Source organism: Pinus tabuliformis, chromosome 7 (assembly GCF_031772625.1).
Source record: "Pinus tabuliformis cultivar Carrire ecotype Pingquan chromosome 7, CPIR1, whole genome shotgun sequence".
NCBI lineage: Eukaryota > Viridiplantae > Streptophyta > Pinopsida > Pinales > Pinaceae > Pinus > Pinus tabuliformis.
In genome coordinates this window covers 450,550,766-450,694,944 of record NC_142293.1, presented here as the reverse complement: position 1 = coordinate 450,694,944, position 144,179 = coordinate 450,550,766, and the positions used below count along the sequence as shown (strand labels likewise).

Here is a 144,179-nt window from a genome sequence, read left to right as displayed (position 1 = left end):
AGATGCAGAAGATAAGCCAAGACAGAGAGACACGAGAATATGGCTCAAGCCAGGAAAAAACCCCAAGATGGGGAAACCCTTGATCAAATCTTCTTATTATTATAATGAAATGTTCAATATGGAAAGAGAGTGAGTAAAATGATATAAAATAACTTGCCAATGTGAAGATCAGGCATCACTTATCTTAGATACATTCAATCCTGTAATCTTGGTAGTTTGTTCATAGAGGACAAATCATATTATTGTGCAAGATCGGTCTGGTTAGGGTAACAATAGTCCATTGCTTTCTAAGTTGATTGATCCAAAAATCCTCCTTCACGTTGCGACCTTCCTTATTTCACATGATGCTCCCTTTGGCTGGCTCAAGGAGTTGGTTAATGACCACATTAAGGTCATTGTTGACATTATCTTTGTGGTTCTGGATTAGGGCTTCTGAAGCATGCTGCTCTAGCCCTTGAATTCTGTAAACAGCGTGGCCTATTTTTTCTTACAAGCGCTCTATTATTTGTAGTAGTCCTAGCTTATTTTTAAGTTTCCATGTCATCCTCAACAAGCACCTGAATACTATCCTTTAAGGTCAATGACTTTCTGTTGTATTTCAGCTTCTTGGGCAAGTGATTCAAGGCCTGTTGTCAAGCTGTGAGAATATATTCTAGCTGTAGCCAAACTATAGGAAGAAGTCCCATACAAAACAAGCCAAAACCTATATATAAGATTTTCCTTAATAATAGCAAAGCACTGCTTCCAAACTCAGACATGTTATGGTGAAACCCTAACCAAAATAGTCCCAACAATAACCAGAATTTAACCTCCTTAATCTTCTCTGCCACAAAGATATCTTCTTATTTTGATTGATGTGTCCCAAATGAGAGAGAATGCTCCTCTATATACACAATTTAGTGGAGTGGGGGGGACGTGACTTTTGATCTTCTTAAGTCGACATATAGTTGAGGCCAACCAATATAATTTACATTAGAGAAACATAAATTCAAAATTCGGCTTCTACTTATCCAAATTTGACGATCTTTAGATCGATTTTGATCCTCTATAAAAGAGTAATTCAGCTCCATAATTATATTCCCCAAACGAGTTGTTTTAGATCAACAGTTTTTTCTAGCATTTTGGGCTGAATTCACAATAGTATGCTAAAGAGTGTCATTTCAATGTTCGGAAAGTAGGATATTTAAATGTTAGATATATACTCTACATCGTTGGGTTATCTCCTTTTCAAATCTGAGTTTTTTTAGGATACATGTTAATTGCTTGAACTTTGAACTTTGAATAAATTCTTGAATGGACTTTGTAAATACTCAAATGAATGGACTTCGTAAGGCATTGGTACCATAAATTGTGTTATTTCAAAGATTTGACTTCCATATTTTCACAAAATATAATTTCCTCAATAAATACTTATATGTATAGATATTTATGCGTACGATTATATGTGTTGGAGCGGCTCCTTTATGTTTTACTATAATATTGATGTTGACAAGATTTAGATGACTTTTTTCATCAATTGCTCATAGAATATCCAAAAGGAAATCATTGACAACATGTGGCAAAAATTACATTTCTCCTGATTCCCTTTTTTATTGTTCATGATAGGATAATCATGTTGTAGGAATGAGTTATCCTACAATTTGTTTCAATTTGTTGATTATTTTTTCCTCCCATTTTTTTACAAGGATGTACATTTCATTTTCATGTTGACGGTTTTTTCATGTATCTTATCTAGCCCCAAATGTTGGTAATGGAGTGGATCTTGAGAAGTAGTCGTGGACACAGACTCTTTCAGAGGTTAATGTTACAATACCACTTCCACCTGGTATAATAAAAGGTTTAATGGTCTGTGACATAAAGAAGAGTTATTTAACGACAATGTCGAAAGGGAAACCTCATGTCTTAGTTGTAAGTCATTTATTCGCGTTTCTTAGTTGTAAGTCATCTATTTGATTTTGAGCTTTATCACATGAATTGTTTCGCTAATCCAATATGCATGGCCTGTATTTCTCACTGGATGCTAGTTACTTGACATGGTTGATATAACATTCAATTCTAGGCCACTTTTATGTTAAGTCAGAGATTTTGCTGATTAAAAGGATGTTCATATTTTGATTGGTTTACTTGGAGCTTGATTTTTTTTTTTTTGTAAAATCTATGTGACTCCTATTTTCTCAGGGTGAGTTCTTTGCACCAATAAGGTCAGATGATTCCTAGAACATAGGTATACAACAAGTGCATCTTTGGCCTTTGTTGTGTATCTGTTATTCTTTATATCATTGTTGGATGGTTATTTATTGATGTAAAACATAGGATGCGAAGGTCCTACCAATTCTCTTCACAAAACAAAATCAAATGGAGTTGTAGAATTTTGTTTTAAAAGGTGAGCTAAAAATCAACACTTGAAAGATAGAACTTGATAATAATAAGCTATCTAATCTGGATCTAGAGACACAATAGACCATGGAAAAAAAATGATGGTATTGATGAGTATTCCCTGCAAATAAGCTCTAACTATTAGACCACTACCAAAATTTCAGTTATCTGCAATGACAATAGTGACTCTAGCATTATTTGTATGAAAGCGACTTTGGCCATTGTCCTATTCATTTCCTATGAATGGTTTTGATTTTCAAACCCCAACTAGTTTGTTTTTAAACTAATTAAAGCTTTGATGACAAACATATAGTTTTCAAAGATCTTTTCTAAATCTCTTTTCTTGTGGAAATTTGCCTTTTTACTTTAGGTATTGTAGATTGCTATTGTGTGACATATGCTATGATATAATTGCCTAGATAAATAGACAAAAGTATTGTGCAACATAATCTTTTTTAAATCTAAAGAAACAAAATTTCCAATACAAATTTTATTAATTAAGAACATCTTTTAGATTTCTTAGCTAACTTATGATTATATTTCGGTAGGGGATTTTGTGTACACTGATATTTTGTTCTCTCTTTGGTTTCTGTCAGGTAAAAATGGTTAATAAGGAATGTATTCTTGAGTTGTAGACACACATATTATTCTACTATTGACATGGATATCCATGGTTTTCAGGCATGGCAACAAAAACACATATGTCAGTGGGATCTCCAAAGTAAGTGTTGGATGAATTTAATACTAGTGATGATTTGATTCCTTGTTAGATAAAGAATGTCACAAGTCAAATTCGAATAAACAGAAATAACTCAAGAATGAAGGTGAAGCTATTGCTTTCTGTCCAAGTCATTTTCTTTTATTTGTTGGGTGCTGTGATGTTTTGAGTGCAGACTTGTGAAATTCCAAATTGCATGTTCCTTTATGTGAAGGGGAAATATATATCTATATCTATATATATATATATAGATAGATAGATAGATAGATAGATAGATAGATATATATGTAATTTATTTTTTTATCATCTGTTGTTCATGGTTTCCAGAGATCCGTGTTACATTTGCACATAATTTTAGATATCATTCAGATATCTAAACAAAAAACAACAACAACATTGAGATTTTTCTTTCACTCAACCTATGACATGTTGCATCTGTCTTCCTCAATGTTCTTCTTCCATATGCCATCCACTTATGACATTTCCTTTGCAATATTTGGTGCATTTGCTAGTTATAGGTAATTTATAGATTATAAATGTCTTCAAAGTTTCACTTCTAATTGAGTATTCAATTGAACATATTGATTCTCTTATACATAATTATTTTTCCCTCCACCCACTTTTCATAAATTCCATAACCATCAGGTAGGGACCTGCAACTTCGATGTTACTTTGCTTGTTTAGTAAAATATTGCTAAGACTTTAAATTATTGAAAGTTATAGTATTTACATTTTATGAAGTTTCAAGGTCTAATTTTTAAAAGTCTAATTCATTAAAGTGTGCTAGATCAATGGAAGAGCAGCTGCTCTATAAGCAGGAGGTTGGTGGTTCGATTCCATCATGCCCTGACATCCATATGGAATGATGATGATCATTTTTTGGTAACAGAGGCTCTTTTGACCATCACCAATGAGTTTTGATGACATTTTTTGACCCTCACCAAAATATGAAATGGTGATGATCAACGAACACCACCATATATAAGCATCAATAGTGACGACCCTCAAAGGTTGGTAACCATAAATCATTGTTGTTGAAATGAAATGGTGATGGTTGTTGTCCATAATTATAGTCATTATTCATGATAGACCTTGAATGTCACCAAAACACCTATACTTCTGGCAATGCGGCTTTTGGTGACGGTCAGCGAATGTCACCATATATATGCGGCAACAGTCACGACCATGAAAGATCCATCACAATAAATCATTGTTGTTCATATGAAATGGTGACGGTCACTATCCATCATTATAATCAATATTATTGACAGACCTTGAATTTCACCATAACACCTATACTTTTGGCGACGCCACCTTTGGTGACGTTCAAGTTTTGGTGATGGAGGCTATGGTTCGTCGCCATTTCTTATATGAAATGGTGATGGTTGTTATCTGTCATTATAAATCATTATTGGTGACACCTTTAAATGTCACTACAACACCTATACTTTTGGGGACGTCACCTTTGGTGACGTTTAATTTTTTGTGACGAAGGCTATTGTCCATCATCATTTCTCATATGAAATGGTGATGGTCGGTACTCTTCATCATAGATCATTATTGGTGATGGACTTTGAATGTCACTACAACACCTATACTTTTGGCGACACCACCTTCGGTGACATTCAGTTTTTGGGGACGAAGGCTCTTCCTACCGTCACCAATGAGCTTATGGTGACATTTTTCACCCCTCACAAATGTCCCTTTTTCTTGTAGTGTGGGAGGAGGATGTTATGCTACAAGCTGGAGGAGAGGATCTCTTGTTGGAAAATTAGAAAGGCAGTAAAGATGTTTTTGATCTTGATAATTACTTTTGATGTTCCTTATTATTATGATTCTTCATATCTTATTTCTTTAGTTAATCAAGAAATTACCAAAAGTATCAACACATAAAACAATGAACACAAGATGTAGGCACATGCCAAGGAAAAACACCCCTCAAGGGGAAACCTTGCCAAAGTAATTCTTCCTTTCAAAAATATTCTTTGGTACTCTTCACCCTAGACCAAGACAATACCTTCTCTCCAAACCAAGTCATCCGCCACATGATTGGCCCCCTCCCAACAACTTCGATTATGCAAAAACATACAGCAGCTAGTGGCTTCTTGCAATAGTCCAACTTGGAAGAATTCAATGTCCCAATCCAGAGCACAAAACAAAGGGACACCACCACCAAAATTTTAATTTTACTTGACTCCTCATACTCAAACAAACTCGCATTCACTTTGGCCTCTTGACAACAAAATTTCCCATCTACCTAGTTCGAACTTTTGCCCAGCAATAGGGTTTTCACACTTCTACCCAGTAGAGAGAATTCAAACTTGATGAGAAGTGATACTCCAAGTGAATTCAATTTCCTTCCCTTTATAGGATTCTTGTGCAGTTGAATATGGTCTTAGGCTAACTTGATATTCCTTTATGTCGACATGGTTTGGAGGTTCCATAATCCATATTTGACTCAATACTAAACATTTTCACATGATTAAAAAGCCCGATAAGGGTCTCTTTAAATGTAAAATAATTCTATAGACTCAGAGTAAATCCTAGAAGTCCTCAATGGGGACTTTCACCTAAAACATGGTGACTGAAGCATGAAACCCATGGTTTAATAAGTCACGGTAATAATAATAATAATAATTTTCTTTATTCTTTTGACAAGTACATTACATGATGACTCAAGTACATTATTGAAGACTGAACATAATTAATTTTTCCAATATTTCCTTATTTAGAAGGTACACACTTGTTGTAATTTCATTTTTTATTAATATATACATTTTCCTTTTCTATATCCATGTTTTGAACATGTTTCATTCATATATATGTTGGTTTTAATCTAATGGACCCTTTTTGGAAAGGTCATTGCTTGCTTGTTTGGTGGCGTTGTGTGTAGGATCTTATTTTATTACAAGTGGAATAAGATCTTCAAGTGTAAGCATGCGTCCTGTGCATCATAACCAAGAGACTTCACTGATCTACGAGGATACTACATTTTTTCTTCTGATCCCCATCTTATCATGTGCAAGTTTTGAATGTATTTATTTATATAGTAAAGGATTGGGGTTTGACACTTTGATATTTTTCATGATCACACAGAAATCCAGATAGATCATTCCCTCATATACTAGGTTAAAAGTAATAAGCTTGCTTTGGTGAAATTTTCCAATAAGAAATTCTTCCATATTTTCATCCCTTTGTTAGAGCACATTTGCAACAACATGTTTCTTCCCTTTAGTGTAGATTATTTCAAAGTGATAAACCGACATATTTGTGACCATTTTTGATTCCATTCTAAAGATAATCATTGTTCCAATAAGTATTTAAGACTATCATGATCTTATTTTACCCTAAAGTATCCTCCCATTATGTAGGGGTGGCATTTCTTCAAAGAATGTAGTATTTCCAACATTTCCTTATCGTAAATAGGTTTGAGTAAATAATGTCCCTTGATTGGATAAATTTCAAAAGAAATGGGTCTTCATTCCCGCATTAAAACAATACCAATGCCATTTCCCAAGGCATCACATTCTATAATAAAGGTTTGGTGAATTGTGATGCAGATAAGGGTAGAGCCCAGCACATGTAACAACCTCCTCCCATACTTAGCCAAGCTTACTGGTCCACTCAGGAAAATATGTGATGAATAGTTACTATGATATGACTTAACCTCCTAGATCACCTTTACAAAGTGGAATCAACAAACGAAACCCAAGCTAACCTTCCTCGAGAGCTACAGAACCCATAAGAGCTAGGAAACCACTCCATGTTCCCAACCCCTCACTTAACTTGATTTTCCACTAACTTGGGCTCTTAGTCACTCTTATGACAAGGTAGGATAGTGACTGTAACCATCGAGTCACTCCGATAAGCCTACTTCCCAACGAATGTGGACTAAATTACTCAGTTTTGTGCCAGCAACCTCGAGATCTGAGCGACTTTTTTTAAGGCTAGGATCGAGACCACTACATAGAACATAATCAAACTTTTAAAAATGATAAATAGAACAAAAACAAATCCCTCAATTCAAATATTGATTAAGGAATTAACCTGAGGCATCCTAACCATGACATAAATTTTGTCAAAATCATCATGAACATGTAATATGCATGTTGTAATTAAATATCTGAACATAGGGGTCTCATACTTATCTTACAATCATCAAGAAGGTTTGATGCACTTTCACAATAGCTACAATATCATCTATTAGTCCATGCATCCATCTATTCATTTTCTAATCCAAACATGATGAGATCCATAGCTAAATTTTGTCATAAAACCATGCATGACAACAAAAAAGGGCATTGGTGAGGATAAAAAAATGTCACCATAAGCTCATTGGTGATAGTTAAAGGAGCTCCTGTCACCAAAAACTCAATGTCACCAAAGCTGGCATGGCCAAAAGTCTAGGTGTTGTGGTGACATTCAAGGTCTGTCACCAATAATGATTTATAATGACAGATAATGACCATCACTATTTCACATGAGCAATGGTGATGGACCTTAGCCTTCGTCGCTAAAAAATTGAACATCACCAAAGGTGGCGTCACCAAAATTATAGTTCTTGTGGTGACATTCGAAATCCATCATGAATAATGATTATAATGATAGACACTGACCCTCCCAATTTCATATGAACAACGAGGATTTATAGTGATGGATGTTTCATGGCTTTCACTATTGATGCATATACATCATGGCATTCGTTGACCGTCACCATTTCATATTTTTGTGAGCATCAAAAAATGTTGCCATAAGCTCATTGGTGATGATCAAAAGACATTTCATCACGAAAAGCTAATTGTCGTCATTCCATAGCAATATCAAGGCACGATGGAATCGAAACACTGACCTCCTTCTTATAAAGTAGGTGCTCTTCTATTGAGCTATCACCCTTCAAAGAATTAGAATTTAGAAAATTAGACCTTGAAGTTTTATAAATTATAAATTCTATAACTTTCAATAAACTATAAAACTTCTTAAAGTCTTGGCAATCTTTTACTAAACAAGTGAAATAACATTGAAGTTACAGGTATATACCTAATGGTTATGGAAGTTATGAAAATTGGGTGGAAGGAAAAATAGTTATATATAAAATAATCAATATGTTCAGTTGCATACTAAATTAAAAGTGAAACTTTGAAGACATTTATAGCCTATAAACTACTTATAATTATCAAACCTAAAATCTGCAAATGCAACAAATATTGATTTCTCACCTTAGAAATCATGCAAATTTGTTGTGACAACATAAAAATATCTCTAAATATGTATTTCCATTCCAAAAAGTGAAAAACAGTGAATATCATGATGCAATTATGAATAATAAGTTACATGCTTGAATCCTACTAGATATGGGGTCTAGAAAATATGTCCCAAGAAAACAATGCCACAATTGATATTTAGTTTAATGCTTTAATGCATGCACACATTGGCTTTCTCACCTTGAATTGTGCACAATAACCTTGGTAACAGTTTTTATGCATGAAGTGGCACTATTATATGATTTTAGGGTTAGTGTTTTCCTGTTATTGTGAGGGAACATAAATGGTTGTCTAGATGCATTTTAGTTCCTTGCCTTCCTTATTCTATGAAGGAAACCTAGCGTGCACCATTGTGTTGGTTGTTGAGATTGAATTTAGGCCTTATGCATTATACACTTATTCTTTATAGTTTGCAAATCGAATACAAATGCAATTTTGAGTGGTTTTGGTTCATGTGCTTTATTTCATAAAATCAGAGAATATGAGTTTGAAGTTTGTAAATTGTCAAATTCGTTGTCATGACCAGAATTTTCTTTTCAGCCACCTAGGCTTAGGTTATAATATGTTAAGTCTAGAATTCGCTTAACATGGTCTGAGATTTAACACTTTAACTTAACTATTCTTAATAGTAATTATTATCAAATTTAATGTTATTTTATATTAGTTATACGTTACATGGCCACCTTAATAAATAATGCATTATTATTATCAGTAAATTGAAGCTTCTTGTTTGCACCTCTTATATCCCTCATCACATGAGATCTAATAAATCATTTAAACAATTAATCACATTAAATTTCCAACATATCTTTTTGAATTGCATTGCCCCAAATCAACTATGATGGGTTTTAGACTATACTAGCCCTAACCATTGACCATGCTTTCTAATTTACTTTCCACATAGATTCCTACGACTCAGTCTACAATTTGACATATAATCCACAAAAATTTTACCAAACAAGAGGGTGTATTCATTACCTAATGATGAGACCACCATTTTCACCACCAAAACTTATAGCCAGTGTCAAATTTCACTGTACAATATAAAATATAAGCCAAAAATGGTTGACCAAACAAGAGGGTGTATTAATTTCCTAGTGCTGAGACCACCATTCTCACCACAAAAACATGGAGTCATTGTCAAGCACAATTTCATAGTAAATAATTAGTAAAACTTGTAATCAAAACCAACACATTCTTAAGATTTTCCAAAATTCATTAAATGCATACCTCTCTTTGCCCAGCTAGTAAATATTCTCAATTAAACAAATTTGTAGTAATAATTGTTCTACCTTGATGTTATATGTGATTTCCATGTGCTTTCTTTTGTCCACAATTTTGTGTATCCATCAATGTGCCTGCTTTTGGCTACAGATTTGTGTTTGCATCACCTTTCCTGCATTTACCTCAATCATGCCAACCATAAGATTTTGTATGTTTTCTTTGACCATAGTTTATGTGTTCCCAATGTGTATCAAACCTAGCCTTTATCAAGCAATGTCATCACCTTATAGACACTTACTTGTATGACCAATGTCGTCATATTTTCAGAAACATCAATGCTACTCCCTTCCAAACAGTCACATATCTGCTCTCATGTTGATCTCCAAAGATCCTCAAAATATCCATGGGTGATTTTAATTATATAAACAATAATAATGGAAAAGGAATAACATCTTCTTCACTTTTTAATTGAGAGAAAGAAATAGATAAAAATATATAACTATAATTTATGAAACTTAGAAGAGAGATGATATCTTAAAGAAACAAATGCTAGAATGTAATGAAACCAGCTCAAGAAAAGATAGAAAAGATAGATCAACGCCTTAGAATTTAGCCTCTTCGAGGGGGCAACCTCCTTTACATTACATAAATGAACAATTCTTGGATGATTCAAATGACAAAACCTCCTTTCTATATATAGGAGTCTAAGGAGTCACAATATAATCCAGCTGACCTAACAATAATAATATAAAGCCACAAAAATAACAATAGAGGGATTCTATGGGGCACAGAAATAACAATATGGGGGTAATAGGGGCACAACAATATAAATAAGGGGTATAACTACAATAGTAATGGGGTAATCACTAGTATTATAGGGACCCAACATGCCCCTCTCCTTCAAAAAAGTGTTGTCCTCAACACTTGAGTAGTTCTGGATACTTCTGCATAAAATTCTCATCCTCCCATGTGGAATCTTCAGTGGATAAGTTCTTCCACTTGATAAGATACTCGAAATTGATCGATTTCGTAGCTGTCAAGTTCTTGTTTCTGTGACTGCTTCTGGTTCCAATATAATTTTTCCTTCATCGTCAAGTTCTGGCAATATTGTTTGAATTGGGAGCTTGTTGCCTATAACCTTCTTTAAACATGAAACATGGAAAACTGGGTGCAATCGAGAAGCTGCAGGAAGCTCCAATTTGTATGCCATAGTACCAATCTTTTGCAACACCTTGTACGGACCATAATACTTTGGTGATAATTTATTATCCTTCTTAGCTTGCTTTAGGGACATTTGCTTATATGGTTGTAGCCATAGGAATACCCAATCACCTACATCAAAACTTCTTTCACTGCGATGTTGATCTGCCTGTTGTTTCATTCTATTTTGTGCCAACACGAGGTTATCCTTTAAGAGTTGGAGGACTTGTTGTTGATGTTCGATGTGATGTTCCACTGCCTGAACCTTAGAATTTTCTCTTAAATATGATGTGATGGATGGTGTTTGATACCCATAAAGTGCCATAAATGGGGTCATTTTTGTTGCTGTATGGAAGGAAGTGTTATACCACCATTCAGCCAGAGGCAACCATTTGACCCATTGTGTCTGTTTATCAGATACAAAGCAACGAAGATATCCTTCCAAACATTTGTTTACTATCTCAGTTTTCCCATCAGATTGAGGATGATAAGATGAGCTATGAGCTAACTGAGTACCAAGACAAGAAAATAATTCTGTCCAAAAATTTCCAGTGAAAATGGGATCTCTGTCACTTACAATAATCTTTGGGTTTCCATGTAGCTTTTGAACTGTTTCCATAAATGCAGTAGAAACTGTACTGGCTTTAAATGGATGTGATAATGCACAAAAGTGTGCATACTTGGTAAGTCTGTCAACTACCACCATGATGACACTCTTTCCCTCAGACTTGGGTAAACCTGTGATAAAATCCATTGAAACCTCCTCCCAACGTTGGCTTGGAATGGATAAAGGTTGTAATAGACCCGGTGTCTTAATTGTTTCAACTTTATTTTGTTGGCAAACCAAACATTCCGCCACAAACTTTTGAATATCTGATTTAAGGCCATCCCAAAAAAATTCCTTCTTAACCCTGTGGTAAGTTTTTAAAAATCCTGAGTGCCCTCCTAAGGGAGAAGTGTGCAATTCCATAAGAATCTTTTGTTTTAGCTGGGAATTCTTACAGAGGTATAAGCGATCTTTGTACCATAACGAATCATTTTTCCAGCTAAATGTATCAGAAGTACTGGAATCTTGTTGTAGCTTTCGAATAAGTGCCCACACTTCTTCGTCATTCTTCCATTCCTCCCTTGCTTCGTTTATCCAATCTGGTTGGATAATAGAAATGGCACACAACAATGCTTCCACATCCTCATCCTTTCTTGAGAGTGCATTTGCCACCACATTTTGCTTCCCTTTTTTGTAGATGATTTCAAAGTCATAACCCAACATCTTTGTGACCCACTTTTGTTGCTCTTCAGAGGATAATCTTTTTCTAAAAAGTATTTAAGGCTATCATGATCCATTTTTACCTTGAAGTGTCTTCCCATTAGGTAGGGTCGCCATTTCTTAAGTGCATGGAGTATTGCCAACATTTCCTTCTCATAAATAGCTTTGCTTAAAAACTTTCCCTTGATTGGACGACTTTCAAAAGCAATGGGTCTTTCATCTTGCATTAGAACAACACCAATTCCATTTCCTGAAGCATCACATTCCACAATAAAGGTTTTTGTGAAGTTCGGTGTAGCTAAGACCGATGCTTGGCACATTGCCTCTTTAAGATGTTCAAAGGCCTTTGTTGCTTCCGGAGTCCATGAAAATGAATCTTTCTTCAATAATGTTGTTAGAGGTGCTGCTATTCTCCCATAATTCTTAACAAACTTGCGATAATACCCTGTCAACCCAAGAAATCCTCGCAGATGCTTTATGGATGTGGGGATTTTCCATTCCTTAATGGCTTTAATTTTGCTAGGGTCTACCTTAACTCCTTCATGAGATACAATATGACCCAAATATTCCACCTCCTGGACTCCAAAGAAACATTTGGATCTTTTGCATATAATTGTTTCTCCTCCAATAGTTGTAGCACCCCGTCAACATGTTCAACATGATCCTTCCAAGACTTGCTGTAGATTAGTATATCATCAAAAAATACTAACACAAATTTTCTAAGGAATGGTTTGAAAATTGAATTCATCAAACCTTGAAATGTTGAAGGTGCATTGGTAAGGCCAAAAGGCATGACCAAAAATTCATAATGACCCTCATGAGTTCTAAATGCCGTTTTCAGAATGTCTTCAATCTTCATTCTGATTTGATGATATCTCGAACACAGATCCAACTTGGTGAAGTAAATTGATCCATGCAATTCATCCAGTAATTCATCAATGACAGGAATGGGGAACTTATCTTTAATAGTGAGCTTGTTGAGCTCCCTATAATCCGGACACATGCGCCATGATCCATCCTTCTTGTGCACCAATACTACTGGAGCTGAGAAAGAACTTTGACTCGGTTGAATTATACCAGCCTCTAGCATTTCTGCAACCATACGTTCAATTTCACTTTTTTGGACATAGGGATATCTGTATGGCCTGATGTTTGGAGGAACACTTCCTGGAATCAGATGAATAGCATGATCATGATCACGCATAGGTGGGAGACCTTTGGGAGTCTCAAATACCTTGGAATGATTGTCCAAGACTTTTTGGAGATCTGGAGAAATAGATGATTCTAATGTGGAAACATCTAGCGAACATAATTGTGCAATTACACCTCTTTGCTCCTTTTTTAGAAGCTTTGTCATGCCATTAGAGCTGATTATCTTTCCTGGTTTCCCTGCAATACCCCTTAATTCAACTTCCTTTCCTTCCATAGAAAATTTGATGAAAAGTTCTTGAAAATTAAAAGCTATTGTACCCAAGGATTGTAGCCATTGGACTCCTAGTACAACATCAACACCTCCCATTGGAATGGAAAGCATTGGGCTAGTCAATACATATTCTCCCATGGATAGCTTGATATTATGGCACTTTCCAGAGCAATTTATTGTTCCTCCATTTGCAATCATCACTTGACACTCTGGTGCTGGATATAGGAAGCAATTCAATTCTTTTGCTACCCTACAATGAATAAAATTGTGGGTGCTTCCTGAATCAATCAACACTATTACCTTTTTCTTCTTGATTTGTCCTTCTATCTTGATGGTTTGAGGAGTGGTAATTCCCGCCAATGCATTACAAGATATGGTCGGATTTATTTGTTCTTCATCTAGGCTTTGTTCCTGGAGTATATCCTCTTCTTTTGACCTTTCTTGCTCCTTTTCTTCTTCCTCTTCACAATCTATGTAGAATAATTTCTTCTCAGCACACTTATGACCTTTTGTGTATTTGCTATCACAACTGTAACAAAGCCCTTTTGCTCTTTTTTCTTCCAATTGTTGTGGTGTCAACCTTGTAGGTTGTGGAAGACTAGGGGCAACAACACTTTCGTCTTTATAGTTGTGAGTGGTATGCTTCCTAGTTGCCATAATTTTGCTTTCCATTTTTCTTGCTAACCTGAATGCCTTCTCTAATGAATCAGGTTCCCAAAGGCGAACATCATGTTGGATATTATCCTTTAAAGACCCTATGAACACATCAATCCTATGCTCCTCTGGAATATCTTTTACCCTTATGTTCAATTTTTGGAACTCCTCAATGTGCTCCATTATTGAACCCTTTTGTTTGAGACTTATCAATTGGCTAAAAAAAGTGTTGCTTTTTGTATCCTCATAATGTGCTATCAATTCTTCTGTAAAAATTGCCAAAGTGATAAATTGTTTACGAGAACAAAGCCGTTGATACCATACAAACTGATTTGGTTCCAAATATACAGTTCCCATACGTACCTTTTGTGCGTTTTGCACATTATTGAGATCGAAGAATTTCTCCATCTGTAATATCCATGTGGCGGGATCCTTGCCATCAAACTTCCGCATATCAATTTTTGGAACATGGTGAGTCTTTGATCCAACATTAGAGTCTATGGAATCATGATTAACATTTCTTTTGTTCTCATCATGAGTTTCCTTTAGTACCCTTTCACCCTTAGTGACCATTTCTTGTAGCAACTTATTCATATTTATCTTCAATTCTTCAATCTTATGATCCATGCCATCAATTTTAGTGTCCATGCCATCCATCTTAGCTTCTACAACTTTCTTTAAACCATCCATCTTAGCTTCTACATCTTTCCTTAAACCATCCATTTTAGATTCTGTTTCTTTTTGTGCAGGTGACACTCGTTGCACTTGTTCTTGTAATTTTGATATATCATATAGCATTTCTTCTTCTTCTTCATGAGTCATGCTAGAGCTTTCAAGTTCCTTACTAGGTGTTTGCATTTTCTTTCCTCGGGGAATTAGTTACCGATAATAATGTTCTATTATGCCGTTTGAATTCCTTCAAAATAAATTTTCAAACCAAGCTTAAGAAAAAATTTAAGAAAATCTACACACCTTTTTTCACTTTGTAGGAGCTCAATATTGCCTCTGATGTATCTCTGTACTTTTCGATCATCTAGTTCTAAATTTGTGACCTGCAGTGGCACTTTTTGTCCTCTTTCAAATGCCACAAGTCTCACCCAAATTGGATTCTCCAAGGAAGAGTTATGCGAAATCTCCCACAGTGACTTGATTATAGACTAGTTCAATAGAGCGAACTTGTACGACGTGCCACGAGTCACTGTTTCGATCTTTGGATCTGGAAAATGCATACGAGAAACTAAAGTCCGTCCACTTTCTGTACCTTCTTACGAAATTTCAATCCGATCCCCAGAGAGAAAGTTATGACGATTTTCCCCAGGTCACCTGTTTTGAATGTAATTCAGGAGTCTACAAAAAGACCAAATTCCTCAGATCATATCTCTGCAAATATCGCGCGAAAATATCTGAAATTAGGACCCAAGGTTCAATGTGATTTCTTCTCAAATGGGTTTTTTTTGTGACTTCTGAAATGTCACAGAAAAAAAGTGATAGCGAAAATTCCACGATGACTTGTTTGGAGCAGCGAAACCCTAGAATCCAAAGCTCTGATACCAAATGTTATGAAACCAGCTCAAGAAAAGATAGAAAAGATAGATCAACGCCTTAGAATTCAGCCTCTTCGAGGGGGAAACCTCCTTTACATTACATAAATGAACGATTCTTGGATGATTCAAATGACAAAACCTCCTTTCTATATATAGGAGTCTAAGGAGTCACAATATAATCCAGCCGACCTAACAATAATAATATAAAGCCACAAAAATAACAATAGAGGGATTCTATGGGGCACAGAAATAACAATATGGGGGTAATAGGGGCACAACAATATAAATAAGGGGTATAACTACAATAGTAATGGGGTAATCACTAGTATTATAGGGACCCAACATAGAAATTCCAGTGTTGTGAAACAACACAATATTTAACTAAAGAAGAAAAATAGATACCCTGTTCTAAATTTAAATCACATTTTTTTCAAATTCATTATAATAAATACATTTGAAATCATTAACCTTGGAAAACTTGGAGAAGAGGAAGGCATCTAAATAATATCACCACTTTGTTCAATAGTTCCCAAGCTACAAATTACAGTACCTTTATAGTATAATACTATTTAAATCTCTAGCTCAAAATGTCTAACTATGTCAAATGAAAAATATATTACCTCTCTTAGAAATCCATTTCCAAGCTGACCACACGTTGATAAATATTTACATCAAATATCCCTAGTTTTACTTAGTTCCATTACAAAAGCCATGCAACATAATAAGACAATTTTTAATCACTACAGGTTTGGAATACCGGTAGTCATTTTTACCTGAACTGAGGAATAATTTACAAACGCACTTTTATAAATGTTGTTAAAATATTTCATACTTGGATCCTTCCTCTTCACGAATGGAATACATTTAGTAAAGTTACATGTGATTCTCAAGGAATTATTTTGATTGGTGTGACCTCTAGACTCTTCTTTTCTAATTCAAAAGTAATGTGACTCTAGAGTCTAGTTATCACTATGAAACATAAGTAACAAAGTTTTGAAGTTTATTTTTAGGGATAATAAAAAGAGCCCTAAGAACACAGCTAGGCATCCCCATGTTCCATGAAATTTCTAGGTTATAAGTTCTAACATAAACTAACTAGGCTTTTTACTTTTGGCAAAGCTTTGACAACATAGCATGCAAAAAATCAATTATCCACATGCTTAGAGAATTGAAAAGAAATGTCTATTTGGAATCTATGGTAACTAATTTTATTTAGCTATGGTGGAAATATAATTATATTTAAATATTATGATCAAGTATAGAGACAAAAGAAGCCATAATTTAGTCAATATGAGGTGTGGGACCATCGTTAAGAAAAATATTTCAATTGATTCAAATATTGGATGCAATTGGGTATAAGAGTGTCTCATTGGGAAGCAAGGTCTCATATTACTAGAAAGCATGCTCACACATGGGTTAAGGAATTAACAGACATTAAGTTACCTTAGAGTAATGTCAAAGAAGGCATCAAAGTTGACTACCCATTGTGTTGTAAAGTACTACTATAAGAATCTTATCTTTCTCATTCGTTAGTTCTACCATACTTCTATAGTATAAATACGAATTTTTTGAAACCATTAGGGGGATTATTTAGTGGTTCCTTATTTCTTATAATTTATGGGGTCATTTTCACTTTTATGTTGTGATTTTGTAAGTTTTTTGGGTTTGAGTGGATTTTGAATTGTTCTCAACCCTTTAATATCGAGGAAAAGTGGATTCAAAAGCTTCATAGTTTTTGGCTCTGGGTCCTTGCATGGTTGGTCATCAATCATTCAAGGACATCCAAGACTTATCTGCTAATATCATGCTGACAAATGGGGTTTGCTAAATTTTTTATTAAACTAGAGACAAGTGAAACACATATTTTTGGATTGGCTATCTACAAGAGACTACTAGCAGGACATTGAGGATCAACACTTAGCTTTCTTCCAGGAAAATTTTCATTGGATACTACAAACTTTTAAAATTCCTAGTATCTTGTGCTCTTGGCCCTCTCATGGATTTGGAATTTCCTTGAAATTATGCCATTGTTCACCTTTTGGAGGCTAAAGTTGAAATTTAGTTTTTCTAATGAGGATAGAAAAAGCATCACACATCTTATCCATTAGGATTATGAAAAGATGTATGGATAGGAAAAATTACAAATGGTTCAATGTGTTTCCACCACAAAGTAGAGTGATGCATAAGCACTTTCAATCCACAGTGTATTATAACTTATATATGTGCAATTTGTAATTTTATACTGGACATTTAAACACCAAGTGGACTATTTATTTTCATTAACAAAGTTGACAACACTAATTTATTAGGTCATTTCTTGACTACAATCTGGTACTAACCACTTACATATGTTTGATATGATGCTCAAGATAACCATTTCAGCTTTTGAAGGTTAATCTTTCTTCTGGAAATTAAAGCATGGTTCGCTGGATGTAGATTTTAGTGGAAACTGGTACATAAGTAGTGGCTTGAATCAATCTTTTGATTCATTTGATTGGCAAGTTGATGAATTTTACCTGACGTGAAAGAATCTCACAACAAATTTATCCTAGATAATATGAAACCCCGATGGTGGCTTCTTCATTAGTTCTAAAGTTCAATGCTTTTTGTAGGACTCATCTCAACTTGGAATACTCTATAATCATGATAATGGTTATGCACATTATCAGGATGAATTGTTTCTATCTGTATCTTGTAAGCATGTACACAAATGCATCGTACATTTTAATTGTTAGTAGTATGTAGTGAAGTCATAGTGAACTACATTTGTTTGCTTTCATGGTTATTTTTTCCTAATTTTCTTGTTTAAACATGAAAGGAATCAAATAAATAAAAGTACTTTCCATCGTCACAACTTAGAAGATTCCCTTTCCAAATAGTTCAATGAGAATATCACTTTGCAAGTGTGCAAAAAATCAATGAAATGCATGTTGAGCTCAAAGAACCCGATCTCTTTTAAATAAATACTCTTGAGTTAACGTAAAACATATTTGTGCATTGTAAAATGAGTGGTCGAAGATTGTTTTTCTTACCTTCTGAGTCAATTCGCATGTATCCTAGAGGCTTCTTGTAGGCTATAGCCTTTGAGAGAGCACACCTTGGATTGTAATAGTAGTGTGAGGGGCTAAGAGGGAACACTTGAGACCTAATAATTCCAAAACATGACAATAAATATTCATAACCAGACTTTTTGGGGAGAAAAAATTTCCATTCCATTTCCCCAACACATTATGTAGCTTCAAAACCAGAGATCATGAGAACAATAAATTCTTATATTATTAAGGACATAATCACTCTCGAACATAACAATGCCTGAATCAAACTTGTTCCTTGGAAGATTATGTCTATACCAAAACAAATCCAGAAAAAATATTTCAATTTAACTAAGATTTTATGTATTTATGTACATGATAGGAAGGGGAAGGGATGACGTTATGGATTATTCTATCAATTAAGGGAATACTTTCCTGGAGATCATGGAATCAATCCATATCCATGCAATTAAGGGATTTTTTTCAAGTTTCAAACATATCATGCATGATGAGGTAAACAAATCAAGACTTGCATGGTATGTCTGATTACTTTTAGAGAAAATATGATAGGCACACACTTTCACAGTGTGCCACTTCAACTGTTATGATCAACTGTCTCAAGGGATTAGATGATTTTTCCTACAAAGTGTACCTCACCTTCTTCATCGACAGAAATGGTGTGTGTCATAATTTGTAGAGAAATGCATTCATTCAAGATATAGAAAGGGTTTTGAATGAGTTGAAGTCATTTCTAAGACACCCACTTATCTAACTGAAGGTGGTTACTAGGTTACTCAACTCTGCTATGCAGCTACCATAATGGGGTAAAATATTTAGTTATTTATTTTTTTATTTTTAGAATATTTTATAGAGGGTAAAAAGTGACTAGGTTATCACATTAAATGAAGGACATGAGCATATTTTACTAATGTTATTTTTATACTCTTTAGGGAAAAATAAAATGGACTTGGTTAGGTACTCCTGCAATCGAAAATGCATATCCTCTCTCAAGGGTTTCATTCCATAATTTATCAACCATTGGGGTCTAGGATTTCAGAGTTTTGAAGACACTTATGAACACCCATTAACAACCTTGCAAGAGGAAGGTCTTCATGGCGTTTTAGAAGCTTCCACTGAAGAAGATGATGTATTTTCAGAAGTTTTGGCCTATCTTGAAGGTAACAGTAAGAGAAATTTGAAATAGAACCTCAAGGTTTTTCCAAACTATGATGATGTGCATGCTTTCCCAGAAGAGGGAAAGGAACAGAAATATAAATATGGATACGCTGATATTCTAGATCAAGAAGGGAGCTTTGAAATTGGTCAAGAAGGCATGCTGGATCAAACCCATGATGAAGTATTTAATGAAAATCTTGACTCTATAACAAAGTCAAGTTCTACTAGTTTAGCACTATTTGACGATGATGACCTTGCTGCTCAGGAAGCCTTTATTAGGCCCAAGTTCTAATTAAAAAGTCTAAGTTCTAATTTTTACCACTATAAATAATGCTAGCATAATGTCCATTTTACATGTTTGTTCAAACACTAAAAAAATAAAACCTTTAGACAAGCTAGACGTTTGCAATTTGCTCCAAAATAAGCTCTTCAAACAACAATTGGAATTGCACTGTATCCAGCAAAGTTGAAGAAGTACATATCACATCACCATCCCTCTGCCTTTCCATAGACTCACTAGTCATATAGGAGCCATTATTAGCAGAATATTTATCCTTTCTACCATGCACATAGGACATGTCTTGTTCACTAAAATCATTTCCTCCATATCTTGCATATACAACACAACATAATTTTTTGTTTTCTTCTCTGAGGAAGCACCATATTATGTAAAAACTTCATCTTCACTGTCCATGTCATCTTTTTCTCATCATTTATAACACATAATTCATAATATACCCATTGCTTATCTTTTCTTATTTGCTAATTTTTATTTGTTTCAGAAGAAACATCATAAACATCTTCACTTCTCTAGATCTATCTAACCTAAGCTTCTATGACCTATGCACATAGCTAAATTATCATTTAAATTTTACCATTGTTTCTGCTGAACTAATTCCTCATCTCAACAAGATCATGAAAAGATGTTTTAGCTTTTAGTGTACTGAAAATAAGGACACTGAAGGCACTCCCCTGATTAAGTGGTTAAAGATAGCTAACTTAAAATAACAAAGAGGGGTGGGGTCTTAAGACATTTATGTTTTTAGCCAAGCCTTGGTAAAGTGCCTTTTGAGGTTGTTCTCTAATGAAGGACACGGAGGAAAATTCATGAAGTGGATGTACATGAAGGAATGCTCCACTGAAGAATGAATAAGGGTACACAAAAAATCTGTTACATGGCATTAAGTGTTTGCAAAACATTAGTTAAAGCTTTCCCTTAATATGAAAGATGGATTGCATGAAAAATAGGGAAACAAAATAAGGCAGGAGTTGGGAAGGGTCCATGGAAAGGGCGCATTGGTGATTTCAAGCTATCAGACCCGTTTCTATTAGATCTTCATGACTTAAGGGTATTTAAGATTAGAAATATAGCTTCAAATTCGACGAAAGGGTGGTTTCAAAGGTGGAAGACATAAGAGGATTTGCACATACAGGAGGAAAGGTTGTTGAATGGAATTGGTTTGTCAATAGTTTAGATCACAGCACCATAACTTTATCAGATTAGGAAGATGGTCTTAGGTGATCAGAAAATAAAGCGTCTGTTTTACACATTAAAATTTGGAAATGAGGCAATAATTTTTGAAGATCAGTGTGGTGGAAGGCAGTTTGGAAACATGAAAAATCACTTAAAACAAGAAAAATTATTTATTTAGCATTGACATGCAAAATTCTTACATGGGACAATAGGGAAAAAAAATTTGAATGGACCATACGGTATGTTTTATATAGGGCAGAAAGTGAATCAGTGAATCACTCGCCTATCCTTTCCCAAAAATGATGTGGAAAGAAATTTTGCAAATAGAAAATGGGAAGAACAACTGGGACAAAGGATTTTTATATTATCACCAAAAAATTGATCATCTAGCCTAATTTACTAGATGGATTGAAGTACGCCATGTAAAGCCAATTTTACCATAGTAAAATTTATTTCACTATGAGAAATTACTTAATAAACCACCTTTGTTAAGTAATTCATAGTTAAACCCATGAAGAATAATTAAATAAATCACTATTTATTTGATTTTCTTCAAGGAATAATTAATTTATCCATTGTTTTATTTTTATTCCTTGTTATATTTGACCCAATCATGAAAAATAAATAGATAAATCATTAATTATCTTATTTTTCCCAAAGAATAATTAGTTAATTAGTAATTAATTATTATTCCTTGTCAAATTTGACTAAATCCCTTAGGAATAATTAAATAAATCCTTATTTGTTTATTATTCCTTAACTAATTCCTTGAGATGATAAATAAATCATTTATTTATTTATTATATCTATATAAAAGTTTAAATACCTTTTCCCTCCTAAACAAATATAATAAAATATTCCAAGCGGTTATTCCAAGAATGGGATCAATAATATTTTATTATTGCTCATTATTCGAGGGTAACTCAATATTTTGTTATAAATAGAAGAGTTTTCCATTCATTATTCACTTTTGATTATTTTCGTTGTTGCACTCACTATTGTAAATCTGATTATTTTCATTGTCACACACCATATTTTTGCCTGGTTTATAGATTATAGAGGAGAGAGACTCTACACAAGCTAAAGATGTTTCAGGATAGCCAAGAACCCATCCCATAGAAGGGGACTTGTAACATCTATTTATTCCCTTGTTATGTCTCTATAATATCAGTGATTCCCCCATTACTATTGTCATTGTATCCCTTATTGTTATTATTGTGCCTATATTGTCCCCATATTGCTATTAATATGCCTTGTAGAAACCCACTATTGTTATTTTTGTGTGCTTATGTTATTACTGTTATGTTGGCTCGATTATATTGTGACCCCTTAGACTACTATATATTGAAGTTAGGTTTAGTCATTTGTATCATTCAATAATTGTTCATTTGTGTTATGTAAAGGAGGTTGCCCCATCGAAGAGGCTGAATTCTAAGGCGTTGATCTATCTTTTCTATCTTTTGTGAGCTGGTTTCCTAACATTTGGTATCAGAGCTTTGGATTCTAGGGTTTCGCTGCTGCAAACAGGTCATCATGGAATTTTCACAATAACTTTTTTTCCTACAATGTTTCAGAAGCTACAAAGAAAAACCCATTTGAGCATAAATTGTTCTAAACTTTGCGCCTAAATTTCAGAGTTTGTCTCGCTATATTTGGAGAGATATGATCTAAGGAAGTTAGGGTTTCTGAAGACTCCCGAATTACATTCAAAATAGGTGACCTGGGGTAAATGTTCATAACATTTGTTTTGTGCATTAGACTGACATTTCATAAGAAGTTTCAAAAAGAGGATAGATTGTAGTTTTCTCTGTATCAGTTTCAGGTAATAAGGTTAAAACAGTGACACCTGTCATGCCATACAATTTCGCTCTACTAAACTAGTCTATAATCAGGTCACTATGGGATATTTGGCATAACTCTTCCTTGGAGAATTCAATCTTGATAAGAGTTGCGAGCTTAGATGTTGAAAATGCAATAAGATGATGGAGCTTAGTGGAAAGGAGTCGCCTTCACTAAGTGGGCTCGTAGGCTATTTTTGGCACAAAGTCTATTTTTAGACATATGGATCATGGTATATGAGTTGTAGGATGCTTTTTGTGGATGATTGGTCATGTTGGTAAAAATAGATGTACTTCTATTTTTAGACATATGGGCGGAGTGTATTTTTAGACTGTCAGGCTAAAAATAGAACAATCAAATATTATTAGCTCTTAATAATATTTGGACTATAAACAATATCTTATTCTCTTGGAGCACTTCAGTTTGAGCTATAGATGTGGCACATGAAGCTGTTAGAAGGAAATACACTTTTCTTATGGGTTAGTTGAGCTATTGCATGGTGGACTTCAGTTAGAACTCGAGTGGTTGAGTTTTGGTGGAGTTGATTGAGGAGTTAATGGAGTTGTGTTCAGTTTGACTTAGTTGAACTAGTTGTATTTAGTCTAACTGCAGATTACACTAGTGATGAGTGATGTGATGAGGGCATGAAGCATCACATTGTATCCAGCCTGCATGGAAAGGCTTCTCCATACTTGATGTGGAAAGCGTTGACAGATCTATTCCAAAGAAAGAGCGACCAAAGGAAGTTGGCGCTCAAGGATAAACTCAGAAACGTTAAGTGTGAGAATGGAGACAGTATGCCCAAGTATCTCACGAAGTTCACCCAATGCCGGGATGAGCTGGGAAGTGTGGGGGTGACTGTCGATGATGAGGACTTGGTGAGCTTGGCTCTCCTTGGTCTTCCGAAAAGTTGGCATTCCTATCAGGACTCTGTCAATGGTCGGGAGAAATTGTCAGGATGGGAGAGACTTTGTTTGGATCTTGTGCAAGAGCAGATAAGGTAGAATACCAGGGATGGATCTTCATTAAAGGCATCTGATGAAGAAAACTATGCTTTGGCTACCAAAGAAAAGAAACGGAAGGAGAATGGTTCTCTTTCCGAATCCAATTCTTCCAATGATGGGAAGAAGGGTAACAAATCGAAAGTGAGATTCTTTCATTTTCATGAGTTAAGCCATTATGCTACTAATTGCCCAAAGAAGAAATCCAAGAAGGGATCCGGGGAAGGATCTAAAGGTGAGGGACTTGCTTCACAGTTTGAGTTGGATTTCACACTCTTCGTATGCATGGTTTCATCCATGGTGGGAAGTGGTTGGTTTCTTGACAGTGGAGCTTCTTTCCACATGACCAATGACAAGAGTTTGTTAAGTACTTTGGAAGAGAAAGATCTCCAGATACCCATAGCGATGGGTAATGATGATAAGTATAGTGTCTCAGGTGTAGGTGCAGTTATTTTTCTGAGGGAGCATGGAACTCGCCTTACCTTGACCAATGTCAAGCATGTACCAGGACTGGAGAGAAACTTGGTGTCGATCGCGATGCTGGAAGACAGAGGTTGTGATGTAGTCTTCAGTAAGGGAAAGGTTTTCCTTAGACACATCATCACTAGATAGGTGAAGCAGATTGGTTCATGGGTCAAGAGCCTGTATGCTCTTGAGGTTCAAGAAGCATGAAAAGCCTTGAGCAGTGAGGCAACTGATGGAGACCTGGTGGTTGAGAGGGAGCGTATATTACCTCTCAACATGCAGAGCCAGAAGAAGTCTCAGACGACTATGGAGGAGCCATGATTGGTGCAGCGGCTTCAGGAGGTTGTAGAGTAGCCACAACAAGGGAAGTTGAGAGGAGATCGAGTAGAGACATCTACTCATGCAGAGACCTCCAGTAGGGGGAAACTTTGAGGTAGGTTGGCTGCGTGATCACATGCAGCCATACCTCCAGGTAGGAGGTGGGGCGATATAGAGTGATCGTCCCAAGGAGGAGGGGCAGGATCCTTGAGGTACCCAACCTCTTGGATGAGACCTTGCCACGGGAGCCCCGTTTTGGACTAGCAGGAACTGAATGATTGGGTAGAGACAGATGCAGATGGAGTGGTAGAGAGAGCGATAGTGTAGGGAATCCGAGGACAGTGCATAGCTAGCAGGCTGCAGCAATGCGAGAAGCACAAGTGTTTTGCACAGTGCTAGGTGGCACAGAGAAGTGTGAAATGGTGTGAGATGCATGGAGATGTTGCAGTAGCGCAGATGTCAGAGAGGGAGCACTTGTCAGCAGTAGGTAGAGATTTAGCATCACATTATGTTCCTAGCCCAACGAAGTGGTCAGTTGGGAGTGTTTTTTGTTCCAAGTGTTGTTGGAGCAAGTGGACCGAGAAAATGTGTTGCATGCAGAACATTCCAGAGTTGCAGGATAGGGGTTGCAGATAATCCATATCCTAATGAGAGGGAGTGCTGAAAATGCAACAAGATGATGGAGCTTAGTGGAAAGGAGTCACCTTCACTAAGTGGGCCCGCAGGCTATTTTTGGCGCAAAGTCTATTTTTAGACATATAGATCATGGTCTATGAGTTGTAGGATGCTATTTGTGGATGATTGGTCATGTTGGTAAAAATAGATGTACTTCTATTTTTAGACATTTGGGCAGAGTCTATTTTTAGACTGTCAGGCTAAAAATAGAACAGTCGAATATTATTAGCTCTTAATAATATTTGGACTATAAACATTATCTTATCCTCTTGGATCACTTCAGTTTGAGCTACAGATGTGGCACATGCAGCTGTTAGAAGGAAATACGCTTTTCTTATGGGTCAGTTGAGCTATTGCATGGTGGACTTCAGTTAGAACTCAAGTGGTTGAGTTTTGGTGGAGTTGATTGAGGAGTTAATGGAGTTGTGTTCGGTTTGACTTAGTTGAACTAGTTGTATTTAGTTTAACTACAAAATACACTAGTGATGAGTGATGAGAATTAATTATTAATTAATTCAATATTTATTAACTTGTAAATTAACTAAATAATACATCATTTAACTCAGTGCATAGACAGTTCAGTGGACACAAGTGTTAGAGGTGAGTGAAAGGGAAAGACAGTGGTCAGTTGTGACTATAGTTGTGCATGAGATTTGCACAATCAATGGATTAAGTATTGCCAATGAGGATTGCGTGGTTCAGCCAAGGATATATGAGCCATTCTCATCTATTCTCATTCAGGATTGCTTAGTGGAGGCAGGCAAGCAGCGAAGGAGATTTGAACCTGTGATTGATTCAGATCTGACCTAGTTTGTGTGTAACAGGTGGAGATAGTACTGAGTACTTGTGAGGAGTATTGTACTATGTATTGTTACATGTTCTCAATCATTATAATATACAGATAGTGTGGGGTTTTCAGCTGTATGATTTCCCTGGGTTACATACTGTGTTAATGTGCGCATGTGATTGATGTTTCATTGTTTTTAATTCCGCAAAATTGATGATCAACGTAGAGGAGGTTATGTATTATGCATGCATTCTGCAATAGTGTATAATCGGGATAATATCTGTGAGTAAGTGTTATATTATTCAAAATTTCTACATTAGAAAGAGGACTCAGAGGGATACCACAGGACAAGATTTCAAATATTCTAGATCTACAGTTACACATATACAACATATTCAATATTGACTTCCAAAGTGAAAAAAAGGTGTGTAGTTTTTTTTTTTTTAATTTTGCATAAGATTGGTTTGAAAAATTAGTTTGAAGGACTTAAAATGGAATAGTGAAGAATTATTAGAATTAATTAATGCCCTGAAGAAATAAAATAGAAACACCTAGTAAGTAACTTGAAAACTCTAGCATCACTCATGAAGAAGAGGAAGAAATGCAACATGATATATCAAAATTACAAGACCAAGTACAACAAATTTCACTTTCACTAAAGGTAAATGAAGCCAAGATGAATGGCGTGGAAGCTAATATGAATGTCATGCAAGTTAAGATGGATGGCATGGATGCTAAGATGAATTAAATGGACACTAAGATGAATTAAATGGACACTAAGATGAATGGCATGGATAATAAGATGGAAGAATTGAAGATAAATTTGAGTAAGTTGCTACAAGAAATGGTCACTAATGATGAAAGGGTATTAAATGAAACTCACGATGAGAACAAAAGAAATGTTAATCATGATTTCATAGACTCTAATGTCTGATTGAAAACCCACCATGTTCAAAAAATCGATATGAGGAAGTTTGATGGCAAGGATCCTGAAACATTGATACTACAAATGGAGCAATTTTTCAATCTCCATAATGTTCAAAACAAACAAAAGGTACGTATCGCAACTTTATATTTGTAACCAAATTAGTTTGTATAGTATTGATGGATTTGATCTCATAAAGAAATTGTCACTTGGGTAATTTTTATAGAAGAAATGATAGCACATTATGAATATACAAAAAGCAACACCTTTTTTAGCCAATTGATAAATATCAAAGAAAAGGGTTCAATGATGGAGCACATTGAGGACTTCCAAAAATTGAACATAAGTGTAAAAGATATTCCAGAGGAGCACAGGATTGATGTGTTCATAGGGATTTTAAAGGATAATATCCAACATGAGGTTCACCTTTGGGAACCTGATTCATTGGAGAAAGCATTCAGGTTAGCAAGAAAAATCGAAAGCAAAATTATGGCAACCAAGAAGCCTACCACTCAACTATAAATATGGAAGTGTTGTTGGCTCTAGCCTTCCACGACCTACAAGGTTGACACCACAAAAATAGGAAGAAAAAAGAGCAAAAGGGCTTTCTTATAGTTGTGATAGAAAATACATTAAAGGTCATAAGTGTGCTGAGAAGAAATTATTCTACATAGATTGTGAAGAGGAGGAAGAAAAGGATGAAGAAATGTCGAAAGAAGAGGATATACTCCAGGAAAAAACCCTAGATAAAGAATAAATGAATCCAACCATATCTTTTAGTGCATTGAATAGAATTACCACTCCTCAAACTATCAAGATAGAAGGACATATCGAGAAGAAAAAGGTAATAGTGTTGATTGATTCGGCAAGTACTCATAATTTTATTCATTGTAAGATAGCAAAGGAATTGAATTGCTTCCTATATCCAACACCAGACTGTCAAGTGATGGTTGCAAGTGGAGGAACCATAGATTGCTCTGGAAAGTGCCATAATATCAAGCTAGCCATGGGAGAATATGTATTTAATGGCCCAATTCCAACGGGTGGTGCTAATATTGTACTAGGAGTCCAATGGCTACAATCCTTGCGTACAATAGCTTTTAATTTCAAGAACTTTTCATGAAATTTTGTGCTGAAGGAAATGAAGCTGAATTAAGGGGTATTGCAGGGAAACTGGGAAAGATAATCAGCTCTAATGGATGACAAAGCTTCTAAAGAAGGAACAATGAGTTGTAATTGAACAATTATATTTGCTAGAGGTTTCCACATCGAAATCATCTATTTCTCCAGATCTTCAAAAATTATTGGACAATCATTCCGAGGTATTTGAGACTCCCAAAGGTCTCCCACCTATTCATGATTATGATCATGCTATTCATTTGATTCCAGGATGTGTTCCTCTAGACATCAGGCCATACAGATATTTGTATGCCTAAAAGAGTGAAATTGAACGTATGGTTGCAGAAATGCTAGAGGCTGGTATAATTCAACCTAGTCAAAGCTCTTTCTCTGCTCCAGTAGTATTAGAGTACAAGAAGGATGGATCATGTTGCATGTGTCTAGATTATAGGGAGCTGAACAAGCTCACTATTAAAGATAAATTTCCCATTCCTGTCATTGATGAATTATTGGATGAATTGCATGGATCAATTTACTTCACCAAGTTGGATCTTCCATTAGGATATCATCGAATCAGAACAAAGACTAAAGACATTCTGAAAACAACATTTAAAACTCATGAGGGTCATTATGAATTTTTGGTCATGCCTTTTGGCCTTACCAATGCACCTTCTACATTTCAAGGTTTGATGAATTCCATTTTCAAACCCTTCCTTAGAAAATTTGTTTTAGTTTTTTTTGAAGATATACTAATCTACCACAAGTCTTGGAAGGGTCATGTTGAACATGGTTATAGGGTGCTCAAACTATTGGAGGAGAAACAATTATACGAAAAAGGCTCCAAATGTTTCTTTGGAGTACAAGAGGTGGAATATATGGGTCATATTGTATCTCATGAAGGTTTTAAGGTAGACCCTAGCAAAATTAAAGCCATTAAGGAATGGAAAATCCCCACATCCTTAAAGCATATGCGAGGTTTTTTTTGGTTGACAAGGTATTATCTCAAGTTTGTTAAGAATTATGGGAGAATAGCAGCACCTCTAACAACATTACTGAAGAAAGATGCATTTTCATGAACTCTAGAAGAAACAAAGGCCTTCAAACATCTTAAAGAGGCAATGTGCAAGGAACCGGTCTTAGCTACGTCAGACTTCACAAAAACATTTATTACGGAATGTGATGCTTTAGGAAATGGAATTGGTACTGTTTTAATGCAAGATGAAGACCCATTGCTTTCGTAAGTCATCCAATCAAGGCAAAGTATTTACACAAAGCTATTTATGAGAAGGAAATGTTGGCAATACTACATGCACTTAAGAAATGGCGACCCTGCTAATGGTAAGACACTTCAAGGTAAAAATGGATCATGAGAGTCTTAAATACTTTTTAGAACAAACATTATCCTCTGAAGAGCAACAAAAATGGGTCACAAAGATGTTGGGTTATGACTTTGAAGTCATCTACAAAAAAGGGAAGCAGAATGTTCTGGCAGATGCACTCCAAAGAAAGGAGGAGGATGTGGAAGCATTGTTGTGCACCATTTCTATTATCCAACCATATTGGATAAACGAAGCAAGGGAGGAATGGAAGAATGATGAAGAAGTGTGGGCACTCGTTCGAAAGTTACAACAATATCCCAATACATTTGATACATTTAGCTAGAAAAATGATTCATTATGGTACAGAGATTGCTTATACCTATGTAAGAATTCCCAACTCAAACAAAAGATTCTGATGGAATTGCACACTTCTCCCTTAGGAGGGCACTCAGGATTTTTAAAAACTTACCATAGGGTTAAGAAGGAATTTCTTTGGGATGGCCTTAAATAGGATATTCAAAAGTTTGTGGCAAAATGTTTGTTTTTCCAACAAAATAAAGTTGAAACAGTTAAGACCCCAGATCTATTACAACCTTTATCCATTCCAAACCAACGTTGGGAGGAGGTTGCAATGGATTTTATCACATGTTTACCCATGTCCGAAGGAAAGAGTGTCATCATGGTGGTAGTTGACAAACTTACCAAGTATGCAAACTTTTGTGCATTATCACATCCATATAATGCCAGTAGAGTTTCTACTGCATTTATGGAAACAATTCAAAAGCTACATGGAAACCTAAAGATTATTGTGAGTGACATAGATCCCAATTTCATTGGAAATTTTTGGACAGAATTATCTTCTTGTCTCGTTACTCAGTTAACTCATAGCTCATCTTATCATCCTCAATCTGATGGGAAAACTGATATAGTAAACAAATTTTTGGAAGGATACCTTCGTTGCTTTGTATCTGATAAATAGACACAATGGGTCAAATGGTTTCCTCTGGCTGAATGGTCGAATAACACTTCATTCCATACTACAACAAAAATGACCCCATTTATGGCACTTTATGGATATCTTCCACCATCCATCACATCATATTTGAGAGAAAATTCTAAGGTTCAAGTAGTGGAGCATCACATCGAGTATCAACAACAAGTTCTCCAACTCTTAACTGATAACCTCACGTTGGCGCAGAATAGAATGAAACAATAGGTAGATCAACATTGTAGCGAAAGAAGTTTTGATGCAGGTGACTGGGTATTCCTATGGCTACAATCATATAAAGAAATTTCCCTCAAGCAAGCTAAGAAGGATAATAAATTATCACCAAATTATTATGGTTCGTACAAGGTGTTGCAAAAGACTGTACTACGACATACAAATTGGAGCTTCCTGCAACTTCCTGAGTGCACCCATTTTTCCATGTTTCATGTTTAAAGAAAGTTATAGGTGAAAAGCTCCCAGTTCAAACAATATTTTTAGGACTTGACGAGGAAGGAAAAATCATATTGGAACCGGAAGCAGTCACAAAAGCAAGAAATTGATAGCTATGAATTTGATCAATTTCAAAGCATCTCATCAAGTGGAAGAACTTATCCACTAAAGACTCCACATGGGAGGATGAGAATTTTATACAGAAGTATGCAGAACTACTCAAGCATTGAGGACAACACTTTTCGGAAGGAGAGGGGCATCTTAGGGCCCTATAATACTAGTGATTCCCCCATTACTATTGTCACTGTATCCCTTATTGTTATTATTATGTCCATATTGTCCCATATTGTTATTAGTATGCCCCATAGAAACCCACTATTGTTATTTTTTTGTGCTTATGTTATTATTGTTGTTGAGCAATGGAAAAGGTATGTATATCTTACTTATTTCGTCATCCTTTTCTTTATATCCTAAAATGACAATATATCAAAGGATTATGGTGAAAACAAGGAAATTATCTATTATCACAAATTAGCTAATTGTTTTCCTTCTTCATGCATGAAAAAGGCAAAATGGAACAACTATCGTGCCTAACCAAGGAAAGGAAAAAGACGAAATGGAACAACTGCTGCTCCCTAGCCAGGAAAGAGCGTATAGGCAACAAGCCAAGGATAGCAGCATGCAGTTATGGATAAGAACAAAGGGGATCACAAAATCAGCGTGAGGAAAGGAAAGTTAACTAAAGATGGAAGATTGCGCGAATCCCTTAGGATCTCTTGATCCTGAGGGATCGCTATTACTATTTTACCATTCTTATTGCTTGGCCATTATAAAAGGAAACGATTGCAAAGAGAATGGGTATTGGATATTATTCAGAAATTACTCTTGTATTTTTACTTTGATCATCGACACTCGTTGTTGAAACAGAGTATGAACTGGGTGCAACTATTTTGCAAATGATTAATATATAATACAGTTGTTGTTCCTTCTCTCATATTGAATTCTAGCGATGTTCACTGGTGGCTAAGGGCCCAACCCTGGTGGATTCACTTACTGTTCCTATATCATTCTCTTACAATTCCTACCATGTGATTGTTTGGTTTGATTTCCATTTATTGTAATCGCATTGCTTTGCTATTTTGTATTCTAAGACTTACTCTGTATTACATGCTGTAGAAGTCTTGGTCCAAGTTGTTACTCAATTACCTATTTTATTGTTTCCTTATTATGATTTCAAATTTAGTCATTTGAGTTCAACATTCTATTTCCAATCTAGTAATTTAGTTTAGTGTGCTATCTTGAGATTCTCCACTGTAAAGAGCATTGACTACTGTTGTCTATGCTCCCAAACCGAGATCCCTGCAGCTCAGATTAGAAAATACTTTTGGAATAGAAATCAATTAAAAGAGAAATGAGTTATTGTTACTATATTCTTGACTGATACTAGGATGAATGTTTGGTTTGGTTTCGTTAGCAAGTTAAGATTTCTTTTAATTTTAGTTTGAGTTCACTAGCTGCACCCATTTACTCTTGTATTTGAGAGCACTGTATTGCAATTTAGAAAGATTACTCTCAAGTAAATAGCTGCCAAAAAATGTGTACACTCTTGAAATAGAAATTCTTGCTTGTATTGATAACTAATGTGAATATAATTAGGAGTTATAAAGACACCTTTTATACATTAACATATTGGCGCTGTTGCCGGGGAGAGTGTAGCCATTTCTAAGGAGTTGTGTGCATTTGATGATTTCCTGTTAGGACAGAATTGGGTATTAAAAACAGAGGGTAAGAACCTGCGTACGGAGCATGTAAAAGCCCTGTTCCCTGCTTGCTTTCTAGTAGAATTTTTAAGAACTTAGGGTAAAAGTAAATATTTGAGTTGTTTGTATGACTAAGAAGAAAAAACTTGAAAGTAATCCAAATCCAGTACCTAAATCTAATAAAGATAAGGGACTGGTGACCCTTGGTCAATCAATCGTCATAGACAATATGATTAAGAAAGCAAAATCTCAGCATCAGTAGGCCCTAGGAAAGTTGCTTCCAGACAACCTACTGGCTCCCTTCAAGCCACAGGCTCACCATTTGTAGCTTTTGCTGAGGTACACGGCAAAACAAAAGAGACTCAATAGAGTTTTCAAGAAACTGAAAATTCTTGCCAAATTTCTTTACAAGAAGAGAATTCTAGTAATCTCCATGAAGGAGGAGGAGAAATAGGGGAAACAGAGGAGCCAACATCCCCTCAGGTAATAATTCAACCAAGAACACTCAGCACCCCTGACAAAGGGAGTGTCGTTAAGTTCATTCCAGAAGAAATTAGGGAAACTGAGGAGCCAAGATTTCCCAGATAGTAATTCACCAAGGAACACTCATTGTGATAGACCAGGGAAGTGCTATTAAGCTCATTCCCACCCGTTCTATCCATCCTAGGAACAACTCTCTGGAAATCCCAGAAGGGTATTGGCACATATTTGATCAAATGGCCATGAACCAGCAAACACCTCGGACCTCCACACTGCAGTATCCCGTCGCCGACACAACAATTAATGCACCTATGAAAGCTATTCCTCTCCAGAATATTCCTACCTTTCATGGGCTGACATCAAAGGATCCAGATTTATTTCTATTTGACTATGATGTATTGTGCAAAGGGTATGACTATACCACCTATCCCCAAAAACTAAAGCTATTTCCATCCACATTGAAAGGGGCAGCCTTACGATGGTTTATGGGATTAGGTGGGGGCACTATAAATGATTGGGATCAGATGAAAGCTGTTTTCCTAAAGAAATATCACGACTATTGCAGATCCAGGGAATTAAAGAATGAGATATTTCAAATGATAGGAAGACCTAGTGAAACACTGGAGGAATATGTAGAATGCTTTCAATACAATCTCTAGAGATCTCCCTATGCATCTTTTCCCTTGCCTGATAATTTGCTAAAAACTACACTAATTAAAGGGATGAAAGAACAATGGATTGAAACATTAAAAATTATGGGTAAAGGTGACATATAATAGGAAAACTTTGCTGACATCATTAATCTATGAATCAAGTGTTCAAGAGGCAGCACAAGACTGAAGCTAGCAGAGCACCACATGGTCACAAGTGATAATAAAGTCTCTGGTGGAGGAATAACTCACACATAAATTTGCAATTTGTTAGAGGATTTTAAAACTGATATCATAGGGACTCTCACAACGTAGTTGGACACTATGCAGGCCAAACAAAAGTAAGGAGAAGCAGAACAAAACTTAGTGATATTCTGTCACAGATGCAGAAGGAAGCATAGCCACAAAGAGTTCCCACTGGATATGGTCCAAATCTACGTCGTCTGTATGAAAGATCACTCAATACAAAGATGCCCATCACTCCCAGGACTGAAAGCAGTCTAAAAAGAAGCAGAAGAAGAAATAGAACCAGTTTACCTACTAAATCAGCACCGCCAGTGGCAATCGCGACAAACAAATATGCCCATTGATCCATCCTCTTTTTTTCAGCCTCCTTAGTATAATGCTTAGCAATATAATGGAATGTGGCAGAATCAACCACCTATCCCCATGTCGTCACAGTAGCCATTCCCCATGTCACCATGGCCAAATCAAACAAATCAAACCAATTGGCCAAAACTTCCTTACCATCCATCATTTTGGCAAAATAACACATATTCATCACAATGGTCACCTTCCACCTCACAGAGTCAAAACTAGCAGTCGAAATGTCAAAGACCCACAAATCAACCAGCAAGAACGATCCCCATATCTCAACCCACACTGCCAGCACCTTACACATTGCAGCAGACCCCCCAGACCAACTTAAGACCGCAACTCCCAGCCCAACCTGACTCAGACCCCAACAATAGACTGGCTCAATCTGTGCAAATTATTGAAGGACCATAACCCAAAACTGAGTTAAGGGAGCATAATGACCTTAAATTAATATCTGGGTGTATAATAGAAGTAGATGGGGATAAAAATGTTCAAATTGAAAATCTGTTACCTCTAGAACAAACACCACAAGAAGAGAATCCGGTTAGATAGAAAACTCATGAACAAGCAACCACCTCTTCTCCACCATTCCCAGAATGACTAATCACATATCGCCAATAGAACACCCTGATTTTGATCTTATGGGAGAATTGAAAAAATTATGTATAAAAATACCACTCCTCCAAGCTATTCAAGATATCCCAATTTACGAAAAGACTATTAAAGAATTATGTACGAAAAAGCCAAAGAGGAAAATAACAACAAATCCAACTTTCCATGTAGTCGATACCTTATGCGATTTACTATCAGGAAGAGAAGAGCTTGTAAAATATGAGGACCCAGGAAATCCAATAGCTACTATGCAAATAAATGGCTACTCCTTTCCTAATGTACTAGTCGGCTTAGGAGCAACAATCAATATCATTACCACAACAACTTGCCAAAATCTCGCCATTACATCCCTAGACCCAACCACAACCTTGCTAGAATTGGCTGACTGCTCAGTAGTCAAACTAGAAGGCACATTATAGGATGTAATGGTGTCAGTAGATTCCTCAGAATACCCAGTAGACTTCCTCGTCATCAATCCTAGAAACTGATTAGAGGGACACCCACTCATTTTAGGTAGAACTTCACTGGCAACCGTGGATGCCTATATCAGTTGCCAAACAGGCAGCATGACCATAACAAGAGGAACCAATGTCAAGAATTTAGCCTTATATCCTGTTGCCCAACCAAGTTTAATAATAATCAAAACCAGAAAATAACTTGTATCATATCTAACTGAAAACATTAGATCACCCCTAACCATAGAAGATGCTCTTGAATTTAAAGATCAAATAGAAGATGACATCATCAACACCTACATTAACGAACCAAAAGCCAGATCCCATCTCAAATGTCACATGATCGAAGCAGCATTTGAGAATGAAGTAGAAGAAGATCCCCTAAAAGATACTAATGATCAATCAATACCAACCACGTCTGTTTATAACAACAAAACCATAGAAATTGAACCAGGAAAAACTTTGAACATTAACAAAAACCTCACTGTTGACCAAGAGCAAAAGCTGGTTTAACTCCTGAGAAAATATAAAGAAGCCTTTGTGTGGGATTACCTGAACATGAAATGAATTGATCCCTAGTTGTCTACACACCACATCTATACAGGAAAGGATGCTAGACCCATTCGCCAACCCCAATGGAGATTAAATCCTAATTTTAAGGATATTGTGAAAGCTGAATTGCAAAAAATTTTAGATGTAAACTTTATCTACCTAATATCTGACAACAAGTGGGTCTCTCAATTGGTAATGGTGTTGAAAAAGAATGGAAAATGGCGGATATGTGTTGACTATACAGAATTGAATAAAGCAACCGAGAAAGACCACTTTCCCCTTCCATTTATTGACTAGGTAATGGACACATTGGTAGGGAAGAAATTATTTTCTTTCCTAGATGGCTTCAGTGGATACAATCAGATTCAGATTGCCCCTGAAGATTAGGATAAAACTACCTTTACCTGCCCTTGGGGAACATCTGCTTACAGAGTCTTACCCTTTGGGCTATGTAATTCACCTACCACATTTCAGAGGGTTGTACTCAGAATTTTTTCAGATTTTATAAATAAAGGGCTCGAAGTGTATATGAATGACTCCACACCTTATGGGGATGACTTTGAGCCAACATTACAAACATTAGAAAAATTACTGCAAAGATGCGTTGCCACCAGGCTTTGTTTAAGCCATGAAAAGTGTCATATGATGATGACCGAGGGACTCATATTAGGTCATTATATCTCAGCAATTGGAATACAGGTAAATCCGGCTAAAATTCAGATAATTCTATTAATAACTACCACTACCACACAAACAAAGGTACACAATTTTTTGGGATTTTCTGGTTATTATAGAAGATTTATAAAGATTTTTTCTCAGATTCCTGCACCATTATATGCACTAACAAGAAATATTGATTTAATTTTGACAAATGAATGTGACAGTGATTTCGAGAAAGGCTTGTATCAACAACCCTGGTGCTAAGGGGCCCAAACTAGGATTTTCCATTCCAGATTTCATCTAATGCTTCAGAGATAGCAATCAGAGCAGTTCTTGGACAAGAAGAAGATAAAAAGCCATATGCAATATATTATATTAGAAAAAATCTATCTCCTGTTGAATTAAAATATACTGTGACTGAAAAAGAATTTTTAGCTATAATATATGCTGTAAATAAATCTAGACATTATATTTAATTGGATATCCTGTAGTTTTATATAGAGATCACTCTGCCATTAAATATCTGGAAAATAAACCTGTTACAAATGGAAGAGTGACAATATGGTTGATTCTCTTGTAGGAATTTGACATCACAATTAAGGATCGACCTAGAAAAGAGAACCCTGTAGCTGATTTTCTCTCATGAATTCCAAAGCCCGATGACCCACCAACAGTTGAGGATCAATTTCCCGATGAACATTTATTTGTTGTTACTGTCAGAATGCCATGGTATGCAGATGTTTCAAATTACTTGGTAGTAGGCAAATTACCCAAGCACCTAACGCCTAATGAAAGAAAACAAATAGTTCAACGTAGTACCCAATTCTCTTGGATCGAGGGCTACTTTTTCCACACAGGGGCAGATATGCACATTAGAACATGCGTTCGGGAAGATGACGTGTTTGAAATTCTAAAAGCATGCCACAATGGGATGTGTGGCAGACATTTTGCAGATCGCAGAACGGGTCACAAAATCTTAAAACAAGTGATTACTATCCCACTATCTTTAAAGATGCTAAAAAGTTTGTTCAATCCTGTTATAGCTGCTAGAGGGTCGGAAACCTTGGAAAATCTGATGAGATGCCTCTGAATCCACAATTAGTAATCGATCTGTTTGAGCGGTGGGCACTAGATTTAACTGGTCATATTAACCCATCATCTAATCAAAAAACATACATACTTGTCGCAACAGAATATGTTACTAAATGGGTTGAGGTAGAGGTGCTACCAAGAGCTACTAAGGATTTAGTGATACATTTTCTTTTCCAATTATTTGTGCAATATGGCTTGTCGAGAGACATAATTACAAATGGAGGACTGCAATTCATCGGTAATAAGATTGCTGCAACATTGGAGCATTACCATATTCTCCCAAAAATTACAACTCCACACCACCCATAGGCAAATGGCCAAGTAGAAAGTACTAATAAGGTAATTGGGGCAATACTTACAAAGACAGTTGCATCACACAGATGTGACTGGGCTTCCAGATTGCCAGAAGCCTTATGGGCATACCACACAACATGGAGAAATACCATGGGATATTCGCCATACCAATTAGTATTTGGTAAAGAACCCATGTTCCCAATCGAATTTGAGATACAAACATTAAGAACAACCCAGGAAGTGGGTTTGAATTTAAATGAAGCTCAGACCAATAGATTACAACAAATCAATTAATTAGATGAAATTAGGCTATCTGATCTTCAACGCATTGCACTAATCCAACAACAAAGAGCGAAATGGCATGATGTCCTTATTAAAAATAAGATCTTCCACGAGGGAGATTGGGCACTCCTATACTATTCCAAGCTCTAGGATTTCCCCAGAAAACTCCAGACCAGATGGTTAGGACCTTATGAGATACAAAAATTGCATGATAATGGCACCATTACATTGGCAACCATTGATGGATCTGCCTATTCTTTTAAAGCGAATGGTCATCGAGTGCAACTGTATCACAAACCGCTTACCAGGGAGTCCTTTTTCCAACAATTACAGGAAGATTCCACCATGCAAATTCTCACTGAAGAGGATAACCCATCCTCAGCATCAATCCAATAAACAACTCATTTGTTTTTTTTTATTTTTTATATAGACTTTTCAATCTATTTTGCTTGTATAAACTAATTTTTTTTAATAGATTTTCATGTTGTTCCATTTAAGGAACATATGTTGTTCCTCTTAAAGAAGAGCAATCGTTCCATTTAAGGAACAACAGTTTTCTATTTTTTTATTTTTGTTCTGTTCCATTTAAGGAACAACTGTTGTTCCTTGTAAGGAAAAACTGCCATTCCATTTACGGAACAACAGTCCCCTGTATATATGATTTTCGTGCTATTCCATTGAAGGAACAACTATTGTTTCTCTTAAGGAACAAAAAATTTGTGCATGTTTTCTTATTACTGTTCCATTTAAGGAACAATTGTTGTCCCTCTTAAGGAATAGAAACCATTCCATTTAAGGAACAACAGTTCCGCGTGTGTTTTCTTTGCACTCTTCCATTTAAGGAACAATTGTTGTTCCTCTTAAGGAACAACAGCTATTCCATTTAAGGAACAATACTTTTGTGGATGTTTTCTTTTTGTTGTTCAATTTAAGGAACAATTTATGTCCCTCTTAAGGAACAACAGTCGTTCCATTTAAGGAACAACAGCTTTGCGTGTGCTATTTTTCTTAAGGAAGAACAATATCGAGTGTTTGTATTTTTGTTGTTCCATTTAAACAACAAGTTTTGTTCCTCTTAAGGAACAAAAATCTTGTGTGTTTGTATTTCTGTTGTTCCGTTTAAGGAACATCTACTATTTCTCTTAAGGAACAACAGTTGCACGTACGTTTCTTCCTGCTATTCCATTTAAGGAACAACTGCTATTCCTTCTAAGGAACAACAACCATTCCGTTCAAGGAACAGTAGTTCCATGTGCATTTGTTTTCGTTGTTCCATTTAAGGAACAAAAAAATTGTTGTTCCCTTTAAAAGGAACGACAATCGTTCCATCTAAGGAACAACAATTTGGTGTGCGAGTGCTTTACGCTATTCCATTTAAGGAACAACTATTGTTCCTCCTAAGGAACAACTGCCATTCCTTCTAAGGAATAACAATTTCGTCATTTTTTGCTTGTTTTTGTTCCTTCTAAGGAACAAAAGTAATGCTTCTGTTTATTTTAATGATGTTCCCCTGAAGGATTAGCACTTTCACTTGCGTCTGTTTTCCTACTATTCCTCTTAAGGAACAATATTTTCGTGTTCCATTTTTTGTCTTTCTATTGTTCCTCTTAAGGAACAATAGTTTTTTATGCCAGTGTCTTTTTGTTGTTCCTCCTAAGGAACAAGGGTGGTTCCTTTTAAGGAACAACACCCTTTTTCCGTGCATTTTTTTGTTATTCCTCCTAAAGAACATCACACTTTTTAAGAAGTTTTTCTTGTGAATATTGTTTTACTCTTCATGATGCTTTCAAGGCAAGAATACAAACATATATGCAAGGATACAAAATTTAAAGGTTACTGGAATAAGCAATTCAAAGAGAAATTATCATTTTTAATGAGATTGCTTTGTTTGATTTGAAAAGGGGAGGACACAACTATCTATATCACTTTGCTATCCTTATTTTCACTATAACTCAAAATTTATTGATTACTTGTACCATGTTGGTTCATCCCTAATTCTCGTAATTCTCTTTGCTTATTATCATTGAATGAGAATATGGGCATATTTTCTTCTATTGATATGTTCAGACTTCTTCCACCATCCCTACTCTTAAGGAGTGTTGAGCCATCCTCTATATATAAATAGGGAGTGTTATATAAAGGAAAAGGAGAAAGAAGGAAAGAATATCTCTCTCTCTCTCTCTCTCTATATATATATATATATATATATATATATATATATATATATATATATATATATATATATATATATATATATATATATATATATATATATATATATATATATATATATATATATATATATATATATATATATATATATATATATATATATATCTATGTCTACTAACAATTCCATGATTTTTCAGATGGAGGATAGGGGGTCTCGTCATGAGCCAGCCTACCATGATCATAAGGAAGCAGTGAAGTGGCATTCCCACTATGGCCACCACACCAGGGATATGATCCAATGGACACATTAGAAAAACAAAAGTCCTTGGAACAGGAGGTCTCATCACGAGCCGGCCTGCCCACTTTTCCCTCCTTCCCAGTGAATGGAATTGTCATCCATCTGGTTACCAAGTGAGCATAATGGCCTCCACTCTGACATTATAAGGTACTTTCCTAAGTATACATAAAGGACCATGGTTCCAAATGGTGAAAAACAACTCTGTCAAGGTTATAAACACATGTGGGCAATAGAGCTCTATTTATGGTATTAGAGTCATATTTTTCAACATCAATAGTAATTATAACCCCTTTTCTTATTTCTTTATCTTTATTTCAAAAGAAATTATGTTCCCAATTCCTTTCGAACCTTTATGCATGAAATATTGTTTAAAAAGTCAATCACAACGGTTTAAGTGGAATAATAACTGCATATCATTTTACCCACGTAAGATGTCCTTTCTGCTTTTCAAATTACTCCATGGAATGTCTATATTTATTCGTAATTCTCGTGCTATGCATCGATTTCAGCAACTCGATATTTTTTGTGATCTTGTAATAAATATGTATTGCTTACCATTTTTACCACTGTATAATTGTCGTCAGTACATCTTCCTACATTTAACCGGTCGAAGGTGACCTATCATTTTTCAAGGGGGCGTGGGTGACTTCCAAAGCACTTTTATATACATGTAAGTATTTTATTTGGTTGTACCGGGTTACTTGATACCCCATAATAGCAAGTTCTTAACAGTATCTATGTTAAAAAAGTATTATCCGAATTTAACAATTTGTTGTTCCATTGCTAGCTCTGTGTATTGAAGTGTTACCTATGTCAAAGCTAACAGTGTGCAGAATTCAGACAAAATGGGAGGACGATCAATATGCAGCAAGCTACAAACATTAGCTGTTTTTGATGCCGCCAGAGAAATTTTAGTATGAGCCGGATGGGTTGCATATTTTACACGATTGCTGCAACCCAATGAAACCGTGGCTATCGAATTTTTACAAAATTTGTAGGATGATCATTCTATAATAAGAGGAAGGTGAATGACAGTAACGGATGAAGTAATAGCGAAGGTGTCTAGATTACCAGTAGTCGGACCCATATGGATGCATAAAAAATTGAGGCTACAAGACACCATTGTTACCTTTCGGGATGAGGGACAGAACCTGATTGTCAAAGGAAAAGGAGTTCAACCTTCATCTCTGGGAGAACCATGGATAGAGATGGCTAGAATCATTCAGAGCTATATCACATGTGACGGAAGAAAATATGTGGTAAGACCACACCACCTCAAATTATTAGCAGTTTTAAAACATAAATGTTCTATAAACTTGCCTGCATATTTGAAATTCTTACTGCATGACGCTACTCAAAGCATAAAGACATCTTGGCATATGGAGACTATTGTAAGTCATCATTGCTTAATTAGGTTGATAGTAAGCTACAATCTAGCCCAGTAATGAACCAGTACGGAAGAATTAGTGTTTACTATGGGGGGGGTTAGCCTCACCTGGCCCAAAAAGGAAAAGGGCTGCCAACACAGCAAATAGGCCACAAAAATGCAGATGATATGCTGAGACAAGTCAAGGAACAGATTAAAATCTTCTCGGTAGTAGCAGCCAACCCTTAGAATTATCTAGCCCTGGAAGCGAGCAATCTTTATAGCTAGAAGGAAGAGATAACCTAGAGTCAGAACTTGACAAGGAAATAGAGCATACTAGTGAAGAAGAGAGGGATGAAACAGAACTTCCCTTAACTCCCAGCACAAGTCCACCACAAGATTTACTTCATGGTGTTGAACTGGCCCGGATTTTGACCAACATGAGTGAATATATACAGCCTGAAAGCCTGCTTAACCTCAATATTGAAGCAACACAATCGGAAGAAAACTCTACCCACAATCAGAGTATATCAGAAGAAATAATTGGTGAAGCAAAAACAGGGGCAGAAGCCACCCAGAAAGAGGCGGTCCAAACTAGGGATACCCCTCCAGAAGAACCTAGTCAGGTCAATTTAAACACAGAAGATGTGGGCCAAATGGAGGAAATAGAAAACAGTTAGGGTAGAGACACAACCCTTGGAGAACAAAACCCAAATGAGCAACTGAGCTAAGAAAGAGAAGAAACAGTTAGTGAAATAGTTGTTCCTCCCAGAAAGAAGAAAAGAAAAATTAAGAGGTTGAGAAAGGAACAAGAAAAGCTGCAGAATTTAGTGAAAAAACTCAGACAAAAGATAAGGACATTAAAAATGGGGAAATTTCAAACAAAGCCCTGAAAATGGTGAATGCAGCCATTCAGACTGAATCGCAAGATACAAGGGTTACTGGGACTAAAACTGAGCCCATATTCATTCAAATTGATAAGGAACAGCATGCAACAGTTACAAAAGCAGTTGCCCAAATAGAGAATGTACATTTTTGTAATATAACTATTCAATCGGAGGCAATATCCTCCAACAGTGTGGCCACCCAGACAGAAAGACTGACTGTCCATAATAAAAGAATGCAGACTTTAAGCATTCCATCCCATGATAAGAGTATTCAGACTACAGGTCCTCAGTCTCATAATAAGAACACCCACATATATACGCAAGCCAAAGGCGTTTTGATAGGCAACAATCCCGGTATAACAAATCTCTAAGAGAATCTAGCATAGGCTTGGCTGACCATAGAAAGACTTGAGGAAGAAACTATTCCCCAACAAAGGTACCAAGAATTACATAGGCAATTGCGGGATATAAACATGTCGGAAAGTGAGGCCTTCAAGAAATGTCGGAGGGTAGAGGAAAGAACTGAAAAAATAAAGAACAGATTGGAGGCAGTCATGCAACAAAGGGATACTCTATGTTCCCTATACGCAGATGTTTTAGCATGCAGGTCCCCTGCTAATAACTATGCTTTATTTTTTGTAGAAAGGTATTTACAGTTGAAAATTAAGGCTGTCAGGCTAGGGAAATCCATAGAATTGAAAACTGTGGAATATTTCATAAATTGCTGTAAACACCATGGAGTGAAAGTTTAATGATTACTCTATGAGTTTTATTTGCATAATTTTGTATTGGAAGAAGAAATGGAGAAGAATCCTAGCCCTTTTGCGGGGGTATACAATTTAAAGCTTTCATTTCATTTGTTGTTAACCAGTTGAAATTGTTCAAAGCCCATAATACTTTTCAGAGGCAGGAAAATGGGTTGGACCTTTGGGTTAGGGGTGAACCGAAAGACCCACTACAAATGCTAGCCCAACACAGAATTTTGATGCGAAAGGAAGGAGTAATCCAGGTATTTGGGCCCATGCACAAAGAAATTGTCCAGCGGGGGTAGAGTATTTTCTCTCTATCAAAGACAACTCCTTGGTAGCAGCTAAATTCAGATGAAAAGTTTCCAATTGTAATGTGAAGGATAGAGAACCATTTAACTATAAAAACTTTAAATTGACCGCAAATTGCTTTGTTACTTATAGCAACCTCATATTGAGGGAAGGCCCATATTGGCTAGGCTATCGATTTCATAGTCCTATTGTCTGGTATCCTGTAGAAGACTATAAAGCTATATATGAATTACTTGAAGGACAGACAGGACACATTTTTGAAACCTTGGCTAAAAATCATGCTTTCAGACCACTTCATTACATTCCCTCCCCAGCCTATTCCTTGACTGCTTTGCATACAAATTACATGGTTTTCATGAGGGAATGAAAAAGGGTAAGGAGGGGAGTGTGTTGAGCTATGGAAAAGGTATGTATATCTTACTTATTTCATCATCCTTTTCTTTAGTTATATTCTTTTTATATCCTAAAATGATATATATCAAACGATTATGGTGAAAACCAGGAAATTATCTATTATCACAAATTAACAAATTGTTTGTCCTTCTTCATGCAAGAAAAAGACGAAATGGAAAACTATCATCCCTAACCAAGGGACGAAAAAAGACAAAGTGGAACAAATGATGTTCCCTAGCTAGGAAACAACATACAAGCAGCAAGCCAAGGATAGGAGCATGGAATTATGGATAAGGGCACATGAGAAAAGAACATCAATGCAAGGAAAAGAAGGTTAACTGAAGATGGAAGATTGCGTGAATCCCTCAGGATCTCTTGATCCTAAGGGATCATTGTTACTATTTTACCCTTTTTATCATTTTGCCATTATAGAAGGCAACGATTGTAAAGAGAATGGGGATTGGCGATTATTCATAAATTACTCTTGTATTTTTACTTTGATCATCGACTCTTGTTGTTGAAACAGAGTACGAACTCGTTGTAATTATTTCGCAAATGATTAATATATAATACAGTTGTTGTTCCTTCTCTCATACTGAAGTAATACGGAGGTGTTCATTGGAAGCTAAGGGCCCAGCCCTGGTGGATTCACTTCCTATTCCTGTATCATTCTTTTACAATTTCTACCATGTGATGGTTTGGCTTGATTTCCATTTATTGTAATTGCATTGCTTTGTTATTTCGTATTCTCATACTTACTCTGTTTTACATGCTGCAAAAGTATTGGTTCAAGTTCTTATTCAATTACCTATTTTAGAATTTCCTTATTATTATTTCAGATTTAGTCATTTGAGTTCAACATTCTATTTCCAATCTAGTAAATTAGTTCAACGTGTTATCTTGAGATTCTCCACTATAAAGAGCATTGACTACTGTTGTCTATGCTCTCAGACCGAGATCCCTGTTGCTCAGATTAGAAAATACTTTTGGAATAGCAATCAGTTAAAAGAGAAATGAGTTATTGTTACCGTATTCTTGACTGATACTTGGATGAATTTTTGGTTTGGTTTCATTAGCAAGTTAAGATTTCTTTTAATTGTAATTTGAGTTCACTAGCTGCATCCATTTACTCTTGTATTTGAGAGCATTGTACTGCTATTTAGAAACATTACTCTTGAGTAAATAGCCACCACAATTTGTGTAAACTCTTGAACTAGAAAGCCTTGCCTGGATTGATAACTAATGTGAAGATAATTAGGAGTTAGAAAGACACCTTTTATACCTCAACAACTGTTATGTCGGCTTGATTATATTGTGACCCATTAGACTCCTATATATAGAAGGGAGGTTTAGTAATTTGTATCATCCAGGAATTGTTCATTTGTGTAATGTAAAGGAGGTTTCCCCCTTGAAGAGGCTAAATTCTAAGGTGTTGATCTATCTTTTCTATCTTTTTGTGAGCTGGTTTCCTACCATCCCTTTATAGGTGTTATAATAAAATTATTCTTTACATATCTAGTTTCCATTGGATTCTTGGAGTTACTACTTTTTCTTTTTGCTGTTTAACTATGATTGTGGCATAGATCTAGACTTTGGAAGGTTTTTTTCCTATCATTTGTTGTAGATCTACAATGTTTAGCAGCCATTTATATTATTGAGATTGTTTTTCATCCACAATATTAAGTGGGTTCTTTTCTTACATCTTGAGAAGAAAACGCTATAACAAAATTGGCGACTCCATTGGGTTAATACTTTAGATCCAGAAACTTGGGTGACTTTTAGTTTTCATCTTAGGGTTTCTTAATTTTTCAATTCTATTATGTTTCCTAGTTTTGTAATCCTAAATCTGTTAAATTTTTTACGTCTGCAATCTTTTTGGTCGTTTCCACAGGTCTTAGGAACCAGTTGCGACAAAGGCAACACTTTTTTCAAAGATTTGCTAAACAAGATCCACGAAGTAGAAATCACACATTTTGGCCCCAAAACTGCGATCTAGAGGCCAGAATATATTGAATAGCCCAAAAAGTGTTATCCCTACAGAGAAATAGATCAGTACCTACGATTTCTGGGTTATAGGGTTTTTCTCAGTCTGTTTCTAGGTTTTGCAGAGAGTTTTATTGCTAGGTTGTTTCACCTCTAACTCACGCAACTTAGGCCTTGATCCACTATGATTTAGTCATCAAAGTCAAATTGAGCCTCCCCTTGGGCTTCTAGTACGCTTCAAACTTTCTAGGAGGAGTTTAGCTGAGTGAGTAGTCTGAGTTTCTGCAGCGCTTTCAACCACATTTTCCAGATCTGTACCCTTTTGTTTTAGATCTGTTAAGATAGGTTGTTACCATCCATGGTTTCACATTTAAACTTTTCTAGTAATTTGCCTTAGGGTCCCATCAGTTTCCTTAGGTGTTTCACCCATCTCCTTATCTTTTTGTAGCGATCTTCCTCTCTGGCTTTTTGTTGTTGTTGTAGCACTTTTCAACAGTTTAGTTTCACTTGATCCCATTCACACAAAAATTTAGATATCTTGATCATTTTAGTGTATTTCTTGTCGATTTAACCACCAACTAGCACAGTTTTTGCAATCCTAGTTTGGGTGGGATTTAGTTAATTGTTTTCCTATTCATTTTCTATTATTAATTTGACTTTATTTTCAGCAAGGTTTTTACTTTTTTTAACAAACATGACCTGGGCTTAATCAATTAATACACTCACACACACAAGCACAACTTAAGAAAAGGGAACTTGGTTTACACCAACAAGCCAATACTTAACATAATAAATTTATCTCCGCGCATCAAGACAAATATATATTTTTGATCTCCGTTCACCATTTCCATGTCATATGTGTCTTACCACCATTGTGCCACCAAGGTGTTTATCATGGAGACTAATAGGCCTGCACCCCCAGTTTTTTCTTGGGCATATTACCCCTCCTTGTCAGGTTCGAGTTCATAGCCCTCCAAGTCCCCATCCAACACTTCTCCTAGTCCTTATGATTCCTCATCTCATTCTGAGCCTCCTTCACCACATATTGTCAACATGTCTCGACCCACATCTGGTGGAGGAACCCAACCTAGCGTTGGATTCAGTTCTATCTCGGTAGTCACATCAAGGAAAATAGTATCAGGAACCATTCCGGCAACCCCCATGCTCCCCTTTATGGCTGGATTAAGTCTACTGGATTTTAACCAGTTAACAAGTGACCCCATACACCATGATGCTGGTTAGCCCTCTATGCCAACTAAGCTTCCCTCAGACATCCCAAATTTTGAAGGTAATGCTGGAGAGGATCCTACCAACCATGTTCAATCCTTCCACATGTGGTGTTCGTCCAAATCCATAACCGATGACTCCATTCTTCTTCGGCTCTTTGAATGCATGCTCACTGCAGACGTTGCAAAATGGTATGTAGACCAACCCTCCGTATCTCATTCCATTTTCGTGACGCTGGCTAAAGAATTTCTTTCGTATCTCCAGTTAACTCTCTAGTACGACACTAGTAGGTAGCTATTGACCAAATTCCATCAATCCTCTGCCACTCGCCCTTCCGACCATGTTCAAGAGTGTTTTTGAAGGAGGAACACATGTCGTGCCCCGCCTTTTGAACACTGTGTCTATCTAGAATGGTTTCTTAGGAGCCTTTTATCTCCCATTATAAAATATGTCGAGTCCCATTTTCCTCAGACCAAGGAAGAAGCTCTCCAAAAATCTTTGACACATGATCTAATTTATGCACAATCTAGTTATGTCTATACAATCATTCCAGACCTAGAAGTTCCAATGCACCGGGGGCATCTCACATTACCAATGGTATCATTATATCCCTTTCATACTCTCTGACATATACTCAGCAAAGTTATGGCTACCAGCAGGGGGGCACCAGTTCCTCCAACACTTATGCCCCTCCTACTAGCAACATGTTTCCGGGACCCCAACCTGTATACCAAACTGTTGATCCTCCTTATGCATAGCCTAGCACTCCATCCCCTCAGGTATTAGTTCCACAACCTCCCATGCATCCTCAGCTGCAGTAACCACTGCCCCATTAGGGTTAAGTTTTTATGTATAAGAGTGAAACCAATCCCCAAAATTCAAAGAAAAATAATAAGAGGAAGGGTAAGAAGGGTAACCAGGGTAATCAAGGTTATCAACCTAGTGAACACCAGGGGAACCAGCCTAACACCAACAACCAACAATAGGGCATCTAACCCAAGTAGAACAAGGCTATTTGTACAAACAAGCCTTGTGCATGTTGTGGTGTACATGGCGATTATACACATTAGTGTCCTCTCTTAGCCCAGATGCACCAAATGTGGGAAGATCAAGCACCTTCTAGAGGTTAGCAATCGCCTCAGAATCCTTCGTAATCTCAACCATAGTGCTCACAAATCCTTTCCCTCAGCAAGGATTTGTCGCTGCTCAACCTTAGTAATGTCAAGCTGCCTATCCCCCCCAACCTTCTGGTCCTGCTAACTACCAAATCCTCATGATGGATTCTGACAAGGACAATACATCTGATCAACAGCCAACTCCTCAGCACCCTATTATTACTATCTCATTGAGCAATCTAGGTCCACCCACCTAGGACCTCCTTTGTTAATCGGTTCCTCTGCTATGTTCCAACCAAGAAATGTTTCTCTAGGTCTCAACCATCCAATAGACTCTCCACTAGAACATTACCATGCAGGCTAGATACCTTTCTTATTCCCCCCCTCCGAGAGTATTTTCTATCCCTGTCATCGCTTCATTGGTCCTTCCTAATGTGACTTGGGGATCTTAGTGTGGTACATTGATCCCCCAATAATCACTCCTCCTCGTCAGCTAAGACCTCATCATGCTTTGACGTCGGTTGAACTTGTCCCTACGACCCCTCATACTGTTTCAGTTCCATCACAACCTCAATAGCAACCCACCTTTGTGACAAAAGAATCTGGACAGGGGGGCAAATCCAAGAGGAAATAACCTAAGGACAAGGCTACCCAAGCTTCTCTAGCCACCAAAGCCCCAAAGTAGTAACATCCGTGCGCTTTGTGTGAAGTTGTTGGTAATGGCACCAATAGTTGTCCTAAAATTCCTCAACTTAAACCTTTGGTTCATGAAGCGTTCCCTTAATCAAATATCCCAGAAGTCCATGATAACTTACCAATCCCACCTAAGAAACTCAAAATGCTATGCACAAACCACCCTTGTGCCATGTGTGATCATCATGGTCTCTATTCCCATTGTTGCCCTCACCTCAATGAATTCGCGATTGCCTTGGGGTGATTCAGAAATACAAGGCCACTCATAGTGCAAAATCTACTCCTCTACCTGTGGATTCTGGTACCACTAGGAACTAGAACAGGCACACTCTGGCCCCACTATTGTGATCCATTCCCCCAATGTCGAGATGATGAACACCACGATCCATATCCTTTACCTCTCATCATCCTTGAGTTCCTTGTATGAAAACCTTTTAAAGGTTTCTACATGCATTTCTATCGAACCCCTTTCGATAGAATCCCAGGTCTCAACATCTGTAGATCCTCCATCTACTAGCTCGTCGTCTACCATTCTAGATGATGCATATGTGAACCTTGTTTCTTAGGTTGATGCACGAGATACTTTCACCGCATCATGTAGTCAGTCTTCCTCCCTTACGCCCATCTCCTAGCTTGATGAGGATGCGATGGAAGCTAGGTCTACCCTTAATTACCCTTGGACTTAAGAAAAGGGTCATTTCTTCAAGAGGATTTTGAAGGCCATTTCCTTCCTAATTCTCCAAATGCACTCTACCTCAAGAAATTTTTCTCATAGCACATCCCTTTGATTTGCATGTCTTTATTTCTTCCATGTAGATAGGTACATTACATCATCTCATCCGTTGTCTTTTTCACCTTTCATATGGATCCATCATCCACACCATATATCAGTCATGCTGACGGTCTGAGTCACCTCTCTCAGAATCTAGTCTTAGTAGCCTCATACATTATTATCCCCTTGCATATGTCAGTCCTTTAAGACAACGTATGCATTGCATCTGCCACCAATAATCAGGATGAATAAGATGGAGTGATAGGTTTGTTAGTTGATTCCCTCGATCATCACATCATTTATCTTGATGTTCGTTTAGATTCCTTGCTACTTTTCATGCAATTGAATGGTGTGTATCATGTGCATAACCGAGTCCTATGTAGAAAATATCTATGATTTAAGTTGTTGGTACGTAAATTTGAAACCATTATGTTCAGTCATGTTCCTAGAGCCCAAAATAACTATGTATATGCCAATGCAAATAACTTTCTAGATTGGAATTTATCACATGTATACCACAGAAGATAACACAACAAATGGTGAACCATCATCATCATATAAAAATTCATAATCATGTTATGTATCATATAAGTGTTTGGAGTCCTTAGCTCTAAATATATCCGATACACCTATAACATACTAGGGGGCACATAGGCCCCTACATCTCCTCATCTCCTTTGGAGGATCTCATGCCAGGTTGGCTGGAGATGCTTGAATCCCTTTTTCGAGCACTTAGAACACAATGGTGCTCCACAAAATCCTCCTTCTAAGGGGCACCATTCCCACCATTGCATACCAAATCAACATCCTATGCCTGGGGGCATGATGGTTTTCCCCTAGCCATCTTCTCAATTAATTCTTCACCTAGATCCCACCATATCTAGGTATGGTTGATTATCCTCCCTTTCCTTGGATAGTTGCTCATACCGGCCTCTACAATGAGCCATATGCACATTGCATGTCGTAGATGTTTGACACCATATCTTCAAATATTCTACTTTATGTCCACATTGTCCCCATGTTTGACTTAGTTGGTGAGGAGGATTCTATACCTCCTCTAGTAGTTCATTCTCATTTTCCTCTTCCCTTAATTTTTCACCAGGAAGCATCGTTCCAAGAAGCATTAATGCCACCTTTAGACAAGTAAGGCCACTTGCCTGAAATTTGTAGATCCCGATTCAGATGGTTAGTTTGTCCACTATGATCTCCATAAGATTTAGGGCCTTCTCCTCCTCTCAAATTGGAGGGAACCCACACTTTTATAGGAAAACCCACAATTTTTCTATCACATATTACGACCAGACCATAGCTCTATTTGATGAACCATCAACAACATTTGAAAGCTCTGATCGAGCTCTATGATGGATCTTCCTCTGTTTTTGATGATTTGACACTTCACCACAAAGCATTTTTTCCAGGAAAGGTCACTTCGTCGCTTCTCAAAATTGAATTTCGTCATAAAGAGACACTTGTACTTTGAGGTCAACCTCCTCTTAATATTTTTTGTACCATGTGTTGACTTTCATCATGAGTAACCATCATTTACTCATGTTTTGATGGTCCCCACTAGGCCTACTCTGTGTGGAAGCATCATTGAGTCACCCTTGATCAGAGCATCCGCGATGAGTCACCCTTGCATACTTATGTTATATTTCATTTCCCATTATCTCATGTCATAAAGTTCCATCCATATTTTCATATCATTCATCCTTTGTTGTCCATTTTGGCCTCAAGTCATACTATCCCCATCCCCTCCAGGGTTTAGTCAGTTTCTGCAAGGTCAACCATGTGCTTTTTTCTCTGACAAGGGTAGTCATATGTTTGTCCCTTAGTCCCACTTTTCCCCACTATCCCTGGTGTTAGTCCATCAATCACATTACTGTTTTCCCTCATGCTTTAGTTGATGATTTGAATTGCCTCATCTATCGCGGAACGTATTCTATCGACATCAGCTCATTTATTCCAAAAGAATGGCCTAGAGGGTGGTGTACATTGGCTCCAACTTCCATTCTTGTTCAAAGCCTTGGATCAAGTAGAGGGTCTCATTATCGCCATTTGACTTGGTCATTTCATATTCGTGATCCATACACTTGATGGTCCAATGATACAGTACACTGTACCAGTGATTCCGAGGTGTGTGTGAAACATTTCAAACCTCATGAGGGGGTGGCACTTTAGGTATCCCCCTACATGCCCGGATGCATACCTACTATGCTACAACCTCAAATGCAGTTCCATAGAGTGGATGGGTTCAGTTCCTACTGATTGTAGTGTTCATAGCATGCACGTCTCCTTCATATGATCAATTCAGTTTTACAGAGCCCTTCATTTTTTAACAGGGATTCTCTAGTTGTTCTACCCTCCCTCCCGCACATTTTTTGAGGGAAGTGTCACTACATCACATGTACTCACATATTATTGTATTCAGTTTTGGATCATGTTTTTCGACGTGCAATATGTATATGGGACACATTGTATTATTTTCTGGCTCTGTTAATCTAGGATGTCATGTACCATTCAACATGTACTTCATTTCTTAGTTTTATATTTCTGGGCGACACATTATTTTTGTACTAAGTTATCTCGGCAGGTATGGGTATGCCTCCCCTGCCCCATTAATGTCTGGTACCACAACATAAAAGGAAACTTGCATGAGTCTTGCCCCCTTTGTCCCTATCCTCTTTCAATTCAACTTCATTAGTCTCTCTCCCGCTCTGACTCCCCTGTGTTGTCTAGTGATTGTGTCTTTACAACGTACTTTGGTCATATGTTTCTCTCCTAACACTCATACATTGGGGGGCAATCTGTTCTCACCAAAAATATCATCATCTAGTCTAAATTACTATATGGATCAAGGTACACCATGTAATGCAAATTTTACCATAGTAAAATTGCTTTCACCTGAGAAATTACTTAATAAACCACCTTTGTTAAGTAATTTATAGTTAAACCCATGAAGAATAATTAAATAAATCACTATTTATTTGATTTTATTCTAGGAATAATTAATTTAACCATTGTTTTATTATTATTCCTTGTCATATTTGACCTAATTATGAAAAATAAATAGATAAATCATTAATCATCTTATTTTTCGCCAAGAATAATTAATGAATCACTAATTAATTATTATTCTTTGTCAAATTTGACTAAGTCCCTTAGGAATAATTAAATAAATCCTTATTTGTTTATTATTCCTTAACTAATTCCTTGAGATGATAAATAAATAATTTATTTATTTATTATTTCCAAATAAAATTTTAAATACGTTTTCCCTCCTAAACAAACATAATAAAATATTCCAAGTGGTTATTCCAAGAATGGGATCAATGATATTTTATCATTGCTCATTTTTCGAGGATAACTCAATATTTAGTTATAAATAGAAGGGTTTTCCATTCATTATTCACTTTTGATTATTTTCATTTTTGAACTCATTGTTGTAACTCTGATTATTTTCATTGTCGCACAACATATTTTTGCTAGGTTTATACATTATAGAGGAGAGAGACTCTACACAAGATGAAGACGTTTGAGGATATCCAAGAACCCATCCCATAGAGGGGTACCAGTAACATTTATTTGTTCCGTTCACACATGTTATAATAAAATTATTCTTTACATATTTGGTTTCCATTGGATGATTAGAGTTATTACTCTCTCTTTTTTATGTTTGAATATGATTGTGGCATAGATTCAGACTTTGGGAGGTTTTGTATTTGTCCGTTGTTGTATATCTACAATGTTTAGCAGCCATTTATATTGTTGAGATTGTTTGTCATCCACAATCTTAACTGGGTTCTTTTTGTACATCTTTGAGAAGAAAACAATACAACACTTTAGTGAGATGTTTTGAGCATATCCATCTTGATAAACATATATCCATTAATAAATATTTTCCATGCTTTGTTTTGTGAGGGTTTGTGGTTAGCTAGAAACAATGCATTATTTCAAGTTAAAGAACCTCATCCAAGATTTCTGGCTCATTAAATAAGAATTGGCTATGGGGATAATGGAAGCGAAAATCTCCAAAAGCTCAGAGAGTTCTAAAAGATCTAGCATAAATCATTCTACAACCTAGGGTTACCTTGACGGTGCATGTCAAGAAACCTCCAAGTAAGTGTGGCTCTTGATCTCTTTTGTTTTTAAAGAACTCATTATTTTTCTATAAAATCTGGAGCTGGGAAAGGGACTAAGCACATAATTGAGTTTTATGCATTGTCTCCATTACTGAGAGCAATTATATAAAGAGGTGATGGAATAGTTTGAATTGTGGGGGATCCAAAAATGTTGCTTGATTGGGCCAATGGACATAAGATGATAACAAATATGGAATACCGTCATGATCAGAGTTTCATAGGTAAAAATAAAATTTCAAGTAATTTTGTTTACCAACCTTTACAAGGAGTGATACAAAGGTAGACCAGCTCTCAAAATATGCTTTGTTTTTGTAGGAGGGAGTCCTGATAGGGAAACAGTTTAGAGAAGGAACTCTTGTCTCAAAATCAGAAAAAAAAATAAAAATAAATAAATAAATAAATAAATAAATAAAATAATAAATAAATAAATAAAATAAATAAATAAAATAAATAAATAAATAAATTTATTTTTTCGAAAAGATGATAAAATTATTATTTAGTTCTTGAATAAGATAGCCATGATACTTAGGGATCTGTATTTCCAATAGTCTAAGATACATTTTTGATCATCTAAATGAAATTCCTAAATAAATCCTTATGGAAGACTATAAACGGTATCTTCTAGGGCAATATGTAGACAGGTTCAACACCTTATTTTGGCCAAAAGGCTATGACAATGTATATTTTGATTTCCTCTTGAAATAAGCACTATGTCTATTATACTCTACTTATTTCCCATATCGTTTTGGGGTGTGGCTCAGCCTAGATCCTTCCAAGCTTTTAATAAAAAACTTTCTTGGAATTTAAAGTAACTGAGATATACTTATGGAAGAAATACTCTTTGAGGAGAATAGTGATGATGATAAGTTAGGACACTTCATCAATAAGTTTGATGAATCAAACAAGTGCTGGTATTAGTTGTTTACCAGTTTTCTATGTTTAATAATGACATTACAGAAAGACTACTGGATTCATTGCCTTTCTTTGAACATTAAACACGTATTGGCTGGAGGGCATGTCAGTTTGTGTGGTCAAGGATTGTTGACTTGATATTTATAACATTTAAGGGAAGGATGCACAAGCCCCAAGTTTGAAGAAAATTGCACCAAAATAGTAGTTACACAACCTGTAGATGTCTCAATATTACACAAGGATCCAACCTACTCAAAACCATAAATTGCATTGTCATTTTACTTCCCAAAGGACAATGCAAATATTGTCATGAAGCCATTGTACTTCCCATAGATGGAAGACAATGTGAGTATTGTCCTGAAGTCAACTGAAATATCATTATAGGTGGTAGTACTATTGATTTATGTTCAAGTGTTTGGTAACAACTAAAACTAGATACTGGGTATCACAAACAATTAGGGAATGAGAACCAATGGCCAAAAGTATTTGCGCATTCCCTTGAATAGTACTTCAAAGTGATCACAAGAGTTAACCACAAACATAATTTTGGTTATCTGTTTACCCAAGAAATGAACACTGTGAAATCCAATTAGCTATTTTTATGGGGTTCCTTTGTGGGTTGTAGGGAACTTGGAATACAACAACATTGCATGCCTCACATCCATGTTATCATGGTTCCACACAAGTATGGAGGATCTAACTTTTAACTCACTACAAAGGGTGTTCTCCACTCTGACATGACATTTTCCTATGTCACCAAGGGCTTCAACATGCTCCATTGTCACATTCAGATCAATCTTCTTGATGGTTGTGGAAGAGAACTCATATGAGTATGCTGAGTACCTCAGTCCCTGACCAAAGTCAAACACATTCTTCCCTATGTAAAATCTATATGTATGGCCCAGATAGCCTGTATGATGATTGGGACACATGTTTATGTCTGTCACTGATATCTCCACGAAGACTTGAGGGTACCATGTCATTGGAAATATTCCACCTAAACAGTAAAAACGTATACATCTCATCCAAGTACTTCAATTTTTCTACACTATGTTTTTCCTTTCATCAAAAGAAACTGACAGTATACAAATACCAAATTCATAAAAATATAACAACAAAAATACAGGTTAATTCCAAAGGGATAAGATAATTTTGATGCTTTGTTCCATATTACCATTGGTAGTATATTTCATTTTACACCAATTTTTTATTTACTCATCTTTGGAACTAAAAAATAATCAACAAAATAAACTGATAAAAAAAAATCAACATGCCAACAAGGAGATGCATAGTCATGAGGTGTCCTTGGATTTCAAGTGTTAGTTTCGGTATCTTCATCCCTCCGTTAGTGATCAAATTATCTTGTTGCATTGCATTTTAGGTGTCTCACTCAGTAAGCTACATTCCATTAGGATCATGGATCATCTAACAGTAGTGGATTATTATACATTTTCCCTCATGTCCTTTACCTGCTGGCCCATTTTCATTCATCTAGATCATCTGCAGTCATTTTCTGTCTTTAAATCCGCAAAAGTTATTTTTAGGGTTTTAGGTCTCATTAGGTCTAGGGTTTCATCAAAAAGGTCTTCAAAATGGTCAATAAAGTTCAGCAGGTGCATGAGGAGGACAATAAAGTTTCAACAACATTAATTTCTATAATCACATGTTCAGTGATTGATTTTTCCCTCCAAACCCTGTTTTGAGGAAAAACAGAGTTTTTTATGTTTTTATGTATAAATTTGATGTAATTTCAGTTTTCCGATATGTAATAACTTCAGTGGCAACCCTGGTCACCTTGCCAAGATTTAGCATCTCCATCACCTGCGAAGCAAACAAAAAATCAAAGCATTCAGTTCATCACAAGCAAAAATAAAGCAAACTGCCCAAAAACAAAGTTTAAAAAACAAGTCAAACGCAAACATTATAAAAGTCGGTTTCATGAATGAAAAACATAAATCTCTTGTATATAAATCATTTTCACAATTCAAAAAGCTCATTCACATTCAAAGAAGAAAGATTGAGCAAGAGAAGTTTGTGTTGAGCAAAGGAAGCAAGCTTGGAGAAAAACTGTGCAAATTCGTGGGCGCGGCGCATACAAGTGGTGCGACAGATTGGGTCGCTCTCCACAATGTTAAATTTACACTAGTGTGACACATATAGGAGGCACGACACGTTGGGTTTGTGGCGTGGCGCACAGGGCTTCAAGCCTGATTTCACCCACAAATTCGTTCAAACTTCCAAATTTGCTAAATTGACACCTGCTCAAGTTAGTCATAGTTCTTCCATTGCCATTGAATGAGCTTTACTTAAAGAGTTTATGGTGATTGAAAGAGATAAGATTGAAACCCTACCTCTTTGCAATTTTGCTCAAAAACAAGTGCTTAGGGTTTGTAGTTTGTGTTTTTGCTGCCAAATTCCATTCCCTCACTCCCACACTCTTTGTTTCTCACATTCATTTTCTAGTTTCATCCCCATATCCCTAATTCTCAATATCCCTAAATTAACTAACCCCATATTCCTAAATCCACTATCCCAAACCCTAGCTAGAAATTCCTAAACCCTAATTGTTATCCCTAAATCTAAAAGCTATTCCTAAATCCCTTCTATTCCCCAAATTCTAGGTAACAACATTTCTAAAACCCCTCTTACCCTCTCCCTTCACTGTCCCTAATACATCTTCAAACATTTGGCAGAAAAACATCCAAATCACCATAAATCTAGTCATACTCATCAGGAAAACTCACACATTAGCAAGCATGGAATCTAATCCTTCATATGACCAAGGTGAAGAGACACACAGTGACTTTCGTACAGAAATGCATGCACCAAGGAGACCTCACAAGGGTGGCAAACATATATGAGAGGAGCCTACCTCACTTGCTGTGCTATGGGCTTGCCCTCTTGCTATCACATGCTTTCAACACCAATCCTGTTATTAGTTCTGTGAGATGGTTGCTAGAGTCCAGTAGCTTCATGACTTAGCCCGGTTGTTTGTGCTTCATCTACATAATGGCCAAACCACTCTATCTGGTGTGACATTCACCTTGACACCGAAGTCTATTTCTCTAGCAACTGGCATTCCTAATGTCGGAGAGTAGTGTAATAAAAGGCAGCAAATTGACAGGGAACACTATGAACCATATATCAAGCCCGGTTATTTGAGACAACTCAGCAGAGTTTTTCCCTTTTGTTACCTGAGAGACTCATATGCTCCCTTGATGAAACTCATAATGAAGTATTTTTGCTGTGAGGGCTAGTTTTCTCGCCTATATGCTTACCATATTAGATTGTTGATGCACTTTACCAGGGTGAGAATAATGAATCTCCCCTACTTCATGTGCCGAAATATTGAGAAGATGACCACCCTAGTACAATATAAGACTCCTTAGCATCCGTTTAATAGTATATACCATTTTTCACTTATCAAAATTGTGGTCATACATTAGCTTGGTTTGCAGGGCATCCCATGGGAGGATTTCATTTCTCATGAGTTCTTCATAGCTCCTCAAGTACCTCTGGAGACTTTTCATGAGACAGGTGGACCTTCTCATCAGTAGGAGGGTCATGAGACACAGACCGCTAGTGTGTCGGTGTTTGTCACCTATCAAAAGGGCACTAGATGGTTGTTTGCAGCAGCAAAGCAAGTATTATCTCCAGCCGAGGTGGAAGGGGTCTCACTTCCTTCATCAGCACAATAGGTTCAGGACAAGGGCAAGAGGCCATTAGATGATGAGGGGCCTTCAAGTGAGCAGGAGACCGATTTCATTCTCATTCAGGACGATGACATGGATTTGGGCCCACAAAGCTCCAAGCTCAACGATGTCATCCAAGAGCAACAAGAAGACATCAATGCTTTGTCCCTCAAATTAGAAAGATCTAAGTCGATAATAAATTATCTGGAGCAAATAAAAAAGCAGCTAGATGATTAGCAAAACATTATGGAGTTGCAAAACATATGAGAAAACCGCCAAGCTGCCAAAAGGAGGAAGGTGAAACTCACATCACTTGAACAAGAAATCAATGTTGATTGTGAGTCTTGGATTGAGAGAGCTAACATCCAGTTGGAAAAGTTGTTAGAGAAGGCCAATAGGGAGAAAACAATGTTGAGGCATATGGCCTATCATTACATTGCGAGAAATAAAAGTTACAAGGCAAGAATTAGAAGCTTCAAAGCAAGTTGAAGAGGGCATTGAGGAGGTGAAAGGAGCAAGATAGACTTCAGATATTGGCTGAGGCTTCCTTGGCCCAAAACAACACTTGATGAAAGAGACTCGGCCCAAATTTCAAAAAATTTGGGACACTTTTTGCATTTTTTAAATTTTTGGGCCAAAACATAGGTTTTTCTGCCCAATGTGCCACGCCACCTGGGGCTCGCTTTTGATGGAGGCCTCCAAATGACAAAAACTTAGCATATTTGGATTTTTCTTGGAAATATATGCATGCCTACCAATGGAAAATAAATTTTGACATGTTTTGAGCCCCCAAAAAGGTCAAAAACATCCAAAAAATGACCTTACTACCCCTATTTTGAAACATAGGGAGCAGTTTTGGGAGAACTCAGTTTTGTAGGGGAAAATTGAGGTCAAATTCAAAAATTCCACTTGTTCTAGAAATTAGACAAGTAGACCTTTCCAGAAAGCACACTTGGAGCAAATTTGGACACCTAAAAGGCCTCCAAAAGTGGCTGCAAACAGGCGCTACGCATAGAGAAATCAGCGAGGCACATTGGGGAAATTTTGCTCAGTTTGACCAAGAATACTTTGTTTTTTGCCTAGTTTCTTGACAACTTGAATTTTATCCTTATTAATGTCAAAATGATGATGTAATTTGATGTAATTTGATGGATATTGATGTAATTATGTTTAATTTTCACTCATAGAGTTATATTCATCCATGAAAAGGTAGTTTGCAACTGAATGAATCAGTTCCCTAGTTTTTAGAGGCATGTTATTCCACTACGTACTTTTTAGTTCTCATTTTAGAATTTTTTGGAATAGCTCCTAAACTCATGAGCTCGACCCATAGAGGCTAGGATGAGTTTTTGGTTGCCTATATCTTGTAATTTTTCATTCATTAGCATGGTTAGACTTTTGGGAAAGCTTGGAGCTTCATTATATACTCATTTTAGTAGTTTGGCTAAGGAATAGACTAGTGGTTTGTAGCACTTTATGGGATTCATGTGGCATCTTGCTTTGGTATTGTGTTTTCTTTTGTAATTGTAAGTCTACATGTGTTTTATGTATGCCATATCTCTCTTTATTTCATCTTAACTAAATCAAACAAGGATAAAGGTAGAATACATTGAAAGTGCAATGCTCTACCTAGGGTTTGCTTAGTTATCTATGCTTTCTGCTGTTTGAAAAGGATCCCTAAGTTTTTCATGCCCTTTTCAACTCCTCATCAGTCTGAAACCTCTCCATATCACTCAATTTGAAGTACCATATCGCTTCCCTACCTTGCCCCATAGAGATCTCTGAAAAACTGAGCCTCATTCCCTAGGCCCAAATCTGCCTTTCATATTTGAGCCAACAAAACATCATCAAATTCAATAAAACACCTCTATAGACATACCTAGCCTAAAATTAGTCATTACATCAGTCATCTCAAGCTTTCATCGGCCATATTTTTTGAGATTGACAAGGAGAGAGCCCTCTCCCAACCTCGTAGGGCTAGCTACCAGGTTAAGCGTGGTTTGTTGTTACCCTAGATCCTACCTTTCTCAGCCTGAGGTAGATTTAGGCCCTAATATAGTGGCGACCATACTGGGGAAGAAAATATTTTTTTTATATAGTGTTCTTGGTTTATAAACTACAGACGGAGCTTGAAGTTATGCCAGGAAGCCTTCAAACTGCACATTGCTTTGCGAGTACATAAGTAGATAAAAGCACCTTCAGTCAATCTCCAGTCTAGTCTTATAAGCTGAACATCTGACTTGCAAATTTCCCCAGTACATGAATCAAGTTAGATCTGATTGCTGATGGTGGGCAGCAGTCAAACACATATGAAGGCTGAAATATTTCTCCTAGCGAATCCAGTGTCGAAAAATCCCAAGCTTCAGAATTTTTATGGCAACTCCACTCTTCAAGAACCAGTAGCCTGAAGAATTTCTTGGTGAATTCATTGTTATCAAAATGGATTCACTAGATCGAAGGTATGCTCCCATGAGTTGAGATCACATTCTAGGTTTCCCAAATAAAATTCTTAAGGTAGATTGGAAAATGAATTTTGCCTACATTTAAAGATGATGATAGGAAGGATGCTGCTTTACATCTGGTTCAATTTCACATACATATTTGCAAGTTGAAGGTTGATTTTCCTGAAGTTTGTTTGATGAAGATATTCATGGCCATTCTGGAAGGTGAAGCCCGATCTTGGTATGAAATTTTTCCGCCTGCTTGTATTTACTATTTGAAGGATTTTCATACCATGTTCTTTGAGAGGTAAAAAGAATCTTATCCATTCTTAGCCTTAGTTTAGGACTGTTTTAAACATGTTTATAGTTTTATTGAAAATCTTGAAAAAGTTTATGAAGATGATGACCTCATGGATGATGAGATCATGGAGGCTCTGTACGAAAATCCATTTCAGCAGCATAAAGAGAACTTAGAGGATACTCATCAAGATTCTCAGGAAACTTTGCAGTAGGATCAAGATCTTAGTACAATGGAAAATAGTGAAAGAGAAGGTTTTATTTCAGATATGTCCATAGAAGAAAACAATATGCAGGAATGTCAAGTTTCAATCTCAGATTGTGATAAAATCAGGTTGGCTATTTCAGATCTAGATTCAGATCGTGATGATGAAGACTACCTTGTTCTAAATCCCATGAAGAAGAGTTCTTCTGTTGAGATGTATGAAAAAGACGGAGTTATTGATCCAAGTGTTCTCATTTCATTAGAACAAAGTTTTCACAAGGAGGTAATCCAGTCATTTTATGAAAAAAAGATGAGATCTTTGTTCAAGTAAGTGAAAAATGCTCTTTCGATAACTCAGTGGTAAATGATAATTTGATTGCCATGTCATATGAATATGATTGACAATATTTTCAAAATTTAGAAGATCAGGTAAATGAGCATTTTCATTCAGGTTTTTCATGTTTTGAAATGTTATTTCATGAAGAAAATAATCACTTGAGCAAAAGAAAACAAAAGGTACTATCTCCTCTGTCTGAAGATGAGATAGATCAACTCTTGAAAGGACAAGTTACAACCGAAACTAATGTAGGTCTGCAGTGTGCACATGGTCAAGAAAGTGTTGGTGAAACTTCTTCCACTTTTGAAAATAATGATAGTATTGAAATTAGCTTTATTGATTAGCGAAAAGATAATGTTTTCCTTCATGAAAAGGATAAGACTGTCATGTTTGATAATCTTGAATATTGTTTTCTGTTTAAGAACGACGTAGACCATGAAGTTGAGGGATATGAGCTTGAGAGAGACAATATGCCAGAATTTCTCATGGTCAAGCAATTTACAGCTAACACTCAGATGGCAGAAGCTTATACCTCTCTGTGCCTTCCTATCACTCAGCAACTAGTTGTTCTTTCAGATCAGAATGAAGGGAGTACTTGTATTTTTGTTGCTGGATCTCAGGCCAAGCTAGTGCTTCAGGACTTCCAATATCCTTTCGACATTCTTTTGCAAGCACTAGAGAAGATGAATGTTGCTTGGTTTTTTAGCATAAGCCTTGGTTTCAGTTCTTATTATGAGTTCCCTACATGTATGTCATTCTGCCTGCTCGAGGAAAGAGAGAGCATAATTTCATTGAGTAGCCATTTTTTGGATTGGTTACATTGGAAGGCCCACTTCACATGATTGTACATATTTCGTCAGTAAGAAGGTAGTTTTCGTCATGATTCGAAGCCCTCAAATCTTGATGGACTGCTACCCTTCGAATGCTTTGTAAGTATTAGTTTCAGTTAAGTCGTCCTTGAGTCATTTTTTGTTTTAGTCAATTTAGTTTAAAGATAGTTTCAGCTGAGTGTCTAGTTTTAGCTTTTGAGAGTCTTGTTTCAATTTTGAATTAATATGTTCAACTATGAGTCTTGAGTAAAAGTTTCATAGTAATTCGTTTTTTGTTTGTTGAAGTTATCGACTCCATAGTCCAATGTACGAAGGCACTGCCTAGTTTCCAAGAGATCTGTAGTTCTTCGTACCTCCAAGGAGCTACCATCCCCATTGGGGCCAATGTTAGTGTCGATATCTTCATCCCTTTGTCAGTGATCAAATTCTCTTATTGCATTGCATTTTAGGTGTCTCGCTTGGTCAGCTACATTCCATTAGGATCATGGATCATCTAACAGTAGTGGCTTATTATACATTTTCCCTCATGTCCTTTACCTTCTGGCCCATTTTCATTCATCTAGATCATCTGCAGTCATTTTTTGTCCTTGAATCCGCAAAAGATATTTTTAGGGTTTTAGGTCTCATTAGGTCTAGGGTTTCATCAAAATGATCTTCAAAATTCTCAATAAAGGTCAGTAGGTGCATGAGGAGGAAAAATAAAGTTTCAACAACAATCATTTCTATAATCACATGCTCAGTGATTGATTTTTCCCTCAAAACTCTCTTTTGAGGAAAAACAAGGTTTTTTATGCTTTTATGTATAAATTTGATGTAATATTAGTTTTTCCATATTTAATAACTTCAGTGGAAACCATGGTCACCTTTCCAAGCTTCAACATCTCCATCACCTACGAGGAAAACAAAAAATCAAAGCATTCAGTTCATCACAGGCAAAAATAAAGCAAACTGCCCAATAACAGAGTTTGAAAAACAAGTCAAATGCAAACATTATAAAAGTGGGTTTCATGAATGAAAAATCAAAATCTCTTGTATATAAATCATTTTCACAATTCAAAAAGCTCATTCACATTCAAATAAGAAAGATTGAGCAAGAGAAGAACGTGTTGAGCAAAGGAAGCAAGCTTGGACAAAAATTGTGCAAATTCGTTGGTGTGGCGCATTGGGTGAGAGGCGCAGTGCATACAAGTGGTGCAGCGCATTAGGTCGCCCTCCACAGACATAAATTTACACTGGCGTGGTGCATACAGGAGGCATGGCACGTTGGGTTTGTGGCATGGTGCACAGGGCTTCAAGTCCGATTTCACCCACAAATTCGTTCAAACTGCCAAATTTGCTAAATTTCCACCTGCTCAAGTAAGTCATCATTCTTCCACTATCGGTGGATGAGTTTTTCTTTTATGGTGATTTAAAGAGATAAGCTTGAAACCCTACCTCCTTGCAATTTTTCTCAAAAACAAGTGCTTAGGGTTTGTAGTTTGTGTTTTTGCTATCGAATTCCATTCCCTCACTCCCACACTCTTCGTTTCCCACATTAATTTTCTAGTTTCATCCCCATATCCCTAAATTCACTAGCCCCATATTCCTAACTCCCAATATCCCAAACCCTAGCTAGACATTCCTAAACCCTAATTGTTATCCCAAAATCGAAAACTCTCCCCAAAACCCTTCTATCCCCCATATTACAATTAGCAACAATTGTAAAACCCCTTTTACCCTCTCCCTTCACTGTCCCTAATACATCTTCAAAAATTTGGCAGGAAAACATCAAAATCACCATAAATCTCTTCATACTCATCAAGAAAACTCACACATTAGCAAGCATGGAATCTGATCCTTTAGATGACCTAGATGAAGAGACACACAGTGACTCTCCTCTAGAAATGTGTGCACGAAGGAGACTTCACAAGGGTGGAAAACATATACGAGAGGAGCCTACTTCACTTGTTGAGATGCAGGCCTGCCCTCTTGCTATCACATGCTTTCAACACCAATCCTATTATCAGTTCTGTGAGATGGTTGCTAGAGTCCAGTATCATCATGAGTTAGCCTAGTTGTTTGTGCTTAATCTACATAATGGCCAAACCACTCTAGCTGGTGTGACATTCACCTTGACACCGGAGTCTATTTCTCTAGCAACCAACATTCCTAATGTCAGAGAGCACTGGAAGAAAAAGTAGCAGATTAAAAGGGAACACTATGAATCATACATCAAGCCTGGTTATTTGAGACAACTCAATAGAGTTTTTCCCTTTCGGTACCTAAAAGACTCATATGCTCCCTTGATGAAACTCATAATGAAGTGTTTTAGCTGTGAGGGCTGGCTTTCACGCCTATAGGCTACTCATATTAGATTTTTGATGCACTTTCCCAGGGTGAGAATGATGAATCTCCCCTACTTCATGTGCTGAAATATTCAGAAGATGACCACCCTAGTACAATAGAAGACTCCTCAGCAACAATTTAACAGTATATACCATTTTGCACTCATTAAAATTGTGGTCATGCATCAGCTTGGTTTGCAGGGCATCCAGGGAAAATTTTAATAACCCCCCCTAAATTTATAAATATAATAAATGGGCGAATCTCCATGGTATATAGGAAAAATGGAAGGCGATTTTATCAATAATATAATATGTATATATAATTTTTTCGCGAATCTCTCACCAGGCATGGGGAATATTTTACTCAATTATAAAATCTTGTAAGATCTTGGCGAGTCTTTCACTAAATAATAAAACTTTGTAAAGTCCTAGTGAATCTTAGCATAGGCTACATGTTGGTTTAATTCCCCCATTTAAATAGGCTACATTCCAGGTGAATACCATGGGTCAATACCATGTGCCATTTTGGTGAATACCATGGGTCAATACCATGTGCCATTTTTATTTTTATTAATTCTAATATTAGGGTTAATAATGGTTTTTTGCATGGTATTAATAACAATCTAGTCCATGGTATTTGTCCCATAGTATTTTGGCCATAGGATTCACCTAAATATAACCCATTTTTTGAGTGTTCGTAAATATAAGGTGACTTATGGAGTAAATATAAAAAAATGTTTTATTTGTTTACCATACCTCTTGTTTATTTATATTTTTATTAATTTACCATACCTCTTTTACAAATATGGTATTTGGCCCATAGGATTCACTTAAATAAAACCTCTTTCTTGAGCCTTCATAAATAGAACGAGGGTTATGGACTAAATATAAAAAGAGGTTTTATTTATTTATGATACGTCTAGTTTATTTATATTTTTATTTATTTACCATACTTTTTGAGTAAGTATAAAAGGACATTTTATTTATTTACCATACCTCCACTTTACTTATATTTTTATTTGTTTACACCCTTACATGTATATAAGGTGACTTATGGAGTAAATATAAAAAATGTTATATTTATTTACCATACCTCTCATTTATTTATATTTTTATTAATTTACCATACCTCTTTTATAAATATGGTATTTGGCCCATAGGATTCACTTAAATAAAACCTATTCCTGAAAATGGGCGAATGGATTCACTTAAATAAAACCTATTCTTGAAAATGGGTGAATGGAAGGTTGTAAGTCCTAATTTCAAGGGCTAAATTTACCTTTTTTACCCTCTCCCTTAAAATAAGGTGGGTATTTGAGGTGATTTGTAAAAATGTACTATGATACAAAATATTCGCCCACTAAAAATTTAAAACCCCTTAATTTCACCAAAGGGCGAACATTCGCCCCTAAAATTATCCTTGAGGGCATCTCATGGGAGGATTTCATTTCTCATGAGTTCTTCACAGCTCCTCAGGTACCTCCAGACACTTTTCATGACACAAGTGGACCTTCTCATCAGCAGCAAGGTCATGAGACACAAACCACTAGTGTGCCGATGTTTGTCACCTATCAAAAGGGAACTATATGGTAGTTTGTAGCAGCAAGGCGAGTATTATCTCCACCCGGGGTGGAAGGGGTCTTGCTTCCTTCATTAGCACAATAGGATCGGGACAAGGGGAAGAGGCCATTCGATCATGAGGGGCCTTTAGGTGAGCAGGAGACCAATTTCATTCTCACTCAGGATGATGACACGAATTTGGGCCCACAAAGCTCAAAGCTCAAGGAGGTCATCCAAGAGCAACAGGAAGACATCAATGATTTGTCCCTCAAATTAGAAAGAGATAATTGGATAATAAATTAGTTGGAGAAAAGAAACAAGAAGCTAGAGGATTATCAAACCATTATGGAGTTGCAAAACATACGAGAAAACAGCCAAGATGCCAAAAGGAGGAAGGTGAAGCTCACATCACTTGAACAAGAAATCAATGATGATTGTGAGTCTTGGCTTGAGAGAGATAATATCCACTTGGAAAAGTTGTTAGAGAAGGCCAACACAGAGAAAACGATGTTGAGGCATATGGCCTACCATTACATGGCGAGAAATAAAAGTTACAAGGCAAGAATCAGAAGCCTGAAAGCAAAGTTGAAGAGAGCATCGAGGAGGCAAAATGAGAAAGATAGACTTTAGATATTGGCTGAGGCTTCCTTGGCCCAACACAGCACTTGATGGAGGACACTCAGCCCAAATTTCAAAAAATTTGGGACGCTTTTTGCATTTTTGAAAATTTTGGGCCAAAACACGAGTTTTTCTACCCAATGCGCCGCACCACCTGGCACTTGCTTTTGATTGACACCTCCAAATGACAAAAACTCAGAATATGTGGATTTGGCTTGGAGAAATATGCATGCCTAGCAATGGCCAAGAAATTTTGACAGGTTTTGAGCTCCCGAAAAGGTCAAAAACATCCAAAAAATGACCGTGTTGCCGCTATTTTGACACATGGGAAGCAGTGTTGGGAGAACTCAGTTTTGGAGGTGCAAATGGAGGCTAAATTAAAAAATTCTACTCTTTTCTGGAAATCATACTGGTAGACCTTTCCAACAAGTGCACTTGGAGCAAATTTGGACATCGGAAAGGCCTCCAAAGGTGGCTGCAAACAGGCACTACGCATAGAGAAATCAGCGTGGTGCATTGGGGAAATTTTGTTCAGTTTGACCAAGAATACTTTGTTTTTTTCCTAGCTTCTCGACAGTTTGACTTTTCTCCTTCTTAATGTCAAACACATGAAGTAATTTGATGTAATTTTATGGCTATTGATGTAATTATGTTGAATTTTCACTCATAGAGGTAGATTCATCCATGAAAAGGTAGTTTGCAACTGAATGAATCAGTTCCCTAGTTTTTAGAGGCATGTTGTTCCACTACATAGTTTTTAGTTCTTAGTTTAGAATTTGTTCGAACAGCTCCTAAACTCATGAGCTCGACCCGCAGAGGCTAGGATGAGTTGTTAGTTGCTTATATCTTGTAATTTTTCAGTCATTAGCATGGCTGGACTTTTGGGAAAGCTTGGAGCTTCATTGTATACTCATTTCAGCAGTTTGGCTAAGGAATAGACCAGTGGTTTGTAGCACTTTATGGGATTCATGTGGCATCTTGCTTTGGTATTGTGTTTTCTTCTGTAATTGTAAGTCTACATGTGTTTTATGTATGCCATATTTCTCTTTATTTCATCTTAACTAAATCAAACAAGGATAAAGGTAGAATACACTAAAAGTGAAGTGCTCTACCTAGGGTTTGCTTAGTTATATATGTTTTTAGCTGTTTGAAAATGATCCCTGAGTTTTTCATGCCCTTTTCAACTCCTCATCGATCTAAAACCTCTCCATATCACTCAATTTGAAGTACTGAATCACTTGCCTACCTTTCCCCATAGAGATCTCTGCAAAACTGAGCCTCATTCCCCAGGCCCAAATTTGCCTTTCATGTTTGAGCCAAAAAAACATCATCAAATTCAATCAAACACCTCTGTACACATACCTAGCCTAAAATTAGTCATTTCATCAGTCATCTCAAGCTTTCATCGGCCATCTTTTCTGAGATTGACAAGGAGAGAGCCCTCTCGTGACCTGGTAGGGCTAGCTACCAGGTTAAGTGTGGTTTGATGTTACCCTAGATCCTACCTTTCTCAGTCAGAGGTAGATTTAGGCCCTAACATCAAGGACATTAGTGATATAGAAAATAGTTATTATTCAAACTATTTTTCTAGATATTTTTTTAGAGATTGTTGCAACAACACTAAAAGAACCTAGTATAAACTTCTTTCAATTGCTGCAACAACTCATAATTTTTTTGTAAAAGATGCATTTGACTCTAAATTTGGAATTAATATCGAATTAATGGCTTTAAATGTTTGAGTAGTCCACCTTCTCCATATATTTTATTCACAAGGAGACCAAAAAAATAATAATATAGCCAACAAATTATACTCACACGAACTAAAGAATTCTTTAAATCATTAAAAAAATCACTAGCATAGGCTATAAACTAAGAAAAAAAATCACTACAATTTCATGTAAATGAAGTATAATCATTTACATTCCCTATAAACTAAGTCAAATAAATCACACTCGAATTTTGAAAGAAAATTTGATAAGCACTACTAAATTGCAAAAAACGACATGTCAAGAATGAAAATCCTACATGAAATGACCTACCTTAGAGACATTCCTAGCAGGGATATAACTAGAGAAATTCAAAGGGGAAACTCCACAAGGAGAAAGGTGGTACCAAAAAATGGTCAAGGACAAGGAGAGAAGGGATAAAATTATAGCCTTTGAGAGCCTTCCAATTCTAACATCATTCTCAGGATGGCCAAAAGGCGACAACAGAATCATTGGTTAACTTTGAGAAGATCTAATGGATTCCATAATGATGTTTTCCAAAATTACAGAACAACCCATAATCACTCTGAATGGCATCTTTAGAAATAGTGCAACCATCGCCAATGTGCAGGTCAAATGGAATCGATGGATCAGTCTTTTTGTTAGAAGGTCCGGTCAATCCTTGGTCCTATTGAAGAAGAGCACCAACCACAAGAAGAAGGAATCCATGATCAAGAAAATAGAAATACCAATTGTAGGATATTTGGTTAGAATTTTTTATTACCTTACTCAGATTCTCTGATGCCAATTGTAGGATATTGGATCATAATTTTTTGTTGTAATTTTTAGCCATGGCAGGATGTCACTAGCATTTTGGTTCTCTTTATATTTAAATTTCAGAAAAAGAACATGGTTTGGCCAGTAATACCATAGGAAAAAAATAGTATAATAGCTACTGTAACAAAGCCCATGAGGGCCTAAATCTATGTTTTTAAAGTTTATCAACTCCTCTTGCCAAGAAATATAGACGATTTAGTTATACTCTCATCAAATCTTATGGAAAACCTCAATTGCTCATGGTAAAGGCGATGTCTACTATTTACAGAAATTGGAAAACTATGTGCAAATAAATGGGTTTCCAAAAATCATATGTTGCCCCTTAAGAGAATTGTAATTTCCACTAGTAGGATCCTGTGACTACATGTAGCTTTGTTTTGTAAAAGTAGCATCCCTTAGCACACAAGTCAACAAACCACTTTAATTAAAATCGCAACAAATGGGGAGGACTAAGTTTAAGAACTTAGAGACCCCTTGGAGAGATACCTTTCTGATAGAAAATAAAACTAAATTCTTCCATTGCTTCCATGGCCTTCCATGCTTATGTATGATGATGTATCTCATAACCAATTTCACTTATCAAACCAAATATATAACATAAAATAATAGTTGAACCATGTGAATGATGTGAAAAGGAATAGTGTTGAAGTATAAAATCACAATAATATGCTTTGAAACAACAATAAATGGATGGGATGATAAAATACCTAGATTGTAGTCACCAAAAATAATCTCTGCAAGTGCCTCACCACCAGCCTGACCAGGGTAGCTTGCCCAAATAATGTTAGAGATTTGAGGATCATTTAATGCAAACGACACATCCATTAGACCACCAGAGAAGGTGGTAAGCACCACATGTCTTTTGGTAGCACGAGAAACTTGATACACTAATTTTTCTTGTTGGCCTGGTAGAGTCAATTTTATTTGGTCTCGTTCCTCCTTTTCTTGGCTTTTATCTAAGCCAACAACTACAACCACTTCATCCACTTTCTTTGTAGTCTCTATAGCTTCATCGAACAAATTTTTAGAAATGAATGCCAAGTACTCACACCTAGAGTAATACAAAGTGTCCCTAACATATCTCTCCAGGACTTGAATCAGTGTTATAGTGTGACATGGAAGACCTCAACATTCACAAGCAATAGGAGAGAGGATAAGTACATTTCACTACCTACAAATTTTTTCACATATGTGTAGATTACATAATTAAATAACTATTTATGAATGATGCATATGTGTAGACTGCAGAATGAAACATGTATTTATGAACAATTATTTATCTAGGAAGACTGACCATAGTAGCTTCCTAGGAGAGTAGTTGCATTGCTGGAATTAGGCCCAATGACAGCTAGTTGGTCCGTATTCTTGACAAGGGAAAATGTTCTTTGTTGTTCCTGAGAAGCATAATACCCTACCTTGCAGCTTGCAATGCCAATATTTGATGTTCAATAGAGCACACAACCTTCATTTTAAGTTTTCCCTTCAATTGATGGTTGAGATCACCATAACAAATCCCAGGATGCATGTGCACGTTGAACAAATTGTGAAGGGCTCTGTTGATATCTGATTCATTCACTTTTCCTTTCGCTATTGTTCACATTGTGTAATTTCGCAAATAACTTCCACAGTCGGCATCCATTCCTGACAAAAAACATGTGGTAAAACTAATATCATAAGGAGAAGGTGTCATATTATCAATAACCACATGGTACTCCTAGTATAGAGAAAAGGAAACAAATCAACTAAAGACAAGGCTTTCTAAAATAAGATTGATGGATGATTGCAACTAGAGATAGGTTCTTTACCACTACTTTTTGGGATTATAAAGGTGCATTGTTTTAAATGTTTAATGGATGTATTGAAAGATGGCCACCACATAAACCCAAGTGCAATATGAAACATGAGGTTTGGAACCTCTAAGATGCATATCTTGAGTTGACAAAAAAATATTTTTAAATCAGTGGTGCATTAGGTTGTATATATGCGAGATTTGGCTTCACAAACTCAAAGTGTATATCAAACTTCAGTTAAAATGGATTCATCCTGATGTATATGCACTTACCCATTTTCTATAATTTTAAGTATATTACTGGAGGTTGTGAATATCAAGGGTTCATACATTGAGTTACACAAACATCTCTTTAAAATAGATTGGTCATAGATTGGGATTGATAATATGCAACCTCTAACTTCAGAATCTCCTAGTGTATATCAAATTCGACACCCAAGTTAAGCTATATCTGTCCTAGTGCTTTCAGAATATAAGATGGGTGTCTATTAAACTAAATTGTATGTATTTTTTGGATTTCAGAATAAAGATGATTATGTTAGCTTATATGCATTTGTTTGCTTCAATGTTTATACGGGTAGTTACCTACTTTTGAAACGTCTGCTACAACATTTTCGACAGTCGGTGCATACTGATGAGAAGTGGAAATACTGATAATAGCATCAGAGTTTGTTGTGATGTAATTGAAGGACAAAATTTATATCGAAGAAGTGTCATTCACCCCAAACAATTATACTCTTCATCTAACACATCTGAGGAAACATTACCCTTAAAATCCCCAGTCACATCTCACAGTGCTGGTGAGAGGGTTGGAATCACCACGAGTTGGGACTCCATTAAGGCTATTGAAAGATCACATGATACTACTTGCATGCCCTTGCTCCACACAGCTCTTGAACAATGGTTTGTATGTATCCAACAAGTCTTGTTTTCTAACCTACACAAAAACATTAAATTAAAAAACTCTCTTGAATTAGCACAAACCCATTCAAATCGAACTTCTAGTTGCTAAAGTTAGCAATTTGTGTGAACCCAGATATTGATAGCGGAACTTTACCATTAAACGTGATTGAATATAGAGAAGCAAGTATTTGGGGATATTTTCAACGTTCGGTAAAGCTAAACATTGTAGTTTTCAATCTATATTTTAATCCACACCATCACTTAATAGGAGGGTTTTATAGTGGTAAAAACAATTCCAATGGACTGTATAAAATCATCTCATAAGGGTTCTAAATGGTTTTGATTGTTGTAGACTTGTAGTTCCAAGGCCAACAAACAAGGTCATTATCTCCATAGTAGATGCTAGATTTATAGGGAACGATGCTGGTGTTTGCCAGTGAATGCACTAAATTTGAAAACTATAAAAAATAACCCATTATGTCGGTAAACATTTAAGGAATATATATATATATATAGCCCTCCATACCACTGATCATGCAGACATGTAAACAATGGAGGTGCAGTCCACAATGAGAGAGATGTATGTCTGTGTGTGGAGGACTATAATGCTTGATCATAGTACGACTGACCTAAGTGGGTAATGGTGCACACCAGGTGTACTGATTAACATAAAACACTATAGCTTGGAGGCCATGAGACACTATATCTATCCTTGACCTGAAGGTTACTACCTCCTTACATGAAAAAACAGAGAAAATGTGGAAATTTAGTGTTGATAATAGAGTTTTACTATAGCATCGAAAGAGAAGCGAGTATGGACCTCTCAGTTATCCATGTCGTAAGTTGTGAAATTCTTACAACAAGTGGAAGATCTCAGATGAGTAGAAGAGATGACATTTTTCTTAGAATAGGAACAAAGGGGATTGCTCTATAATTCCCTAACGTAGACAACAGAGTACCTGCTAGATAGTAGGGCATATTCTCCTAGAGTTTCTTGATCTCGACCGCATCGGTGATCTTTGAATATATTGATATTGGGTGCCCAGAATGTAAGCCTGATGCTTCCCTACATTGTATATCACTCTAGATTCAATGCCAATTGCCCGCACAACCACAAAGCATATGCCCTTCTTTAAGTGAGATGAGTTATAGGTATTCATAGCATTATATAATACAATGGAAATGAAAACGGTTAATATCTTTACTGGTAACTGATATGAGATATAGACACTCATTATGTTATAGAAATAAAATGGAAAGGTTCAAACTTGGGCAATGTAATACTAGAGTTTGACATCAAATAATGCAACAATTAGTGTGACTTGAGGAAAATGGGTAGCTCTATGAATGGGACCATTGAATTGAATGCTGTGACCCCACTAGTAAACTCCATGTAGAGCTTTCGACCAGGCCTAGAATTTCAAATTCCCTCCCAACCAAGAATTTCAAATTCCCTCTGCTCGTCAAATGAAAATTTGATGAAGTTTTTTATTTTTCATGGCTTTCATTATACATTCTATATAAATTGGTAAGTGTCACTATACGTTCTACCCAAATTGGTAATTGTCAACCTCTTCTAACTGGAAACTCTCTTTTAGCGATTATTTCATCTCAATTTTCATTAATCTCTTAGTGAGAGTGCCTTATCTTTTCCTAGGTTAACATATGTGTTTGTTTGAGATCATAATGACATTAACCACCTAGGGCTTCAAATTTTCATAGCACTAACAATAACCGACAACATATTAAAATAAATAATCATCTATAAATGTCATTAATGTAGGATTAAGTCAATGGTAACCACCATAGAAATTACCCTATCCTTCAAACTGGGTTCGGGCAAAGAAGGAAATGTGACACAATAAAATAAGTGACATGATAAGAACACCATTTAAAACAACTGTGGACAAATCTCTCATGTATTTTACCAAGTAAAGCTAGGGTACCACCAAGTTTCAGGCATGGGTGGAGCTATGTACTCTGCCAAAGTAACCAAAGGCTTGCACGTGTCCCCAATGTCTTGAGATGACCTCTACCACAAACGAGACAACAAGGTAGCCCACAAGAGGTGAAATATGTCCTTAGGGGATTTTAACCATGGGAGAGAGGAGAATATCACATTGAAATCTTACTAAAGAATTCTTGAATTTCCTTTGACCATCAAAATGTCCTTATAAATTCATATTATGTGTTTATATGTTTATAAATTCTAATACAATAGACCAAAAGAAAAATTGGTGGTACATATATATGGAGAAAACGAACATCACATCTAGAGAACATTGCGAACTATATCTTTGTAGAGACAACATCACCTATCAAATTAAACATTGTTTCCCCTCTTATTTCTATAACTAAATCATGACCAACATTGTTGACTGCTAAACAGTCACCCTTGAATGAGGGTATCACTTCTTCCAAGGTTACCAAGGATTTACACCTATGTCTGCAAACTTCTAAGAGGACCCACTACCAAAGCGGTGCAACTTATGAAGGTAAAATATGTGTGAGGGTATTCTAACCTCGATGGGAAAATATCACCAAGCCCGCCACTTATCTTACAAGAGCCATTGTTGACAACATTGAAGACTTACATTAACATTGCACTTCTAAATATACTTAACCTCTTATCATATATACCAATGTATAGCTTGTAAAATTAATATTATTGCAAATTGTTTGTTACTAAAGTGCAGAGGACGAAGTTAATAAGTTTTAAGCTGGAATGACACTAGTTTAAACACACAATCAGTAGTAAGACATAGTTAGGTGGGGATAACATGTTTAGAAAATTTTTAAATTCATTTAGTGCTCACATTTCCTAAAAGTGAAAGCAATGAAAACAAATTAAATTTAAATTCCATCGAAGTAAGTAGAAACTAACCTACATAACGGGAAATGGGAGAACCCAACACTTCTTGAAAACATAATGAAGACTGTAGATGAAGTCAAGAGACACTCCTTGCAGGGCCATGTGGAAATTCACATACACATCCATCTTGTGATGACAACATAGAGAGCACTTTCAAGCTCATATCATGCTTATTTATGAATACAACTCAGTTACTTATTGTGGTTTATCCAAAGATAACTCCCAACAATCATGCTTATGAGTTTCTTCTCATTCCAATCTATCAAGCAACCCATGGAGATGTGTCAGTTGTCACAACATTGCAAACAGACAGAGTTTAATTTCCCCAAAACTTCTCCGCTACCATATTCACTGCCATGAAAAAAGTTGAAGAATAAAATGAAAATATCTCAGATTGGTATATGAAGTAATAGTTTTGTTCAAGCGGTACTTTCGAACTTTACTGATCAGATAAATCATACAAGAAATGAATATAAATAGTTTAGAGGTATGTGTTTGGAGATACAAGTGAATGGGTACATTTGCTCCTTCACGCAAAAGGATTTAAGATATTTTAAATCTCCTTATTACCTTGCAATTGAAAACTAATATATTTCTTAGGCACTTGAATTGTATTTATACAATAACAATGCTATATATTTTCCATATATATAGTTTTACAGTAAATTTAAAAGAGATTATATCCTATAGAATCTAACTGTTATCATTGTTATCTTATTTCCATTCCACAATAATGCAAGCTTGTGTGGTACAATCATACTCTTGGGGAGTAAATAAATACGATGCTTCAAAATTAAAATACAATGCTTGCCAGACAATTTACCGGACTACAATGCTTGGTGGGAGTGGAAATCCACCAAAATACATGGGTACCTAACTATTGCAAGTACTAACCCACTAAGAACTCCTTCAAGTACATGGTTCATTCATATTCCCAATGAAATCCACCTAAATGTATAGGAAACTTCAGGTTTTTAGACCTATCATGCCCCATAGAATTTATAACCAGCATAATCCACTCATAGATAATTCAACTAACACATGGCCCATACTCTATGAAAGGTTTTGCACTATATTAAACAAGTTATCTTGATCAACAGGGACACATGGATAGTGGGTATGCCTTATTACAAGAGACAAACACTGATATTCCCTTTACATAATACATAGATAGATATGGTCACATACTATGTATATGCTCCATATCATGCAGGAAATAACTACAAGATTTTATAATGTCGCATGTTATTACATTGCTCCTCCTAATTACTAACTCCAGCTAAGATCAAGCTCAAAACATCAATGAACAATATACATAATCTACACACAACATGTTAAACTTCCTCCAAATATAAGACGTGATTCATATTTCCACATGGTCTTGGGTTTGATTCAATATAATAAAAGGTTTACCTTGTTTATGCATCTCCAACCAATCTCCATTTCTACCATGAGGAATATCATTACCATGATTTTGGATGAAATTCCAAAAAATCTTTGTTATGTTTACAATTGTTAGAGGAATAATAAACCCTAGTGTATGGGCTGAGCACCCCAACAGAGCAAAGGGCATACACCAACAAGAAGCAAGCAAAAAAGTAGTCTTAATTCTTAAAATACTAAAGTAGGAAGAATAGATATTAGCCAAAGGTCCTACGTTTGAGGTTGTTCTCATAGGGTCTAAACTCTTTGCTTCCTCCAATGCCTCAAAACCTACAATCCTTCCAAGAAAAGCACTTATAGTAGTAGTAGTTCAAAGCATGTTCATGATAGAAACGTTACATCATATAAGAATATAAGTATGAAACATGAAATCATACATAACTTGGATTAAAACATGAATTAAAGCATTAAGATAATAACATCAGGAACATGACATAACTTCTTTATTGATAACTGCAAAGGAATGTGGAAGAATACAACTTGATTCATCCACGGCTCCAAGTGAAACCTTCCTCCAGATCCGTCCAACCCAAGGCTCAACAATCCTTTTTCAAATTCATACACGTGGATTCCATATGAAGGATATGAACATCTTAATGAGGAATCATGAGTTTCCTATAGCTGGGAGTGGAGGACGCACAGGGATAAATCAGACTTGATTAGGGACTAATTGGATATAATGTCAATATCCTATCTTTCTCTCCCCTTAGGCCCTCCCCATCGGGTGTATTTATATCAACTCAAAATAGCTTCTTCAGTTGGGATATAGTTAGGCCACGAGCTCCTGTATGTAGGCTTCTAGTGTAACCCATAAACCCCGCCCAAAAAATAGCGATTTTATATTTTTTTCATACTTTAAATGATATACGTGGGTTGGGTATAGCTAAACCCGTGTGTGCATGTATTTTTGGAAGGGCAGAGTCACGTATGGAATTTAAAATAATGTTTTTTAATAATTGGACCAAGTCTAATGGGAAAGGGAGACCCAAGGCCATGACTTGGAGAATCAGGTATATAAAGGTGATAAATTATGCTATAAATATGCCCCCTTATATATGAGGTCTGAAGGGGTACATGATGGCCGAAATGTATTAAGTGTATCAAAAGAATCATGGGGGACTTAGGAGGAGATCACTATAATCCAGCCTGCCAAACCATTGGAAGAGATAAAAAAGAAATCTCATGTCTGAGGTGGGCATACACTTTCTCAGAGATAGTAAATCATATCCACATATCAAGTGTAGAGCGAATCCAATATATATAAACGTACAAGGGAAACTGAGAAATACATAGTGGATCATCTGATCATAAAAAGAGTACATATCAAGTTCATGTCTCAATATCGCATAAGGAAGAATGGATGAATGATGCTAAAGTAGATATATGATCACTAAGGTCACATAACTAATCCTCAAAAGTACCAAGTCAAAAAGTGGAATAATGGTACTGCATGCAATTTGGGTGCCAACATATAAGTTGTTGTTGTGATGAACTACAACATATAAGGTGGATGATGTCATTGGTAGTACACTGCAGGGACTGACAAGTTAACCATGAAATGATGATGCAGCCTGAGGTCTTCGGCAACCGCCATGGTACATTTCTACACTATGGGAATAAATCAGTTGAAGTTGGCCATGTGAGAAATCGTTTCATTACCGGTCCTTGATGTATATCGTTAAGAAATGTGAGACAACTCATTGATAATGATGATGAGAGTCAAGGTACCCTAGTAAAATCTAACAATTGTGAACAAATGAGTTGAAGTCAAACACTTGAGAGAATCTATTAATCAGGAGACATTGATGTATTCTCATTATCGATAGTGAAGGAGTGTGCCACTAATGACTGCAAACCATAAGGTATTAAAAAAGGACTCTTGATCTTATTCCCAAAGAAATGAGTTGGATTCGATGGGAAAAGATTCGTTGGAAGAAAGGAATTAAGCAATCCTACATCAATCTAGTGCCAGTGTAACTCGCAGGCTAATAATGTGGAAGGAATCAGATGAAGAAGGATGAGGTAACCATATCAGAGCATGTTTTTAGCATACACAATATGTGGCTAGCGCATGACAGAAAGTTCTGAACCAACCAATAATGAAAGATGACATAGAGGCAAGGAATCCACAAATAGGATCAATTGGAAACCAAGGTACTACATGAATCCCAGTGTGTGATAATGTAATCTAACATCAAACACAAGGGAAACCACTCAGTCCAAGACCCATGATATTGATTGATCTTGAGCACAAGGTCATCTATCAATGATGGAAATAGGGCAAAGGTGTGGCTCTAGGCCTACTCTTAGAGAAATTTGTCAAAGTCGATAAGAGCAGACCTGCCAATATGAAGTCAATGGAGACCTTCTCAACCAGCATGAGCAAAGGACCAGTTAGTTGATGTGATACTGAACATAACTCTAACAAACTGGGTATGACTGACTGAATACGAGTCAAGAGACACCACAAAAGGGATGACTCAGGTTTACTTCCCTTGAACAAAAGAACAACTCAAATGTGACTATATGGTAGCATATCATAACTTTGTATAAGTTTGTCATGCAGGAGGCATAAACAAACTCTCCATATGATTAGATGACATAACCAACTGGAGGAGTACTGACTCAATAACAAGGTTATGACTCTCATAAGTCAAAGTGAAGCCCATCCCAACAGAGGAAAGACTTTCTTTGAGTGCTTTGTTCAAGGGTGTCACAATGAACTCTTGTTTTCATCAATTATGGAAGTAAATTCTCGTTCCCTCTCTTTTTGGAATATATAATATTTTTGTCTTTTTCATATTTGGAAATCTTGAAAAAGAATAAAAGAATGCCTATGGTACAGTGGAAACAACGAGTGTCTGGATCTAGACGTGCTAGTTCGTGGGAGGGAACCATTCCTATTCTCAATGCAAGGTGACGAAACTGGTCAATGACACAAAGGAATGTTCTTTCCATGAGAAAAAGGTGTCAAGCTGCAGAGGCTAAGTGATTGCAAAGTTGATTTTGTAGAAAGACATGGTAAAAAGAGTTGCTGATACACAAGTCCAAATGAAGTCGACTTAAGACCAAAAGCTATATATAGTCAACATGCAAGGAAACAATACAACTCACCATGTGGGAGCCTCTACGGTATAAATCCAAAAAGATACTGAAGAAGAAAGAGAGTAAAGCTTCATTGCAAAAGTCATGGCAGGACTAAAGAGAACTCCTGAGCATACTTAATCTTTGTAGCATGGGAAACATATGTTAGCAAGGATCTTACTAGGAAGCCCATGTGAAGGAAGGCTCTAGCATCATGTCATGATTTTATAAGTCAGTGAGTGAAAAAGGTCTTAATAATCATAACAAAATGGGGCCAAACTTATGGAAACATATCACAGTATGGAGGCTAGAGTGCATAATGAAATGGAAAAAGTGATATTCCCTAACATATATGCCAGTGAAGAAAAAAATAGCTACAATGATGGATCAGTGGTCATGGGATTTAAGTGGTAGAAAAAATCTCAAAGTCTTTAATTTAACCTAAAAGACAACCTATCCTAGCACTCAAAGCCAAAAGCCCACAAAGTTTATAAAAAATAAAACATAAACTTTTTAAAAGTGAGTTTTAAAAAGTTTTTGAAGTTACAAGTTAGAAATAGACCTTTTGACTCCACAAACCTCATTTGTATTTTTAAAAATTGAGATAAATAGCTCCAGAGAAAGGAACCAGGAACCACAATCCACCCTATTTCTCGGCTTGAACAGCTACCAAATGTCTAGATAATCCTCAAATTCTATATTTCAATGAACTTTTGTACATTTCAAGCATTTTTTTCAAGAATTTTACCATCGGAATCTTGATTTTATATTTTTACTCTCTGCGTACATGGGTTGGGAATATCAAAGTTGCTTATGAGTAAGCCCTATATGCAACTGCATATGAAATGAACTCCCGTGTGAGCATTGAAAAAATTTAAATTATGAATTTTAATGGATAAAACTACTTGAATTGCATGATGGCTATTACATGGAAGGAAATAGAGCACAATGGAGTAAAAAATAAAGTAATGAATGACCCATTAGAATTGGATGCATTGAGAGGGTGTGTGTTATGAAACCAGCTCACAAAAAGATAGAAAAGAGAGATCCACGCCTTAGAATTCAGCCTCTTCGAGGGGGCAACCTCCTTTACATTACATAAATGAACAATTCTTGGATGATACAAATGACAAAACCTCCTTTCTATATATAGGAGTCTAAGGAGTCACAATATAATCCAGCCGACCTAACAATAATAATATAAAGCCACACAAATAACAATAGGGGGATTCTATGGGGCACAGAAATAACAATATGGGGGGTAATAGGGGCACAACAATATAAATAAGGGGTATAACTACAATAGTAATGGGGTAATCACTAGTATTATAGGGACCCAACATGCCCCTCTCCTTCAAAAAAGTGTTGTCCTCAACGCTTGAGTAGTTTTGGATACTTCTCCATAAAATTCTCATCCTCCCATGTGGAATCTTCAGCGGATAAGTTCTTCACTTGATAAGATACTCTGAAATTGATCGATTTCGTAGCTGTCGAGTTCTTGTTTCTATGACTGCTTCCGGTTCCAATATAATTTTTCCTTCCTCATCAAGTTCTGGCAATATTGTTTGAATTGGGAGCTTGTCACCTATAACCTTCTTTAAACATGAAACATGGAAGACTGGGCGCAATCGAGAAGCTGCAGGAAGCTCCAATTTGTATGCCATAGTACCAATCTTTTGCAACACCTTGTACGGACCATAATACTTTGGTGATAATTTATTATCCTTCTTAGCTTGCTTTAGGGACATTTGCTTATATGGTTGTAGCTGTAGGAATACCCAATCACCTACATCAAAACTTCTTTCACTGCGATGTTGATCTGCCTGTTGTTTCATTCTATTTTGTGCCAACACGAGGTTATCCTTTAAGAGTTGGAGGACTTGTTGTTGATGTTCGATGTGATGTTCCACTGCCTGAACCTTAGAATTTTCTCTTAAATATGATGTGATGGATGGTGGTTGATACCCATAAAGTGCCATAAATGGGGTCATTTTTGTTGCTGTATGGAAGGAAGTGTTATACCACCATTCAGCCAGAGGCAACCATTTGACCCATTGTGTCTGCTTATCAGATACAAAGCAACGAAGATATCCTTCCAAACATTTGTTTACTATCTCAGTTTGCCCATCAGATTGAGGATGATAAGATGAGCTATGAGCTAACTGAGTACCAAGAAAAGAAAATAATTCTGTCCAAAAATTTCCAGTGAAAATGGGATCTCTGTCACTTACAATAATCTTTGGGTTTCCATGTAGCTTTTGAACTGTTTCCATAAATGCAGTAGAAACTATACTGGCTTTCAATGGATGTGATAATGCACAAAAGTGTGCATACTTGGTAAGTCTGTCAACTACCACCATGATGACACTCTTTCCCTCAGACTTGGGTAAACCTGTGATAAAATCCATTGAAACCTCCTCCCAACGTTGGCTTGGAATGGATAAAGGTTGTAATAGACCCGGTGTCTTAATTGTTTCAACTTTATTTTGCTGGCAAACCAAACATTCCGCCACAAACTTTTGAATATCTGATTTAAGGCCATCCCAAAAAAATTCCTTGTTAACCCTGTGGTAAGTTTTTAAAAATCCTGAGTGCCCTCCTAAGGGAGAGGTGTGCAATTCCATAAGAATCTTTTGTTTTAGCTGGGAATTCTTACAGAGGTATAAGCGGTCTTTGTACCATAACGAATCATTTTTCCAGCTAAATGTATCAGAAGTACTGTAATCTTGTTGTAGCTTTCGAATAAGTGCCCACACTTCTTCGTCATTCTTCCATTCCTCCCTTGCTTCGCTAATCCGATCTGGTTGGATAATAGAAATGGCACACAACAATGCTTCCACATCCTCATCCTTTCTTGAGAGTGCATCAGCCACAACATTTTGCTTCCCTTTTTTGTAGATGATTTCAAAGTCATAACCCAACATCTTTGTGACCCACTTTTGTTGCTCTTCAGAGGATAATCTTTGTTCTAAAAAGTATTTAAGGCTATCATGATCCGTTTTTACCTTGAAGTGTCTTCCCATTAGGTAGGGTCGCCATTTCTTAAGTGCATGGAGTATTGCCAACATTTCCTTCTCATAAATAGCTTTGCTTAAAAACTTTCCCTTGATTGGACGACTTTCAAAAGCAATGGGTCTTTCATCTTGCATTAGAACAACACCAATTCCATTTCCTGAAGCATCACATTCCACAATAAAGGTTTTTGTGAAGTCCGGTGTAGCTAAGACCGGTGCTTGGCACATTGCCTTTTTAAGATGTTCAAAGGCCTTTGTTGCTTCCGGAGTCCATGAAAATGAATCTTTCTTCAATAATGTTGTTAGAGGTGCTGCTATTCTCCCATAATTCTTAACAAACTTGCGATAATACCCTGTCAACCCAAGAAATCCTCGCAGATGCTTTATGGATGTGGGGATTTTCCATTCCTTAATGGCTTTAATTTTGCTAGGGTCTACCTTAACTCCTTCATGAGATACAATATGACCCAAATATTCCACCTCCTGGACTCCAAAGAAACATTTGGATCTTTTTGAATATAATTGTTTCTCCTCCAATAGTTGTAGCACCCTGTCAACATGTTCAACATGATCCTTCCAAGACTTGCTGTAGATTAGTATATCATCAAAAAATACTAACACAAATTTTCTAAGGAATGGTTTGAAAAATGAATTCATCAAACCTTGAAATGTTGAAGGTGCATTGGTAAGGCCAAAAGGCATGACCAAAAATTCATAATGACCCTCATGAGTTCTAAATGCCGTTTTTGGAATGTTTTCAATCTTCATTTTGATTTGATGATATCCCGAACGAAGATCCAACTTGGTGAAGTAAATTGATCCATGCAATTCATCCAGTAATTCATCAATAACAGGAATGGGGAACTTATCTTTAATAGTGAGCTTGTTGAGCTCCCTATAATCTGGACACATGCGCCATGATCCATCCTTCTTGTGCACCAATACTACTGGAGCTGAGAAAGAACTTTGACTCGGTTGAATTATACCAGCCTCTAGCATTTCTGCAACCATACGTTCAATTTCACTTTTTTGGGCATAGGGATATCTGTACGGCCTGATGTTTGGAGGAACACTTCCTGGAATCAGATGAATAGCATGATCATGATCACGCATAGGTGGGAGACCCTTGGGAGTCTCAAATACCTTGGAATGATTGTCCAAGACTTTTTGGAGATCTGGAGAAATAGATGATTCCAATGTGGAAACATCTAGCGAGCATAATTGTGCAATTACACCTCTTTGTTCCTTTCTTAGAAGCTTTGTCATACCATGAGAGCTGATTATCTTTCCTGGTTTCCCTGCAATACCCCTTAATTCAACTTCTTTTCCTTCCGAAGAAAATTTGATGAAAAGTTCTTGAAAATTAAAAGCTATTGTACCCAAGGATTGTAACCATTGGACTCCAAGTACAACATCCGCACCTCCCATTGGAATGGAAAGCATTGGGCTAGTCAATACATATTCTCCCATGGATAGCTTGATATTATGGCACTTTCCAGAGCAATTTATTGTTCCTCCATTTGCAATCATCACTTGACACTCTGGTGCTGGATATAGGAAGCAATTCAATTCTTTTGCTACCCTACAATGAATAAAATTGTGGGTGCTTCCTGAATCAATCAACACTATTACCTTTTTCTTCTTGATTTGTCCTTCTATCTTGATGGTTTGAGGAGTGGTAATTCCCGCCAATGCATTACAAGATATGGTCGGATTTATTTGTTCTTCATCTAGGCTTTGTTCCTGGAATATATCCTCTCCTTTTGACCTTTCTTGCTCCTTTTCTTCTTCCTCTTCACAATCTATGTAGAATAATTTCTTCTCAGCACACTTATGACCTTTTGTATATTTGCTATCACAATTGTAACAAAGCCCTTTTGCTCTTTTTTCTTCCAATTGTTGTGGTGTCAACCTTGTAGGTTGTGGAAGACTATGGGCAACAACACTTCCCTCTTTATAGTTGTGAATGGTATGCTTCCTAGTTGCCATAATTTTGCTTTCCATTTTTCTTGCTAACCTGAATGCCTTCTCTAATGAATCAGGTTCCCAAAGGCGCACATCATGTTGGATATTATCCTTTAAAGACCCTATGAACACATCAATCCTATGCTCTTCTAGAATATCTTTTACCCTTATGTTCAATTTTTGGAACTCCTCAATGTGCTCCATTATTGAACCCTTTTGTTTGAGACTTATCAATTGGCTAAAAAAAGTGTTGCTTTTTGTATCCTCATAATGTGTTATCAATTCTTCCGTAAAAACTGCCCAAGTGATAAATTGTTTACGAGAACAAAGCCATTGATACCATACAAACTGATTTGGTTCCAAATATAAAGTTGCCATACGTACCTTTTGTGTGTTTTGCACATTATTGAGATCGAAGAATTGCTCCATCTGTAATATCCATGTGGCGGGATCCTTGCCATCAAACTTCCTCACATCCATTTTTGGAACATGGTGAGTCTTCGATCCAACATTAGAGTCTATGGAATCATGATTAACATTTCTTTTGTTCTCATCATGAGTTTCCTTTACTACCTTTTCACCATTAGTGACCCTTTCTTGTAGCAAGTTCTTCAATTCTTCCATGTCTGTCTTCAAATCTATCTTCAAATTTACCATCGAATCCTCCACCTTAGCTTCCATGCCCTTTATCTTAGATTCCACGCCATTTATCTTAGATTCCACACCATTTATCTTAGATTCCATGCCACTTATCTTAGATTCCACACCATTTATCTTAGATTCCACGCCACTTATCTTAGCTTCTGTTAGCTTTTGTGAGCGTGACATTTGTTGCACTTGTTCTTGTAATTTTGATATATCATGTAGCATTTCTTCCTCTTCTTCATGAGTCATGCTAGAGCTTTCATGTTCCTTACTAGGTGTTTGCATTTTCTTTCCTCGGGGCATCAGTTACCGATAATAATGCTTTACTATGCCCCTTGAATTTCGTTAAACCAAGCTTACATAAAAATTTAAAAAAAAAACTACACACCTTTTTTCACTTTATAGAAGCCTGATATTGAATCTGATGTATCTCTATAATTTCAAGTCATCCAGTTCTCAAATTGCTACTTGTAGTAACCTTCTACGTCCTCTTTCCAATGCCACAAGTCTGAGCCAAATTGGATTCTCCAAGTAAGAGTTATGTAAAATCTCCCACGGTGACTTGCTTTTAGACTGGTTCAGTAGAGCGAACTTGTACGAAGTGCCACGAGTCACTGTTTCAACCTTTGAATCTGAAACACACAAAAAAGAAACTACAGTCCGTCTTCTTTCTGCACCTTTTTACGAAATTTCAATCCGATCCTCAGAGAGAGAGTTATGACGATTTTCCCCAGGTCACCTGTTTTGAATGTAATTCAGGAGTCTGCAGAAAGGCCAACTTCCTCAGATCATATCTCCGAAAATATCACGCGAAAAGCTCTGAAATTTGGACCCAAGGTTCAGTGCCAATTCTTCTCAAATGGGGTTTTTTTGTGACTTCTGAAACGTCACAGAAACAAAGTTATAGCGAAAATGCCACGATGACCTGTTTGGAACAGCGAAACCCTAGAATCCCAAAGCTCTGATACCAAATGTTATGAAACCAGCTCACAAAAAGATAGAAAAGAGAGATCCACGCCTTAGAATTCAGCCTCTTCGAGGGGGAAACCTCCTTTACATTACATAAATGAACAATTCTTAGATGATACAAATGACAAAACCTCCTTTCTATATATAGGAGTCTAAGGAGTCACAATATAATCCAGCCGACCTAACAATAATAATATAAAGCCACACAAATAACAATAGGGGGATTCTATGGGGCACAGAAATAACAATATGGGGGGTAATAGGGGCACAACAATATAAATAAGGGGTATAACTACAATAGTAATGGGGTAATCACTAGTATTATAGGGACCCAACAGTGTGAATTATTGAAATGTTTCAAAATGTCAAATATGAAAACCAACACAAGGTTGCTGGAGATTCTTGTGAATTATTGGGATCTAGAAGAGGATACTTTTATGATTGATGAAATGACCTTGTGAATTGAAGTAGAAGATATCTACTTCATCACTGGACTTTCTCAGAGAAAATAGCTAGTTAACTTGCAAGGTAAGGCCTGAGGAGTCCTACATGTAGATGATTACATTCACATCTATTTCCCTTGAAACAATGAGAAGGTAGGGACATAGATCCCAATCAATAATGTCCAGAGTTTGTCACTCAGAATTCTCCTTTTTACCATTTCGATGGTAACAGGTTCAACTTCAATGGACCAAGCATCGTGTGTTACAATGAGGTTAGCAATCGATTGCCTCACCACGGTATTTTATTAGTATACAACCCTCCTAATCTAAAAAAAAACTAAATTCTATTAAAAAGAGTAATACCAAACATTTTGGGTATGGTACCATCCTTTGCACTTTCTTCTTTGAGAGGCTACTAGGACTTCGACCCAAAGTTCTCTCTACGATCAGCATCCAAAGAGATCCACGGATAAGTATATGGGTTGACTTGATGAAGAGACTAGGGGGTGGAAAGGCCCATAGAACAATATTTGATGATGAGATATTCCTTTGGTGGGAACAACAAGTCATTGCCATCAAGGAATACCCCTACATAGGCATGGAATTAAGAGTGGATCCAGATATAGTGCTTCCATGTGACGATGCATGGGGTTCCATTGGTAAAATTATTTTTAAGTTTTTAAAGTTATTTGATTTTTTTGGATTTAAAAAACTATGAATTGAAATTATTTTTGATGAGACAAAAATTCCTACAAAATTGTTTGATCATGATAGAGATGTGGGACCAGTAAGACCTGAGAGTCTGCCCAGGCATAAGCATTGTGGAAGAGACGTGGAGAGTGCCACAACTGAGATTGAGAGACTCCTCCATACCGTACAAAGGAACCTGGAGAGATTGACTCACCAGGGACCTATGGCAACGATAGAGGATGTACCAGAGGTTATGCAGAGATGCGTGGTAGGAGCACCACAAGATTGGGTGTGACACTTTCGATAGGTGGCTACTGCCATTATCTTCTTCCAACATGTACATATGAGGCTAGACCGAATATAGATTAGAGATGTCCAAATTTTTTATAGTCATGATTAGGCTTAAGCCTTAATTTTGCAGGAAATTTTGCTCTGATTTTGTATAATATTTTAAACATAAAACGTCTATCTATATGTAGACGGTTCCATGATGTGATGACCATATATACAGATGATTTTTTATTATTTTTTATTTTTAATGTGATGAATGATTAATATGCCAATCTAATATTTGATTAGCTATTGAATTAGCAAATGGGTTTTATGATCGTGGAATATGAATAAACGTGATAAAATTAAATGATCTTTGTAATAAATGTACTCTCAGAAATTGGCGATATAAATAATGATCTCTCACATGATAGATGTTGTTTAACTGAGAAACCACCAATTGTGGGTCCAAGTATACTACTAGTGAATCAATACCAAGAGATATTGCTTTAGATAGTAAGATAACCACAACAATATATTCAACAACATTGTTTGAAATAAGGCTGATACATATGCATGTTGAAAGCAACAACTGATTGGATGGATAGTAAATCGCCCAAGCCGCGGAAGCTCAATTCAAGGTATGTCGACTAACACCATTGACGAATCCTAAATATACCAGATCATTTTCCAATGTAGATAAAAAATCTTGATATGACTATTAAACATATAGACACATATGCACAAATATATACAATATCTAGAACCAAGAAAATTCTAGGTAGAAGCCTAGGCATAATAGTTTTAAATATAGAGCCCTTTATGGGCTCCACAAACTTGTTTCCTTCAAAATAAACCAATTCTTCAGCTCCCATTATTAAGACCTTTTTAATGATAAAAGGACCGTACCACTTGGGTTTAAACTTACCTACCCCCAAGGCATCTTTGTCTTGGTCATAGATTATGACAAGGTCACCTTCAGAGAAATCCATAGGACTCACAACCTTATCATATCGGACTTTCACTCTCTTTTTATGATGTTCATTAATTGTGGTAGCATCTCGAAAATGATTGTCAAGATTTTCCAAATAAACGAGGCATTCTTCAAGACTGGAATTGTCTGGAAGAAGTTCTAAAAATAATTTAAGAGAAGGCATTTCACATTCCATGTGGAAGATCGATTTCAAACAATAAACTAGTTGAAAAGGAACGAAACTTGTAGCGGTCTTAACTAACATTTGGTATGCCCAAAGTGTAGGAGATAAAATGATATTCCAATTTGATTGAGCCTTATTAATTTTCCTCTACAGGATAACTTTCAGGGTTTTATTCATGGATTCCACCCGACCATTGACCTGAGGATAGTAAGGAGATGAATGCTCCTTCTTGAAACCTAACTGGAGAGCCTTATTCATGGATTCCACCCGACCATTGACCTGAGGATAGTAAGGAGATGAATGCTCCTTCTTGAAACCTAACTGGAGAGCCAATTCAACCATCATCATTTTATGGAAATGACTTCCATGGTGAGTGAAAATCACCTTTGGAATACCAAAGTGAGAAATGACTTTGTTGAAAATAAACAAGGTTGTTGTTTCACCATCATTCCTAACAATGGGTATAGCTTCATCCCACCTAGTAAAGTAGTCTAGTACTACAATAGTATACTTATGACCCTTTGTTGAAGGCAGGATACAAGTTGTAAAATCAATGCCCCACTTCGTGAATGGACTGATGGTAATAACATGAAAGAGTGGAGCTAGATGAGCACACATTTTCTGAGTATAAACCTAACAAGGATGCAATTTCTTCATCGCTTCAACACAATCTTTGAAAACCAAAGGCCAAAAATACCCTGCACGAAGGATTTTTTGAGGTGTAGCAAGCCCAGATAGATTACCACCACAAGCTCCACTGTGGCCATCATTCAGAACTAACTCAACTTCTTCGAAGGTTAAGAAGTGTCTAAGGATTGAATCAACCCTGTGATAATATAAAGTATCACCGATAATAACATAAATATTTGCTAAGTGGTGCAATTTTCTTCACTCATCCTTTGAAAAAGTGAGAGGAAAATTTGAAGTCTGAAGATATATTTTGATATCTCGGTACCAAGGATCTTGTGAAGAAATAAGGAAAATATGCTCATCAGGGAATGATTCCTCATAAACTATTTCTTCTTTAGAAGGAAACTCTGAGATTAATTCCGAAGATACTAATGATTTCCTAGATTTGGCTGAGAATAACTCTAGATCAAGTTCTTGTAAAATAACAATCCATCTATTATATTTTCCCCCAATCACTCACCTACTGATAACAAACTGAAATGGCTTGACAACCACTAAGACAAGTTTTTCTAAGTAGAATATAGTGTTGAAGTCACTGGATAGGATGAACAGTTTCAAAATCTAATTTCTCTATGGGAGAGTATCGTAATTCATGACCTACCAAGCCACGTCTCAGATAATAAATCACGTGCTCATAGAGAGCATTGTCTTCGTGAACTAGAACCATACCGATGGTTGATTTTTCCACATTGAGATAATTGGGTGGACTCAGTAAAGGAGAAGAGGTCATTGTTTTTTTCAAAGCATCAAATGAGTGCTAAGTGAAGTCATCCCATAGAAATGGAACTCCTTTCTTTAGCAATCTCATAAATACCTTCGTAATCTCAGCGTAATTGAGGATAAATCTCCTCAAGAAATTGGCCTTTCATTGGAGACTTTAAATTTGATGGATGGTATATTGGGGAGGCAACTGAAATATTGCCTCAACCCTGAAAGGATCTACACGAATCCCTTCAATAGATACTATGAATCCTAATAATCGACTAGATGTGTCAACGAAAACACATTTATTCAGACTCAACTAGATTTTATAAAAATGACATTGCTCAAAAACTAATTGAAGATGATAAGAATGATCAATTCTGTTTCGAGAACGAGTACCTAGGTCATTCAAATAAGCTTTGATGATATCTTTGATATCGTGGAAAGCATATGGCATGGCCAACTAAAAAGTAGCTCCAACATTTTTAAGGTGAAAAGGAATATTTTTGTACGAAAGAGTACCCTAGGGGCAAATAAAATTTGTCATATCCTAACTTTTAGGATGGATAGTAATTTGATTATAACCCGAGAAACCTTCCATGATGGAGAAAATATCATTTCCTGCACATTCATCGATAATCTGATCAATAAAAGGTATGGGGAAATTATCTTTTGGAGAAACCTTATTTATATCCCTAATGGATCGTTCCTTATTTTTTATCAACTGGGACTAGATTCCAGGCCCACTCAGTTAATGGAGCGGGGTATATGAAACCCGCCTTAAGTAGCTCCTCAACCTTGGCTTTGATAGTTGTTGCTTTCCTAGGGTTTACTAGCTGGAGCTTTTGCTGTATAGGCTTCACATTTTTGTAAGTATTGATCTCATGTTGGACTGTTGATGGATCAATTTTAGGAATTTCCTCATAAGACCAAGAAAACACATCACAAAACTCCTTAAAAAGATTGGTATAGATTTGAATTTCTTCAGGGGAGCATTCGACTTGGATGAAAACATTCTCAATTTTATTGGGATTCCTGGGTGTTCTAGGGAAAAGTATCCGACTCAGATGACCCTATCCCACTCTAAGGGTGATAGTACCTCAGCAACAACTGTAAAGAAAACTACTTAAGGTTTACTTCTTTATGAAAGCAAGAGAGAATGAAGAAATGCACTAACCGTTGCCTTGCGCTTAATGTCGAATCCAAACTCTTCTCTTTGCTTGCTTTCTCCCAGCTCCTTGCTCTTTTGCTGGCCCAGCTACAATGAGATCCTGCAAAATAACAAAGAAGGAAACTACAAGAAGCATGCAATCATAACTGATTCAAGGATTAGCATAAATCAAATATACAATTATCGCAACACATCATTGAAACAAGTGCATATAGAAGAACCTCAATAGCTTTTATTAATGGAAGAAGTAAAGTTCTGAGAGTGTTACAACCATTGAAGGCCCCAATCCAGCAACACCTCCCAGCAGAAAGAATTTCTCCTCTTCACCTCCTTCAAGCAATCACCCAATAGTTCTATAGTGAAACCAACAGCATATCATTACTTTGCACAAAATTCCAGCCTCCTGAGCTCATAGGGGAGAGCTCAATATATAGATGAATTGAGAAAGGATGAGTCAGCTTGCAACTGATGTGTAGCTGCCTTGTGTCCTCTCTCTCTTCAGTTGATCTTCAGTTCTTGAGTCCACTTGGAGAACCTTGCTTCCACTTGGAGAAACAGAGCCTCTGACTCATCACAAGGCGAAATCCCTGATCCAAGTGTCATTTTTGGAAGATTCCAGAGCAATGACTCAGTGTGCCACTTGTCCCATCTCGCTCAGCGCAGGTGGCCTTTGTTCTACCTGCTTTGCGACGCAGGTACACCATGGAGGAGTTGAGTTTCAGCGCAGAAGCCTAGTGGAGCACCTGCTTTGATTTCAAGATTGCTTGTTTTTGAGTGTTTTCAGGTGGAGAACTGATCTGAGAGCTGTTGGTTTGCTGACCTTGTTCCTCTAGGGGTAGGAACATCATGTTTAGGGACTTTGGATCCCTTGGATTATTGACAATTCGTGCCTGATGCTGCAAGGCACAAAATTGTCTATAACAGATGCCCCCTAAAGTATGAGGTCGTTTATCGGGTGAAATGCTTTATTAGGAGGATCTGAAGTTCATTCAATCTGCTGAGAAGTGTCCTGTAATAAGATACAATACAATACATTATTTTTCATTCTTTTTCATGATCTAGCTGAGGCGGGCATTCCCATGCTCAGCTTTATAAATTCATTTTGGTACATAGCACAGGCGATCGTCTGATGATAGACTGATAATTCTCTGCTGAAATTATCATCCTTTGAGAAGGATGATCATCTGCTGCAATGATGTACAATATCAAATGTCTTTATATCCTGAATATATATCGCAGCCCGGATGGATGAAACTAGATCCGGGGTCTTCAATCTCTTCCGATCTTCACTCGATGTACAAGTCGATCCATGTGAGAATTTCTTGAAGTCGAACATGGAAAGACATCGCTTGATTACCGGTCAATGATGTAAACCGTTAACAAGCGCGAGAGGAATCACCGATAAGGATGATGACCCTCAAGGTACAACAGTACAATTCACATGGTGGGAATAAAGGACTTGGCGTCAACCACCATGCAAAATCTTCTGGTCGAAGGTCATTGATGTATACCTGTTGCCGGAAGTGAGAAACTTGCCATTGAGGCATGCAAGCTTCAAAGTACTGAAGGGGTTGTTCCTAGATCAACTCCTTGGATAATGAGCTGATGTCGACAAGGAGCGATCCGTCAAAGGAGGGCCTTAATGAATCCCACATCAGTGACACGGAACGGAGCTAGTGATTGTGATGAGGTGAAAAACAAACTGTGATGTATGATTTAGGGTGGCGGTCATGAAATGGATGAAGGACAATGTATGGCAGTGGATGGGACACGGTTGACTCTTTGCAGAACAACATCTCTTGAACATATAACGACACTGATGTGATGGATCGGTAGCATTACCCCAACTATGGATGGTGTGGCGAGGACCATGGTGATGAGACCGGTGAATGAAACAACCCAACCCGATGTGATACGGAGGACAAAGTGTCATGTTCAAGAGCGACTTGCTACCATTAAAGCTGTGAGGTTCTCCCAATTTTTCCCCAGTCATTGCTGACCAGTACCTCTTTATTTTTATCAAGCTTGAGGAGGATAACATATGCTTGTTCTATAACCTGCCCTTCGGGCAAGCCCATCGCTATGTTTTAACGAGCCTAGCGATAGGGAAACTCGTTCTCGTCTAAAGACAAGTTTGTCGCTATTTAATGGATTTAACGAGTCTAACGACAAGGATAACTCGGTCCTTTTCATTTGTAGAGAGTCTGAAAAGGTACGTAAAGTCAACTCCAGAATTCCTTTTTCGTCATATAATCCCTTAAGTCCGAAAAAGTATAAAACAATACAGAAGGGATGAGTTTCGGTACTTTTAACGAGCCGAACAAAACAAGCGCTCGATCTTTTTGTGCAATAATCCCTCAGGTCCAAAGAGATTAAAATCTAGAGGAGGAATAGCTCTTCCGGTTGTTTAACGAGCTGTAAGGCCAAAACTCGGCAAACTTTTCATATTTTACGAGTCAGGAGAAAAGAGTTCAAAGAAGACTCGTCTTTTGAGGAACGAGTGATAAACAGGGATAGCAGCAGATTCCATGTACAGGTTGGAATTTTCCAATCACGGCAGTGTCACAAGGATGGCTTAGTGAAATCACTCTTCGCAGTTGTTCCTCAAAATGGGTAAACAACATATGGAGATGAACGATTGGCCAAATGAACGATGGAGGTGAGACTGAAAGAACACGACCAAGGGCTTTTAAATGGCTGTCAAAGGTTACATTTACCAAGGTTATTTACTGGGCTGGGTTCGTTTTTTAACGAGCTTGAAAACTGCTCAACCTTATGTTTATTTTTTAACGAGCATGAACTATGTTAAACTGCTCGGATCTTGCGTTTATTTTTTAACGAGCATGAACTGTGTGCTAAAACTGCTCGATATACCAGTCATAATACAAGGAACGCCTCAGGTGAGATAGCTGTTTTTTAAGGAGCTTTATCTCACGAAGCTATGCTCCTATTTGGCAATTTTTTACTTTTGCCCCACATCCTTTCTTTATGCAAGCTGGAAACGGCTAATCCTACGAGTTTAAAGGGTTAGACCTACAGGTTTAAAGGGAGGACCTAAAAATTTAAAAAAATAAATAGTCGTCCCATGCTTGCACTCCAAAAGGTTCGCATGCCCCCAGGTATAAAGTATAATTTCAAGGCGCTGCCTCTTTCTTACTATCCGAAAAATGGTTATGTTCGTTGCCGCAAACTAAACTCTTTTTCCCGGCAAAGTCTATCATTAGGTTGCTAAGGATGGTGACTACTTGTTGCAGCAATTTCATCTCTTTCTTTGGAGGCTGCCCCTACTTATCCTTCAAAACATATGTTTTAATGGGTGAGGCTTGCCTTCAAAGATGGTGGCTACTTGCCGCCACAAATGGATCTCCTCCCTCAGGAGAGCCTACTTTTTAGACAAAGGGAGCGAGAAGATGATTATCTCATTCACATAACTTTGACAAAAGAACTTTATCCTAGAACAACCCTCTCTTCCTTCTTTCGGACGGGGTACGGACTAGTCCCATTCTTCTGCGGAAATTAACTTTATACCCAAGGTTTCCTCTGCCCAAGGCAGGCCAGGGTGCATGCCCCCTCGGTCCCAGTTACATCTTTCCGAATCACTCGCATTCATCGGGGAGTAGAACCGGGGGTGGAGGCATTCCTTGAGTGAATAAACCGTTAAGGGATGGTATTTGACTATTTGCGATGTGTAATCCTAGAAATGAAAGTTGGTCTACGAGCTTGACCATTCTTCCTTCGTGCGGAAAACACATAACTCTGAAGAGTGAGGACACTATTTCCTCCATGCAATATATATAGTCTCGTCCAAGGAGTAAGTTATAAACCAAGGGTCCCTGGACGACCATGACGTTCATATGAACTGTCTTCCCCTTCAATGTAATGGGAACATTGGGGAGAATCGCTAACGGGCGACTGGTTCCTTTATCAAAACCTGATAGATTTCTCATCTCAGGTAAAAGCGTCGGGGAACCCAGTGCTTTCCAAGCAATAGAGGAAAGGATACTCACAGAAGCCCCTTCATCAATGATGGTTCCAGCCATTACCATTCTATAGATTTGGACAATGATTCTGAATGGTATACTGGCTGGTAACCGGGGTCTGCCTAGTTGATTCCAATCAAAGGATACAACTAGGTTACTTGGTGGTGGGACCGAATACACGGCCGGATACGACCCTGACGATGTTCCTTCCTGCGATAAAGGAATGGGCGCATTGCCCTGATGCTCATCAGAGTCTGTGTTAATGAAAAGTATCTGGATGGTGTCATCCTTATTCTCTTTAGTGAGGGTGTCATTTGAAGATGAATCTTCAACGACGGTGTCATTTAAGGATGAAACCTCTGAAGGAAGAACCGGGTCGACTGCCGTTTCGACCTTTAGACTTTTGTTTGGTCTGGATTCAGCAGGTTCGTTCTCAATGACGGACACTTCAGCTGACCACTTGAGCGGGCCAGCTGGATTTTCAACTATCAAGGGATTAGGCACGAGTTTTTGGTATCCAGGAGGAAGTCGTAACGGTGATACCAGACGATCTTCCAAAACTCTCTTCGCCTCATCTAAGAATGGACATCGGTGGATGGCGTGATCGCCTTCACACAACATACAGGGTGATCTTGGTCTCCCTTTTCGTCCTTCACTCTCGCTAGTTGATGGACTGCAATCAACATGACTACCAGAGGTTGATGCTACCGGATTGTGCAACCTGGGGGACCAGTCCCTTAGTATCCGGGGAATATAAGGACAATCACGATGGAAGTGGGTCCCTTTGCAAATGACACATGGCGATTTAGGCCCGGTCGGTGCAGTGTGTGGATTTTTGTCAGATGTCTTTTGCTTGCCCCCAGTTGCCTTCGCCATAGGCCCTTTCTGCTTCTTTTCTCTCTTCTTCTTTTCCTTCTTCTCCATGGGAGGCTGACTTTTGCCAGCTCTACCCTGCGAAGATGAAGGATTAGAGGAAGACTTGTAAGAGGTGGAAGGCTGGTGGGTAGCTCTAGACTGGTCTGACTGTTGATTCGACTGCTCAGGATTAGTGGCGATTTGAACTACATTAGTTGAAAAGAGCCATACAGGTAGGCCAATTGTCAATCCTGGAAGTGACAATGTGGCCATATGAGGCGCACCAACATCTCCCCAAGAGGAGAAGGGATTGGGACTTCCACCAAGGTGACTTCCTTGGTTGGTGGGCTCCATACTTTTCAACTGAAAGATCAACGTGGGAATAACAGGTGATTATGTTCCGATAAAAATAAATTTTATTAACGACGCTTTAGACACAACTTTGCTTTTTCATGTTTTAAGAGTCGAGAAAAAGCTAAAGATGACTCTAGTCTCCTTCGATGTTTTAACGAGCCCGAAGTGACAAATGCTCGGATGGACTTTTTCAGTTATAGAGTTTGAAAAAGGCCAAAAGAAACTACTCTGGAGTTCTAGGCAGAGGGTGTGCCAAACTTTTCGCGAAACCACAGAATACGTTTTACGGTACGGGTGGTCGATCTTCGTGAATGCTGTGTTCACTGCATCGCGATCAGTAGGGCAGCCGACACGGCTTCCTATGGATAAAGGCTTTGTTCCTATAGGGGTCTCCCAATATATACGCGACGGTACGTGGGAGCACAAGTCCGTATTAGTGCCACCGACTCTCAGGAGGAATCACCCACCTTCGTAGAGATCGACAGTCACTACGTTTAACGACGCCGGAACACGTCTCTACCTAGACCTCTATGTGTTTGCGTTATGTTTCAAAGCGTTGTTATGTAAATTGAATTTATTTTAATGTTGATCTTGCTTAGCAGTTTGCCTTTAAGGATCACCACGATATGTATATGACAAATTCCTGATGCAGTCTAAGATGAGAAGCAAACTTTTCAATCTTTCAACTTTGAAAATCTTAACTATTGAGGGAGAAGAAAGGCAAATCTTTCCACACAGATCATAGAGCACACACTAATGCAAAATTTCCTAAATCGTCATGCAAGCAGTCAAATGCAAAATGCACAATGCATGTATTTTCTTTTCCCTTTCTTAATGTTGATGTATCACAAAAAGAAAGTTGTTATATCACTTTGATTTCGATTTAAAGCGAAAGTAAACAAGCTAGTCCAAAATCAAAAGACACCTTAAGATTTACTTGTTTAATCACTGGAAATACATGAAATCAAACCATAATGACGAAAGTAAAAAGACTAATCAGCTATGGACAGCAAACAAGCTAACTCTTTAGACCAGCAAAATGCCTAACACAGGTTCAGATCTAAGAGGCCAAAGCAAGACTAGTTCACTTTCGTTATGGGAAATTGTAAATGATGGAAGAAATACAAAAGAACAAGTACAATTTCGTTATATAACAAAGGCAGAATGATGGCAAGTAAGGTTGGTTTCAGAATAGGTACAAGACTGGTAACTGGCTGCAAAATCTATAATGAAAACAGGCAAGAAAAAGGGAGGAAACCCCAAATGCACAAGGCAAAATTGGGCCAACGCAGGTGCTGCACAGTCAGTCTGGCTCTCAGCGCAGGTAGCGCCTTCGGGACCTGCGTTGCAAAGCAGGTAGCCAGTGTACTACCTGCTTTGGAAAACGAAAGTTGCGTTTTCACAGTTTCCGGGTCACAATTTTCTCAAAAATTCACAGTTTTTCTCAAATCAGAAGCTATCAGTCAATCACACACTAAGGGATGACAAGGAAGATGAAAAGCTATCACTAAGAGCTTACAAGGATCCTTGTAGATCAGCTCTTCAAATCATGAACATTCTCAGAAATGAGCTAGAGTAGCTGCCCTCTACTTCGCTTTTGATATAGTCAAAAGCTTTTCGATTTGGTACTCTTTTGTTCAGGAAATGAATAGCAAAATACTACAAACAATCAAACAGATACGATCCCCAGCGGAGTCGCCAGTTTGTTGTAGGGAAAAGTATCTGACTCGGATGACCCTATCCCACTCTAAGGGTGATAGTACCTCAGCAACAACTGTAAAGAAAACTACTTAAGGTTTACTTCTTTATGAAAGCAAGAGAGAATGAAGAAATGCACTAACCGTTGCCTTGCGCTTAATGTCGAATCCAAACTCTTCTCTTTGCTTGCTTGCTCCCAGCTCCTTGCTCTTTTGCTGGCCTAGCTACAATGAGATCCTGCAAAATAACAAAGAAGGAAACTACAAGAAGCATGCAATCATAACTGATTCAAGGATTAGCATAAATCAAATATACAATTATCGCAACACATCATTGAAACAAGTGCATATAGAAGAACCTCAATAGCTTTTATTAATGGAAGAAGTAAAGTTCTGAGAGTGTTACAACCATTGAAGGCCCCAATCTAGCAACACCTCCCAGCAGAAAGAATTTCTCCTCTTCACCTCCTTCAAGCAATCACCCAATAGTTCTATAGTGAAACCAACAGCATATCATTACTTTGCACAAAATTCCAGCCTCCTGAGCTCATAGGGGAGAGCTCAATATATAGATGAATTGAGAAAGGATGAGTCAGCTTGCAACTGATGTGTAGCTGCCTTGTGTCCTCTCTCTCTTCAGTTGATCTTCAGTTCTTGAGTCCACTTGGAGAACCTTGCTTCCACTTGGAGAAACAGAGCCTCTGACTCATCACAAGGCGAAATCCCTGATCCAAGTGTCATTTTTGGAAGATTCCGGAGCAATGACTCAGTGTGCCACTTGTCCCATCTCGCTCAGTGCAGGTGGCCTTTGTTCTACCTGCTTTGCAACGCAGGTACACCATGGAGGAGTTGAGTTTCAGCGCAGAAGCCTAGTGGAGCACCTGCTCTGATTTCAGGATTGCTTGTTTTTGAGTGTTTTCAGGTGGAGAACTGATCTGAGAGCTGTTGGTTTGCTGACCTTGTTCCTCTAGGGGTAGGAACATCATGTTTAGGGACTTTGGATCCCTTGGATTATTGACAATTCATGCCTGATGCTGCAAGGCACAAAATTGTCTATAACAGATGCCCCCTAAAGTATGAGGTCGTTTATCGGGTGAAATGCTTTATTAGGAGGATCCGAAGTTCATTCAATCTGCTGAGAAGTGTCCTGTAATAAGATACAATACAATACATTATTTTTCATTCTTTTTCATGATCTAGCTGAGGCGGGCATTCCCATGCTCAGCTTTATAAATTCATTTTGGTACATAGCACAGGCGATCGTCTGATGATAGACTGATAATTCTCTGCTGAAATTATCATCCTTTGAGAAGGATGATCATCTGCTGCAATGATGTACAATATCAAATGTCTTTATATCCTGAATATATATCGCAGCCCGGATGGATGAAACTAGATCCGGGGTCTTCAATCTCTTCCGATCTTCACTCGATGTACAAGTCGATCCATGTGAGAATTTCTTGAAGTCGAACATGGAAAGACATCGCTTGATTACCGGTCAATGATGTAAACCGTTAACAAGCGCGAGAGGAATCACCGATAAGGATGATGACCCTCAAGGTACAGCAGTACAATTCACATGGTGGGAATAAAGGACTTGGCGTCGACCACCATGCAAAATCTTCTGGTCGAAGGTCATTGATGTATACCTGTCGCCGGAAGTGAGAAACTTGCCATTGAGGCATGCAAGCTTCAAAGTACTGAAGGGGTTGTTCCTAGATCAACTCCTTGGATAATGAGCTGATGTCGACAAGGAGCGATCCGTCAAAGGAGGGCCTTAATGAATCCCACATCAGTGACACGGAACGGAGCTAGTGATTGTGATGAGGTGAAAAACAAACTGTGATGTATGATTCAGGGTGGCGGTCATGAAATGGATGAAGGACAATGTATGGCAGTGGATGGGACACGGTTGACTCTTTGCAGAACAACATCTCTTGAACATATAACGACACTGATGTGATGGATCGGTAGCATTACCCCAACTATGGATGGTGTGGCGAGGACCATGGTGATGAGACCGGTGAATGAAACAACCCAACCCGATGTGATACGGAGGACAAAGTGTCATGTTCAAGAGCGACTTGCTACCATTAAAGCTGTGAGGTTCTCCCAATTTTTCCCCAGTCATTGCTGACCAGTACCTCTTTATTTTTATCAAGCTTGAGGAGGATAACATATGCTTGTTCTATAACCTGCCCTTCGGGCAAGCCCATCGCTATGTTTTAACGAGCCTAGCGATAGGGAAACTCGTTCTCGTCTAAAGACAAGTTTGTCGCTATTTAATGAATTTAACGAGTCTAACGACAAGGATAACTCGGTCCTTTTCATTTGTAGAGAGTCTGAAAGGTACGTAAAGTCAACTCCAGAATTCCTTTTTCGTCATATAATCCCTTAAGTCCGAAAAAGTATAAAACAATACAAAAGGGATGAGTTTCGGTACTTTTAACGAGCCGAACAAAACAAGCGCTCGATCTTTTTGTGCAATAATCCCTTAGGTCCAAAAAGATTAAAATCTAGAGGAGGAATAGCTCTTCCGGTTGTTTAACGAGCTGGAAGGCCAAAACTCGGCAAACTTTTCATATTTTACGAGTCAGGAGAAAAGAGTTCAAAGAAGACTCGTCTTTTGAGGAACGAGTGATAAACAGGGATAGCAGCAGATTCCATGTACAGGTTGGAATTTTCCAATCACGACAGTGTCACAAGGATGGCTTAGTGAAATCACTCTTCGCAGCTGTTCCTCAAAATGGGTAAACAACATATGGAGATGAACGATTGGCCAAATGAACGGATGGAGGTGAGACTGCAAGAACACGACCAAGGGCTTTTAAATGGCTGTCAAAGGTTACATTTACCAAGGTTATTTACTGGGTTGGGTTCGTTTTTTAACGAGCTTGAAAACTGCTCAACCTTATGTTTATTTTTTAACGAGCATGAACTATGTGCTAAAACTGCTCGGATCTTGCGTTTATTTTTTAACGAGCATGAACTGTGTGCTAAAACTGCTCGATATACCAGTCATAATACAAGGAACGCCTCAGGTGAGATAGCTATTTTTTAAGGAGCTTTATCTCACGAAGCTATGCTCCTATTTGGCAATTTTTTACTTTTGCCCCACATCCTTTCTTTATGCAAGCTGGAAACGGCTAATCCTACGAGTTTAAAGGGTTAGACCTACAGGTTTAAAGGGAGGACCTAAAAATTTAAAAAAATAAATAGTCGTCCCATGCTTGCACTCCAAAAGGTTCGCATGCCCCCAGGTATAAAGTATAATTTCAAGGCGCTGCCTCTTTCTTACTATCCGAAAAATGGTTATGTTCGCTGCCGCAAACTAAACTCTTTTTCCCGGCAAAGTCTATCATTAGGTTGCTAAGGATGGTGACTACTTGTTGTAGCAATTTCATCTCTTTCTTTGGAGGCTGCCCCTACTTATCCTTCAAAACATATGTTTTAATGGGTGAGGCTTGCCTTCAAAGATGGTGGCTACTTGCCGCCACAAATGGATCTCCTCCCTCAGGAGAGCCTACTTTTTAGACAAAGGGAGCGAGAAGATGATTATCTCATTCACATAACTTTGACAAAAGAACTTTATCCTAGAACAACCCTCTCTTCCTTCTTTCGGACGGGGTACGGACTAGTCCCATTCTTCTGCGGAAATTAACTTTATACCCAAGGTTTCCTCTGCCCAAGGCAGGCCAGGGTGCATGCCCCCTGGGTCCCAGTTACATCTTTCCGAATCACTCGCATTCATCGGGGAGTAGAACCGGGGGTGGAGGCATTCCTTGAGTGAATAAACCGTTAAGGGATGGTATTTGACTATTTGCGATGTGTGATCCTAGAAATGAAAGTTGGTCTACGAGCTTGACCATTCTTCCTTCGTGCGGAAAACACATAACTCTGAAGAGTGAGGACACTATTTCCTCCATGCAATATATATAGTCTCGTCCAAGGAGTAAGTTATAAACCAAGGGTCCCTGGACGACCATGACGTTCATATGAACTGTCTTCCCCTTCAATGTAATGGGAACATTGGGGAGAATCCCTAACGGGCGACTGGTTCCTTTATCAAAACCTGATAGATTTCTCATCTCAGGTAAAAGCGCCGGGGAACCCAGTGCTTTCCAAGCAATAGAGGAAAGGATACTCACAGAAGCCCCTTCATCAATGATGGTTCCAGCCATTACCATTCTATAGATTTGGACAATGATTCTGAATGGTATACTGGCTGGTAACCGGGGTCTGCCTAGTTGATTCCAATCAAAGGATACAACTAGGTTACTTGGTGGTGGGACCGAATACACGGCCGGATACGACCCTGACGATGTTCCTTCCTGCGATAAAGGAATGGGCGCATTGCCCTGATGCTCATCAGAGTCTGTGTTGATGAAAAGTATCTGGATGGTGTCATCCTTATTCTCTTCAGTGAGGGTGTCATTTGAAGATGAATCTTCAACGACGGTGTCATTTAAGGATGAAACCTCTGAAGGAAGAACCGGGTCAACTGCCGTTTCGACCTTCAGACTTTCGTTTGGTCTGGATTCAGTAGGTTCGTTCTCAATGACGGACACTTCAGCTGACCACTTGAGCGGGCCAGCTTGATTTTCAACTATCAAGGGATTAGGCACGAGTTTTTGGTATCCAGGAGGAAGTCGTAACGGTGATACCAGATGATCTTCCAAAACTCTCTTCGCCTCATCTAAGAATGGACATCGGTGGATGGCGTGATCGCCTTCACACAACATACAGGGTGATCTTGGTCTCCCTTTTCGTCCTTCACTCTCGCTAGTTGATGGACTCCAATCAACATGACTACCAGAGGTTGATGCTACCGGATTGTGCAACCTGGGGGACCAGTCCCTTAGTATCCGGGGAATATAAGGACAATCACGATGGAAGTGGGTCCCTTTGCAAATGACACATGGCGATTTAGGCCCGGTCGGTGCAGTGTGTGGATTTTTGTCAGATGTCTTTTGCTTGCCCCCAGTTGCCTTCGCCATAGGCCCTTTCTGCTTCTTTTCTCTCTTCTTCTTTTCCTTCTTCTCCATGGGAGGCTGACTTTTGCCGGCTCTACCCTGCGAAGATGAAGGATTAGAGGAAGACTTGTAAGAGGTGGAAGGCTGGTGGGTAGCTCTAGACTGGTCTGACTGTTGATTCGACTGCTCAGGATTAGTGGCGATTTGAACTACATTAGTTGAAAAGAGCCATACAGGTAGGCCAATTGTCAATCCTGGAAGTGACAATGTGGCCATATGAGGCGCACCAACATCTCCCCAAGAGGAGAAGGGATTGGGACTTCCACCAAGGTGACTTCCTTGGTTGGTGGGCTCCATACTTTTCAACTGAAAGATCAACGTGGGAATAACAGGTGATTTTGTTCCGATAAAAATAAATTTTATTAACGACGCTTTAGACACAACTTTGCTTTTTCATGTTTTAAGAGTCGAGAAAAAGCTAAAGATGACTCTAGTCTCCTTCGATGTTTTAACGAGCCCGAAGTGACAAATGCTCGGATGGACTTTTTCAGTTATAGAGTTTGAAAAAGGCCAAAAGAAACTACTCTGGAGTTCTAGGCAGAGGGTGTGCCAAACTTTTCGCGAAACCACAGAATACGTTTTACGGTACAGGTGGTCGATCTTCGTGAATGCTGTGTTCACTGCATCGCGATCAGTAGGGCAGCCGACACGGCTTCCTATGGATAAAGGCTTTGTTCCTATAGGGGTCTCCCAATATATACGCGACGGTACGTGGGAGCACAAGTCCGTATTAGTGCCACCGACTCTCAGGAGAAATCACCCACCTTCGTAGAGATCGACAGTCACTACGTTTAACGACGCCGGAACACGTCTCTACCTAGACCTCTATGTGTTTGCGTTATGTTTCAAAGCGTTGTTATGTAAATTGAATTTATTTTAATGTTGATCTTGCTTAGCAGTTTGCCTTTAAGGATCACCACGATATGTATATGACAAATTCCTGATGCAGTCTAAGATGAGAAGCAAACTTTTCAATCTTTCAACTTTGAAAATCTTAACTACTGAGGGAGAAGAAAGGCAAATCTTTCCACACAGATCATAGAGCACACACTAATGCAAAATTTCCTAAATCGTCATGCAAGCAGTCAAATGCAAAATGCACAATGCATGTATTTTCTTTTCCCTTTCTTAATGTTGATGTATTACAAAAAGAAAGTTGTTATATCACTTTGATTTCAATTAAAGCGAAAGTAAACAAGCTAGTCCAAAATCAAAAGACACCTTAAGATTTACTTGTTTAATCACTGGAAATACATGAAATCAAACCATAATGACGAAAGTAAAAAGACTAATCAGCTATGGACAGCAAACAAGCTAACTCTTTAGACCAGCAAAATGCCTAACACAGGTTCAGATCTAAGAGGCCAAAGCAAGACTAGTTCACTTTCATTATGGGAAATTGTAAATGATGGAAGAAATACAAAAGAACAAGTACAATTTCGTTATATAACAAAGGCGGAATGATGGCAAGTAAGGTTGGTTTCAGAATAGGTACAAGACTGGTAACTGGCTGCAAAATCTATAGTGAAAACAGGCAAGAAAAAGGGAGGAAACCCCAAATGCACAAGGCAAAATTGGGCCAACGCAGGTGCTGCACAGTCAGTCTGGCTCTCAGCGCAGGTAGCGCCTTCGGGACCTGCGTTGCAAAGCAAGTAGCCTGTGTACTACCTGCTTTGGAAAACGAAAGTTGCGTTTTCACAGTTTCCGGGTCACAATTTTCTCAAAAATTCACAGTTTTTCTCAAATCAGAAGCTATCAGTCAATCACACACTAAGGGATGACAAGGAAGATGAAAAGCTATCACTAAGAGCTTACAAGGATCCTTGTAGATCAGCTCTTCAAATCATGAACATTCTCAGAAATGAGCTAGAGTAGCTGCCCTCTACTTCGCTTTTGATATAGTCAAAAGCTTTTCGATTTGGTACTCTTTTGTTCAGGAAATGAATAGCAAAATACTACAAACAATCAAACAGATACGATCCCCAGTGGAGTCACCAGTTTGTTGTAGGGAAAAGTATCTGACTCGGATGACCCTATCCCACTCTAAGGGTGATAGTACCTCAGCAACAACTGTAAAGAAAACTACTTAAGGTTTACTTCTTTATGAAAGCAAGAGAGAATGAAGAAATGCACTAACCGTTGCCTTGCGCTTAATGTCGAATCCAAACTCTTCTCTTTGCTTGCTTGCTCCCAGCTCCTTGCTCTTTTGCTGGCCCAGCTACAATGAGATCCTGCAAAATAACAAAGAAGGAAACTACAAGAAGCATGCAATCATAACTGATTCAAGGATTAGCATAAATCAAATATACAATTATCGCAACACATCATTGAAACAAGTGCATATAGAAGAACCTCAATAGCTTTTATTAATGGAAGAAGTAAAGTTCTGAGAGTGTTACAACCATTGAAGGCCCCAATCCAGCAACACCTCCCAACAGAAAGAATTTCTCCTCTTCACCTCCTTCAAGCAATCACCCAATAGTTCTATAGTGAAACCAACAGCATATCATTACTTTGCACAAAATTCCAGGCTCCTGAGCTCATAGGGGAGAGCTCAATATATAGATGAATTGAGAAAGGATGAGTCAGCTTGCAACTGATGTGTAGCTGCCTTGTGTCCTCTCTCTCTTCAGTTGATCTTCAGTTCTTGAGTCCACTTGGAGAACCTTGCTTCCACTTGGAGAAACAGAGCCTCTGACTCATCACAAGGCGAAATCCCTAATCCAAGTGTCATTTTTGGAAGATTCCAGAGCAATGACTCAGTGTGCCACTTGTCCCATCTCGCTCAGCGCAGGTGGCCTTTGTTCTACCTGCTTTGCAACGCAGGTACACCATGGAGGAGTTGAGTTTCAGCGCAGAAGCCTAGTGGAGCACCTGCTTTGATTTCAAGATTGCTTGTTTTTGAGTGTTTTCAGGTGGAGAACTGATCTGAGAGTTGTTGGGTTGCTGACCTTGTTCCTCTAGGGGTAGGAACATCATGTTTAGGGACTTTGGATCCCTTGGATTATTCACAATTCATGCCTGATGCTGCAAGGCACAAAATTGTCTATAACACTGGGGATGTTCGTCGGAAGAGTTTCTGAAATGATAGACATGTTACCTTCGGAAAAATACATGCTCAAGCCAAAGGGTTTAAAATTACGTGAACATCACCAGTTGATGAAGGACTAGACAAACTTCATTCTACTTCACATAAGTTTGGGAGAAAATATGACTGATGATGTGTTGGGATGGGGTCCCTCGAGTAAATTTTGTTGAAGATTGAGTCATTTTTGTAATATATTTTTTTTTGTAGTGAAGGTAAAGTCTTCGCGAAATGTGGAAAGAGGGGCGTGAAGCTAATTAGGGTCAAAGGGGCTTCAGTCCCTTAGTTGGGTAGGTGATATAGTTTTTTTAAGACCTGCACATGGTCTGCGGACCATGGTATTGTAAAGAAAAGGATATATAAAGTTGAGTCATAGTGAGTATAAGAATCAATAATTTAGTGAAGAATCATTGTAAGGGAAAGGTGCTAAGGCAGGAAAGGTCTCTTTCCTGTACCTAAGAGAAAGGGGAATGCTCCTGCAGATGAGTCTGTGAAGACCTTTGTAAGTCCACAGCTGAGTGCACGAGCCCCTACAACTAGGTGCACAGTGATAAGAAGTATGTATCTAAACTTTTATACTTAATAGAAATTGTTTTGGGCCGAAATCGAAGAATCTATGTCCTTTTATTTGCTTTTGAAAATTGTATGTATCTTCGCTCTGTAATCTATTTAATGTGAATTAATGCTTATTTATTGAGCAGAACTGGTAGATTTGTATTCTTTATGCATGATAATTATAACTAACCACCCTCACGAATACCTCAAAGTCAATTAGATAGAGTTGCAATAGCTGTGTATTAGGAATCAATAAGTTTCCCCGAAGATAGATTTAAGCTATAAGAATAGTAAGAGACCATCACATAGGCCTTTGGATGCAAAAACCTGGTTCTAACATCCCCAAATACTACTTCAGGTGACACTACAACCTGCACTAGGAAGGTTGTTCCCAAAAGGGGTAGAAGTTAGGGTATTTTTGGTTGGCACAATTAAGATGAACCTGGGTGAGTCTCCATCAACAAAACAAATGGTTATGTTGCTAGGACCAGGATCTATATGAAGAATGTGTGATGTCGAATAAGTGGTTCCCTAGTAAGAAAGAAATTTAGAAGTGGCTCGACTAGAAGGAACACGTGTTTGTAGCTCAGGAGAACATGAATTTGTGGTTATCTAAGGAATAGTTATTGAATAGATACTGAAGCATTTTTCTGTTTCTTACCCTGCGAATTGCATGAGTGGATATCTAAATTAGCGGATAGTTAGGGTATGTGGAAGCTTGATGACCCTATTGTGTGGACTCTAGAGCTGGTGCGGCACCTGAAAACTTCAGAAAACAACATCATGTGGGTTGTTGATCATTGGGTTGATCATATCATAGGAGGATTCGTCAGTGAGCTTGCGATTGATATGACCATCAGGTATAGTGAAGCAGAGCACAAGCTCTTCAAAGGACTGTGAGGTAAGTATTTAAAATCTTTGAAAACTTGGGTTAGGACGCTATTGTGTGAAAAACATGTGATTCCATTACCATGATGTTTGGGACTATGCAAATCACGAAACCCTTCAGAAGGAATGAAGAATTGGGCTCTAAATATAGTCCGTTATTGGGATCCTCTTCATGTGACAACAAAGGAACTACTCTAAATACACCATAAAGTGTGTTGTAGTTAGTAAGTCAGGGTATCCCATGGATACCTCATCCATCCAGTCCACCTCCACCTCTGCCTCCACCACATACACCTACACCTTCACCTCTACCTCCACCTCCACCTCCACCGCATACACCTACACCTTCACCTCCACCTCCACCTCCATCGCATACACCTACACCTTCACCTCGACCTCCACCATGTGACATGGAAAATGCAATGAAGATGTCGATATTCAAAAGGGTAGGGAGTGAATACCCTGAATAATTTTGGTTCATTGCAAATGTTGTGTGGATAACGCAACAAATTGATAATGATGACATAAGGAAAGTGCAACTCGTCAGAACACTGCAAGATAGGGTGCTGACTTGGTATATCAAGTTCTGTTAAGACAAACCTAGCGTATCATTTAGAGAGACTCAGCAAGCATTGAACAATGAGTTTAAGAAGCCTAAGTCTCAGGTGTAGTCTACCACAGAGTTTAAGGAGATACAAAAAAGGGTAAATGAATCCTCATGGGATTTCGATTATTGTGTAAATTGCCTCATCTGGAAGGCTAATATGAACATCACGGATGAAAAATGCAAACATTGGTACATTTCTTCATTGTTTCCTCACCTAAGATTACCATTATCACAACAAAAGATCACGACGCAAGCAGAAGTTCTGGAGGTCACGATGAGGTTGGAAGCCTGGCCAGTACAAGATATGAAGATTGGAGTACAACAGATTCACTCATAGCTGGCAAGTCTACACCTGGAGTTGCAGAGCCTAAAGAAGGTGAAGGAAGCCTAGCTTGAGCCTCATGCAGAAGTTTGGTGCTTAAAATTCAAGGGCCACGATCACAATAACGACCATTTCCTAGTTTATCAGAATTATCTTAATAGGGGGGGGGGCTATCCCCCTGAAGCCATAAAATGTTGTTGGGCCTAGAATAGGAGTAGCATTGTGGTGCACTACTTTTCAAGTTACAAGACATCATGTGCTAATCAATTTTCATCTACTACAGAAGTTTTTACAAAACACTCAACAATTGTTTTGCAATTTCTTCAAATTTGTAGGTCATGATGAGCGCCGTTGTCAAAGTTATGAATTAATGATGGATAGAACCCCTACTTATCGAATGCAGGTGGCCCTAGGATCAGAGCATGGGTGTAGCACGTGGAGGATTCCAAGGCTGAGGAAGAGGAAGAGGAGGATCAGCTGGTAGAGGTCGCAGACAAGTTATTTGTTATAACTGTGGTGAAGTTTGACATTTTGCGCCCGACTGTGAGAAGCGAACAAATCCATCTTGTCAATATTTTAAACAGTTTAATCATGTGATAGAATATTGCCCAATACTTATAGAAAAGATGCAAGAAAAGAAGACGCAGACCTAGTATCCTATGCAGAATGTCTTGATGATGAGGGTGGAGCCTCACAAAGACAATCATAACATCAATATCATAACGCATAGTGGTATGGCCATGGGAGAAGATAAGGGAAATCATATAGAAACTGAGGGAAGGGTGCACAAGGTTGCTGAAAAGGAATTTGGGTTTGATCTCAATAGTGCTAAACAAAATTTCATGGAAGCTAAAAGGAACTCTACTGAAGCAACTACATCGGGGAGTCAGGAAAAATTAGTTGGAAATAGTGAAGTGCAAGATGTGGATCCTTCATTATTAGTTACTTTTCTGAAAACTTGTTTGAAGTTGTTGAGAGATAAGAAGGTGGTAGAAGGGCTCCAAGAGCTGATCAACAATTTTAAGGGAAAATTAAGATTCCTTCAAAACAACACATTGTGAGGAAACTAGGTAAACACAAGAAGTGAACCAGGCATGAAATGAGGCTAACTGCGTAGATCGAGGAGTGTGAAATGGACCAAGTCATCTAGGATTTTTGTTCTGATGCGAACGTACTACTGAGGTAGACATGTGAGAGGATGGGGATACCTACACTACAATGGCATCCGTTATAGTTACACACAGGTAATCAATAGGAGATCATTCCTATGGGGTGCCTATATGGGGTAACAATGGATATCGAAGAAGAAAGTGTGTTGGCTGACTTTGAGGTTATTGAAATAGTGGATGACATCAATTATTACCCTATGCTACTAGGAATTGATTGGGCCTTCAACATGGACGTGGTGATTAAACTGAAGAAGCAAAGAATGGAATTCGAGAAGAAGGCAGTCAGGGTGATTGTGCCACTAGACCCTGCTGAAAGAGCGCGCTACACTGAATGGTCCGTGACTATAAGGAAGATGATGATTTGGATCAAATATAGAAGATTACTATGTGTGATGAATATTGGATCAATCCCATTTCAAATGGGAGGATCACGTGGAATAGATATAGCTCTTATACCTCAGACTTAGATGACGAGCTCGAACACTAGAAGAATCGACTGCTTGAAGTCTCTACTCTATGTTCCAATATGATGACCAAATCACTATGGTGCGTATCTATGGAGGTAAGAAAAATTCCGCATTATGGTGGCTTAAATGATGTTAATCTATTTTTGGATGAATTTGAAAGGGGCATGCCCGAGGAAACTTGTTTCCAGGCACTTGAATTGGCACTATGCGCTACGCCTTCCCATTGGTGGGGTACGTATAAGGAAAGCTTTGCCGAGTGGAAGGAATAGAAGAGAATGATGAATTTGTAGTTTGGATATGCTAATAGCTGGATGATTGAGAAATATAGTGGAAAAGAGGATCCATGTGAACACTTGGTGTAGTGGACTAAAGCTTACGAAGAAGAGCCACAACCAGAATGGGTACATATCCTCTGTCATACCCTCGATACTGTCCCAATGAACTAGTATTTGGAAACAGAGCTATGCCATGGGATGACTAAATGGGATATCTTGAGGGAAATATTCTTATTAAATTTAAGCTTTGAGGATCGATTCGATTGAATTGATGAAGCGCTTCAAGAAATTAAGGTCACTATATTTAGAATTCTTAAAGAGTTAGTAGGATGGGTTCAATTGGACTGGAGTACATAGCTGCACCATGTTCTGGAGTGCTACAATGTGACTGTAGAAGAAGAAGAAGATGATCCGCGAAAAATCAATATTCCAGAGACTAAAGGACAATGCAAGGTTGAAGGAACTAGAGCAGAGAGCCCTGATATATTAGAACCTTCGAAGACTAGGCAAGTAAACATTGGATTGGATGTGCAGCCTAAGTTTACAAAGATAGGAGATTATTGGGATGACGATAGAGTTGATAAAGCTATGGAATTGTTGCGCGAATATTAGGACTTGTTTCCTAGCAAGATCTCAGATTTGTAGAGAATAGTAGGGGATCTAGGAGTGATGAAGATCACTTAAAGCGCTAGGTGAAGCCCGTGAAACAGATACCTTACTGGCTGAACCCCAATTATAAGGAAAATGTGCACAAAGAGCTAGAAAAATGATGGAGGAAGGAATTATTGAGACAATAGATGAATATTATTGGATGAGCCCTATGGTAATTCAAGAGAAGAATTGGTAGGGTGAAATTAGAATATGTATAGACTTGAGGAAGCTTAGTGATGAATGCGTTCATGATCCATTTCCAACACCATTTACAAATGAAGTTTTGGAAAATGTTGGATGGCAAGAAGCTTATTCGTTCATTGATGGGTTCTTAGGGTATCATCAAATTAAGATCACACCAGAGGATTGCAGTAAGATTACCTTTGCGACGGAGTGGGGATGCTTCTAATACATAGTGATACAGTTCGAGTTGAAGAATGCACCAACAATATTTTCTAGTGTTGTAGTTGCAGCATTCAAAGAATTCTTCCATAAATTCTTAGAAGTGTATTTTGATAACTAGACTATGTTTGGGTTGGTAAGCCGCCATGTAATAGATGAAGATGTACAGGAATTCATAGGAAAGTCACCAGCTAAATGGAGACAACCATCAGATCTCGGTGTAGGAATAGGAATGACTGAGGGAAGTTGCTCTGCATAGGCCATAATAGCACAAAAGAAAAAGGAAGTTGTGCAGGCTGCCGCTCGCAAGAAGGAAGCACATAGAAAGAAAGAGGTTGAGCAAGCATCTGACTAAGAAAACCAGAATGTGAAAATAAGGAAGCTACTACTATGGCATATTATGACAAGGAGCATGGTGTAAAGGAGGCCACACAAGAAGTTGAAGAGTCTGGTTCTCAACATACTATGGAAAGGGAAGGGTTCAAGGAGGAAGGAGGCAGCGGTGGGGAGCATATCACTCCCTTTAAATTGCAGAAGCAGACCAAGGAGAGGACTTATGGACCCAGGAAGAAGAAAAAGTCTGATAGACATGCACATGTGGATAGAATGGTCCTCATGAAGGGGGAATTAGATGAGATCGATGATAAGTTTGGTGACACAACGATGAAGTTGTGGACACAATTCGAGCAGTAGTACATGCAAACATTGGGGAGCGTGTAGAAGGATTTGTGTAAGTTGTAGATTCAAATAGGTAGACTACAGGAAAGTGTGAGACAAGAGAGTGGGATTAAAGTGCACCTGTAGCAAGCCATCACATCGGTGCTAGACACAGACAAGAATCTAGATCTCAGAATTATCCTGTTACTAGTAGGATCACTATGCACAGAGGCAGATGAAGAAAACACCAAGCTTAGGAAAATCAAGGATGTGGGTGTCAACTTAGTCATGCTACCTATTCAAACCCTTCATGCACTTCATCAAGGGGTCTCACATGACCTCAGGATGAGGGAGAAGAATGCACTATCAGTCATAAATGAGGTCAAGATGACCAATGAGAAAATCTTCACAGAAAATGATCATAAGCTGAAAGAAAAGGAAGAACTGGTGGTGCGAAGCCAACACGTAGAGGAAGAAATTTCACAGGCATGTAAGATGGTGCCAGGAATTCACATTCTAGAGGATGCAGAAGTTGTAAAAAAGATTCGAAAGTTGGCTGTAGTAGTCATAGAATTGAAGGATGAGATCGACCGAGTAGCCTTTGACTTTCAAATGAAGATCTTAGAGCTGTAATTGAAATTTCTACCAACCACTCTGCTAGAGGTCCAAGAGTAGCGTTGGTCAACCATCATGGATGCCATGGGAACTTGGGATGCAACAGTCACATGCTGCACACTGATATTCGAATAGAAAATGGAGCTATGGGTGACTTTGCAAGAGGATCCAAACCTACATAAACTTGGCAGAGACATCCGGGAGACACCATGACAGTTTAGTGAAATTTGGGTGTCTGCATGCACTTTGGCACCGGTCCAGCACCTCAATCAATTCTAGGAAGGAAAGTAAATGGAATCAAAAATTGAAGAGCTGCAGATAAAATAGACCCTTTTAAAGGCTAGAATACAACCATGGATAGAGGAGGCATATCATCTTACTCTGCCAATCTAGGATGAGTTGAAGACACTCCAGAAGAGACATAGAATGATGCACCTCGCGATGGAAGGAAAAACTACAAAAAAGATAGTAGAGGAAGTGCATTAGACCACAACTCAGGGTTCTGCTACAATACAACATTGCAGGTTGAGTTCACTGAACTCTGCAGCAAGATTGAGGTGCAAGCCAAGTGACTCGAGGGCGAGTCACCATATTTGTGTTGGTGACCTATTGGGGTGGGGTCTCTGCAGTAAATTTTGTTCAGTATTGAGTCATTTTTGTAATATATTTTTGTAGCAAAGGTAAAGTCTCCATGGAATGTGGAAAGTGGAGAAGAAAGCTAAGTAGAGTCAAATGGGATTTAGTCCATTAGTTGGCTATGTGATAGAGTTGTTTTGAGACCCACACATGCTCCGCAAAACATGGTATTGTAAAGAAAAGGCTATATAAAGTTGAGTCATAGTGAGTCTAAGAATCAATAATTTAGTGAAGAATCATTGCAAGGGCAAGGTAGTAAGGCAAGAAAGGTTTGCTTCCTGTACTTAGACGAAAGGGGAAGGCTCCTGCAACTAAGTGCACAGAGACCTTGGTATGTCCCTAGTTGAGTTCGTGGGCCCTTGTAGGTGGGTGTGGAGGGATAAGAAGTCTGTGTCTAAATGATTATACTTAATAGAGACTATTTTGGGCTGAAATTGAAGCATTTGTGTCATTTTATTTACTTCTACAGACTTTATGTATCTTATCTTTGTAATTAGTTTAATGTGAATTAATGCTTATTTATTTTGTGGAACTGGTAGATCTGTAATATTTATGCATAATAAGTATAATTAACCACCTTCTCAAAGGTTTAAAAGTAAATTAGATAGAGTTTCATTATTTGTCTGTTTGGAATAAATAAGGTTGCATGAAGATAGATCTAAGCTATAAGAATATTAGGAGACCATCGCACAGGCCTCTAGATGTGAAAATCTGGTTCTAGAATCCCCCAATATTGCTTCAGGTGACACTGTATCCTGCACTACGTAGGTTTTTTTTGAAAGGGCCAGGAGTTAGGGTTTTGTTGGTTCACATAGCTAAGCTAAACCTAGGTCAGGCCCAATCAAGCCAACATGATGAGAATCATCACATGGTCTGTGTACACTCATAATTTCTTCTAGAAATTCTTCCTTAGATGGTAAAACAATATCAAGGAATTCAATAGTAGAAGTAGAGTCAAGAAACCAAACTGGATCCACATCTCCATCAAAATCCTCTAGTGAAAGAGGAGTAGGATCAAAATCTACTATAAATTGATAAGCAATTCCATCTGCAGTAATAGGATATGCCATTCCACCCACTTACCCTACTTCTAATGTGGTGGTAGAAGAAGGTAAGGGCCAAGGATCTGAAAAATAATGAGTTCTAAAGAACTCTCTTCAAGAAGGGGCCTTGGATGATGAATGGAATTTATTCAAGCAATAGGAGAAGGAATATCAAAGGTACCCATCAATCTGGAATACGTTCTAACTCCTAAATTCTTAACAGGCTTCTTATAATATAGGTCCTACCTTCTATAGATGAATTGGCACCAGACGCTTAGGCAGAGTTGACAAAAGATGCAGTTTTGAAGAAGAGGTCCAGAACTACAAGGCAAGGTCAATAAAACCTTTTGTAGCTTGGGTTGAAGGGATAACTTCCAGGAAAAGCTAAATGGTACACCAGAGAGAAGGTGGAGGAAAAGTTTCCTCACCTTGTTCAGTAAAATATTTTTGCGACCAAAAGCCTCCCAAAAGGGGTAGGTGTAATCCAAATTGGATCATTTTATTCTTTGTCATCCATCTCTATGTATTTGGAGTGGAAAATGTCGAGGAATCAACTCACAGGACCATTTTTACCGGTGGGACCCAATCTCGTGAAACAGGGTCTGAAACCATTTGGGAGCATTTTGAGGCATCAAATGAAGTTTTTTTGGGTAAAAATTTACCACTTAAGCGCATCAGATTTTCATTCTCTTTCACACACATAAATATTTCCGATGGTGTAATAATCATGTCAGTCGGAGTCCATATGAAAAAGTTATGCCACTTAGAAGTTGACCTTCCTGTTTTCACACCTATAGTTTGGGAGGATGTCGTGTCAGCTCCCATTATTCATGGAAAAGCAGCTAGCCATGTGTTTTTGATGTAAAATAATCTAGAAGATTATTTTTGGTAGCTCTAATTAAGAGTTGATGTAGTAAAAGTTAACCACTAGTATGCTATCTGGCTTTGTTATAACTAGGCTAGTAGGAGGAAGAGGCATTCCATTCTTTCAAGAAAATTTTGTTCCATAGTTGAGAAAATATAGGCAGGAGAGATAAGAGGTAGAGAAAACAGAGACGATATATGCACTATAGCAGTCCACAGGCCATAGACAATACTTCTTTATATCTGCAACCATATTTCTAGATAGAGAAAGATAGTGAAGTGACCTAATCTTCTAGCTGGGTCTTCTACCAAAAGGGTTTCCCAAAGAGAATATCTTGTGTGTTATGTGTTTGTGAGATTATTTTTTAATTATATACTTTTCTTCTTGCTTCACTTTTACATGCATGCACTAATTACAATTAATTTTACAGATCTAGAAATTAAATAAAACTGTAATAGTGTAGTATCTCAGATTTTTAATATAATATTATGAGATATGTTGTGACAAACTATCTAGTGGAATATCCATTGAACTTTATGGATCACTATCCACCTATATAAGAAAGAACCACTCTTTCCTGCACAAGAGACTCGGCCCAGCTCATATGGATACATAGATTTTGGGCATTTATTTCACTGAATCTTCACCTGAAATTTAGATCTCTACAACCCTTAAACTATGATTACCTTAGTCAATGTTACACTTGTGGATTCTTTTGTTCTAACCCTAAATTCCAATGTAGGCCCTACTCCATTTGTGTTGGTATTTATCACATAACTTACGGCCTACTAACCACAACAAGATATGGTCTCATCCCTCTCTGTTATTTCATAATATGATGTAACCTTAACATGGAAACACCACTAAAATCACATGCCCAACTACTCATGAGCCACCTCTCTTGAGCTCAATCTGCCAAAAGAGAACCAATAATATGCCATCCTACTTCCCATCTTGAACCCATTATGGTATGTGTCATTCTTTCAAACCCTCATCAGATGATCTTTCTCTTGGTGAATGATCATGGCCTCCCTTTACCAACCCTTACTCAGCCCTCTAAGTCAACCTACTTTAGTAATACATCTATCCTCTCCTCCTTGATAAAATGAGATCCTTCTCACTTGATGTTATTTCCTTCATCCTAAGGCCTCGTTAAATATCTTTTCATAGCTAGGCATTTTAGGATTCCTCTAGAACTTACAATTTTTATCCACTTAGACCTTAGGAAATATTATTTTTTCCTTTTAATTTTCTTTCAGATTTTAAACCCCAACTTGGGTGAAAAACCCCTTTTCTTGGGTTGTTTACCCACAAAGCCTTTTGTGACCAAAATCAAAAACTCATCTCACTAGGCTTGTGGAGCACCTCCCAAGCTACATAATTCAACAACATAGGCTAGTTGTGATAACGATAACTTGGGGAAGTTCTTGTAGTCAAGCGAGGACTTGGTTGGGTTCCCAAGTTGCAAATTAAGGGTAGTTGGGAGGAACCTATAGCCAAGGAGGGTCAGAACATGCTAAGGAATAAAAAGGTGTGCTAATAGATGTGAGACAATTTAAATGCATGTTGAGGAGTGTTAGGGAGTGTTGAGGCATCAAAAGGGAGAACTAGGTCAAAATGCATGGAAATGAACGAATAAGAGTGTGTGCGAGGGATTGTCAGTGAATTCAAGTGTTACAAGGACGAAGTGTTTTAGACGAAGTTCATAATAGGATTGTAGGAGGCAAGCCTAGCATTGCAATAACGCGATTGATAGAGCAGGTTTACACAAAGTGAGACTTTGTGCTCAACACAACACTGTTTTTCATTTATCTATTATTTTTATGTGACATGTGACACACTTTTGGTGAATTCTCATGTTTTAAAATATTTTAGACAAATCCATATTTTACATTGTTGGTATACCTATTGGGGCAATCAACATGTGCCAACTTATATATTGTTTGTCTTGTTTGTCTTGTGGTTCTTACAAACACTTAGTTAACGCTATATTATTTATATGAACTAGACATACATGTGAAATTTTTTTGTGTAATCTGTTATCACAAAATCATGTTCTGATGGCTGCTAATCAGTTGGACTTTATGTAACTATTTCAGACCAGACTCTTGGCTAAGGATTAGCCTCCCTAACCTGAGAGGGCTCTCTCAAAACAAACTACTGATTGTGATTAACACTAAGAGGGCTAACTCTTGAAATGAAAACTTAATAACATGCTGGTTGGACAGACAACATAAGATCTCTTCCATTGGGCTCATGGAGTCAAACACCATTCCAGTAAACTATCAACTACTCATTCATGGAAGTCAAGGCATATAGTGTCTAAACACTCAAAACATTTCTCAAAGGAACCTCAACTCATAAATATGCACAGGAAATCTGAGCAACTAGGTGAATTCAGAGTGATTGCACATCTATGGAGCTGTAAAATATGAAAGATAAGACAAAACCACATACATCTTGAGCATTTGAACACAATATGAATCTTGAGAAGAAAAAGTAATCTATTATATTACTGCAACAAGTCTTTTACATAAGCAAATATGAAACTCTGTTTTCAATAACATCCAACCCTCATTACATCAGAGTTTTCACTATATATAGGAAAACAAACTTAACTACTCTGAGTCTCCTCCTCCAGCATGAGGGGAGCTCGATGACTTATCATTAACTACCCTTATCTATTTTAAACAGACTCATTAAATACACAAAGTGTTGAGCTGTAATTACAAAGAGTCCTAATCAAACTAAAACTCTAACTTCATCTCCTCGTAGCATGATTCTTTTCTTGATCTTTGACAACTGTCTTCTGTTGGTTAGGCTGAGATGACTGAGCTCCAGGTGCAAGGAACGCTGACTTTGGATACCTGAAGGTGCTGATGGATCATTTATCATTAGGATCAAAACCCCTATTTTCATGGTCCCTGTCTCCTATCACTCTTCATCAATTTAAGAACATGTCCTCTGCTCTTTAATTCTTCCCAAACAACGCATATCACCATACCCTTCAATGAGTTGGAAGCCTTATGAGCTGAACAGGTGTACAAACCAAATCACCAAAGACTATAACCAAAACCCTAATAATTCGGTCATAAAGTACCTTTAACGAGACTTTAGCTAGAAACAAAACATTTCACCTTTTTGCAAAATGCACATCTGTCATCTTCTGAATAGCTAGGATATTCTTGAATAGTCACCTTTATGCTCTTGAAACATTTCATTCAAAATTAGCTGACCCCCTCATCGAACTCCTTGTTTTTCTTACAAAACAACACCTACAGCAGTTTCGTAGCGCGCTACGAAACTGCTGTTTTTTCCAGAACAGAAAGCATTTACACTAAAACATCTCGCATTTGAACTAGTGCCTCTTCAAACTTCTTTCACATGTGTTAAAGAATTAGGAGACTTCAAAATAGAGGAGCTTAAACAAAATTGGGTAAAATTACCTTTCCTTTAAATCAGTGAGCTAGTTGACCTAGCTGCATCTTCAAATCTGCAATCTCCTTCTTCAAGACTTTGTTTCTAGCTCTCAGGGTTATGTTCATCTTTCTGACATGTTTGGCTTGTTTGATGGCTGGAACCGTCCAGGTGTACACATCAGCCACTGCATCTATCTGACTAGCAAAGCTTTTGCTACCTTTCATTACAGCTCTTTGATAATTAGCATACCTTACTGCACGCTCCTTAAAAACATCCTTTGCTTTGACAATTTCTTCTTTGGTTGCTCCCTCCTGATCCTTTATAGCTGTTTCCACCTGATTCTTTATGGCAATCACATTTCCTCCTTGGGTGATGATGACCTTTTTATTTTTATCTTTATGCTTAGCTGCCTCCACTGTTTTTGTTAATAGTTCAATTACCTCTGTTCTGGGTGGCTTTACAGCTTTCTTAGCTTTATGCACTTTCTCCTTTACAACTTCTTCTCCTTTATGCCCTTTCTCAGCCTCTTTAACATGTTTCCTTGTAATTGGCCTTCTTGGCTTGAACACTTTTGCACAAAGAAACACCGGCAGCTTCAACTCGAAAAAACAAGTTCAAACTTTAGAACAAAGGCTCGCTTGCAATGCAGCTCCCTTGAAGAAGAAACTCGGGCCTCTTTCAATTCAAATATCTTACATAAAAGCCGGCCACTTCATGTAATAATAACAGAACATCATGACACAACTACGCATGACAAAAACATTTGAATGAACTGAATGTACAAGACTACGAACCTATTTGTGGAATGATGGCTCGTAAGTGCTTGGAATGTACACTAACTGACACCAACTGACCGGACACACTGACTCATCCCCGGACATGACATTTCAAGGATCTGCGCTGCAAAATCCCCGAATCCGCGATTTTGCAGCGCAAACAGTTATAACTTAGCGACATATGCTGCGAAATGGCTGGCGCTATGAAAAGGCTAAAACATTACTGCGCTTCAAAATCAACCAATCAGACGGCGCTGCGAAATTGCGAAAAGGACAAATGACATATACGAAATAAGACCTGTCTTAATCAATCACGATGGAGGATGACTAACGGTTTTGAGAATGATTCTAAACAACATTATTGAAGAACATGACCCCTAAGTGGTACACATAGGATAACAACCATTTGACATTCATTTCTACCCATGAAATTTTGGACTCAACCTATATACATGTGACTGCAGTTCTCAGTGATAACAGTGGATCCACTTGGGATAGTGTGCTCCTGTAGTACACTAAGAACTCGTAGAACCAGTGCCTTGTCCATTTCCTAAAAAAAACACACACACAACTGGCAAGCATCTCTTTCAAGCTTTGTGGGCCTTCTCCTCGGGCTAAAGCTTTTCTGTTCAGCTTGTCATTTATTTTCCAACAAGAAAAACCAGAAAACGGATATATACAATGCTGATACCTGGCACTTTTTTACTGATTGTAATGCTTTAAGAACCTGCCATTAACAGGTCCCCCAACATATGGCGATCCATCAACTTCCTGCAGAATATAAGTCTTGTTTCCATGGAAAGCAGAAATCTGATATGGCCCTTTCCACAAATTTTCAAATTTGCCATGTTTACCTTTCTCCTCAATTCTGGCTTCCCATTTTAGGACTTTATCATTAATCTGAAATATGTCTTCTTTGATCTTCTTGTCAAAAGCTCTCTTAACTATGTTCTGATTTTGTTGATGGTCCTCAAACACCTCATTCCTTTTCTCCTGCAGAGCTATTAGCTGATTAATCCTCCTCTGTATGGCATTTGGTTCCTCTTCTAATCCTTGAATTATCTTCATAACTGGTACCCCAAGAGATGTTGGGAAAATCGCCTCTGCTCCATACACAAGTTCATAAGGAGATGTTCCAATAGACCTTTTTGTGCAAATACGATCAGCCCATAAGGCATACTTCAGCTTTAAGTGCCAAGCCTTTTTGTTTTCTTGCAGCAGTTTCTTGATAATCCTCACAAGGCTTTTGTTTGAACTTTCAGCTAATCCATTTCCTTGTGGATATTAAGCTGTGGAATGACCAAGGGAAATATGGTACTGATGACAAAAGTTTATCATTCTTCTAGACTTAAAAGACTGAGCATTGTCTGTGATAAGCTTGAGTGGACAACCAAACCTTGATAAAATGTTATTTTCCAGAAAGGATATTATCACTGAGTCATTGGCCTACCTGGTAGGTACTGCCTCTATCCACTTTGTAAAATAATCAGTGGCTGTGAGGATCCAGCGATGCTGTCCTGATGAAGGAGGATGGATTTCCCCTATAAAATCTAATCCCCACTATTGGAAGGGTGCCTCAACATAGATAGGAACCAATGGTAATGGCATGAGCTTTCTCCTTCCTTCAAATACTTGACATTCATGGCATGCTACTATCTTTTTATAAATGTCTCTGAACATAGTCGGCCAAAAATATCCAGCCCTCAAAACTTTATTTGTAGTGGCCTTCCAATAATGATGGCCTCCACAATCTCCCTTATGAAATTCATCAATGACCTTATCAGCCTCTTCTTCAATGAGACAATTTAATAAAATCCCTCCAGCATCCTTCCAAAATAAATTCTGCTCATACACAAAGTATCTAAGGGATTTTAGCTTGGTGAACCGAGCTTTAGATTTGGAGAGGTTATCAGGGGCTTTATTGTGCTGCAAAACAAATGCCACATCCCTATACCATTCTGATGTCAAAATTTTTTCATTGATTTGAACCAACTCTTCCTCATCTTCATAAATTTCTGATATTTCTGTGCTAAAATTGATATCACTGCTGTCCAGATTTGAATGAGTTAGCAGCTTTGCCAATCCTTGACCCTTCACCAACTTGGTGGGCCTAATTTCAATGTCATATTCTAACAACTTGCCTATCCACTTTCCTCTCTTTCCATCCGGGTCTGCTTGTGTAAGAATGTCTTTTATAGCAGCACTTGGCACATATGCAATAATATGAGAATGCAACACATAAATTCTAAAATCCTTAATTGCCTTCACCAATGCATATGCTTGCTTCTCTAAAATGTTGTATTTCAATTCAGCATTAGCCAATGTCTTACTAAAGAAGGAAATGGGCTGTTCAGTACCTTGACTTCCTTTCTGCAATAAAACTCCAGCAATTGTATCTTCAGAAGCAAATGTGAAGATTAGGAACTCCTTGGTGAAATCAGGACTGACGAGGACTGGTGCTTGAGTAAGTGCTTTTTTGATTTCTTCAAATGACTTCCTTGCTTCAGTTGTCCACTTAAAGTCTGCTACTTTCTTTAGCATCTTTGTGATATGTTTAACCACTTCAGCAAAGTTAGGAATGAACCTTCTAACAAAATTAACCTTACCAAGAAAGGATTGAATTTCTTTCTTGCTCCTTGGAAAATCTAACCTTTGAATAGCACTGACTCTATTAGGATCAATCCTAATTCCTTCTTCAGAAATAATATGTCCAAGCAATTTGCCAGAAGTTAAAGCAAAGATACTTTTGGTTGGATTTAAAGAAATGCCAAACCTCCTACACTTTAGTAAGATCCTTTCAAGGTGCTTTAAGTGGTCTTCTTCCCTCTTTGAAAATACTGTGATATCATCAAGATATACCACCACTGATTTATCTTTTTCTTCAGCAAAAGCAATGTCCATAGCCCTCTGGAAAGTCGCTCCTGCATTCATGAGACCAAAGGGCATCTTTGCATACATAAATGTGCCCCATGGTGTGGTGAAAGCTGTCTTCTCCTGATCCTCTGGATGAACTAGGATCTGATTATACCCTGAGAAACCATCCAGCATAGACATTCTTTGGGAGCCAACAATATTCTGCAAAATGAAATCCATTTTAGGAAGAGGGTAATTATCTTTTAATGAAGCCTTGTTCAAATTCCTGAAGTCTATGCAAATCCTTATCTCCCTACTCTTTTTCCTGACTGGTACCAAGTTAGCAAGCCAATTTGAAAATCTGATTGGAACAATAATCTTTGCATCAAAAAGCTTCTTCACTTCCTTTTCAATTAGTGGCATTAAAAGAGGATTAATTCTTCTTAATTTTTGCTTAAAAGGTTTCTCATTTTGCTTAATTGGGATAGTATGTTGTATGATTGAAGAATCATACTGCTTCAAATCAGCATAGCTCCATGCAAAAACATCAATAAACTTCTTCATTAATTCAATATATTTGACTTTCATATCAGCTGATAAAAACTTTGAAATTTTGACTAATTTAGGCACCACTGAGTCACCTAAATTACAGCTTTCTATTTCCTCCTCATTGGCTTGCAATCTTGGTGCTTTAAACACATCATTCTGATCAAATAGTTTCTCAAGTGGAATAAGACCTTTTGGAATTAGATTGTTTTGCAGCTGCAATACCTCAGACTTTTCCTTTGTCTCCACTAACATATTCTGCTGATCAATTTGACTATGCTCAAACTCTCCTTTCAACTCTAGGAAATTCCTTACCTGCTGATCATCTTCAAAGACCTGCCAATTTAGGATATTATCTGGGATGACTGGCCTATGGCGAACCTTCACTTCATAGCTATCAGAAGAATGTTTTGGAATAATAAAAAGACTAGCTACAACAGCAAGGGAATCTGCAATGGAATTTTGATCTCTGGTTTTTATACTGAAGGTATATGATTGAAACTTTTCCAACAATTCCAACACCAAATTTCTATAGGCTCTCATCCTTGCCTCCTTAGTTTGATAAGCACCTTGAACTTGCTTTATGATTAATTCAGAATCTCCATAAACAGCAATGTTTTTTGCCTTCAACTCTATCAAGGTTTCTAAGCCTAATACCAGAGACTCATACTCCGCCATATTATTGGTACAATCAAAATTAAGTTTGTATGACAGAAACTTACTTTCTTCAGTTGGACTCATGATCCAAATCCCAGCTCCTGCACCTTCTTTTCCTGCTGCTCCATCAAAGTATAAAGACCAGCAACCAGTGATGTCTTCTTCATTACTTTGCTGCACCTCCTGACACTGATTTTCTGCATGTTGTTCTTGTGATTCTTTTCCAACTGATTCATTGAAGAGAATGGCTGATCCAAGGCCTGTATCACAAGAATAAATAGGAAAATTCTGTGGTTTGTCCTTGCTGCTCACCATATATGCCATCCTTGTCTCACGATATAACCTCCTTTGTTCACCAAACACTGGAATGGTAGCATATGTCAGATCCATTTGCATGGTACCCTTGATTTTTGCTGCCCATGACCTTGAAAGTAACATCCCAAATTTAGGTGGAACATCTGCAACAACAACGTCCATGACAGTTGTTTTTGCTGGGATTTGTGTGAGTGCCACAACCACATCCTTTATCAGCCCAATACAATGAACTCTCTTTGAATCAAAAGAAAATAAGTCCTTGTATGATCTAGTTACTTCTAATCCCAACCTTTCCATGATTACCTTAGGCATGAGATTATGGGATGCCCCTGAATCCAGCATAGAATTATGAAGAGTCATCTCATGTATATTAATGCTTATATAAAAAGGAGGAAATTCATCATTTTGTTCATCTTCAAGTCTTGGACCTAAACAAATAATAGGACTATCCTCTTGTACATTTAAAATATCAGCCCCTCCTAGTGGAGAATTAAGCATTTCCACAATCTTACTTCTATATTTGTCTACTTTCAAGATTTCATTAAATGGGACTGATATTTTAATTTTAGCAATCTCATTTTCTATATTAAAAACAGAAGTAGACCTTTCAATTTCCTTAGGAGGAGCAGGGGTTTGATTATCCTTTTTCTCAAGAGAAGAATCACCTTTACCATCAGTCTGCTTTGTCTTTTCCTTCTTATCTTCAACTGCCTTTGAAACATTCTTCTTGGGTTGTGCTTTATTTGCTGTGATAGGAACATCTTGGTTTCTGAGATTATACTGCTTCTGCATTTCAAATATGGCATGCTGATAACCCTTCAAGAAATCTGAAGGCTCCTCTCCTGCCTTTACCAAACTAGACTCATCATGCTCTTCTTTTGTTAAGAAAATTTCTGAGTCTTCTTCACCCAAGCAATGAATAGACTCCTCAGGTGCCTCAGGTTCTTCCTCTTCATCTACCATGTTTTGCTGGAAAGGAGGTCTCACTGGAGGATCTGCTTGCTGGTTTCTATTGTCCCTTGGTCTTTGCTGATTTTGAGGCCTTCTAAATTGAGGATTCCTGAACCTAGGCTCTTGTTGTGCTTGGGGAGAAGCAGTATTCCCAAGTGCTAATTGATCCATCAATTTTTTCATGGTTTTCATCATGGTTTCAAACTTTTCTTCTTGAGCAGAGGTAGAAGGTTTCTCCTCTTCCTTTATCTTAGCCTTTGCCATCTTTGACTTCTTAGCAGCTAGCATATTTACCTCAACCTTAATTGCATCATTCTGCATATCAGCAAGAGTAGCAGACTCTCTTTCTCTGAGCAAAAGAGAGAAATCTGAATCAAATGACTCAGCATACCTTAATTGTGCCAAAGCTCCAGGAGGTTTCAAATGTGCTGGAATGGAATTATATATTTTATTAAACCTCTTAGAAAAGTTTTGAACAGTCTCATCTGGAGCTCTTCTTAAATTATTATATTCAGTGAGGGCCTGAACAGGATTAGTTCTATTTCCCCATTTCCTCATAAAACTATCCTCAAACTCAGCCCAACTATGAATGCTACCAGTTGTTAGGGCTTTAAACCATTTTCTGACTTCCCCAATGAAAGTCTGAGCAAACAACCTCAGTTTTACATCTTCATCATCCACTTCATACCTATCAATAAAATCATTGAATCTATCCACATGTTCCTCTGCTGTAATATCTTCATCCCCTCCCCATGTTGGAATCCTAGCAGCATATTTATTAGGAAGATCATGTAAAACGGCAGGGAGAGCTAGGGGAGCATACCTAGCAGGTACAACCATAATGAAAGGAGGAACAGTGACAATAGGTATTGTATGACCAGAAGGACCAGAACTAGTATGAGATGTTGACTGAGGAGTATTTGGACTAGTAGAGGCAGAAGATAAAGTATGAGTACGGAACGGACTATTGGGACTTTGTAAGACACTGACAAAAGAACTCCAATTTGGGAGAGGTAGACCAGTTTTTGATTTAAGCAAAACTTCAAAAGGGTCAACCTATTTGAGCTGTTTCAAGTCATCTTCCTCTAATAACAATTCAGAAGTAACAATTTCCCAAAATTCTTCTTTATCTTTTTGTGACACTAAAGATGAAGTATCAATACCTCTCTTTTGTAAATCCAAGATGATGCCAATAAGCTCTTCTTCATTTTCAGACCTCAATAAAACCTCTTGAACTTTATCATCAACAATTTTATCTTCAGGACTTCTAGAAAACTCAGAAAATAAAGACTTTGAAATGCTTGAAGTACCTGGTATATCAGAAAATCTTTGTTTACTCCTTGAGATGATATTAGGATTCTCCACAGGACTAGGTGGGTTTCGGTCAGGATTACTCCTTGTATATCTTCCTCTCGAAGCCACCTTTTAAACTTTAGGAATCAATGGAGTCACCAAGGTAGAATGCAGCCTCGAAAACCACTTTGAACTCCTGCTACCTTCAGAAATTCAATCTTAAAATTTCGGGAATGAGTAATCATCAGGCTCCCAGCAGACGCACCAAAATGTTATCACAAAATCATGTTCTGATGGCTGCTAATCAGTTGGACTTTATGTAACTATTTCAGACCAGACTCTTGGCTAAGGATTAGCCTCCCTAACCTGAGAGGGCTCTCTCAAAACAAACTACTGATTGTGATTTACACTAAGAGGGCTAACTCTTGAAATGAAAACTTAATAACATGCTGGTTGGATAGACAACATAAGATCTCTTCCATTGGGCTCATGGAGTCAAACACCATTCCAGTAAACTATCAACTACTCATTCATGGAAGTCAAGGCATATAATGTCTAAACACTCAAAACATTTCTCAAAGGAACCTCAACTCATAAATATGCACAGGAAATCTGAGCAACTAGGTGAATTCAGAGTGATTGCACATCTATGGAGCTGTAAAATATGAAAGATAAGACAAAACGACATACATCTTGAGCATTTGAACACAATATGAATCTTGAGAAGAAAAAGTAATCTATTATATTACTGCAACAAGTCTTTTACATAAGCAAATATGAAACTATGTTTTCAATAACATCCAACCCTCATTACATCAGAGTTTTCATTATATATAGGAAAACAAACTTAACTACTCTGAGTCTCCTCCACCAGCATGAGGGGAGCTCGATGACTTATCATTAACTACCCTTATCTATTTTAAACAAACTCATTAAATACACAAAGTGTTGAGCTGTAATTACAAAGAGTCCTAATCAAACTAAAACTCTAACTTCATCTCCTCGTAGCATGATTCTTTTCTTGATCTTTGACAACTGTCTTCTGTTGGTTAGGCTGAGATGACTGAGCTCCAGGTGCAAGGAATGCTGACTTTGGATACCTGAAGGTGCTGATGGATCATTTATCATTAGGATCAAAACCCCTATTTTCATGGTCCCTATCTCCTATCACTCTTCATCACTTTAAGAACATGTCCTCTGCTCTTTAATTCTTCCCAAACAACGCATATCACCATACCCTTCAATGAGCTGGAAGCCTTATGAGCTGAATAGGTGTACAAACCAAATCACCGAAGACTATAACCAAAACCCTAATAATTCGGTCATAAAGTACCTTTAACGAGACTTTAGCTAGAAACAAAACATTTCACCTTTTTGCAAAATGCACATCTGTCATCTTCTGAATAGCTAGGATATTCTTGAATAGTCACCTTTATGCTCTTGAAACATTTCATTCAAAATTAGCTGACCCCCTCATCGAACTCCTTGTTTTTCTTACAAAACAGCACTTACAGCAGTTTCGTAGCACGCTATGAAACTGCTGTTTTTTCCAGAACAGAAAGCATTTACACTAAAACATCTCGCGTTTGAACTAGTGCCTCTTCAAACTTCTTTCACAGGTGTTAAAGACTTAGGAGACTTCAAAATAGAGGAGCTTAAACAAAATTGGGCAAAATTACCTTTCCTTTAAATCAGTGAGCTAGTTGACCTAGCTGCATCTTCAAATCTGCAATCTCCTTCTTCAAGACTTTGTTTCTAGCTCTCAGGGTTATGTTCATCTTTCTGACATGTTTGGCTTGTTTGATGGCTGGAACCGTCTAGGTGTACACATCAGCCACTGCATCTATCTGACTAGCAAAGCTTTTGCTACCTTTCATTACAGCTCTTTGATAATTAGCATACCTTACTGCACGCTCCTTAAAAACATCCTTTGGTTTGACAATTTCTTCTTTGGTTGCTCCCTCCTGATCCTTTATAGCTGTTTCCACCTGATTCTTTATGGCAATCACATTTCCTCCTTGGGTGATGATGACCTTTTTATTTTTATCTTTATGCTTAGCTGCCTCCACTGTTTTTGTTAATAGTTCAATTACCTATGTTCTAGGTGGCTTTACAGCTTTCTTAGCTTTATGCACTTTCTCCTTTACAACTTCTTCTCCTTTATGCCCTTTCTCAGCCTCTTTAATCTGTTTCCTTGTAATTGGCCTTCTTGGCTTGAACACTTTTGCACAAAGAAACACCGGCAGCTTCAACTCGAAAAAACAAGTTCAAACTTTAGAACACAGGCTCGCTTGCAATGCAGCTCCCTTGAAGAAGAAACTCGGGCCTCTTTCAATTCAAATACCTTACATAAAAGCCGGCCACTTCATGTAATAATAACAGAACATCATGACACAACTATGCATGACAAAAACATTTGAATGAACTGAATGTACAAGACTACGAACCTATTTGTGGAATGATGGCTCGTAAGTGCTTGGAATGTACACTAACTGACACCAACTGACCGGACACACTGACTCATCCCTGGACATGACATTTCAAGGATCTGCGCTGCAAAATCCCCGAATCCGCGATTTCGCAGCGCAGACAGTTATAACTTAGCGACATATGCTGCGAAATGGTTGGCGCTACGAAAAGGCTAAAACATTACTGCTCTTCAAAATCAGCCAATCAGACGGCGCTGCGAAATTGCGAAAAGGACAAATGACATATACGAAATAAGACCTGTCTTAATCAATCACGATGGAGGATGACTAACGGTTTTGAGAATGATTCTAAACAACATTATTGAAGAACATGACCCCTAAGTGGTACACATAGGATAACAACCATTTGACATTCATTTCTACCCATGAAATTTTGGACTCAACCTATATACATGTGACTGCAGTTCTCAGTGATAACATAATCTATGTTGTTTATTTTTTTTATGGATATGGCTATATGTGATCCTTTTCTTGGTAATTTATTAAGTGGAACAAGTTGAGTTGGACATGAGTGGCCTAAGATGAGTTATAGGATGTTCTGAGGTGAACAAGGTACAATATACTCGTAGCAGGTACAATTGGTCAATTTGTTGTGGCTGAAGTAGGCCAATGTCACATGAAATATAGTAGCTAACGACTTGATTAGGTTCCCAAGTCATGAAAAAATGGAAGGCTAGTTGTGAGGGCATAAGTTCCAAGGCGTACTAGGGAATCCTAACATGTTCCAGATAGTTCGAAGGCATGTCAAATATGCTAAGATGTTTCAAGTGCTAAGGCATGCCAAGATGTGAAATGGTGTGAGAATATGTTCCAAGGGCTGGCAAGGCAACAAAAAGGATGAACACATTAAACTACAATTAAATGAACACATAAGAGAGTTAATAAGTCATTAATTTACATTTTCCAAGAGGGGAATGCTAGGCACACCAATAATAGGTGCCAATAGGTTCCAAGTGCCAAATATTCCTTTGTTACTTCTCATCTACTTTCCAATAATTGATCTCAAATAAATTTAATATTAAATCATGCCAGAAAATACCAAAGCATCTCAATGAATACTAGACATGCTAAGACTTACCTATTAGGATATTCCGACACATAGGATATAGTTAAGTTCAACTTGGTCTAGTATAGAGTTAGGTTAGAGTTAGGTAAAGTGTGTTTCTTTACCGTTGTACATTTTGTAACTTACAATCCGACGGTCACGATATGTAGTGATCCGACGGTTCACTCTCACCTCGGTATTACCGACACTTGATCCGTGGCTTGACACCCGATTGGTCCATGAGTTCTATTTAAAGCGCATGGAGGGTCATTGTTCGGGTAATCCGTGCATGAGAGAAGCTTATGTAAATTTTCATTCTTTGATTAATAAATTGCCTGTAGTACCCATGTTGGGAGAGGCCGTGGACTGTTTCCCTCCTTGCACTTTGAGGGTTTTAACCATGTCAAAAATACTGGTGTATTGATTTGAGATCTGGTTGTGAGCGGTGTCCTTTTGGTGTTCTTTCTAAGGATCTTACCCTGTAAATTCCTACACGGTATCGGAGCTATTTGAGGGCCGCGTCCGTTGGTGATCCAAATCTGAAGCCGGTAGAACTGCATGCGGCTGTCGTTTCCTAGATCTGCTGTTTCTGACTGCTTTCGGGCCGAGAGGACTGCTCTGTTGCGTTCGGATCATCTGTTCCAGTGAGGAACCCCTTTCGTTTCACGCAAAAAGGTTTCCGGTAGCCCTAGCTGCGTCATTTTTCAGATCGGGAGGTATACAGTGTTTTTTTTTGCACTTTACTGTTATTTTCTCTCTGCTTATTTCGGTCTCAGTTTATTTAGCCTTTTTTTAACCGGATCTATACCTTTCATTTCTGCGTATTCTCTTTGCCCTGCGACTCTGTGCGATCTGGGCAAATCAGAAACAAAAAGGAAGGATTTTTCTCATGCGTATGCTCTTTTCCCTGCACCTTAGTGTGATCTCGGAAAATCAGAAACATTGAGAAAAATATTTAGTTTTTTGGCTAAAGCTAACTTCGAGCCGCAAGGTTTGTTTTTCTTTGCATATTCATGTTGGGTTTTGTGTTTTGTGTTTTGTAGCGAAAAAGAGCTTTCTTAAGGCAAGCACGCAAACCAAGGCCACCCCCCCCCCCCCCCCTCTCTCTCTCTCTCTCTCTCTCTCAAATTTTTTGTATAGATCAATTGGTTCAAAGCTATTTTAAGAGAGTAGAGGTCTTGGGTTCAAGTCTCCATTTTGTGGGGGCGGATTTTTTTTATTCCCGCACATTCGCGCACTTTGCCAGCAACATCAACAATTTTTTTTCAAAAAGCCATAACTTCTTCATCCGGAAGCCTTTTTCAGAGCCGTTTTTTTTAAAACCGCCTATTTTTTCGAGATCTATCCATTGGAACACTTACTTTTAGCATCTTCAGCTTCAGTTTTTTCTAAAATGGAAAGTCCATGCCAAGTCATTCTTGACAGCACTAACTACTTCCAATGGGTATCCTACATGGAAGATTTACTTAGAAGTAAAGGTCTCTTCAGAATAGCCACAGACCAAGAGAAGAAACCAAAAGATGAAGACAAGGTTGCAAAAGGGGAAAATAGACAAGATCAAGCACGTGGTTTGATAGGGATGTCTATTTCTCCTGATCTTAGATTCCACATTGCAGACCTTGAGACTCCTCATGAAGCATTAGAAAAACTCGCTAAAGTTTTTGGGATTAAAAATGAAATTAGAGCCCATCAACTTGAAAATGAGTTGCTTACTTTGGATCCTAATAATTTTTCTTGCATTGAAGATTTCTTGTCCAAATTCAAGACCCTTAGATATCTCTTGGAAGGTGTTAAAGTTAAGAAAGAAGATGGTAACCTTATTTATTCCATCCTTACTAAGTTGGGACCAGCCTACTCTGTATTTGTTTCCACTTTCCATTCTACAACGGAAGCTTTCATTTGTCAAGGAAAAGACTACAAGGCCCCTTCCTTTGACTCCTTTTGTGATTCCTTAATAAGAGAACAAGAAAAACTCTTACACCTTGGTCTTCTTAATCTTGGAAACTCTTCCACGAAAGCGTTAGCCGCCCAGCAGCAACCAAATTCAAAGAATCCTAAGAAGTCATATCCTCAAAAGAATGGTCCTAAACCATCTCAGCCTCAAAATGAAAGATCATTTCAGAAAAATGATAAGACCAATAAAAACAAATGGAAGAAGACTGATAGACATTGTAACTTTTGTAATTGAGATGGCCACTTAGAATCTAAATGCTTTAAGAAGATGGAAGCCTTGGAAGCCGCAATGAAGAAACATAACATCCATGTGGAGCCTACTTCAACTTCAACTTCCGGAATGGCACTTTCTGCATGTCATTGTCAATCATCTCAGTCTGGTTATGCATTAAATGTATCTTCTTCTTCTTCTCATTCTCATGAGTGGCTCATTGATTCTGGAGCCTCTTGTCACATGGCCAAAAACCAAGCCATGTTTTCTTCTTTAAATGATTGTAACACCAAAAATATATATGTTGGTGATGATAGATCTCTTAATGTTGTAGGGACTGGAACTGTTCATCTAGACAATGGTCAGTTTAATGATGTATTATGTTTTCCAACCTTATCCTGCAACCTTCTATCTGTCTATCAGATAACTCATTCAGGTGAAGGTAAAATTGTTGAATTTTCACCTCATGATGTTGTAATCAAGTATCTAAAAGATCCTAAACAGATTCTAGCTACTGGTCTTGCTGATGATTCCAAAAGGTTGTATAAGTTTCACAACTTTGGGTCATCAAATCTTCCCTCAGTATTTATTGCTCATAATGATGAAGTGAGCAAACTTTGGCATGAGCGATTTGGTCACTTAAACTATCGCTCCCTTCAGCATCTATGTAAAGAAAATATGGTGACAGGTCTTCCTATGGTATCTTGCAGAGATGGTGTTTGTTCCGGATGTGTACTCGGAAAACATCATCGGGACAGTTTTGACAAACGTGCCTCTTGGCACGCCTCAGCCCCTTTACAGCTTGTGCACAGCGATTTATGTGGTCCTCTTCCTGTTGCTTCATTCTCTGGCTGCAAGTACTTCTTAGCTTTCATTGATGATTTCTCCAGACGCACTTGGGTATACTTCTTAAAACTCAAGAGCGAAGTATTTAACACTTTTTGGCCTTCAAAGCCTTTGTTGAAAAACAATCTAGACATCAAATTCTTAAGCTAAGAACTGATAATGGTGGAGAATATGTTAAAAACACATTCATCAACTTTTGCACCGAAAATGGAATTCAAATGCAACATACTGTTCCATACACTCCACAACAAAATGGTGTAGCTGAAAGGAAAAATCGCACCTTAAAGGAAATGGCTAATTGTATGCTGCAATCTAAAGGACTCAGTCTTAGTTTTTGGGCCGAAGCAATTAATTGTGCAAATTATATAATCAATCGCACTCCTACTAAGGTTCTAGAGAATATCACTCCAGAAGAAGCTTGGAGTTCCATTAAACCAGATGTAAGTCACTTTCGTGTGTTTGGAAGTGAAGCATGGGCCCATATTCCAAATGAAAAGCATAAAGCTTTAGAACCTAAGAGTGAGAAATGTACTTTTGTTGGATATTCTGAAGATGTAAAATGTTATAGACTTATTCCATTTAAGTCCAAAAATGTTATCATTAGAAGAGATGTAAAGTTTGATGAAAATAAATCGGCCTGCGAGCCTAGTCCGATGGATGTGCCACCTCTTCCTATCTCTTCTACTTTTGAAAACATTTCTTCTTCAGATGATGAAAGCGAGGATGATAATCCTCCCCCACCTTCTCAGGATCCTCAACTTCCACGATGGGTCCGTGCTACTCGGGATGCAGCAGGTGATCTTGCCGGTGATCCTACAGATCAGCGACGTACACGTTCTCAGTTTGAAAGAGCCTCTTCTTTACTGGCTCAAGCTCCAGTAAATCATGATCCTGACACTTTTGCAGAAGCTTCAGGCCATCCACATTGGGAAGCAGCTATGAATGAAGAATATCATTCATTGATGACAAATGATACATGGGATCTTGTTCCTCTACCAAAGGGACGCAAATTTGTTAGATGTAAATGGGTTTACAGAACCAAGTATGGACCAGATGGGAAAGTTGATAAACATAAAGCTCGTCTCGTTGCTAAGGGATTTTCACAGGTTGAAGGCATTGACTACACTGAAACCTTCTCCCCTGTTGCCAAAATGAACTCTATCTGCCTTGTTCTTTCCCTTGCTGCCTCTTTAAAATGGGAAGTCCATCAGATGGATGTTAAATCTGCCTTCTTGCATGGGGAATTGCAGGAAGAAATCTATATGGAACAACCCATTGGCTTCATACAAAAAGACTCTAGCCTTGTTTGTCGACTTAAGAAATCCCTTTATGGCCTCAAGCAAGCTCCTCGGGCTTGGTATGCCAAAATGGATAGCTTTCTTTTAGAATCTGGATTTTCTAGGTGTCATTCTGACAATACTGTCTACACCAAGAAAGTGGGCAACTCTCTTATCATCCTTGTTCTTTATGTGGATGATCTTATTCTTACTGGTAGTGATCCCAACCTTATAAACCATGTGAAGTCCAGCCTTAAAAAGAAATTTGAAATGACAGACTTAGGACACTTACACTATTTTCTCGGTCTTCAAGTCTTGCAATCCCAGGAGGGTATTTTCCTTTCCCAGTCCAAGTATGCTTGTGATATTCTTCGTCATTTTCACATGGAAGACTGTAAGCCAGCCCCTTCTCCCTTTCAGTCTGGATTCAAACTTTTAGTCTCTTGTACTTCTCTTGAAGTTGATGCTACCTTATACCGTCAACTTGTCGGAAAACTCTTGTATTTAACCCATACTCGTCCTGATCTTTCCTTTGCTGTTGGCCTTCTTGCTCGTTTTATGCAAAACCCCTGTGAAAGTCATTGGAAAGCAGCTAAAAGAATACTTCGTTATGTTCGAGGTACAGTACAGTTTGGGATTCATTACAGTGCCAAAGCAGCTCCTCTGTTAGTTGGTTTCACTGATTCTGATTGGGCTGGTGACACTGATGATCGGAAGTCTACTGCCGGTTATGTCTTCACTCTTGGTTCAGGACCTATTACATGGGCTTGTAAGAAACAGGCTGCCATTTCTCTTTCGTCAGCAGAAGCAGAGTATCGTGGTGCCGTGGAAGCTAGTAAGGAAGCCTTGTGGCTTCGTCAGATCCTATCAGAGTTTGGCTTTGAGCAGCAGCATCCAACCACACTTTGGTGTGATAATCAAAGTGCCATTCAGCTATGCAAAGATCCAGTTCAGCATCAGCGCAGCAAACACATTGAACTACACATGCACTTCATCAGAAATCTCATTCATGACCATGTTCTTGAAGTGCAATATTGTCCAACAGATGATCAGGTTGCAGACATCTTCACAAAGGCTCTCACAGAGGCGAAGTTCACTAAACTTCGATATATGCTTGGAGTTCAGGAAGTTGTCACTAAGGGGGGATAGGCTCTAGTGCCTCCTTCCTTCTCCTATTGTGTCATATTTGTAAATCCTTCAATCCTATCCCAAGTTGTTCTTAAGGGGGGATGTTAGGATATTCCGACACATAGGATATAGTTAAGTTCAACTTGGTCTAGTATAGAGTTAGGTTAGAGTTAGGTAAAGTGTGTTTCTTTACCGTTGTACATTTTGTAACTTACAATCCGACGATCACGATATGTAGTGATCCGACGGTTCACTCTCACCTCGGTATTACCGACACTTGATCCGTGGCTTGACACCCGATTGGTCCATGAGTTCTTTTTAAAGCGCATGGAGGGTCATTGTTCGGGTAATCCGTGCATGAGAGAAGCTTATGTAAATTTTCATTCTTTGATTAATAAATTGCCTGTAGTACCCACGTTGGGACAGGTCGTGGACTATTTCCCTCCTTGCACTTTGAGGGTTTTAACCACGTCAAAAATACTGGTGTATTGATTTGAGATCTGGTTGTGAGCGGTGTCCTTTTGGTGTTCTTTCTGAAGATCTTACCCTGTAAATTGCTACATTACCAAGTGCCAACATGTGCCAAGTGCCAATGTATGTTAGGAAGTGATATACATGTTCTCAAGTGGCAGGACATGTTGATGAGTGTTAAGGTATGTCAGAGAGTGCTAGTGCATGCTAAGGAGTGTTAGGGAGTACTAGGGCAACACAAGGGAGTGCTAGGTCAAATTTCATGGAAGTGAATGAATATGAGGGTGTGCCATGGAGTGTCAACGAGTGTTAGCTAACATGCCAAGCAGGGAGTGATAATTTATGTTAAGCATTAGTAAGGCATGCTAGGGAATAAAAGGGCATGTCAAGAAGTGCAAAAGTGTTGTAGGGAGTTCTAGTGTGTGTTAACATGTTCCAAATAGTGCCAAGGCATGCCAAGACATGGGAGATGCTATGGCATGCTAGTATGTGTAGGGTGTCAGGGTATGCCAACATGTGTCAAGGAGTTTCAAGGTAAAAAACGGAAGAAAAAAGCTAAAATGCATTGAAATGAACACATAAGAGGGTTAATAAGCCATCACTTTATCTTTTTCAAAAGGGGGGTGCTAGGCACACTAATAATAGGTTCCAATACATGCCAAGTGCCAAAGTGTGCCAAGTGCTAATGTATGTTGATGCATGCCAAAGTGTTTCAGGGCATGGTAGGGACTACAGGGCATGCCAACACCTGCTAGGAGAGTGCTATGTTATGCTAGGGCCTTCCAACATGTTCTTGGGTATCCTAGTCATGGAAAGATGTTCTATGTATAAACATGTTCTAGGACATGCAAGGTGCCAAGTAATGTTAGTATGTGCCAAAGCATGTTAAGGTGTGCCGAGAGTGTTGAGGAGTGCTATGTCTCTCTCATTAATATAATTGACAAAGATTGATTATGTATTAAATAATATAGTTCCTACACACACTAGTGGAAGTTTATCTAAAGGGAATTTGTTAGATAATAAACCTAATAAAGATGAATCAGGTATTGACTCATAGGAGAACTATATTCTCATTACTTGAGGGAAATGATACACAATAATAACTTCTTAACAAATTAAATAACACTAACCACTATGGCATTGGACACATAATGTAAAAGAGTCCACAACAATGGTATTAAATCATTATCTTTTGATAAAAAATATAGTGGCATGCACATAGAGTCATCAGAAACTCATTAGAATGATCAATAATGACGAACATTTTTTTACTACCACCAAAAGTAACAAAAAAGAGAATTGTTGAGGATGAATAAAATAATGTCACTAGAAGTGTCACCAAACAAAGAATTAGTGAACGACCTTTAACAACCCTCAGCAAAAGTGTCACTAAGAATCGATTTGGTGACAAGCCTTAAAGGACCATCACTATATGCAATTACAACAACACGTTTTTAAGGACCATCAACATTTTTGACATTGGTGACGGACCTTAAAAGTTTGTCACAAGCATGAACCTCACCAATGACATTTTTTGTTGTAGTGATGCTTACAACTAACATATAACCGAAATAGTAACAATAATAGAACAACCATCAAATCCAGATAATAAAAACTATAAATACTCATGGAATACAAGAGGAAATGACTCTTATTAACATATACAAAATCCAACCAAGTCAGGGACTTCCATGTACCACCCGACCATAGATTGGGTTGAACCAAATCTTTCATTTAGCCAATCACCCCCATGCCATATTCCAAGCATGTATGTGGGACTCACAACAAAATTAGCCAGTGGTTCCTTAGGCTTTACCACATATCTCAACATTACCGGTCAAGAGATTTCTATGCCCAAAACCCTCATCTATACAACTAGGCTTTACCTTGCATCCCGCCATTATTGATCAAGGTATTCCTAGGAACAAACAAGAAACATACACTACCGGGCTTTATTACAATCCCGCTAAATCTAGTCAAGGGATCATTAGGCCCTAAAAAAACATGGATGACTCCAGATTTCTTCACCAATAACTCGAGGAATTTTCCCATCTCCACCCTCTGGATTTATGGTGTATCCCACCATTACTGGTTGAGGGATTCTTAGGCCCTTCATAATTTTCATGAGATCACCTCACTCAGTCCCAAACCATCTAGAAATCCATATCAACCAAATGAAATAACCCCATCACACCATGGCTATCTGGAAATGGAGAGATAAGCTTGAAACCACTCTCACACCTAGAAAAACACATTCCAATGAGAGCAAGAGAACCAAATACACACATGCATTTACCATGCATGCCAAATCTAGCGAGGAAATCATACATGCAACTCGATGCCTACAAGTAATCCTAATGTAGTTGCTTGATCCAACTCATCCTTTCCTGATATTTGCTTCCATTAGATTTCTTTCCATTTATTTTCCTTTCTTTCTCCAATGCTAGATTTCTCCAAGAATGCTTTAAGTGTTGAAGAGTATGAGAGAGAGAGATCCGAAACTAAACTTACAAAATCTTAAACTCAAAAAATCTTTGGATTGATCCTCAAAAGCCTTTTTATCATTGAGGCCTCTATTTTCTTCAACTTACTCTATTTCCCTTAAACTTCCTCCTCACATGCAACTTGTTACCTTTCACCTTCCTTTTCTCCTCATTTCCTTTCTTTTTATAAATAAAATTCCAATTAATGCATCTTTTCCTTTGCGATTTCTTTTTCATTTCCTTTTATAGTTTCCTTAGATATAATAAATGAAATGAACACCCACTACGATGTTTTTCCCAACATTCAACTTAGAATACTTGTCCCAACACCTTGGTGTTATTTCTTCCTTTATCAACTTTATTATATGAAATTTTTAACATGAGGTTGTTACATATCTCTCCCCCTTCACAGGACATCGTCGTCATTGTTCTATGACACCTACAACCAGAAAGACCACTGAAAACTAAAACATACTGGCCATGAAGCTTTATAACTTACCTCGATGTAGTATTCACAATATCAACATGCTAAAAAGAAAACCAACATGACAAGCATAACAATGTGACACCCATACTACTTATTGGAGTTTTATAACACAACACGTTGTGGTATTTACATCATACATATTCATATATAGACATAACCAAAACACAACACCAAAACATATACGAAAATACATTTTCTCAACCAATGAATAGAGAAAGATACACATCCCACATCTTATCTACCATCTCCCATGTAGCTTCATTGGGCACAAAGTGCTTCCAATACACTGCAAATTGATTGATTGCTCGATTCTGGAGCATGACCTATTTCCGTTGCAAAATGCACTGAGGTTCCAAATAGAACTATCCTTCTAGATCCACCCATAATACAGACTAATCAATAACATGATCAACATCCTTTAGTTATATTTTGAGCAATGAATAATGGAAAACATCCTACAATTTCACTGTTAGATGCAGTGCAAATATGTAAGCCACTGGTCTAATCCTCTCAAGGATCTCGAAAGGCCAACAATATGGAGGTACGAACTTCGCACATGACCCATTCCTCAAGGAACTCTTCTTGGGCCAAATTCACAAATACACATCCTCCCCAACATGAAACACCTTAAAGGCCTTATGTTGGTCTGCATAAGTCTTCTATATATCTTGTGCTACCTTTAGATTCTTCTTCATAACTTGCATTTAATATGTCATCTCTACCAACATGTTTAATTCTATCAACACCCTATTCACTCGATCCCTGTAGATGATGGGAGTGTTACAACTCCACCCAAAAAGTGCCTCAAACAGATTCATTCTTGGCAACTCTTGAGACCCATTTTTGTAAGAAAACTCTATTAGTGGTAGATACTCTTCCCACTTTCATTGTTGGTGCATAACATACATTCTCAACACGTCCTCCAAAATCCTATTGATGCTTTCTATCTATCCATTTGTTCGTGGATGATAAGTTGTATTGAAGGCCAACTATATACCCAAACCTACAAATAATTTTTTCAAAACGTGTAAGTGAACTTAGCATCTCAATCTGACCCAATCTTATTTGGAATACCATACAATGTCAATATCTCCCCAATGAATACCTGTGATACATCACTATCTAAATAAGTCGACTTAGCCACTAGTAAGTGAGCTGCCTTAGCCAACCTATCCACCAAAACCATAACTGAATCATGTTGTCTAGATGTCCTTGGAAAACTTTTGATGAAATCCATAGAGATGACCTCCCATTTCCACTCTACTATTACTTATTGACAATCCAAACATCTAGCCACAAAATATGCTAATTTCTTCTTCTGATTTGGACAATAGTAGAATTTCTTTATCGTTGTCAATGTCTTCTAATTTCCTGAATTATCTTAATATGGCTTAACATGAAATTCCTGCAAGACAAGCTTCTTGAGTTCATTATTGTCCGACAAATATATCCTGTACCTAAATATCTTGAAACCATCCATTGTGAGATGATAGACCACATCTTGATCACCGATACCATGTTGTTGTAATGTATGCTTAAGCTCCCTATACCTACAATCCCATTGTCCTTCCTCTAAGATCTGATCTGAAAATATGTTCCATATGAACTCATATATTCTATGTGATTTACCTATACTTTTCTTCTAAGAGCATATGCAGCTGTATTCTCTTTACCATTAATGTACTTGACCTCCAAGTCAAAATCACTGATCGTGGCCAATTGTCTAGCTTTCCTAACATTCATATTAGGATGGATGAACAAATATCTTAGCCGATTGTGATCACTCATCAAATTAAACCTCTTACCGACAAGATAATGCCTCAAAATATTTAATGCATGAATGATCACAACCAACTCAAGATCACGTGTCAGATATTTTCTCTCTCTCATTTAGTTTCCTTGACTCATAACATACATTATGACTCCACTAAGTCCTCTTTTGCAAGCATTTGTACACATCAAACACTCTTTTCCCAGATTTGCAACCTATAGAACTAGAGCATTTGTCAACAACTTCTTCAACTACTCCAAACTTGTTTCACATTCATATATCCATTCAAATTTCCTTCCTTTCCTATACAACAATGTAATAGGATAGGTAATCCACGAGAAGTCCCTGATGAACCTCTTGTAGTAACCTTCTAATCCCATGAATGATCAAAACTCATCCACATTTCAAGGAGTTGCCAATTCCATAATAGCTCTTATCTTTTTAGGATCCACTACTATGCCTTCCCTAGAAATAACTTGTCCCAAGTAATGTACCTCTATCTGAAAGAAACTCCATTTTCTAAGATTGGCTTTCAACTAATGCTCTCTTAGAAATCTCAATACTAATGGTAAGTGTTCAGCGTGTTCTTCCTCATTCCTAGAATATATAAATATATCATCAATGAATATAATAACAAATTTTTCTAGCTAAGGATGCAACAAATTAATCATCAAGAAGATGAAAGTAGTTGGAGCATTGGTCAAACCAAAAGGAACTTGAATGAACTCATAATGCCCATACCTAATATAGAAATTATTCTTGTAGATGCCCTCTTCTTTAATGTGTGCATACCGACGTCTTGATCTCAAATCAATATTTTAAAAAAATGTTGCTTCCTTCAATTGATCAAATAATTCATTCATCCTTGACAACGGATACATTTCCTTTATTGTTACCTTGTCCAGTTGCCTCTAGTCAATACAGAATCTTACGGTACCATCCTTCCTCTTCACAAACAATACTAGTGCACCCCAAGGCGACACACTTGGCCTTATGTATCCATTTTCAAGCATTTAGTTCAACTGAAGCATCCATTCCACTAACTCTAGAGTGCTCATCCTGTAAAGTACCTTCAATGTTGGCACTACTCCTGGTACCAAGTCAATAGAAAAGTACACTTCCATGTGAGGTGAAAACTCAGAAGTATATGCTGGGAATGCATCCTAAAATTGTTGTACAATCGTGTACCTATTCAAGACTTCTGCCTCCTTAACATCCTTACCTTTATCACTGGAAATATCCACAAAAGTAAAACACACCCTTTCCCATTATTGTGCGTCACTTTGATAATTGTAACCATTCTAACTAGTGTACCCTTCTTCTTAACCTACAAGATTATTTATTCTTCATTATCATCCAAGCACTCATTAAACTTTTCATAACAATCCACCTTAGTCCTGCAAAGATATTTCCAATCCATATCCATAAGCATACTGAATGATCCCAATGAAAGTCTATTCAAATGCTCTTATTTATGCATACCATTCAACAAATGAAAAAGATCTTACCCAATGATGAACTCTTTTCTTAGTACTTGTGGTATTTACATCATACATATTCATATATACATATAACCAAAACACAACACCAAAACATATACGAAAATACATTTTCTCAACCAATGAATAGAGAAAGATACACATCCCACATCTTATCAACCATCTCCCATGTAGCTTCATTAGGCACAAAGTGCTTCCAATACACTACAGATTGATTGATTGCTCGATTCTAAAGCATGACCTATTTCCGTTACAAAATGCACTGAGGTTCCAAATAGAACTATCCTTCTAGATCCACGCATAATACAGACTAATCAATAACATGATCAACATCCTTTAGTTATATTTTAAGCAATGAATAATGGAAAACATCCTACAATTTCACTGTTAGAGGCAGTGCAAATATGTAAGCCACTGGTCTAATCCTCTCAAGTATCTCGAAAGGCCAGCAATATGGAGGTACGAACTTCGCACATGACCCATTCCTCAAGGAACCCTTCTTGGGCCAAATGCACAAATACACGTCCTCCCCAACATGAAACACCTTAAAGGCCTTATGTTGGTCTGCATAAGTATTCTATATATCTTGTGCTACCTTTAGATTCTTCTTCATAACTTGCATTTAATATGTCATCTCTACCAACATGTTTAATTCTATCAACACCCTGTTCACTCAATCCCTGTAGATGATGGGAGTGTTACAACTCCACCCAAAAAGTGCCTCAAACAGATTCATCCTTGGCAACTCTTGAGACCCATTTTTGTAAGAAAACTCTATTAGTGGTAGATACTCTTCCCACTGTCATTGTTGGTGCATAACAAACATTCTCAACACGTCCTCCAAAATCCTATTGATGCTTTCTATCTATCTATTTGTTCGTGGATGATAAGTTGTATTGAAGGCCAACTATATACCCAAACCTACAAATAATTTTTTCAAAAAGTGGAAGTGAACTTAGCATCTCCATCTGACCCAGTCTTATTTGGAATACCATACAACGTCAATATCTCCCCAATGAATACCTGTGATACATCACTATCTAAATAAGTAGACTTAGCCACTAGTAAGTGAGCTACCTTAGCCAACCTATCCACCAAAACCATAACTGAATCATGTTGTCTAGATGTCCTTGGAAAACTTTTAATGAAATCCATAGAGATGACCTCCCATATCCACTCTAGAATTGGAATCAGTTGTATTAAATCATATGACT

At 37.7% G+C, this 144,179-nt stretch overlaps 1 pseudogene; it reads right to left on the bottom strand.

The window, feature by feature from the left end:
* Positions 1–56,077: 56,077 nt before the first annotated feature.
* LOC149247910 (putative beta-D-xylosidase 6) lies at positions 56,078–90,117 on the bottom strand (annotated as a pseudogene).
* Positions 90,118–144,179: the final 54,062 nt, after the last annotated feature.